Source organism: Oryctolagus cuniculus, chromosome 1, assembly GCF_051225735.1.
Source record: "Oryctolagus cuniculus isolate XC-2025 breed Fujian yellow rabbit chromosome 1, ASM5122573v1, whole genome shotgun sequence".
NCBI classification, from domain to species: Eukaryota; Metazoa; Chordata; class Mammalia; order Lagomorpha; family Leporidae; genus Oryctolagus; species Oryctolagus cuniculus.
The window spans coordinates 12,823,762-12,967,579 of record NC_142867.1 but is presented as its reverse complement, the minus strand read 5'-3'; the positions used below and the strand labels follow the sequence as shown (position 1 = coordinate 12,967,579).

The window sequence follows — 143,818 nt, the reverse complement described above, 5'->3', positions numbered from 1 at the left end:
GGAGGATGGCCCAAGTGCTTGGGCCCTGCACCTGCATGGGAGACCAAGAGAAGCACCTGGCTCCTGGCTTCAGATCAGTGCAGTGCACCGGCTGCAGTGCGCCTGTCGCAGCGGCCATTGCGGGGTGAACCAACGGAAAAGGAAGACCTTTCTCTCTGTCTCTCTCTCGCTGTCCACTCTGCCTGTCAAAAAAAAAAAAAAAAAAAAAAAAACCAGAAATAGAATTTCCATATGACCCAACAATCCCACTAACTAGGTATATGTCCAAAGACATGAAACCATTATAACAAAGAAATAACTATATCTTGATACATATTGCAACACTAGTCAAGTAGCCAGTGTGTGAAATCAACCAAATTTTCCAGCAAGAATTTAATGGATTGTTTTAAATGTGGTGGGGTTGACATCTGGCTATTGGTTAGGATGTTATTTAGGATACCTGGGATGCCTGCAGCCCATATCTGAGTACCTGAGTTCGTAGCCCACCTCTGTTCTCAAATTCAGCTTCATGATAATACCGACTCTGAGAGGCAGCAAGTGTTGGCTCAAGTAGTTGGGTCCCTGTCACTCACATGAGAGATCCAGCCTGGGATCCCAGCTCTTAGATTTGCCTGGCCTGGTCATGGCTGTTGCAGTAATTTGGGGAATGAACCAGAGGAACAAATTCTCTCTCTCTCTCTCTCTCTCTCTCTCAGTGTGTGTGTGTGTTTGTGTATCTGTGTGTGTGAGTGTGTGTGTATGACTCTGCTTTGAAAATAAATAAATATTTAAAATACGTATTAACATTTCATGTCTTGGTAGGATATATATAGGCTTGCTCCTCTTCAGTCTGTTATTTACATAGCTGTAAAAATCCTGCTAGAAGAAAGATCACATCAGCTCCCACCTTAAAATCTGATTTTCTCCCAAAATAAAAGCCAATTCTTAAATGTCCTGTGGATCCTCCAAAATCTGACCATGTAAACTATCTCTTAACATCATTTTATCAATACTTGCCTCCTAGTTCAGCTTAAATGCTTTTGTAGAGTGTAGCCCCTACTAAAGTTTCCCTGTCTCACCAACCTGGCAATTATTTTTTGTTCTGTTCATCCCCTGCATACTATAAACAATTTTATTACTTATTTATTTATTATATATATCCTCCAACTATAACACAAGGATAGCAGTTAGGTTTATTTCATTTTTTGCTAAATTTTCAGTGCCTGGAGTATAATGTAAAACATGTTCTTGAGAAAAAAAAGTTGAGTGAATCATATTTTACACTTTTCTGTGTATTTGACATAAATCACAGATGCCAGAGAGCTTACATAATCATAAAGTCTCTGTCTGACAGGAATGTCATTCCTGCTTCCTGTTCACATACAGATTCTTATGCCAACCTAGCTGTCTCCCAATTGGGAGACTGCATATAAATGGAGTATTGGAAAACAGGAAAAATGCATATTCCCCAAACATCATCTAAGTTGAGTTTCTATTTGTGTTGGCACTAGTGATAACATCATGGATCTATAATCATTCTGTATTTATTTAGAGACTGGATTGGGTACAAATGACTTGAGGTCTGTTTTCTTCTAGTTTTTGGCAGTCTGATTGAAACTCGTGTATATGATGTCCCCTGAGCCTTGCAAGCTGTGAAAATTGGACTCTTGAAGTCTCCTGGGCATAGCATGTGGCAAGTTTTATGAAGTTCTGATTGAACCATACATAAGGGGATAGATTTTCTCTACTGTCTCTAAAGAATTTGGACACCAACCAACATATATCTATATGTGTGTGTTCATACACATGTTTATGTCTTATCAATATTTTTAATAACTCCCATTGAAGCTGCATCACCCATTGAACTAGCATTAACCACTTGACTTCCACTTTCTCATCCAAAAATAATCCCTTTGCAATTCTTTCATTAAGCCTAAGGCTGAGGGATTTGGACATAAGATAGGCACACAGTACAAGAACCTTAAAGAGGTGACTCCTTGAGTATGCCCTTTCTCACCTGAAAATGGAGGAAAGACACTAAGATATTCAATCCTCTAAAGGAGGATTTATCTTCAGAAACAAAGTTTTCAAGAATGCATGTCATCAGCTGTTTTGTCCTGTACCTACAGGATCGAAGGAACTAAGTACAGCCATTGAACTGCTACCTAAGGTTAAGATTATGCATAGTGAAACTGAGATGCTATTATTCATTATGGTTAACAAATTTGACTGATATTTGCAAGGTATACTAAATGCTTCTGAGCCAAGATGATCATCTCACTACAGATACAATAAAGGTGGGTGTCAAATATTGGGAAGATAGATGATGTGTTAAGAGGGATATAGAAATGTAGTCCTTTGGGTATGAGAAAAGTCATCATGCATTTGTGTGACCTTTGACTTGCTTTATGGTGAGACAACTTCAGACTTAAATAAGTCTAATAATAGCTTCCAGAGTCCCTTTCTGTCAAATGCTCACCCTCAGACAGATTTTTCCAACTGTCCATGCAATACAAAATTTTCATCTGTACAGACTGAATTTGGGGAAAAATAAAAACACTATTATCTCCTATCCCTCATTTTATTCATCCTTCATTGTACCCATCATAGATCCATAGTACGTGAGGGTTCTTCAAAAAGTTCACAGAAAAATAGAATTATGATAATGTGCATTTTTCATGAACTCTTTGAAAACCCTGCCAATTTCACATGAAAAAATAGCATTAAAACTAGTATTATCTAATGGGTGGTAGTAAGAACTAAAGAAACCAATTTTGATGCCATTTCTTATATAAAAGCACTAAACAATTAGTTTTTGCTATTTCCATAAATGACCATGTCATTATATCCCCTATGCCACCCAAATCTACCTCTGATGTCTCACCTTTTTTTTACAGGCAGAGTTAGACAATGAGAGAGAGAGACAGAGAAAGGTCTTCCTTTTCCATTGGTTCACCCCGCAATGGCCACTGCAGTGATCCAAAGCCAGGAGCCAGGTGCCTCCTCCCGGTCTCCCATGCGGGTGCAGGGCCCAAGCACTTGGGCCATCCTCCACTGCACTCCCGGGCTACAGCAGAGAGCTGGACTGGAAGAGGAGCAACCGGGACAGAACCAGTGCCCCAACGGGAACTAGAACCTGGGGTGCCAGTGCCGCAGGCGGAGGATTAGCCAAGTGAGCCGCGGCACCGGCCATGATGTCTCACTTTTTATCATTCATTTTGTGCCTTAACTCACACAAATCATCCACTCATTTTAAGATTGTAATACATGTTCATTGGCTATGAATATTATAATGCAATGATGAGTATTATATTACATAAATATAGTGATGTCTGACATTTGAAATAATACATAGGCTTTTTTTTTAAAGATTTATTTTATTTATTTGAAAGACAGAGTTACAGAGAGAGGTAGGGACAGAGAGATAGGTCTTCCATCCGCTGGAAGAGGAGCAGCCAGGACTAGAACTGGTGCTCATGTGGGATGCCAGTGCTTCAGGCCAGGGTGCTAACCCACTGCGCCACAGCGCTAGCCTATATAGGCTTTTAAGAAACAGAACCATAAAGAGTGAGAACATGCCAACTATACGCAAGGAGAGAATGGCAAAAAACACAAAAATAAAAAGCTTGATAAAGTCTTAACAGAATTTTTGTGTATCGATGAAGTTGTGAAGGTGGACAATAATAAGGAGAGCATTCCAAGAAAATGAACACCAATGTGAGCATCACAGCTATAGCCTCGTTTCTCAGGTTTTAAAAGAGTCTAATTAAGCAATTTGATGTTTGTGCTTCGGATGCCTTGCAGGATACATCCTGTGAGAGGAGAAAGGGTGAAGTTGTTTGAGTTTACTTAAACCAGTTCATTCTATCCTCCTAATAGATCAGGTGGGTAGGTGGATGGGTGGTGTGTGTGTGTGTGTGTGTGCACATGTGAGACAGAGAGAGATTATCTACTCACTTGGCAACGTTTTAAGTGCAAAATCTTACTGAGGCTGGTACACTACAAGTGTGTTGGGTTGAACATATGCATGTCCAAATTTATCTGAAGACTATGATTTTTTTTTACAAAACTCATCAGGGATTGTTTTTATGCCACCTTTACCCTAAAATTAAGGTGAAAAAATAATTCTCAACAATTGAGCGCTTAAGTGTTAGTATGTTGTAGCAGGTGGAACTTTGGAGCTCATCAGAACCATATCTGAAGTCCAGGCCTACCACTTATTGCTGCTGTGAGTTTGGGGAAATGACTTTGTCTTTCTGAACATCATTTCTTCATCTGTAGGAAAGAAAGAAAACCTTTCTTCATAAGAGAACCATTCACAAGTCACGTAAAGTCTAGGATCTGAAGGCCTCATGGGGCATCCTGACTTCACACTCAGCCCTTCCCAGCTATCTGATGGAGAAGGGAGGAGGAATAGAGCAGAACAAATCAAGCAAATCATCAGTTACTTCCTGCCTTTTGCAGAGCCTGAAATTAGGGACCTGGATTCAGACGCGGAGGTCTACATCCAGTTCCGCAGCCTCTCAAGTGAATCTCCCCGTTAGCTCCGATTCCTCCCCTCCCCGCTGTCTCACACTGACATTATGTACACAGCGTCCACGCCATGCAGTTCAGAGTTGAGGAGCCTGAGTCCCCGTAAGTCAGCTCACTTGGAGCAGGTATGAAGGAGATGAAGCCAGTGCTCCAATCTCCAAGTACAGAGCTCACGGCCTCTCTCAGCAGGGAAGTTATTTCTTTTGGGGAAAAACATCACCTTTAAGATTTCTAAAATTTCTATAGGTTCTTGTCAAAATGTATTCTGGCACAGTGCAGAAAACAAACGTTGAAACAAACTAAGAACCTATAAATGATACTTTTTTCTTCCTTTTAGGGAATCTGGAACATTTTGACTCTCAAATCAGCTTAAGTGACAAGAGGAGATGAAAATATTTACTTAGAGCAGAAAAAAAAAAAAAACAGGAAAAAATGTTTATTATATTGGAAGTTTCAGACCCAAAGCACCACACTTAACCTTGGTAATGGTATCTTTTTATCATTACTTACCATATTTTATTTCTCAAAATAGTTCTATAGGAAAAGAACAGCTGAATTATTTTGTGCATGATAATTTTACTTGAACACCAAACTGATTGAAATCTTAAAAATGTGGACAACTCAACAAACTGCAAACATTATTGCTATGTGAGAAAACTTCTGAATTGCATTCTAGGGGCTAGGGGAACAACAAAATAACTCACGACTGCTTTCACATGACATAGCCTGAAACGAAAGAGGAAAAAGAATAAATCATGGAGGTAACCAATTCAACCCCAGTAAAAGAATTTGTTTTCCTGGGCCTAAGCCAGAATCAAGACGTGAGCGTGGTCTTATTTCTTTTCCTCCTGTTGGTGTACATGACAACCCTGCTGGGGAACCTCCTCATCACAGTCACTGTCACCTGTGAGTCACGCCTCCACACCCCCATGTACTTCCTGCTCCGGAACTTATCTGTTGCCGACATCTGCTTTTCCTCTATCACAGCTCCCAAGGTTCTGGTGGATCTTCTGTCCAAGAGAAAGACCATCTCCTTCAATGGCTGCTTCACTCAGATGTTTTTCTTCCACTTGATTGGAGGGGTGGATGTATTTTCATTGTCAGTGATGGCTTTAGATAGATATGTGGCCATCTCAAAGCCCCTGCACTACGTGACCATCATGAGCAGGGGCCGGTGTGTTGGATTAATAGCTGCTTCCTGGGTAGGGGGCTTTGTCCACTCCATTGTGCAGATCTCCCTGTTGCTCCCACTCCCCTTCTGTGGACCCAATGTCCTTGACACTTTCTACTGCGACGTCCCCCAGGTCCTTAAACTTGCCTGTACAGACATAGTAGTACTTGAACTGCTAATGATTTCCAATAACGGACTGCTCACCACGCTGTGGTTTGTCTTACTCCTGGTGTCCTATTTGGTCATACTCTTATTACTAAGGTCTCAGGCAGGAGATGGCAGAAGGAAAGCCATCTCCACCTGCACCTCCCACATCACTGTGGTGACCCTGCACTTTGTGCCCTGCATCTATGTCTATGCCCGGCCCTTCACTGCCCTCCCCACTGATAAGGCCATCTCTGTCACCTTCACTGTCATCTCCCCTCTGCTGAATCCCCTCATCTACACCCTGAGGAACCACGAGATGAAGTCAGCCATGAGGAGGCTCAGAAAAAAACTCGGGCCTTCTGACAGTGAATAGACTGGCCATTCCTTCCCATCACCACCTTTAGAAAGGTATGCACATTAAATAAACTTTATTTGCTAATTAACTTTTCTGTTTCTACTAAAATGCAAATGACTATCAAAGATGCTGATCAGTCATCTAAGTAAAAAGCCTGATTTCCTGTAACAGTGGTAGAAAAATAAAATTGTCAGCAGAAGAGGTTATATCTTTTTTGCAATAAAGCCTTGGAAGAAATAAAGGAAAAGGAAACAGAGCCAAAACACACTCAGACTCTCCCAGCCCATTCCTGCAGTGTTACCAGGAAGATAGCAAAGACACATGTGGGAAAAATGGTACAGCTTGAGCCCTGGGATTCCATAAGGTCTTTCACTAAGTACTCACATCCTAATTAAATAAACACATCCACATCAACTTCTTTTTCCAATTCTGTAATCGGAGCAAATTAAGTAATTATCACCTGAAGATTTTTTTCATGTAAATTCCGCACTTCAATGGTTAACAGAAAGTACCTGAGAACTAACACAGCTTGAGTTAAAATATAAACCTCACAGTAGATGAGTTCTGTGACCTTGAGCAAAGACCATACCTGCCCCTCTGAGCCACAGACTCATTGACCACCTGTCCAACGCACTCCCTCAGCAGCACTTAAAGCACTCAAAGGCTCTAGCACAACACTCAGGAACCTCCTTTGAATAGCCTGTTCTGTTTCTTCCTATCTTTCCCAGTAGAATTATGCTTTGTTTATTGTTGCATCTCCTTCAACTGGCACAAGTGGAATACAGTAAACACTACTAAAATATATTGAATTATAACACTCATAGAATTAGCACTGCCCATCACTTCTCTTAAAATCTTTGGAGGGTATGTTTAAGGAAACAGTCCATTCAAGGTGAGAGTTGTCGCCAGCAGGTTAAGACATCACTTGATGTGCAGAATCCCTAACTGGGGGACTGTTTCAAGTCCTGACTACTTTGCTTCCAGTCCACCTTCCTGCTAACGCATCCTGGGGTGCATCAGATAATGACCCAAGTGTTTGGGTCCCCGCATCACACATGGGAAACCTGGATGAAATTTCAGGCTGATGGCTTCAGCTTGGCACAGCCCTGGTTACTGCAGGCATTTGTGAAGTGAACCAGCTGATGGAAGATTTTCTCTCTATCGCCCTTACTCTCACTGAGTGTGTGTGTGTGTGTGTGTGTGTGTTTGTATGTCTCCCCCAGCCCAAACACCTGTTACTGCGACTTTCCAGTAGGTGAAAATAAACAAACATTTTAAATAAAAAATAACCAAGTTTCCTTGGAGAAATGGGCAATACCAGCGCTGGGACAGGGAATATTCTACGTGAGTCTGTAGCATCTTCTAATGCCAAAAAGCAAAGAAACACTCAAAAAATTAAATCACTGAGGGTCTATCAAAGGGACACAGGATACAACCAAAAGAGTTCCTGATGCCTAAGCAGCTCATGTTAAGAGCCTCAGGTGGTCACTGACATCTTACATAAGAGTGTTAATTGTTAAATTAACAACAGGAGTCACTGTACACTCACTAACTCCCCATGCAGGAGCTCTGTCCACCATGAGTTGTATTATGAGAGTTAACTGTAAAATGTGTTCTCAAACAGGTTTTGTGTGTGTGTGTGCAAATTGTTGAAATCTTTGCTTAGTATAGAGTTGGTCTTCTGTGTATAAAGTTAATTGAAAATGAATCTTAATGGAGAATGGGACTGGGAGCTGGAAAGGGAGGAGGTGGAGGGGTGGGAGTGTGGGTAGAAGGGCAGGTATGGTGGGAAGAATCACTATATCCCTCAAGCTGTACTTATGAAATTTGTATTCCTTAACTAAAAGTTTCTTTGGGGAACAAAAGAGTCTGTGAGTATTAAACAGCTGACAGGTGGTAGGAGCTCCAAAACTAGTAGTGATTGCAATGATGATGGTTAGTCTGTGCTAACAGCCACTCTGCAATGTAACAATTATGTTTCATTAATTACGTGGCTGACTCTTCAGACTGTCAACATGGACTTAACTCATAGAGATGTTACAGTTTCTCAGTTAAACTAATAACTTTTCTTTTTTTCTTTTTTTTTAACTTTTATTTAATGAATATAAATTTCCAAAGTACAGCTTATGGATTACAATGGCTTCCCCCCCGTAACGTCCCTCCCACCCGCAACCCTCCCCTTTCCCATTCCTTCTCCCCTTCCATTCACATGAGGATTCATTTTCAATTCTATTTATATACAGAAGATCAGTTTAGCATACACTAAGTAAAGATTTCAACAGTTTGCTCCCACACAGAAACATAAAGTGAAAAATACTGTTTGAGTACTAGTTATAGCATTAAATCACAATGTACAGCACACTAAGGACAGAGATCCTACATGGGGAGTAAGTGCACAGTGACTCCTGTTGTTGACTTAACAATTTGACACTCTTGTTTATGGCATCAGTAATCACCCTAGGCTCTTGTCATGAGCTGCCAAGGCTATGGAAGCCCCCTGAGTTCACCGACTCTGATCATATTTAGACAAGGCCACGGTCAAAGTGGTAGTTCTCTCCTCCCTTCAGAGAAAGGTACCTCCTTCTTTGATGACCCTTTCTTTCCACTGGGATCTCACTCGTGGAGATCTTTCATTTAGTTTTTTTTTTTTCCCCAGAGTGTCTTGGCTTTCCATGCCTGAAATACTCTCATGGGCTTTTCAGCTGGATCCACATACCTTAAGGGCTGATTCTGAGGCCAGAGTGCTGTTTAGGACATCTGCCATTCTATGGGTCTGCTGTGTGTCTCACTTCCCATGTTGGATCGTTCTCTCCCTTTTTTATTCTATCAGCTAGTATTTGCAGACACTAGTCTTGTTTATGTGATCCCTTTGGTTCTTAGTCCTATCATTATAATCAATTGTGAACAGAAATTGATCACTGGAACTAGTGAGATGGCATTGGTACATGCCACCTTGATGGGATTGAATTGGAATCCCCTGGTATGTTTCTAACTCTACCGTTTGAGGTAAGTCAGCTTGAGCATGTCCCGAATTGCACATCTCTTCCCTCTCTTATTCCCACTCTTATATTTAAAAGTGATCACTTTTCAGTTAAGTTTCAGCACTTAAGAATAATTGTGTATTGATTACAGTATTCAACCAAAAGTATTAAGTAGAACAAACAAAAAAAATACTAAGAGGGATAACATATTAAGTTGTTCATCAACAGTCAGGGCGAGGGCTGATCAAGTCACCGTCTCTAATAACTTTTAAAAAAGAGTTCTTATGGCCAGAGCTGGAACAATCCACATCACAAAATATATAAGGTAGTGTTAGATTATAACCCAAAGTATATAAATTAAATATCCATGAGTTCATGTACATATAAATGATTGAATAAATAATTAAATGGAGGATAATATATAAGTCTCACATACAAAAGAATTTCAAATAATATAGTTTCCTCAAGCACATGAAGCATAGCTCCAAATTCTTAGGAGCTGTGAATAATGGTCTCCTCCTAAAGGGTACAATATGGAACTGGAGGGAGAAAACCCTGGAGAAACATAATGAAGACTACCTCGGCCATGTGTTCAAAGTTTGTATCATCAATGATAAATATAGTAAAGGCATGGACCCTTTGATATGATGTGATGAAAATGATACTTTACCTCTGTATTCTTTCTCCTAACAACCTGCAACCTCTGACTATTGTGAGAAAATCATCAGACTAACCCAAAGTAAGGGACATTCTATGAAACATCCTCCCAGGACTCCTTAAACTGTAAAAGTTGTCAAAAACAAAGGAAGTCTGAGAAATTGTCTGAGTTGAGAGGAGCCTTGAAATGTAACTTCTTAATTAAGAAGTTAACTTCTTAATTATTCCCAATGAAACTGTCTCACCATCAGAAGAATTTCTCCACAGCCACATCCAATTATAACCCTTCTGATAATTCTCACACTCATCCTGGGATTAAAGAATTGATAAATGTGATGGGGCACTGTGAATCAGCGTGGAGGAGTCAACACAGTATCCCTTCATCTGCCCTTTGCCACATCAAGATAGAAGACACTGAAATCAATGGCCTTAAGAGAGAGTTCAGTAGGATTTTCTGATTCCCACGGTTTGTGTGAATTTTATTTAACACGCTGAAGTTCTTGAAAGAAGGCTGGAGACTTTAGGTAAGAGACATAACTCCACATGAGCATTTGTGCTATGACGTCTGGGTGTCTATAACACAAAAACGAAAACAAAATTGAAATCAATAAGATTTATAAATGCATTTTCACTACAAATTATATAAGATGTACATAAGATGCTGAATTTCAGGTAGAACATTTAGTAACAGCACAGATTAGAAACATTAGCAAAGAGGAAATTGTGAAAGGCCAGACATAAAGATGAGGTCAGCTTGGAATGAAGAAAAGGCAGCTTCATTTCAGGAGATCTCTTAAATTATACACAGAAAAGTGGTTTCAGATTTCCTTCCTAAATTTTTCAGACTAAAATCAACAGATGTAATTCTCGCTCTAAATTTAACTTATATTTTATCTGAGAGACAGAGAGAGGAAGACATAAAAAAGAGAGAGAGCTCCCAAACACCATTTCATTCCCCCAAATGCCAGAAGCCAGGAGCTCAATCCATACCCCCCAACTTGGATGGCAGGGATTCAAGTACTTGAGCATAACCTGCTGCTAAGGGGTGTGCTCATTAGCAGGAAGCTGGGATTGGGAGGGAGGCTGGGACTCAAACCCAGGCATTCTGATATGGGATGCAGGTGTCATAACTGGCACCCAATTCCTGCCCGCTTATCCTAAATTTAAATATAGGGAGAAAATGTGATATTTTAAACCCTCAGAAATGTTTAAAAAAAAAAAAACTAGTATAATGAATACTTACATATCCTTGTTTAGATTTACAAAAAAAAAATGAAATCTTACAGCAATGATTTTCTTTCCTGTCTTTCCATGCCTTCATGTTCACACCCTTTCTTTCCAGCCAAACGTCCCATATTCATGAGCAATTTTCATATACTCAAGTGATTCTCTAAATCCAGAGCACCATTTATTCCCATTTCCGTGTGCTTCAAATATAAATGTCACGTCCTCCATCGTCCTTTTGTCACTCATAGTAGCTCTTCATCTGTCATTAGATGGTCTCCATCACGCCCATGTGACTCTCAGATTTCAATTTTTTCCCATATGTTTGAATTTTATTCCTTTCTCTCAGATAACCTAAAACTCTGCCCAAGCTCCATCACTATTTTCTAAATAGATAGATTAAAAAATAGCATAAAGATGAACCCGAAGCTGGAGGAAGTTGTCAGTGAGTTTGCAAACATGAGACCTATTCCTTTCTAACACACAGGCTTGGCCCCTGGGGGTCTAAGGCTTTGCCTGCCTTCTCCCCTTTTGTGGGACCAGGTGTGCTGTTTACAAGGGGTGGGTGGGGGGACATTTCTCTGTGGAGGACTTTATAACTAAGTTTGTTCTCAATGTCTCCACTGAGTTGGTGTTTTCTGGTGATCATTTTCTCTCTCTTGAAGCTATACAGGACTGATAGCTCAGCTGCCATTCGATTCAATATACACTATTTACTGATGAACCTCTACTGTTAAGGTTACTCACCTTAATTCTAATCATAACCAGTAACTAGCCTGTATACAGAGACCTGTACACCTGCTAATTCACCTTAACTTCGTAACTTCCTTATGAGGTGGGTATTATTATCCCCATTCCACAAATGAAGAAGTAGAGATTCAATGTGGTCATATACTTGCCCAAATCACCCCATGGAGAAAATTTTAGCTTTCCAATATTAAATGACCATTGGACAAAAATGCAAACAGATGAAAGAAAAGAAGGGAAGGTTCTCGGGTGTAAAGAAATACCTCCATGTGTACTGGAAATTCACTCAAAACATGGAAACACTGAGATTTCACTCTCCTTTTCTTTCTTATTATGGGGAAAAGACAGATAAACTAGGAAGAAAGAAATTGAGGTCCACTTCAAGTATTCGTGAAAAACAGAAGGGAATTCAAAAGCAACACAATTATACGGTAAGAATATGCTTGACTCTGAAAGAAGCTGCCAAACTGTTTTCAATGTACCTGCATTCCAGTTTCTCTAACTCTTTGCCCACTCTTGATATATCATCTTTTTTATTTCAATCATTCTAATAAGTGTATACTGCTGTTGTAAGCAGAGAAAGCTTTCTGTCGAGTTGAAGAGCATAAGTCAATCATCACACTGTGTACTGTTTTAATTTACACTATGATATAATTTACCCTGTGGTTTCACTTAGGTTTCCTCTGTGATAGATGACATTACCATATTTCCCGTGTGTCTGCTTTCAATCCCTATATCTTTTTGTTGAAAAATATGTTAGAATCATCTATCTGTATTTTTAAGTGGGTCATTTGTTTTCTTATGAGTGATTTTTTTTAAGGTTATAGTTAGTCCACACTTAGCCTTCTACTCAAGACAATATAAACATATGTCCATGCAAAGACATGCACACAAATATTTGTAGCAGCTTGATGTGTAGTAGTTAAATACTGGAAAAACCCCAAATGTTCATCAACAAGTGAATGAATGAACAAACTGACTGGCAGATATAATAAAAAGGAACAAAATAGTAATACACTAAAAGAAGCTGCACAAACAGAAAGTAGATAATAGTGAGAGTCCATTTGTAGAAAATTCTAGGAAATACAATCTAAAGTGTAATGACATAAAGCACATTAGCAGTTGCCTGAGGAAGGAGGGGTAGGGTGCTGGATTACAGAAGTCATATGGTCACTTTTGGTGGTGACCATGTGCACAATGTTAACAATGGTGACAGTGTCATGAATATGCACTTATGTCAAAACTTAGCAAAGTGTTCAGACTTTTATATGTTGATGATAGCACTAAATAAATTAATTTCTAAGGAAAAAACTGGAATAATGGCAGAAGAGACACTCAAGTCATCCTTTTATTTCCATAGCTGAGGAGTTCTTCATCATCAGGGGTTTAGGTTTAATGTAAAGGAAGAAACAAAGAAGTTCTTTAAAGAAGGCTAGAACCATAATAGATATGAATCGTATGGCTTTAAAGATTTCTAATTTTTGTGGAATCAAGTTTCTTACTTATAAAAGGGGAGAGTGCTTCTACAGAATTCCATCCAAAGGGACGATTTTGCAGACAGGAATTCTTGGAACCACTTAAATGGAGTTTCCTGTCTGGAAAGGAAAAAATGCAACCTGTAGGAGATAAAGAGTTCTAGTCACATCAAGCAGGCACTGTGTTATCCACACAGAAACTGTTTTTACATCTCATGCCACAAAAGTCTCTTTCTGAAAATTGAGCACTCATCTCTGCTTACCTTAAAATCTTAGAAATTATTTGAAGGGGCTTCAAAAACTTCATGGAGAGGTAGGCAGGCATTTAGTGCAGTGGTTACAATGCCATGTGGGATACCTGCATCCAATATTGGTACACCTTGGGTTTGATTCCCACCTCTGCTCCCAGTCCCAGGTTCCTGCTAATGTGCAGCTTGGGAGGCAGCAGGTGAAGGCTCAAGTACTTGGGCCCACGCCATCCACATGAGAGATCAGGATGGAGTTCCAAGCTCCCAGCTTTGACCTGGCCCAGCCCTTGCTGTTGCAGGCATTTGGGGAGTGAACCAGCAGATGCGAGTGGTTTCATTCTCTCTTTCTCTCTCTCTCTCTCTCTCTCTCTCTCTCTCTCCCCCCCCCATTCTTTCAAATAAAATTTTTAAAAAATAAATACATTTTTAAAAGCCAAGGAAAATTGAATTAAAAGGTAAGTTTACTTTGGTGTAAAACTTTATGAAATCTGCATAGTTTTTCATAACATTCATTTTCCATAAGTTTTTAAAGACCTCCTCATATATCTAGAACATTATTTTTATGCATGTTCTTAAATATTTCCAGAAGAAAGAATAATTAAATACTTGTGTGATAAGATATCATCTTGAACGCATTAGCAATAACCTCAGAATCATAACTCATATGTTCATAACACCTCTTGAGTTCTCAGACCTAACATGTGATTCTACAAACATGAATCTTGCTAAAGGAGAGTAAATACTTTATGAAATAATACTAATAATTTTTTCCAAGGTATACAAGGAAGAAGGAGAATGATCCAATGGAGTTGGGAAATGGCACAAGAATAAATGAATTTATATTTCTGGGACTTACTCAGTCCCAAGAGCTGAGCTTGTTCTTATTTCTTTTTTTATGTTTGGTATATTTGACAACTGTGCTGGGAAACCTTTTCATTATGGTCACCGTGACCTGTGAATCTCGCCTTCACACCCCCATGTACTTCCTGCTCCGAAATCTAGCTGTCCTTGACATCTGCTTCTCCTCCATTACTGCTCCTAAAGTCTTGGTGGACCTCATGTCAAAGAAAAAGACCATCTCCTATACGAACTGCATGACACAGATGTTTCTCTTCCACCTCCTGGGAGGAGCAGACATTTTCTCTCTCTCTGTGATGGCGTTTGACCGTTACATGGCCATCTCCAAGCCCCTGCACTATGTGACCATCATGAGCATCAGACGATGCACTGCCCTCATTGTGGCCTCCTGGGTGGCAGGCTTTGTCCACTCCATTGTGCAGATCTCCCTGTTGCTCCCACTCCCCTTCTGTGGACCCAATGTCCTTGACACTTTCTACTGCGACGTCCCCCAGGTCCTTAAACTTGCCTGCACTGACACCTTCACCCTTGAGCTCTTGATGATTTCAAACAATGGCCTGGTCACCACCCTTTGGTTTATCTTCTTGCTTGTGTCCTACACAGTAATCTTAATGATTCTGAGGTCTCAGACTGGGGAGGGCAGAAGGAAAGCCATCTCCACCTGCACCTCCCACATCACTGTGGTGACCCTGCACTTTGTGCCCTGCATCTATGTCTATGCCCGGCCCTTCACTGCCCTCCCCACTGATAAGGCCATCTCTGTCACCTTCACTGTCATCTCCCCTCTGCTGAATCCGCTGATCTACACCCTGCGGAACCACGAGATGAAGTCAGCCATGAGAAGACTGAAAAGAAGACTTTTTCCTGCCGAAAGGGAATAAAAAAAATGATCCCAAACTCTTCCTCATTAAAAATTGTTTTAATTATTTTTCCATAGATTAATATTTATATACTCAAATACATTGTCAATAAGCTAACTACACTTACTACATGACCATTTGTTTTCCTATTTAAGTTATTAGGTAACTAATAACTCAAGCCTCTCTTCAACATAACATAACCAGTGTTACAGAATTGAGTTGAATGATACATTTCCTATCAATATGTTGACTTTAACATTTAATATGATCATTTTAGCAGGTAAGATGGCATTTATACCACGGGTTTTAATGGGTCTGGAGTCCCATGACAAGTGTTTAGGCTGTGCCCTTAGAAGTGAATCTGTAGGACTGTATGCAGAACTATGCAGCTTTACAGTTATAGACTGCTTCCTCCCTCTCTTATTCCCCCTCTTATTTGTTACTGGGATCTTTTCCAATTGGCTTAATATACATAGGATTAACTTTATGTTACCTAAAGAGTTCAACACATAGTATGAAGAAGAGAAAAGAAAAAGAAAGAAAACAAAGGGGAAAAAAGGAAATACAAAATAGAAAGTAACAATAATAAACTATCCCTCAACAGCCAGGACACATTTCAAGTCATTGATTCTAAAAGTGCCAATTTCACTTCTATAACTTTCATTTTAGGAGTGCGATTAATTCTCACAGATTAGGGAGAACATATGGTATTTGTCTCTTTGGGACTGGGTTATTTCACTAAGTATGAGGTTTTCCAGATTGATCCATTTTGTTGCAAAAGACCAGACTTCATCTTTTTTACTGCTGTGTAGTATTCCATAGTGTACATATCCCACAATTTCTTTACCCAGTCTTCAGTTAATAGTTTAAGTTGATTCTATGTCTTAGCTATTGTGAATTGAGCTGTAATAAACATGGAGGTGCAGACAGCTCTTTTGTTTACTGATTTTATTTCCCTTGGGTAAATTCCCAAGGGTAGGATGGCTGGGTTGTATGGTAGGTCTATATTCAGATTTTTGAGGTATCTCCATACTATCTTCCATAGTGGCTTTCTCAGTTTACATTCTAACCAACAGTAGGTTAGGGTGCTCTTTTCCCCACATCCTCTCCAGCATTTGTTGTTTGTTGATTTCTGTATGAGGGCCACTCTAACTGGGGTGAGGTGAAACCTCTTAGTGGTTTTGATTTGCATTTCCCTGATAGATAGAGATCCTGAACATTTTTTCATGTGTCTGTTGATCATTTGGATTTCCTCTTTTGAAAAATGTCTGTTTAAGTTCTTGGCCCATCTCTTAACTGGGTTGTTTGTTTTGTTATTGTGGAGTTTCCTGATCTCTTTGTAGATTCTGGTTATTAATCCTTTATTGGTTGCGTAGTTTTCAAATAATTTCTCCCATTCTGTCAGTTGTGTCTTCACTTTCCTGTTTCTTTTGCTGTACAGAAGCTTCTCAGTTTGAATCAACCCCATTTGTTCATTTTAGCTTTGACTACCTATGCCTCTGGAGTCTTTTCCAGGAATTCTTTGTTTGTGCCAGTGTCTTGCAGAGTTTCCCCAATGTTCTCCATTAATTTGATGGTGTTGTGGCGTAGATTTAGATCTTTAATCCATGTTGAGTGGATTTTTGTGTAAGGTGTAAAGTAGGGGTCTTGCTTTCCACTTCTACAAGAGGACATTCAGTTTTCCCAGCGCCATTTGTTGAAGAGACTGTCCCTGCTGCAGGGATTGGTTTTAGCTCCTTTGTCAAATATAAGTTGGTTGTAAATATTTGGATTGATTTCTGGGGTATCTATTCTGTTACATTTGTCTATGCATCTATTTTTGCACAGGTACCAGGCTGTTTTGATTATAATTGCCCTGTAGTATGTCTTGAAGTCTGGTATTGTGATGCCTCCGGCTTTGTTTCTGTTGTATAAAATTGCTTTAGCTATTCAAGGTCTCCTGTTCTTTCACATGAATTTCAGCATCATTTTTTTCTAGATCTGAGACGAATGTCTTTGGTATTTTCATTGGTATAGCATTGATCATGTTAAATGTTAAAGTCAACATATAGATAGGTTCAGGTGTAAAAGTGATCATATAAATAACATCAAGTGTCTGGTAATAATAATAGACAGAATTAAAAAGGAGGAAAAGTCCAATATGGGAAGTAGACCACACAGCAGACTCCTAGAATGACATTCTCTGTAAATAGCACTCTGACCTCAGAATCAATCCCTAAGGCTTCCTGGTCTGGCTGAAAGGCCTGTGAGAGCATTTCAGGTATGGAAAACCAAGATTCTGTGGCAAAAATGTCCTATATGAAGGATCTCTGTGAGACCTCAGTGGGTAGAAAGGGCAATCAAAGAAGGAGGTACTTTTCTCTGAAGAGAAGAGAGAACATCCACTTTGCTTATGCCCGTATTCAAATACTGATGGAATCTATGGTCACAAAAGGCTTCCATAGCCTTGGCAGCCCATGGCAAGAGCCTCAGGTGATCGGTGACATCATAAATAAGAGTTTTAATCGTTAAAAGAACAACAGAAGTCTCCATGCACCTGCTCCCAATGTAGGACCTCCGTCCTTTATGAGTTGTACTATGAGAATTGACTGCAACTCTTGTTCTCAGACTGTACTCTATATGTTGTATGTAGGGGAATGCAAACTGTTGAAATCTGAATTTAACATGGAGTTGGTTCTCTGTATATAAAATCAAACTAAAGGTGAACCATAGTGAAGAGTGGTATGGGGGAGAGTGGGAGAGGTGAGGTGGGAGTCAGGGTGGATGAGTGGGTATGGGGGGAAGGGCCACTGTATTCCTGAAGTTGTAGTTATGAGAGATGCATTTATTAAATAAAGACTTAAAAAAGATGCATTTCTGTTCAAACACCAAGATAACAACATGTCAATCAAGACAATTATATGGCAGGCTAAAAGGATGATCCAATCTCTTTTCTACAAGCTAAGGAAATAAAAGCCTAGAGAGATAAAGTGATTTGTCCAAAGTCTTATAGCAAGTTAATTACAGAGACACCTTCATAAACCCAACCCATTGTTCTATCATCACATAAATGTGATGTATTATAGTGTGGGGCCTGTCTATACTAAACTATTATCTTTTCCTAAAGGTTCATAGTCAATGCCTCTATTTATACAATATGAGTAGATGTGGCCTATCACAAATTAAGAAATTTTTCTCTTGATTAAATTGCTATAGGATCTTCAGCTACCAAAAACTTTACAAGTGAATAATGCTTGTCTTCCCTTATCCCTGTCAGGAATGAAGCTTGAGCAGATTTCTTATTCTTGTTTAAAGTATAAGATCTTAATGCAGACCTACACATGCCAGATCTGCATTCTCATGGTGATTTTATACAAGAGCAGAACCTCAGGGACACTCAAACATGGGCCAACTTATTCCTACTTCCCAAGAACTGATTTTCCAGTTGCAGCCTTACATGAGTCAATTTGGGCTTGGATTCTCTACTAAAAATTCACATTTTTCCCTCTGGGGGTGGCGGTGGGAGAGCAATAGAGAATGTATTAAAGAAGATAAAAACTTTAATCAGTTTTCTTTTTTAAAAAAGATTTTTATTTATTTATTTGAGAGGTAGAGTTACAGACAGTGAGAGAGAGAGACAGAGGAAAGATCTTCCTTCTGTTGGTTCACTCCCCAAATGGCTGCAATGACCAGAGCTGCGCCAATCTGAAGCTACGAGCCAGGAGCTTCCTCCAGGTCCCCAACATGGGAGCAAGAACCCAAGGACTTGGGCCATCTTCTACTGCTTTCCCAGGCCACAGCAGAGAACCAGATTGGAAGAGGAGCAGTGGGGACTAGAACCAATGCAAATATGGGATGCCAGCACCGCAGGGGGAGAATTAACCCATCGCACCAGGGCACCGGCCCCTCAATCTGTTTTCAAACTGTTTTTGTAAAGAGGCAGCTTGGACTACAGTCACAGTGTGGAAACGCAGTAAAACACAGTAGCTGAAAGTACTAACTTCAGGGTCATACATAGCTCAGTCCAAATCCCTTTTTTTAACTTTTATTTAATAAATATAAATTTCCAAAGGACAACTTTGGATTATAGTGGCTTTTCCCCCCATCACCTCCCTCCCACCCATAACCATCCCATCTCCCACTCCCTCTCCCATTCCATTCTTCAAGATTCATTATCAATTATCTTTTATACAGAAGATCTACTTAGTATTTACTAAGTAAGATTTCAGCAGTTTGCACCCACACAGACACACAAAGTATAGAGTACTGTTTTAGTAGTAGTTTTACTGTTAATTCACATAGTACAACACATTAAGGACAGAGATCCTACATGGGGAGTAAGTGCACAGTGACTCCTGTTGTTGATTTAACAATTGACACTCTTACTTATGACATCAGTAATCATCTGAGGCTCTTGTCATGAGCTGCCAAGGCTATGGAAGCCACTTGAGTTCACCAACTCTGATCTTATTTAGACATGGCCATAATCATAGTGGAAGTTCTTTCCTCCCTTCAGAGAAAGGTACCTCCTTCTTTGATGGCCCATTCTTTTCACTGGGATCTCACTCACAGAGATCTTTCATTTAGGTCAATTTTTTTGCCACAGTGTCTTAGATTTCCATGCCTGAGAAACTCTCATGGGCTTTTTATCCAGATCCAAATGCCTTAAGGGCTGATTCTGAGGCCAGAGTGCTGTTTAGGACATCTGCCATTCTATGAGTCTGCTCTGTATCCTGCTTCCCATGTTGAATCATTCTCTCCTTTTTAATTCTATCAGTTAGTATTAGCAGACACTAGTCTCGTTTATGTGATCCCTTTGGCACTTAATCCTATATCATTATGATCAATTATGAACTGAAACTGATCACTTTGACTAGTGAGATGGCATTAGTACATGCCACCTTGATGAGATTGCATTGGAATTCCCTGAAACATTTCTAACTCTACCATTAGGGTAAGTCTGAATGAGCACGTGCCGAACTGTACATCTCTTCCCTCTCTTATGTGCTGTGCCCCATTTGTATAATCATGAGTAAGTTATTTCATCTCTCCAGAGGTCACAGTTCATTTACACATTGGTACTTAAAATATTCATCCATGGAGTCATTGTGAAGGTTAAAATGAGATAACACATGTGAGATATAAACTACCTAACAGACAATAAATGCTTGATGAAAGGCAAATGTCACTATTCATATCACCAGTACAGCTTGCCCTATCACCTCTATCCCCCATTGGCCTTCCTCTTTAAGGCACCTACTCCTCATTACTAGAGAAAAAACTGGTGAAGTAGAAAATATTGCAATTCCCATAAAATTCCAACCATCTTATCATCTTAAAATTTCCATCATTAAAAAACAATACCGTAGGCTTGCTTGTGATATATAAAGCTTAAAAAGTCACCCTGAAACTGATGGCAGATGTAGCACAAGAGAGTTTCATACCAAAAGAAAATGATGGGTCAAGGACAAACATTGGCTCTGAAAGGAGCTATCAGAGATCAGACAATGAAGATCTGACTAGCAGGACCAGAAAGAGAGCCTAGAGACCTCGCCAAGACACAGATGAAGACAAACTTCACTGATGCCTTGAATCTGGCCTGACCCCCTAAACTTTCATTGTGCTTATGAACAAATGCCTATCATATCTTGTCACCTGATTAAAATTCTAACTATTCACAATTATTAACTTATTTTTCCAACCATGGAAATTTTAAAAACAATCACACTTGTCAAGTCACTATGCATACATAGGTCCTGCTACTTTTACCCAAGTAGCAATGCTCTCAAGAGTTCTTAGGCTTTTTGTATGAATTGCTTGTGGAAAGTCAACACCACAAACTATTTAATAGGCAAATGTGTACTTTCCTTTCCTTCCTGTCTCATGGATTACTCAAATAAAATTTTTATCTCTTGGCCGGCGCGCAGCTCACTAGGCTAATCCTCCGCCTTGCGGCGCCGGCACACCAGGTTCTAGTCCCGGTCGGGGCGCCGGATTCTGTCCCGGTTGCCCCTCTTCCAGGCCAGCTCTCTGCTGTGGCCAGGGAGTGCAGTGGAGGATGGCCCAAGTCCTTGGGCCCTGCACCCCATGGGAGACCAGGATAAGTACCTGGCTCCTGCCATCTGATCAGCGCGGTGTGCCGGCCGCAGCGCGCCGGCCACGGCGGCCATTGGAGGGTGAACCAACGGCAAAGGAAGACCTTTCTCTCTGTCTCTCTCTCTCTCTCACTGTCCACTCTGCCTGTCAAAAAAAAAATTTTTTTTATCTCAGCCAAAAGCAGATGGCACCAAAGACTTATGGCATCTGAATCATTGTATCTCAGAAGTTTAATCACACGGGAGCAAGAATCCAAGGACCCCTGCCACCTCATTGTACCTGATGACTTCTTCAAACCATGTCTAAACACACACTAACTCAGGAAGGCACCAACTCAGAAATGAGAGAGCATGGTATATCATCACACATTTACCTGGATGACATAATATCCTGGGCTGCATTTTTTTCTACTTAAATCCAGTTTTTACCCACTTTTTGAGGCATAATTTACAAATATAAGTTGCATCTACCTATGGTATACAAAGTGACGCTTGATATATGTAAATATTGTGAAGTGATGAATTGTTTATGTTTTAAAGCTTTGTTGCTAAGAACCATAGAAGAGTCAACATATTTCTTTCAAATTACTCTTTGGTACATATGTTCCCTGTATCAAACATGTTAATGGTAAACATCTCATTGAAAAAATAAAATAAAACAATCATGAAGTAATGAGGTTGATGAGCTTCAAGAACTATCACCTCTCTACCTCTTCAGATTATAGGTGAACTGTAGATCTCAGAGATGTAAGATTAAATAATTGCATAGGGGCAATAATGTTGATTTAAACAGAAGTTACATATATGTATCTACACAATCCAGTCTCTGAGACTTGCCCTGAGAGGAGCCACCAAGCAATCATTTTTTCATTGCTATCTTTTTATTTAAGTTTCATTTTCCTGTTGACTGCAGGCAAAATGACTTTGGTCAAGAGAAAGACTGCATAGCCCTTTTAGTGATTTAACATAACACTTTCTTCCTGAGTCAAAGAGGAAAATGCACTCTCCCATGTGCTTCCTCTAGAGGAAAGGATATGTCCTGAAAGTGCACTGGGGCCTCTGCGCGGATGTGTGAAATGGGACGGACAGGAGACAGGGTGGGGGAGGGGGTAACTCGGTGACATTTTAATGACTCCCACAGGAACTTCATGGCATTTGCCATTTAGCTTCCATGTTCAAACCCAACAATATTCCCTTTGCTAATTCCTATATTGGGATTATAGCTGAGTGACTAAGACAGTTGGACAAGACACGGTAAGGTAGAACAGAAGACTCAGAACAATGTGATTCCCTGAGGTTGTCTTTTTCCATCTGAAGAACAAAGATAACAAAATCACTAGCATTAAGGTAGGCTTCACTTTAAGCACAGAATTTCTCAGTACCTACTACTTCTGCAGTGTAGGTGGGGCACTATATGAGGATCAATTTCCCACTTGGAGATTAAACCAACCATTAGTGTTAGTGTGTGTGAACTTCTTAGACTGAAAAGCTGCTACTGGTGATTTTTCAAAAATGCTACAAGTGCATATTTTGTTTTCATGAAAGCCAAGACTCTTTATGATGCAAAGAAAAGAGGTAGCTTTTGTTATTTGGAAGAGGGAAAGTGTAGCTTAGAAAACAGAGAAATATCCATTGACTCTAGGGGATGTGGCTGCATTTTACTTGACAGGTTATTGAGGTGTAGAATATTTTGAAGGTAGTTGTGAAGGTGTTAATACCAGGAGGGTAACTTCCTTGGAAAATAGCATGTAAGAACAGTGATTCCTGGATTCCAGATGAGCATTGTGGCCATCTGTGTTTCTTGGCTGGGAATAAAAGTTTGGGGGTTTTGAGTAAGTTGTTCTAATGACTAGTTTATCCATGCCCTCATGTGCCACTGCATAACAAATACTGTCTCAAAAACTTGTAGGATTTTGATTAAGAGCAGAGGGTTTTTAAAACTGAGAAAGAGAAAATGGTGACATGACGGTCATCCTACAAAGTCAACTCAGTGAGGCACAATTTGCTCAGTGGGGTGCTGGAGACCCCTCAGTTTGCAGGCTTTGTCTAAATATTTGATAAGATTGTTTCCAAAGGCTGGTACCCTTTGGGGTAATTTCTAGGAAATTCTTGTGATTCTTATTTTGACCTTGCAAAGGTAGAATCAATCTGTATTTCTTTAACCATTTCCCTAACTCTCTGGCTGTTGTGCATATAGTTCAATGCAACGTGCATAATCCTACACTTTAAAGGTATCTTTCCCATTCTGTAAAGATACCATCCACAGGGGCCCACAGATCCATTGTTTTCAAGGGGAATTTTTGCTTGAGGTAAGTTTATTCAGTACTCATTTCTGCACCTTGTCATGGGAGCACTACTTAGCTGATGCTGGCTCAGGTGGCTCTGAAGGCTGCAGTCTGGTTTTTTCAAACTCAGTTGTTTTTTCAAAGACACTTCTGATATTCACTCTGCTAAGTCACTCTGCCATTCTGCTCATTCACCATACACTAGCTTCTAACACCACCATCTTAAACCACATGATATTTTCACTTGATTTGCAAAAACTTTCCCTAAACTCTTTCCTTCATAGCATTTTCTGGGAAGGACTAATCAGCATCAGGGAAAAGGATGGTTGCAGTAGTGAACAGCATTAGTCTTTGGAACAGTCTTTACAATAAACCATCAAATCTTGATTTGAGAAAAGGCTTTATCAGCCGATACTTTGATGAATTCAATGTTTCTATAACTCAGTTTCCTAATCTATAAAATCGGAATAATGGTAACTATTTCACATCAATAGTATATGTTTTGAAAGAGACAAAATGAAGCATTTGACATTGCACATAAGAATCATCCCATAAAAGTTTTCTAAAAGCAAGCAAAAATTGGCAAACTGGAGTTGCATTAATCTGCCCACATTTCTATAATGCTAAGACCTTGAATAGTGCATGGATCCCCTGGGGCCTATTATGTAGCTATTGAGGATTTCTTATGGAGAATAATCCTGTATTTATTTTCTTTAAAGGCTTATAACATAAATATATTTACAATTGCAAAAATATTTAATTTTTAGCCAGTGCCGCAGCTCACTAGGCTAATCCTCCGCCTTGCGGCGCCAGCACCCCAGGTTCTAGTCCCAGTCGGGGCGCCGGATTCTGTCCCGGTTGCCCCTCTTCCAGGCCAGCTCTCTGCTGTGGCCAGGGAGTGCAGTGGGGGATGGCCCAAGTACTTGGGCCCTGCACCCCATGGGAGACCAGGATAAGTACCTGGCTCCTGCCATCTGATCAGCGCAGTGCGCTGGCCGCAGCGTGCCGGCCGTGGCAGCCATTGGAGGGTGAACCAACGGCAAAGGAAGACCTTTCTCTCTGTCTCTCTCTCACTGTCCACTCTGCCTGTCAAAAAAAATTTAATTTTTGTTTTTATAAAGATTCCTTGTGGAAAAAAGAAATTAAAATATAGGTTTATTTTTGGTGCAAAAAATGTTTAAGCCATGCATAACTTAATGTGCATTTCCATAAACTTTATGAAAATCCCTCAAAAGCAAGTGTGTGAGTACAAATATCCTTCATTTCTGGAGATGTGCTTTAACTTAAGCCCCTAAGAAAAAGGAAATATATCCCCATAAAAGAGATGGCATTTTCCACTTTCCTGAAAGTATTGAGAGGATGGCACTGACCTACAGGGTCAATATCAAATGAACCACTCTCATATAAGCCTCCATAGATAGATCTAGCACATGTAAGGACTAGCAGGATTAGCAGGACTGGGTAGCCACTGCTGAAAATCAGATTCTCAGATGCCATTAATTTCCACAACAGACGTACAATAATACCTACTCCTTAGAGTCACATTGTGTTTTAGGAAGTTCTTCTCATCATGTTTTAGATAAATTGCATTAGTGCATTTGAGAACTGCCTCATGCCCTGTGTGCTTCATAATTTCTCATGAGTTCACTACTGTTATTGAGTGACTTGCTCATGGTCACACCAGCTAGGAAGTGGCAAACCCCAAATTGCATCAATGTTCCAGATGATCCACAGATCTGTAACCAAAATCCAAGTGCAAGACACACTGCAGCAGAATTCCTGACTAGCACGGGGGTTACAAACACCATGCACAGATACAGCTACTGTTCTTATCGTCGAGATTATGTACAGTTGCACTTACTTCTCTACAGATTTCACAAGCCACAACATGCTGACAGCACTGTAAACTTCCTAAAGAAAGGACCTATATTCAAGTCCCCTCTCCCTCCTAAAGACCATCTCAGTATGATGGAAATGGCATACAGAGGAAGGAAAAAAAAAAGAAAAGAGGAAAGAAGAGCAGGAGACAGGAAGTGAGGGAAGTGGGGTGAAAAAAGAACAGGTGACACCAGAAAGTCTTAGGCTTGTCATAGTGATTTCCCTGAGCAGATTGTTGTAAAGATTTATTTTTTATTTTATTCAAAAGATGGAGTTAGAGAGAGAGAGAGAGAGAGAGGTCTTCCACCTGCTGGTTAACTCCCAGATGTCCACAACAGCCAGAGCTGAGCCAATCCAATGCCGGAAGTTTCTTCTGGGTCTCCCATGTGGGTGGGACTTGAGCCATCCTCTGTTGATTTCCCAGGTGCATTAGCAGGGAGCTGGATTGGAAGTGGAGCAGCCAGGACTTGAATCTGCACCCATTTGGGATACTAGCACTACCGGCCAGGGCTTTAACCCTTTGCACCACAGTGCCAAACACCTGAGAAGATTTTAAAAACCACTGACTTCTCCTTTCAGTATCCAAAAGGAAGATTCTAAAGTGGGTTGCTGTAGTTAATTAAAACACATCTCTACGCTATCAATATGTGTCTACATTTCAGATTAACCAAAGATTTCCATCCGGATGGCTCCTCCACTTTCCAGCCACAGTAAGTACAGTGTGGGGATTCCAACTTCAGGGATTCTGGAGACCTGGAAACTCCTACAATCATTATTCTGAACATTTATTCTTGTCACCTTATTTTCTTTTTAATAGATTTATTTATTCATTTGAGAGGCAGAGTTACAGACAGAGGAAGCGAGAGACAGAGAGGTCTATCCCATCTGCAGGTTCATTCCCCAAGTGGCCTCAATGGCCAGAGCTGGGCAGATCAGGAGCCAGGAGCCAGGAGCTTCCTCCTGGTCTCCCACATGGGTACAGGGGCCCAAGCACTTGGGCAATCTTCCACTGCTTTCCCAGGCCATAAGCAGAGAGCTGGACTGGAAGAGGAGCAGCTGGAACACAAACTGGAGCCCACATGAGATGCCAGTGCCACAGGTGGAGGCTTAACCTACTACACCACAGCACTGACCCTCTTGTCACCTTAACATAAACATCGAGGAGGAATAGGAGTTCTTATCTCATTTTTCTGTGTGAATGAAAAAGAGAGTGCTGCTTGAGGGAGCTTGGTATTTTAAGAACTTTTTTCCCTAATATTACAAGAGCTTTGTGAAAAAGAAAATGGAAAAATTAAAATCAAAATCAGCAAAGAATTACATGTTGATAGCAGAGTCACCTACATGACAGAAGAATTTGAGAATACCTAAAATCCACAAGTGATAGGGAAATAAAAGGAATTCTCAGCTTGCAGCTGGTGAAATCTCTATCTGTAGAGGGGGTCTTCAAAAGGCTCATGGAAAATATGACTATGTTGGCTGGCACCATGGCTCAATAGGCTAATCCTCCGCCTGTGGCGCCGGCACCCAGGGTTCTAGTCCCAGTCGGTGTGCCAGATTCTGTCCCTGTTGCTCCTCTTCCAGTCCAGCTCTCTGCTGTGGCCTGGGAGTGCAGTGGAGGATGGCCCAAGTCCTTGGGCCCTGCACCCACATGGGAGACCAGGAGAGGCACCTGGCTCCTGGCTTTGGATCAGCGCAGTGCACCGGCCGCAGCGGCCATTGGGGGATGAACCAACGGAAAAAGGTCTCTCTCACTATTCACTCTGCCTGCCAAGAAAAAAGAAAATATGACTGTGAAAAAACTGGGCATAGTCTTCAAAATTTTTTATCACCAAAATAAATTCTATGTATTCCACAAATTTTCTGAAAACCTTGCAACTACAGAGCACCATGTAACTATAAAAGTAACGGTTATGGAAGTGAGTGATCCATTAAATTTTTCTTTAAGTGAAATTAATCCTTCACACATGGGATTAAAATGTTATAATTACCATATGTTTATTATTTTTAACTTTTTACTGAAGAATAATATACTCACATACAGAATAACACAGATAGTATACGACCCAAAGAATTTTTGCACAAACTTAATATAACAGCTTGTTCTGTAACAAACGCTCAGATGTGCACAGCACACTATCAGCACCCTAAAAGCATAAGTGCTTTCTGGTGTCTGTATTATTCAGCACAGCATGACGTTTATGAGATACTTATATTGTTACTACAGTATAAATATTGTAGTTGCTGAATAATATTGTGTGAATTTCACACAACTTATCTTTTCTACTGTTGATTGGATACTGTTATTTTCCAGTTTGAAGAAATGATATACAGTGCTTCTAGGAATATTCAAGGACATGTCTTTGAGTGACATTTCCTAGAAGCGGACATACATATGTTTAACAGATATATATATATATTATATCCCCTTAGGAAATATATATCAACATATGGAGAGAAAGAGCATAATATATAATATACAGGTTATACAGTGTGTGCATTTGAATATATGTATACATTTAATTTTAGTAGCTATCAAGCAGCAAAGTAGATATATCAATACACACTCACCAACAGTATACAAAAGTTTCAACTACTCCATGTCTTCACCATCACTTGGTATTTCTGTTTAACTTTATTAAAGGTACACAAATTTCATGTGTTTCATATATACAGATTTAGGAACACAGTGATACTTCCCACCCTACCCTCACTCCTGCCCATGCTTCCACCTTTCTTCCTCCTCCCTCTCCTTTTCCCACTCTTAATTTTTACAAAGATTTATTTTCAGTTTACTTTATACTCATAATATTAACCTTATACTAAGTTAAGAGTTCAACAGTATGAAGAAAAAAAACAGAGTTGTTTTCTCAATTTATCCATTTTGATATGTATGTGATGGTTTTTTACTATAATTTTAAATTGCATTTTCCTAATAATTGATGAAGTTGAGTCAACATTTGGATATCCTCCTTTGTGAAGAACTAGTTCCTACCTTTTGCCATTTTTCATTTGGGTCATCTGGGTTTTTTTAAATGACCTGTAGAAGTTCTTTCTATATTCTAGCTATAAGTATTTTCTCAAATATATGTATTATAAATATTTTTCTCATTTACAAGTTACCTTTTAGTTATTAATGATGCCTCTTGTGAACAGAAATTCTTAAAAATAGTATTAAGAATAAATTCAACTACATTAAGACATTAAGTGTCAGGTTTTATAGTGAAGTTGTAATTGAATAGGCTAGTAGACCTCTACCCTCTGTTTCAGTGCCTGCAATGATAGTAAACATGACTGCTTAGATGATTGTTTCAAAAACCTGAGTAATCTGTCATCCATTGGTGGCATTCCGAATTTTGGGCATGATAATGCCCAAAATTAAAACTTAAATGAAAATATAAAACTAGGTACTATAACATATTGTTTAATAATTTCACTATTATTTCTTCCAGAGATGAACCAGGAAAAAGATCTGTGATCCAATGGATCAGGGGAACTACACCAGAGTGAAAGAATTTATCTTTCTGGGAATTACTCAGTCCCGGGAGTTGAGCTGGGTGTTATTTGTCTTCTTGTTTTTGGTGTACATGACAACCCTGATGGGAAACCTCCTCATCATGGTTACAGTCACCTACGACTCTCATCTTCACACTCCTATGTACTTCCTGCTCCGCAATCTATCTATTCTTGACATCTGTTTCTCCTCTATCACAGCTCCTAAGGTCCTGATTGATCTCCTATCAGAGAAGAAAACCATCTCCTTCAATGGCTGTGTCACTCAGATGTTCTTTTTCCATCTTCTTGGGGGAGCAGATGTTTTTTCTCTCTCCATCATGGCATTTGATCGTTACATAGCCATCTCCAAGCCCCTGCACTATATGACTATCATGGGGAAGGGGAGATGCACTGCCCTCATTGTGGCCTCCTGGGTGGGGGGGTTTGTCCACTCCATTGTGCAGATTTCCTTGTTACTGCTCCTCCCCTTCTGTGGACCCAACATCCTTGACACTTTCTACTGTGACGTCCCCCAGGTCCTCAAACTTGCCTGCACTGATACTTTTACTATGGAGCTCTTGATGATTTCCAATAATGGCTTACTCAGTTGGTTTGTATTCTTTTTTCTCCTCATATCTTACACGGTCATAATGATGATGCTGAGATCTCACGTTGGAGAGGGCAGGAGGAAAGCCATCTCCACCTGTACCTCCCACATCACTGTGGTGACCCTGCACTTTGTGCCCTGCATCTATGTCTATGCCCGGCCCTTCACTGCCCTCCCCACTGACAGAGCCATCTCTGTCACCTTCACTGTCATCTCCCCTCTGCTGAATCCGCTGATCTACACCCTGAGGAACCACGAGATGAAGTCAGCCATGAGGAGGCTCAAGAAACGAGTGCAGCATTCAGACACAATTTAAATCTGATAAGGACAGGATAGCACCAAAATTTGAAAGTAGATAGTAAATTTCACTTTCTCAAAATGAGAGTACCTTAAAATAAAAAAGGACATCTAAGGCTACCACCAAGTCCAAAAGAGGTTGATCCTATACTATATGCCAGGGACCATGTGGGTGAGAACCACTTGTGAGACTCACTCATGTCTTCCACTATTCATTTTGAACTATCCGTTGAATAAATATTTATAGAAAACATACTATGTTGGGGTCGAAGCCGTGGCTCACTTGGTTAATCCTCTGCCTGCGGTGCTGGCATTCCATATGGGCGCCGGGTTCTAGTCCCAGTTGCTCCTCTTCCAGTCCAGCTCTCTGCTGTGGCCCAGGAGGGCAGTGGAGAATGGTTCAAGTGCTTGGGCGCCTGCACCCATGTCGGAGACCAGGAAGAAGTACCTGGCTCCTGGCTTCGGATCAGTGTAGCTCCGGCTGTGGTGGCCATTTTGGGGGTGAATCAATGGAAGGAAGACCTTTCTCTCTGTCTCTCTCTCTCACTAACTCTGTCAAACAAAAAAAGAAAGAAAGAAAAAGAAAATACTATGTGACTGACAGTTGTGAGGATTCATATTGCTCCAAAAATATTAAATTAGTCACCGCCCAATATGTAAACTCTAAAATGCTTTATTAAAGATATAAGCAAAGTGTTGGGAAACATTAGAGGGTCTTTACTGAAAGCTTCCAAAGATATTTGACATCAAATAGACCTTTTCAGTGGTAAAAGGCAGAAAACAATCTAAGCAAAGAAAACAGTATATTCAGAGGGAGGAAAAGTTCTTAGAGTGTGCCACATTTGTGCAAAAAGTGAACACAGTCTATGGAGTGAAAACTAGTAGTTGATAAGTTAAAAGTTGGGGAAAAAAACCTCCATTCGTGGCCTTCTACACAATGTACAGCCATGATTTCTACTGGAGACAGTATATCTGAAAATCACTTCAAGGACATGATTTCCTGTCTGGAAGAAGAAGGTCATTCTGTTAGTGGGAGTATTCATAAAGAAATATCACTGATGGGTGCAAGACGGTAACTTTGAGAAAAAGCAGATGCCAAGCACTCCTATGAGAAGCAACTGAATCCCTGTTGTACAGCAAGGTTATTCCATTCACAGACAAGATGGGTCCAAATTTCCCATTGTTTCTGCTCAAAGTGACTTTACCACTTCTTTATTCTTTCCACTCAATCCATTACAAAGCAAAGAAAGGGACCTAAAAAGCATGAGTTTAATCCATGAATCAGAATTTTCTAGTCTCTGTAGTGAAAGGGATGGAGATTTTCCAGAAGATTTATCTGTATTTTGCTGGAATCTATTGACTTTACAGTACTATATTTCCTATTATGGTAAAGCTCAAGGATGTAGCTGGTTCTCAAGTATGGATCAAAATAGGCTAATCATTGTAATAAAAACATCAAAACTGAGTAGCTGACCACAAACTTTTTTCCCGCTCATGTCACAACAGAAAATAGGTGCTGTTCCACACAATCATTTCGAGATGCATTTTCTTCCATCTTGAGTTTCATTTTTCTCTAGACTTTCTTTAAACAAAAATCTCCTGATTTTCGGAATCATGTCTATTCTTCTAGCAGACAGAGAAAGGGAGAGAGGATTACAAATTATAGGAAGGAAGATGTCTTTATGGGCCAGTCCTGGAAGTAATGTGGACCATTTCTGATTACATTCCACTGGCCATCCCCTGGTCACACAGCTTCTCCTAGTTGCAAGGGAGCCTGAAGAATGTAATCAAGTTCCATTTCCAGAGAGAACAGGAAGACTGGTGAATTCTAGTGATCTCTTCCACATTTATGACTCACTGATAAGAATTCACAATTGAGTTACATTACAGGGATTGAGACACTTTCTCTAAGGGGATTATCTTAATGCATAGAATGTTTGCTGGAATGACTATTGGACCTGTGCAACATGCAGAGAATCAAACTTAAATAAAAGAGATGTAGGAAGGAAGTTTAACATAAAAAGGGAAAGGTGACCAAGGTAAGCATGTCTATGACAGTAGACTAGAAGGTTAGGTTCTAAGTAACATGACACTATAGTGCCCAAAGAAGACTACACAAGAAAACAACATTTAATGGAAGGCAATCTCACTTATTCCCATACTCTCCATAGACAAGTCATAAACAAAAGTTTATGTAGAAACTTCTTTAGAATGAGAGTCATCGTTATTGATTGCATTTTCCAGTGTTTTATTGTATCTCCACCAATTCTTTTCCAATCTTATACATACTTCCCCAAACATTAAAATTTTAATACAGACATAAAACTGTCTTCGGATAAATCCATCTTCAGCTTCCAAACTGTCATTTACTACTTCTTTCCATCCTTATTCTGGTATCTTTGTTCCCTATACCCTTTTGTACTTTTTTTTTCCAATGATTTTTTCCCTATCTCTCTGTTACCTTTACTTCATGAATGACCTCTGTAAAATGTTAAGTGACCAAAGATCTGAACAATCAGAGTTTCTTCTCCCAAGTGTAGCACCAACAAGGCAAGTAAAAACTGCCCATGCAGCTGCACTGATTGCTTACTCATGCAAACCAACTTGATCAAACACAGTGAGGAAAAGCAATTGAACTCAGAACACCATTAAATCTACTTTTTAAACATAATATCAAACACCTGGATTAATCTGCACTTCTCTTCAAATATTGATATTTTCATGGGAAAATATCATATAATAAATTAATTCTGACTTACCCTGTACAAGTCACCTGTACTTGGTCCTACCATCCTTGATTTTTTTAAATATAAGATTGATTTTATGTTTCTCAAGTATTTTTCATAAACAAATAAATGCATTTATATATACAAAATGACTGGTTAGGATAGAGCTTTTCAAAGAATTTCTAAGTTGCTTCAGCTTAATTTGTGAGATGCTAGTATAGTCAGACTCCAAGAACCACATAGAAAGGTCCACAAAATTCTAATCACAAAGCATTATCCGAAGATAGTTTAATAGAAGTGGAATTGCTGTAGTGTCAGGGAAAGGCTCAGGGAAAAAATTGCAGAGGAAACTCTTCCGGATCTAGTGGATGTGACACGGAGGACCTATGGGAGAACATGGATGCCCATGGCTCAGGAGCCCAGCGACGGAGTCTACGCACCAGTGCTGGAAGGGGAGGTGAGGCAAAACCTCAGTAGCCTGAGACATTGGCGGGGAAACAGCAGAAAGAGCCTAGAGGGAATGAGGCTTGAAGCCCCATTGGGGAAAGTTCACCAGGTTAACTAGAGAGAAAAAAATGAATAAATAAAAGGGACCAGCATGGACACGAGCCTCTCTCTCCACTCACCTTACAAAGCCAAGCAAGAAAAAGAGCAGGCACCATTTTGGACATAGGTAAAGCGGTGCCCACCATCAGCCAAGGAGAAAAACCTGACTCTGGTGGGAAGAAATAACAGGAGGTTAGGACCTAGTGAAGGTGTGGAGCTAATGAACTGAGACTGTGAAAATCTGAGGGTGGGCGAGAGAACTCACAGAGTACACAAACTTGGTAACCTTGGCAACCCAGTGGGAGACTGCAGAGAAATTTGAGACCACACTGAGGGCTTCCCGGGAGTGCAATGGAGGATGGCCCAAGTGCTTGGGCCCTGCACCCGCGTGGGAGACCAGGAGAAGGACCTGGCTCCTGGCTTTGGAACAGCACGGTGTGCTGGCCACAGTGTGCCGGCCACAGCGGCCATTGGAGGGTGAACCAACGGCAAAGGAAGACCTTCCTATCTATCTCACTGTCCACTATGCCTGTCAAAAAAAAAAAGAAAAGAAAAGAAAGAAAATTACAGACCAATATCACTGATGAACATAGAGGCAAAAATCATCAATAAAATTCTGGCCAATAGAATACAACACATCAGAAAAATCATCCACCCAGACCTAATGGGATTTATCCCTGGTATGCAGGGATGGTTCAATGTTCGCAAATCAATCAATGTGATACACCACATTAACAGACTGCAGAAGAAAAACCATATGAGAAAGCATTTGATAAAATTCAACACCCTTTCATGATGAAAACTCTAAGCAAACTGGGTATAGAAGGAACATTCCTCAATACAATCAAAGCAATTTATGGAAAAAACCATGGCCAGCATCCTACTGAATGGGGAAAAGTTGGAAGCATTTCCACTGAGATCTGGTACCAGACAGGGATGCTCGCTCTCACCACTGCTATAAAATATAGTTCTGGAAGTTTTAGCCAGAGCCATCAGGCAAGAAAAAGAAATTAAAGGGATACAAACTGGGAAGGAAGAAGTCAAACTATCCCTCTTTGCAGACGATATGATTCTTTATTTAGGGGATCCAAAAAACTCTACTAAGAGACTATTGGAACTCATAGAAGAGTTTGGCAAAGTAGCAGGATATAAAATCAATGCACAAAAATCAACAGCCTTTGTATACACAGGCAATGCCATGGCTGAGAAAGAACTGCTAAGATCAATCCCATTCACAATAGCTACAAAAACAATCAAATACCTTGGAATAAACTTAAACAAGGACGTTAAAGATCTCTACGATGAGGCCGGCGCTGCGGCTCACTAGGCTAATCCTCTGCCTAGCGGCGCCGGCACACCGGGTTCTAGTCCCGGTCGGGGTGCCGGATTCTGTCCCGGTTGCCCCTCTTCCAGGCCAGCCCTCTGCTGTGGCCAGGGAGTGCAGTGGAGGATGGCCCAGGTGCTTGGGCCCTGCACCCCATGGGAGACCAGGAAAAGCACCTGGCTCCTGGCTCCTGCCATCGGATCAGCGCGGTGCGCCGGCCACAGCACACTGGCCGCGGCGGCCATTGGAGGGTGAACCAACGGCAAAAGGAAGACCTTTCTCTCTGTCTCTCTCTCTCTCACTGTCCACTCTGCCTGTCAAAAAAAAAAAAAATCTCTACGATGAGAATTACAAAATCTTAAAGAAGCCGGTGCCGTGGCTCACTAGGCTAATCCTCCGCCTTGCAGCGCCTGCACACCAGGTTCTAGTCCCGGTCGGGCACTGGATTCTGTCCCGGTTTCCCGGTTGTCCCTCTTCCAGGCCAGCTCTCTGCTATGGCCCAGGAGTGAAGTGGAGGATGGCCCAGGTCCTTGGGCCCTGCACCCACATGGGAGACCAGGAGAAGGACCTGACTCCTGGCTTCAGATCAGCATGATGTGCCGACCACAGGGCACAGGCAGCGGCGGCCATTGGAGGGTGAACCAACAGCAAAAAGGAAGAGCTTTCTCTCTGTCTCTCTCTCACTGTCCACTCTGCCTGTCAAAAAAAAATCTTAAAGAAAGAAATAGAAGAGGATACCAAAAAATGAAAAAATCTTCCATGTTCATGGATTGCAAGAATCAACATCATCAAAATGTCCATTCTCCCAAAAGCAATTTATAGATTCAGTGCAACACCAATCAAAATACCCAAGACATTCTTCTCAGATCTAGAAAAAATGATGCTGAAATTCATATGGAGACGCAGGAGATCTCGAAAGGCTAAAGCAATCTTGTACAACAAAAACAAAGCCGGAGGCATCACAATTCCAGATTTCAGGACATACCACAGGGCAGTTGTAATCAAAACAGCATGGTACTGGTACAGAAACAGATGGATAGACCAATGGAACAGAATAGAAACACCAGAAATCAACCCAAACATCTACAGCCAACTTATATTTGATCAAGGATCTAAAACCAATTCCTGGAGTAAGGACAGTCGATTCAATAAATGGTGCTGGGAAAACTGGATGTCCACATGTAGAAGTGGAAAGCAAGACCTCTACCTTACACCTTACACAAAAATCCACTCAACATGGATTAAAGACCTAAATCTACAACCCAACACCATCAAATTATTAGAGAACATTGGAGAAACCCTGCAAGATATTGGCACAGACAAAGACTTCTTGGAAAAGACCCTGGAAGCACAGGCAGTCAAAGCCAAAATTAACATTTGGGATTGCATCAAATTGAGAAGTTTCTGTAGTTCAAAAGAAACAGTCAGGAAAGTGAAGAGACAACTGACAGAATGGGAAAAAATATTTGCAAACTATGCAAAAGATAAAGGGTTGATAACCAGAATCTACAAAGAGATCAAGAAACTCCACAACATCAAAACAAACAACCCACTTAAGAGATGGGCCAAGGACCTCAATAGACATTTTTCAAAAGAGGAAATCCAAATGGCCAACAGGCACATGAAAAAATGTTCAAGGTCACTAGCAATCAGGGAAATGCAAATCGAAACCACAGAGGTTTCACCTCACCCCGGTTAGAATGGCTCACATTCAGAAATCTACCAACAACAGATGCTGGCAAGGATGTAGGGAAAAGGGGACACTAACCCACTGTTGGTGGGAATGCAAACTGGTAAAGCCACTATGGAAGTCAGTCTGGAGATTCCTCAGAAACCTGAATATAATCCTACCATACAACCCAGCCATCCCACTCCTTGGAATTTACCCAAGAAATTAAATTGGCAAACAAAAAACTGTCTGCACCTTAATGTTTATTGCAGCTCAATTCACAATAGCTAAGACCTGGAATCAACCCAAATGCCCATCAACAGTAGACTGGATAAAGAAATTATGGGACTTGTATTCTATAGAATACTATACAGCAGTCAAAAACAATGAAATCCAGTCATTTGCAACAAGATGGAGGAATCTGGAAAACATCATGCTGAGTGAATTAAGCCAGTCCCAAAGGGACAAATATCATATGTTCTCCCTGATCGGTGACAGGGAGAAAGTGAAAAGGACACTATGACAAACATTATGCGAAATATATGAGATCTTTAAAGTGCTCATAGAAAATGTATATTCTAAAAGCACAGGTATGGATTTCAAAAAAATTGTTGCACCAAAATTAATGTATACTTTAATTGTTTTTTCACGGAATTTTTGAAGTATCCTTGTAGCACAGTAACAATAACAATAGCTAGTAATTAGTGAGAACTTCCCATGTACCAGGCATCTAGATTATGTGCTTTACATAAATTATCTTATTTGAAATCCCCAACATCTCTCAAGGGTAGGTACGGTTATGATCCTGAACAAGACCAAATAACTGGCCCAAGGTCCCACAACCAACCAATAGTAAGACCAGGATTTGAGCTCAGAGTCTCATTCCAAAACCTGGGCTCCAGAGGCTTATATGGGGTATTTAAGTATGTGGAGTATCTTTGCCAATCAGCCCCTAATGATCACATCTCCTCAGTCACACCGAAGTCCTTTCCCACAGCCAATCAGGGTTACTCTGCATGCAAGTGATGGTGCATCATTTCTGAGATTCAGTTACAAATGGAGGGTTCTGTTTTGGGTACTTTCTCTCTCTTTCAGCCCTGGGAGCAGCCAGTTGTGCAGAGCCCTGTGGAGGAGCCCTTATGGTGAGGATCTCAAACCTTTACCAAGATTCACAACAGTAAGACTGAAAGTGAATCCTTCAATGCCAGTGGAACCTCAAACGACTGTAGACCTGGCTGACATTTTGACTACAGTCTCATGAGCCATCCTGAGCCAAAAGCAACCAGCTAATCTGTTTTCACTTTCCTGAACTTCAGAAATTGTGTGAGATAACAATTTTTGATTGTTTATGGTCACTTGCTATGCAGCAATTGATGACTTCTATATAAGAGTCCTGCCATGTCTCAGGATGATGGTTCTAAATAGCAATGCTGATGACACAAAACCAAAGAGGTGGACTTAGATGGTACAAGATATTCATAGCAAACTTCAACCTAAAAGGGTAAAAATAGGGGCTGGTGCCATGGCTCTATAGGCTGATCCTCCACCTGCGGCGCCAGCATCCCATATGGGCGCCAGTTCTAGTCCCTGCTGCTCCTCTTCCAATCCAGCTCTCTGCTATGGCCTGGGAAAGCAGTAGAAGATGGCAGTCCTTGGGCCCCTGCACCCCCATGGGAGACCGGAAGGAAGCACCTGGCTCCTGGTTTTGGATCAGTGCAGCTCCGGCCGTTGTGGCCATCTGGGGACTGAACCAGCAGAAGAAATACTTTTCTCTCTGTCTCTCCTTCTCACTGTCTGTAACTCTACCTCTCAAATAAATAAATAAATTCTTTAAAAAAAAAAAAGAATAAAAATAGTTAGCATTTACTGAAGAAACCTGGTGTATTTCTAGACCTGCCACATGAGGTATTTCATTTAATCTTCACAGATGAGCAAACACAGAAACATTGAATAAGTAGCAATGATAACTAGAAATAACTAGAAAATGGCAGAACTAAGATATTAAAGTGGCCATTCTGGGTTGCAAAGCCCATTCTTCTAACCATTTCCCTAGACTGCTCCCAGAAATTCTTGACTTCAGCCACTTTTCTTGCCACCACCAATGAGCTTAAAGTTAAAGGTCCAAAAACAAAGCCTGTAGATTGAGGGTTATGGTTCCTGAGGTTAAACCAGGCTGATGCACAGAATACAAGCTTGTCTAGTCACAAAGTAATTGAAGGGCAACATGATTGAAACCATTGACTATTAAGGCTACCGAGGATTAGAAGTCACCTAGATGGGCAGACCCATTTAATGCTCTTCATGCGCCGTTCAGACTCTGCTGCCTTCAAAAGGACTCAAGGCAGCAAATGCTCCCATTTCACTGATGAAAGCCTGAATCCCCCGGGGTACAGATGCCTTTAAATATTTACCACTGCTCTATGAAGGCTCCGGGCGTAGCATCAAAGTTCAAGTCTCCCAAGCTGATGCCTCTTCTTTATACAACATTACTTTCTACCATAGTTCAAAACAAAAGCAAAAACACCACTCATTATCTAAAAAAGCTGCATGTGTTCTGATGTTTTCCCTTTAAATTATTTACTCTGAAGAAATACCTGGCCCTTTTAAAAGCCAAAAGAGTTTGAAAGCTATGAAATCCTTTGCGTTTGATGGATGAATAGATAATAAAGAGAGTAAGTCTAGCTATTTTCTTTTGTGTTGCTTGGGCTTCAAAGGAAAGAGCACAGGGGGATAGTCTGCACAGAGAAGTTCTGTTCCGTTGAGAAAATTAGAAGCAAAATGTGATGAAATCCAGGCATCCAGGTGTGAGCAGCAAGACCAGAGCTTGGCCTCCACACAGCAGAACATGAAGGCAACAACTACAAAGGCCTGTCAAAGACCGATGCAGCCAAATACCAGTCAGGGCTGAACACAGATTTTATTCAGGAACTATCGACAGGAGGGGAAAGCTGAGCTCCTTTTGTGCAGAGGTGATTTGGACTTTGCAAAGGGCGAGTAAAGGACGGGGCTGTTCAGCTCAGCAGAGTGAGAGTAATGGAAAAGTACCAGGGGCTGGTGTGTTAGCGCCATGAGGCAGCTGTGCCTGCTAGATGGCTTCATCGAAGCTATGCCCTTCCAGTCCCAATGATGACATCCCAAAGAAGTGGCTCTCAGGTCCTTGAGAGAGCTACTTCCGAGCTGCAAGAGATACATATTCACTATTGTAAGCCCAATCCAACAAATGCTCTAAGAAAGGGGGGTTTTCATCATAGACAGTGAATTCTCCTGGCAGCTTTGAGCTTTTCTCAGGCAAGCATTTTAATAGGGGCTGGGGTCAAGGTAGGCACATGGCCTTATGCAATTGAAGCTACACTACACTTAGGTGCCGTGCAAGGGCATGGAAGGAGCTGTTAGGTGCTGAGTGCAGTGCTCAGGAGTGATTTGGGGGGATGACGGAGATTCATTATGGAGATGGTTTCACTATGTATATATGTCAAAACTCATTGAATAGTATCTTTTCCATTTTGTTCCTTTTTTATATATAAGGTGAACAAATTTCATGTATTTCCTATACACAGATTTAGGAACACAGTGATACTTTCCACCCTACACTCTCTCCACCTTCCTTTCTTATCTTTTAATTTTTACAATGACATACAAATAGTGCCTTTTAAAAAAATGTACTTTGTTGTATATATATTACACTTCAACAAAGCCAATTTTAAAAAAGAAAGCTGCAAGAGTTAGTTTTCTTTTGATCAGTTGATGAAACCATGATATCCAGATGCCTGTCAAAGTAGCTCTTACTTTAAATGTCCTCTTGCAAACAGAATGAGAAGCAGGGGAAACTGCTGCATTAGGATTTATAGAGGGAACTTTATACATAAACATATGTAAAATAGATATCTATACATTTATGCTCTACATTGTTGTATCCTTTGGTATATCTGATTTTTCAAAACTTAATGGATTTTATTCTTAGAGTAGTTTTTGGTTCACAGAAAAATTAAACAGGAAGTACAGAGAGGTCCCATAAACTCACTCTCACCAACGGCAACACAGTTTACTCTATTAGCATCTTCCATTAGCATAGTACATTAATTAACAATTAAGGAATCAATGTTGTTACATTATTAACTAAAGTCCATAGTCCACACTAAGGCTCACCCATCCTGTTGCACATTCTACAGGCTTTGACACATGCATCATTCATGTACACACCATTACATATAGTGTCATACAGAAGTCTCACTGCCCTAAAAATCCCTGGGTTCCACCTCCTCATCCTTACTTGACTCCCTTCCTCAGCTCCTGTCAAACACCAATTCCTTATCTGTTCCTATAATTTTTCTTTTCCAGACAGTCATGTGGTTGTAACCATATATTATGTGCTTCAGCAAATTGGCTTCTTCTACTTAGCCACTGACGTTTAAACTTCCTCTATGTCTCTTCTTGGCTTAATGGTTCACTTCTTGTTACTGCTGTATAATATTCCATTGTATGGAACATATCTGTTTTTTAAATACTAAGTCTGCTCTAGCTGCAATTATTTCAAAGAATTATATTTTACAGGGAAAGCAGAACAGAGTGTATATTCCTCTACTCTTCACAAACAATGATGTCTAGAAAACCAGTTCTGTGCAATTTTTTTAAAAAGTTGTATTTCTGGCTGGCGCCATGGCTCACTAGGCTAATCCTCTGCCTGCAGCGCTGGCACCCCGGGTTCTAGTCCTAGCTGGGGCGCTGGTTCTGTTCCGGTTGCTCCTCTTCCAGTACAGCTCTCTGCTGTGGCCAGGGAAGGCAGTGGAGGATGACCATGTCCCATGTGCTTGGGCCCTGTACCCGCATGGGAGACCAGGAGGAAGCACCTGGCTCCTGGCTTCAGATCAGCCCAGCTCTTGCCATTGCAGCCATTTGAGGAGTGAACCAGTGGAAGGAAGATCTTTCTCTCTCTTTCTACTTCTTACTGTCTGTAACTCTACCTCTAAAATGAATTTTAAAAATCTTAAAAAAAAAAGAAGGGTATGGTGGCCCAGGAAAAGCAGGCACTATAGACAAAATACATTTGCTTACTACAGCTGCAAGATCTTTTAAAAATCTGCATCTGCTTCTTCCAGTTGGTTGTTACTTCCTACCTAGAAGTAAAAGTTTCACACTTCTGACTTATTTATTTACTTGGGCCGGCGCCGTGGCTCAATAGGCTAATCCTCCACCTTGCGGCGCGGCACACCGGGTTCTAGTCCCGGTCGGGGCGCCGGATTCTGTCCCGGTTGCCCCTCTTCCAGGCCAGCTCTCTGCTATGGCCAGGGAGTGCAGTGGAGGATGGCCCAGGTGCTTGGGCCCTGCACCCCATGGGAGACCAGGAAAAGTACCTGGATCCTGGCTCCTGCCATCGGATCAGCGCGGTGCGCCGGCTGCAGCGGCGGCCATTGGAGGGTGAACCAACGGCAAAGGAAGACCTTTCTCTCTCTGTCTCTCTCTCTCTTTCCCTGTCCACTCTGCCTGTCAAAAATAAAAAAAAAAATAAAATAAAATAAAATAAAAGTTTATTTACTTAAAGACAGAGTTATATGGAGAGAGAGATGTCTTCCATCCACTGTTTTACTACCCAAATGGCACAACAGCCAGAGTGAGGCTGGTCTGAAGCCAAGAGCCAAGAGCTTCTTCTCATGTCAGTGCAGGGACCCAAGCAATTGGGCCACCCTCTGCTGCCTTCAGAGGCACATCAGCAGGGAGCTGGATCGGAAAGTGGGTCAGCCAGGACTCAAACTGGTGCCTATATAGAATGCTGGCATCCTAAACAGTGTCACAAGCAGCAGCTCTACCCACCGTGCCACAACACCAGCCCATTCTGCAATGTTAATGATGCAATCTGAGAGGGGGAGAGTGTCCTGTGATGAAATCTTGTTAAATACATTACACAAGTCTCTTCACTTCCCAGAGAATCTAGTGAATTTTCAAGAGGAAAAGTAGAATGTATAAAATCTTGCCACCCTGAAATTTTTAATAAGAATTTTATGAAAAAAAAACTGATTCATGGCTTCAATCTATTACACCATTGGAAACCTACTCTTTGGTATGCTCTGAGAGAACTCAAGAAACACTGATGGTGGTGGGCCTTTGGCACAGCAGTTAGGATACTACTTGAGATGCCTGGGATGCCTACATTCCATACCAAAGTGCCAAGGTTCAAGACCTAGCTCTATTTCTGATTCCAGTTTTCTGCTAATGCACACCTTCGGGGCAGCAGGTAATGCTCAAGTAGGTAGGTCCCTGCCACTCCTGTGGGAGACCCAGATTGAGTTCAGCTCCTGACTTCAACCTGACCCAGCTCTTTCTCTGTGTGTATTTCAAACAAGTGAAAATTAAATAGCATTTTTTTAAGATCAGATATGTTTCTACATTAGAAGAAAGGGCAGTCTCTAAAAAATCCATTGTGGGGGCTGGTACTGTGGCACAGCAGGTTAAAGCCCTGGCTTGAAGTGCCCACATCCCATATGGGTGCCAGTTCTAGTCCTGACTGCTCCTCTTCCAATCCAGCTCTCTTCTATGGCCTGGGATAGCAGTACAAGATGACCCAAGTCCTTGGGCCCCTGCACCCATGTGGGAGACCTGGAAGAGACTCCTGGCTCCTGGCTTCAGATCGGTGCAGCTCTGGGCGTTGCAGCCATCTGGGGAGTGAACCAGTAGATGGAAAACCTCTCTCTCTTTCTCTACCTCTCTCTGTAACTCTGTCTTTCAAATAAATAAAATAAATCTTTTAAAAAATCCATTGTGGATAGCTTACTGAAGTGTAGGTATCTTTGCCCAAAAGGGAAATAACTCCAAAAAATGACACCCAAGGCACAAAACTCACATTTCTTTTGTTTTTAATGATATTCCACCTGTAAAAAAAGTATTTTTCTCCCCATGTGGTTGAGGAAGAAGAAATACAATCCAAAGGAGTCGGCAATCTCAGCAGCAAGAACTGACCCAGTTCCAAGAGCTGGGCTTGGTCTTAACTTTTCCTTAGTTCAGGTGCGCACAGCAACTCTGCTGGGAAACCTCATCATGGTCACTAGGAGCTGAGTCTCATCATTACAGCCTTGTATACCCCCTGTCCCATGGTCCTCTGTCTTAGACATCTGCTTCTCCTATATCACTGATCCAAAAGGTCCTGGAAGGTCTTCTTTCAAGGAAAAATATCATCTCCTTCAACGGTTGTATCACACAGATGTTTTTCTTCCACCTCCTTGGTGGGGCAGATATTTTTTCTTTGTTTGTGATAACGTGTGATCACTACATGGCCATCTCCAAGCCCCTGCACTACCACATCATCATGAGTAGGGGGTGATGCACTGCTCTCATCATGGCCTCCTGGGTTAGGGCTTTTGTCCACACCATCATGCAGAATTCCCTGTTGCTCCCCCTCCCCTTCTGTGAACCTAAAATTGTTGACTGCTTCTATTGTGATGTCCTCCAGGTCCTCAAACATGCCTGCACCACACGTTTGCTCTTGTGGTCTTAATGATTTCCAATAATGGCTTGATGTCTACACTGTAGTTGTTCTTTCCCCTTGAGTCCTGCCCAGTAATGCAGAGGTCACATACCGGAGAGGGCAAGAGGAAAGTCATATCCTGCACCTCAAATATCACTGTGGTGATCATGCGTCTGTGATTAGGCCCAGCCCTTCGCTGCCCTCCACATGGACAGAACCCCCCTATCTTCTTCACTGTCTGCAGCCCTGTCCTGAACCCCAACATCTATACCTTGAGGAACCAGGAGATGAAGTCAACCATGAGGAGACCGAAGAAAACACTTAAGACCTTACAAAAAGCTGTAAACACTATGACGTCTAGATTGCATTATTTGAAGTATTTCCTTACAACATAAAGAAGGTCCCAATCAATAGACTATCTTAAAATCAAAGTTTTTGTCTTTGTGCTTCAGTTAAGGTTGTCCTGAGGCAATCGCCTCTGTAGGGTTTTCTCATGCTGAGGTTTTTATAAACATCGAGTCAGATCTGTAAGTTGTCAGCTCTTAAAGGAACTCTTAATGAATGCTTAGATCACCCCACCACCTCACTTCAGGCAAGGAAATGAAGTCTGAGAGGAGGTCCTCTCTTGAGTCTTGAGTTGTAGATGTACCATGTGTTGTCCAGGTGCTTATTAGTAAAATGACTTCCAGGGACCAGCAACCAAGGCTATGCAATCCAGTCACCACTTCCTATGTGGAAATACATTATTAATGTTGGAGGTTTCAAATTCCATTTTTCTAAGAAAACCTCAGTATTCCTCTTGCAAAAAGAGAAAAGTTTCATGTATTATCAAATGGTTCCTAGTTAATTAACACAGGGCCCTATCTGAGATGTCTTGTCCTCCGTTAACTGTATGTTTTACTATCTCTGCTGCCTCGTACAAGGTTTGATGGAGTCTCAGACAAGCTCATCTATAAAAACATCTGCTCTGTTGTGATGCCATGAAAGGCTGTCCTTCTCACATGACCCGAGAGTACATAACAGAAGCCTAAGGAAGGCCAACTTTCCAATGAGAAAGAAATCCTATTTTTCCTGCATCCCTAGAACATGCCTGACTCACAAGCCCATAAGAAACAAAGGCTTAAGAAGAAAACTATTTTCTATCATTCAGGAGCTGATTAGCTGTAAGATTACAAATCTACCATTCCAAAGTCTCCCTCCTTCTTCTCTCTAGGATACCCTTTAGCCCCTCTTCTTTACTGTAAAGGAAATGAGAAGATTAAATTCCAGCTGGTCTCCTAGAAGCCTATGTTTTGACAAGCAAATAGTTGAATATGGAATTAACTCAAGTTTGGGCAGGATACATTCATTTCCATCTAACACCCAGGTCTTATCCCCCATGCAATCTCCAATGTCCGTGTGGCTGGAATAACGGAAGGGGGCATATTTCCATAGTGTTATCTAGGAACAAACACAAACAAGGGAAACCTGTTCTAAAAAAATAACCCAAACCATCCAATTAGATCTTGGTCTATTGTTTCTCCCTTAGTGCTTACCCTCAAAGTCCTGCTTTAGGCAAGCTTTATAAATTAAACTCAGTTCATGGAGAACATGATAGATAAAAAGCCACCACTTCACAAATTGGATACAGCACTGGAAGGTCAGAGCGATTTGAGCATACCCTGGGTGGTGGTGGTGGTAGAGGTGGGAATAGCAGGACTGGGGGTGGGGGACATTCCCAAGTCTGCCTCAGCACTGCATTTCAAGGGATTCATTATAGATGGTCAGGGGACTTGTGGAAGGCCCCAAGTGTCATCTGCAGTGGAGATGTAGAATAGGAAGCTTCAGTAGATAGACCTGAGAGGGGATAAATATGAGCCCAGGAAGTCAAAGGGAGCCTGAGGAGCAGAAGGGTATGGTGGGGCTGGCGCTGTGGAGCAGTAGGTTAATCCTCCGCCTGCGGCACCAGCATCCCATATGGGCGCTGGTTCTAGTCCCAGCTACTCCTCTTCCAATCCAGCTCTTTGCTATGGCCTAGGAAAGCAGCAGAAGATGGCCCAAGTGCTTCCACCCGTGTGGAAGAACTGGAAGAAGCTCCTGGCTCCTGGCTTCAGATCAGCCCAGCTCTTGCCATTGCAGCCATTTGAGGAGTGAACCAGTGGAAGGAAGATCTTTCTCTCTCTTTCTACTTCTTACTGTCTGTAACTCTACCTCTAAAATGAATTTTAAAAATCTTAAAAAAAAAAGAAGGGTATGGTGGCCCAGGAAAAGCAGGCACTATAGACAAAATACATTTGCTTACTACAGCTGCAAGATCTTTTAAAAATCTGCATCTGCTTCTTCCAGTTGGTTGTTACTTCCTACCTAGAAGTAAAAGTTTCACACTTCTGACTTCTTTCTTGAATTTTGTATCTAATTAGTCATGAAACAGAAACCTCAGAAATGAAATTTCTCTTGAAACCAGAGTACAGAATCCCATTCTTACATATCCAGTTGGTTTCTTTATCTATCAACCATAAAAGATATCAAATATTTTTTCTTATAAATTATTTTCATTTCTTAAAAGCCATGTTTTTATAAAAGCTAAACTTCCCTTCCTCGCACTTTTTGCTGAATTTATTCTAGAATTTAGTCTTTATTTTCCAGAGGCAAATAATTATGAATCCACAATGAGACTATCGTGTGTGTGTATACAAATATATATATAAATAATATGGGTTTTATCTATATACATGTGTATTTACAGATATATTTTTTAACATGGAAAGTGATCATACATAACATATACTTAATTTAAAAACACATAAGTAAACATTTGGACTAGGAAGTTAAGATGCTGGTTTAGATGGCATATTCCATATTGGAATGTCTAGTTTCAATGCCCATCTTGGGCTTCCAATTAAAGCTTCCTGCTAATGCAGACCCTGAGAGGCAGCAGATGATTGGTTCAAGTAAATGGGTTCCTGCAACCCACGTGGAAAACCTGATTTGAGTTCTCAGCTCCCAACTTTAACCTAGCCATTTCAGCCATTTGGAGAACCAGCGGATGGGAGCTCTCTCTATATAGATATATATCTGTCTCTCGCTTTTTGTCTCTCAAAACTTAAATTAAGGGGCCAGTCTATGGCACAGCAGGTTAAAGCCCTAGCCTGCAGCACTGGCATCCTATATGGGAGCCGTTCAAGTCCCGGCTGCTCCACTTCCAATCCAGCTCTCTGCTAATGTACCTGGGAAAGAAGCAGAGGATGGCCCAAGTCCTTGGACCCTTGCAACCACATGGGAGATCCAGAAGAAGCTCCTGGCTCCTGGCTTTCGCCTGGTAGTTGCGGTCCTTTGCAGAGTGAACCAGCAGATAGAAGACCTCTCTGTGTGTCTCTACCTTTCTCTATGTAACTCAGCCTTTCAAATAAATTAAATAAATTGTTCAAAAAAAAAATTAACACACACACACACACACACACACAGATACACATTGAGTTTCCTAAGACTGGATGGATATAAAAGTATACATAAAAATCTATTTTTCATGAAAATGTGCTTTTCCTTCTCTTTTGAGATGTGTTGCCTGACAACAATATTTTAACTTCATATTCTAATATATATTCAAATTTGTGATGAATTTTTCAACATCTCCCACACCTATGAGGGGCCGGATCTGCTGTGTAAAACATTACCACTAGAGGGAGCCATTCCTTTTCTGGATTTCTCCTTTGGACAGAAGTTTGTCAACTTTTCAATTTTTATACCAAGAGATGAAACACCAAAACTCATCATATTGGCTTTCCCTCCATTAAAATTCACATCTGTTTCTTAGGACTGGAAATTACTTTCTACATGAATTCTCACGTGAATCAAGAGGAATAACCCTGTACCTGTTTTCCAAGGATATTTCCTATGTAGTCCTGTGAGTCTAGGGCCACACAGATTAGAGCTGAAAACTGCTGGGGCACCTGATGTGCTGCCAGGCCAGTGATACTCAAACCTGAATGGGCATAGGAATCACCTGGTTAACTGATGAAAATACAAAATTCCAGTCACCATCTAAGAGATACCAGGAATTTTGTCTTAAATCAGCACACCTCTCCCCTCCCACCCAGTCTCCTATGATTCTGATGCAAATGGTCTATGTATCACATTTGGAGAAACATTGCTCCGGGTCAATGTTGTTTAAACTGAAGGTCCTGAAACTTTAAAGGGTGTGATATGATTTTAGTGGGTCTGAATTCAGTTTTAAAAAATGAAATAGATAGTCTAGAGTAGAATAAAAACATCATAGAACCCATCTACTACTATATTTCTAAACTATAAAAACAAAATTAATGGGAGGAATGAGAGAAAGTACTTGCAAACCAGACAACCGATAAGGGGTTAATATCCAAAATGTAAGGAATCCAAACAATTCAAGGGCAGGTGTTTGGCCTGGCATTTAAAATGTGGTTGAGATGCCTGTGTCCCATACAGTGCCCCTGGGTTCAAGTTTCGGCTCTGCTCCTGATTCTAGTTTCCAGCTAATCACATTCACGGGAAGCAGCAGGTGATGGCTCCAGTACTTGGGTCCTGGATTGAGTTCCTGGTTCCTGGCTTTGACCCGGTCCAGGGCCAACCATTGTGGGCACTTGGGGAGTAAACTAACAGATGGGAGCACTAGCTTGCTCACTCGCTCGCTCACTCTCTCTCTCCTTCTCCCTTGTAAATAAATAAATATTTAAAAATACAAAAAAAGACAGTTGTGGCATAATGGGTTAAGTCGCTGCTTGGGATGCCTGAATCCCACACGGAAGTGCCTAGTTTGAGTCCTGCCTGCCCTCCTCTTCCAATCCAGCTTCCTGCTAATGTGCCTGGGAGGCAGCAGAGGATGGCCCAAGCGTTTAAGACCCTGTCACTCACCTGGGAGACCCAGTTGGGGTTCCTGGCTTGGGGCTGGCCCAGTTCTGGCTGTTGGCAGGCATTTGAGGAGTGAAAATATTTCTCTCTCTCTCTTTCCCCTTCTCTCTCTACTGCTCTTTCAAATAAATAAATAAATCTTTAAAAAAGAAAGAAATGTTGGCCGGTGCCGCGGCTCACTAGGCTAATCCTCTGCCTTGCGGCGCCGGCACACCGGGTTCTAGTCCCGGTCGGGGCGCCGGATTCTGTCCCGGTTGCCCCTCTTCCAGGCCAGCCCTCTGCTGTGGCCAGGGAGTGCAGTGGAGGATGGCCCAGGTGCTTGGGCCCTGCACCCCATGGGAGACCAGGAGAAGCACCTGGCTCCTGGCTCCTGCCATCGGATCAGCGCGGTGCGCCGGCCGCGGCGGCCATTGGAGGGTGAACCAACGGCAAAGGAAGACCTTTCTCTCTGTCTCTCTCTCTCACTGTCCACTCTGCCTGTCAAAAAAAAAAAAAAAAATGCAAAAGCAAAAAAATAAATGAATTTTTAGATGGGAGTATGTCGCTCCCCCTCTTCGCGGAGGAACGACACAGGACCCTGCGCTGTTCTTTTGTCTGCTTGGCCCTTCCCGGGTTGGCTGCTGGTTCTTCCCGGGTTGGCTACCGACCCTTCCACCTCCGTGGAAGGGCGGTTCCCCCTGCCACTTTCCCCACTTCCGCGGGGGAGCGGCACACCGCTGGCCAGCTCTCTCAGGGGCTGCACAGGTGTTCCTTCAGATAGATGTTCCTGGTGCATGTTGTCTCTCTCCTCCTTTATAGTCCTCTTCTACCAATCCCAACTCTGCTACCCACACGCAGAGTACGCTGCTCTCCTCCAATCAGGAGCAGGTCCTGCTGTTTATTGGTTGAACGGGAGGCAGCTGTGTAGAAGCTGTTTACTCCTCTCCCAGTGCCATATTGTGGGAGAGCAGATGCATAGAATAAGTCTTAATTCGAGTAACTTAGTCTAGTCCGAGTTGCTCCCCACAGGAGTGCTCCATTGCCTATTTTACCATAAGAGGACAGAGAGAAATGGCCATTAGTGAGAGGAAGCAGGCCCTCACCAGACACGAGATCTACCAGTGCAGATCAAATCTTGGACTTGCCAGAACTGTGAGAAACAAATGTCTACTGATCATAAGCCACCCCATCTATGGTATTTTTGCTGTAGCAGCCCAAATGGACCAAAACAACTGGCTTTCCTGGGCCTCCAGCCTAGAAGCAGCAGATGTGGGACTTCTCAGCCTCCATAAATACATGAGAAGCTCCATACTAAAGCCTTTGCAACATCCCCGCATAGACCCTACCGGCTCTATTTCTCTGGAGAACAATGACCAATACAGGCATCATGTCAAACCCTACCTGGGTTCCAAAATCAAGCCAGTGACCTGTTTCTGTACCAACAGTTTTTCCTGTTTTCCAGAAAAATCACATGAATGCAATCATATAGCATGTAGCCTTTTATACATTCATTCATTCCGCTTGGCATTTAATCCTGGCTGCAACTATCAGAAATGTATTCCTTTGTATGGCTGTACCACCATTTACTTATGTTTTCACCTGTTTAGTTTCCTTCCACTTCTGGAGATTTTAAATAGAGTTGCAAAAAACATTTACATATATACAGGTCTTTGTATAAACATGTGCTTTCATGTCTCTTGGGTAAATACCCACAAGTGGGACTTCTGGGTCCCCTAGTAAGTGTTTTTAGTTTTATAAGAAAGTCCTAAACTCTTTTCCTAAGTGACTATATGATGTGCATTATCACAAGCAATGTATAAGAGTTCTAGCTGCTCCTCATTCTTACTTACACTTGGTATTGTCAGGTGTGTGTGTGTGTGTGTGTTTTAAGATTTATTTATTTATTTGAGAGGTAGAGTTACAGACAGTGAGAGGTAGAAAGAGAGAGAAAGGTATTTCTTCTGCTGGTTCATTCCCCAGATGGCCGCAATGGCCAGAGCTCCGCCGATCTGAAGCCAGGAGCCAGGAGCTTCTTCCAGGTCTCCCACATGGGTGCAGGGTCTCAAGCACTTAGGGCCCTCCTCCACTGCTCTCCCAGACCATAGCAGAGAGCTGGATTGGAAGAGGAGTAGCCGACTAGAACAGGTGCCCATATGGGATGGAGGCACCCCAGGCAGAGGATTTATCTTCAGTGCCACAGCTCTGGCCTCCAGTTTTGTGTTTTAACTGCTAATAGGTATGGAGAAGCATTTCATTGTTACTTTAATGTGTATTTTCCTAATAACTAATAATGTTGTGAGTCTTTTTATTCTGTTATTTGCCAGCTGTATATCATCTTTGGTGAAAGATCTGGTCATATTTATGCCCATTTTTAATTAGATTCCTTTATTTATTATTGCATTGTAAGAAAATATGTGTAATACAGTATACATATTACATATATATAATTCTGAATTTATCAAGTCTTTTGCAAATATTTTCCTCCCCATTTGTGACATGACTTTCACTTTTTTCTTTTATTTATAAATACATACACTAAAATCCCAGTATAAATTCTGGCAGCGTTCTTTTGGAAACCTGAAAAAAAAAACGGTTCCACATTATTTCATAAAAAGTAAATAAATGTACATGAACTGCAAGGGAAAATCTAGAAAACATAACCACGGCATGGGAGACCCGGAAGAAGCTCCAGGCTCCTGGTTTTGGATCAGCCCCACTCCGGCAGTTGCAGCCATTTGAGGAGTGAACCAGCAGACTCTCTGCCTCTGCCTCTCTGTAACTCTGCCTCTCAAAAAAAGTAAATAAATCTTTTTTAAAAAGTTACTAATCTGGGAGATAACTACTGATGTAAATACTTGTAACATCAGCTCAGTGTACTATAAAGCTACAATATGCTTAATTCTTTCCTTTTTTTTTTTTTTTTTTTTTTTTTGACAGGCAGAGTTAGACAGTGAGAGACAGAGAGAAAGGTCTTCCTTCCATTGGTTCACTCCCCAAATGGCTGCTAAGGCTGGAACTACACCGATCCGAAGCCAGGAGCCAGGAGCTTCTTCCAGGTCTCCCACATGGGTGCAGGGTCTCAAGCACTTGGGCCATCTTCCACTGCTCTCCCAGACCACAGCAGAGAGCTGGACTGGAAGAGGAGCAGCGGGGACAGAATCTGGCACCCCAACCGGAACTAGAACCCCGAGGTACCGGCGCCGCAGGCAAAGGATTAACCAAGTGAGCAGCGGTGCCAACCAATTTTTTCTATTTTTCATGAGCTTTTTTATTTATATAAATGGAACAAATTTCATGTATTTCATATATATACTTATAAGAACATAATATTTCCCACCGTATCCTCCCTCCCTTATGCTCACCCTTGCTCCTCCTTTTTTTTTTTTAATTTTTGCAATGACACATTTTCAACTTACTTTATAATCACAAGCTTAATCTTCCAAAAGAATTCAACAAGTAGTAAGTCAAAAAACCACTGTTTCTCAGGCATATAGAAAAGGGCTATATGGGGGCCAGCGCTGTGGCATAGTGGGTGAAGCCGCCACCTGCAGTGCCAATACCCCTTAGGGGTGCCTGTTGAGTCTTGGCTGTTCGACTTCCAATCCAGCTCTCTGCTATGGCCTGAGAAAGCAGTAGAAGATGGCCCAAGTCCTTGGGCCCCTGCACCCACATGGGAGACATGGAAGAAGCTCCTGGCTCCTGTCTTTGGATCGGTGCAGCTCCGATTGGGGAGTGAACCATCATCTGGAAGACCTCTCTCTCTCTCTCTCTCTCTGCCTCTCCTCTCTCTGTGTAACTCTGACTTGCAAATAAATAATTAAATCTTTTAAAAAAAGTCAAATTTATTTGTCTCTTAAATGAGTACCTAAATATTAATTAAATAAAAAGAACAGGTTCTAGTGTCTACAGTTCAGTAGAGTGGACCATAATTTATTATAATTTACTATATGTTATAAAGAACTAGAAAAGAAGGAGTTCATTGGTTCCTAACACAAATAATGATAAATTTTTAAGGATATGGAAATGCTAATTATCCTGACTTGATCATTACATGTCATGTGTATGTATTCAATAATCAGACTGTACACTACAAATATATGCAATTATTATGTCAATTAAAAACTTTAACAATTACTAGAAAAATGTCAAACTAGCCAAAAAATAAATCGAGATCAATGAATATAAAGATTAAGTATTACTGTAGCATTTTCTTAGTATTTTGCACTAACTAAATACTTTCATAGTCTCAAGCTTCTATAAAAATGTGCCAATTCAGCAGAAGTAAAGTCACTATCATACCCTCCAAAAAGTTTATAATTTACGGATGATACTTCCTCTTAAAAAGTTTTGCTAAACAGCAATCACAAAGGTTTTCTCCCTTATCGTCTTTGAGAGGAAATACCTGATAGTGTCTGGTATTTCAACTCACTCTAGGATAAATCCTGCCCTTTTGAAGATTAAAATGCAGCATCTCTGACAAGACATCCCCCTGCAAAGTGTGTGCTGTGTTTAGAAATCCACAAAGACAAGCTCCAAAAACACTGGTTTTCTTTCTTCAACAGATAGATTTCTATTACTGCAGAGGTTGAATTAAATCAACTGAACAAGACGACCAAGATTTTAAACTACCATTATTAGAAAACCTTTTCCTCAGAAACACATTTAATTCCACACGCATGAACCATGTGCCTGTGACAGCCTGAGACGTGGAGAGGCCAGGCTCCTCTGAGCCCTCAGCCCCACTAGTTCTAGATCTTGGCCTCCTTCCTGTCCTGTCTGCCCAGGACCCACCTTTAGCATGGATCCTGCAAATTCAGTTTATCTGGAATTTCTTCCACCCTTGATAGGCGACCTCCTTGGCCCACCTTCAGTAAGAATCCTGTTGAGGAAGCTAGCACTGTGGCACAGCAGGTTAAGCCTCTGCCTACAATGCCAGCATCCCATATGAGTCCCAGCTGCTCCACTTCCAATCCAGCTCCCTGATAGTGTGCCTGGGAAAGCAGAGGAAGATGGCTCAAGTCCTTGGGCCCTGAACCCATGTGGGAAACGTGGAAGAAGCTCCTGGCTCCTGGCTTCTGCCTGGCTCAGCCGTGCCATTACAACCATTTTGGCAGATGGAAGATTTCTGTCTCTCTCTCACACTCTCTCTCCTTCTCTCTATCTCTGACTTTCAACTAAATAAATATTTAGGGGAAAAAAAAGAGAATTCTGTTGAGTCAGTAAAGCCAGAATACTCCTTACTCCTGATGTCTCTCCTCTTAGTAATTTTCCATCCACTGACAACCCCCCAACCCTCAGCCCCCACCAACTCTGCTTCCTGGCTACAAATCCCCAGCTGTCTGCATTGTATTTGGAATTTACCCAATCCATCTCCCCTATTGCCACAATCTTGACACCAATGGAAATAGTTCTGAATAAAATTTTCCATGCTGTTTGAACAAATGTCAGAATAATTTTTTAACAGAAACCGGGAGTGTGAGAAGGAAGGATATAAAAATAAATAGTGAGATGCCCTGACCTCATGGGTTTAATGCCACAAAATTGGATGGGGTTAGAAGGAGTGAACTCTTCTACTTACACTGGGATTGAACTCAGAAAGGCATTACACAGGAAGTTGTATCCAAATTGTCATTAATGGGGAGCAGTTTAGTCTTTAAAGACAACGGTGAGGAAGAAATGAAGGTACCAGAAGTGGCACCAAGAACTGGGGCACTGGAGAAGGGTGGAAATGGGACAAGAGGCAGGCTAGAGAGGGACAGAAAGTTTCAGGAGTTTCAAGGGTAAGGGCCTGGGGAACAATGTTATTTACCCTTGAGGAAAGTCTTTGGCCACTTCTTGAAGCTCAGGTTAAAGACGGGCAAGACTAAAGACAGGGACACAAATGGCAGCACAAGGCAGAAATGAAGAGACCTGAACTAAGTACAGCATGGAAGACACATGGATGCAGATAAGAGAATATGCAGGCTCTGGTGACCGAATGGTGGAATGTAGAAAGTGAGAAAGAAACAGGGTAATTGCTTAATGTCTATCAGGGGTCATGCATGGGCAGATAATGATGACCACTCACCAAGGAGGGAAATGCAGAAGAAGCGTATGTTTCGGGGCAAAATCGCATGTTCTGTTTTGGACAATATACGCTATGAGTTCAATTATGCCATTGCCTCCCCAAAATGTATATGTCAAAGTTCCAACCCCCAGTAGCTCAGAATGTGACTTTAATTGTAGATAGTCTTCACAAAGGTAATCAAGTTAAAATGTGAGCATTAGGGTAAGCCCTGATCCAATATAACTGACGTCCTTACAAAAATGGGAACACTGGGTGCAGACATGCACATAAAGAAAGATGATGTGCAGAGATACAAGGAGAAGAAAGTCGAAGAGACAGGCCTAGCAACTTGAGATCTGACTTGCTTAACACCTTACATTTGCCAGAAAAAGCCACATCGTTCTACCAAGCTGCACCAGATTTACCTAGCAAAACAGTATAGGAGATGACACTTACTCAGAGCTCATCATGTGCAGAACATCCAAAAAACAAGGGTGCATCAACAAAGTTCATGCAAAAATGGAATTGAAAGATAATGCACATTCTCCTCGAATTTTTGAAGCCCCCCGTAGCAATTCACCAAATTATCTCAAGAATCATGTGAGCTAATCCAAATGTCACAGAGGAGGAAACTGCATGAAGCACTTACACAGCTAGTCCAGGGTCACACAACTCAGACTGGGTATGGACTGCGCCAAGCTCACACGACCAAAAGAGAAACTGAACCACAGTCGGGCACAGAAGCCTCCATGTTGAATCTCTAAGGTCTATACCACACTGTACCCTGTACCCTTTGTGAGACAAAAGCTAACCTCGCCTGTGAAACACAGAAAAGCAAAAGGAACAGGGCTTGATGAACCCAAGGAGTACAGCAGAAAGGCCTAGGTTAGCAGAACTAGAAAAAGTTCAAAGAAAAGGACATTAAGCGATATGTAAGAGGCAGGACCAGTTTAATTTCTGGAAACTATGTGACTTTATCAAGCAGGTAGATCTACACACACACTCACACACTTCTAGAGTGCTATACTAAACTAGTTTCCAGAAATCCACCTTCTCTATCTCATGGCAAACCCAGTTTTTAGCAATTTCACGTAAACCAAAGATACAAACATTAGAGAAGGTTTAACTACAAAATAACCATGAAGCTGTCCAGTGGGGCCAGGGGTCTTGAGCCCCTCAGTTATAAGTAAAATGTCCTTCACAAGCAGGCTGCCAGCTGTGGCTGGAATGTCTGTCTCTAGACAGGCCTGCATCCCCCCCACTACAGCTTCTTGTGCTAAATGTGTGACCTTGCAGTTTAAATCACACCTTCAAGGTGGCTGTAATCTTTCATCCAGAACTAACAGAGGAGGGGGCTGAGCTCCTTAGGAGATGGGCTGTCTCCAAGAGACCCCCGCTCCTTGAGCCCCAAGCCAATCAACATACTGTATGTAAAACCCCCATCCAAAGGGCACCCCACATAGGGTGATCCAATGGGAAAAACAATAATGTCTTAAAAACCCTGGGCACTTTCTGAAAACCAGTGTCCCACTCTGCCTGGGCTCCTCTCAGACCAGACACTTTTCTGTCAAATAAGTTTCTGCCTCTTTGCAAATTGTTTCCTCACTTTTTATTTCTATACTAACCTGAAGAAAAGAACCCATGAAACTCACTCCGCAACCACACACACACTCCCCTCGTGACCAGTAACAAATCAGAATACATAGAATAAGTTTTGGAGTATAACCTCAAAATGGGAAAATATTTTCTAAGCAAGAAATTGTAAAAGCCTATTCTCCCTCCCCCCAAAAAATAAAAGGATAATGAATTTGACTATTTTAAAATGTTTAATTTCTGCATAGCACCAAATTTTACAAATATAATCAAAAGGAAAATGGCAAGTATGGAAAATATACTTGCAAAGTATGTCCTAAATCTAAATCTACAAAAGACAATAAGAAAACATTAACAATATAATAGAAAATTGGACAAAGGAGGTGAATTGAGTTGGAGGGAGAAAGAATGAGAGGGAAGATAAGCTTTTAAGTACATAAAAAACACTGAACTTTACAATAAAAGACAAAAATTGAAACACTTTTACTTCTCAAACCAAGACTCAAAAGCCCACTAATCCTTTTTGTTTGGGAGAGACACTTCATGATGGCAAAAGCATAATTTGGTACAAGCTCCCTGGAATTAAAAGTAGCAATGTGTATAGAAACAACATATTGTATATATTATGCCCAGCAATTCATTTTATTTTTTAATGAACATAAAATCACTGAACACATTTATAGAGTTCAGTGTGATGATTCCATATATGTGTACAATGCGGAATGAATCAACTCCGGATAATCAACATTTCCACCCCCTTAACCTTTAATCATTTCTTTGTTTTAGGAAACTTTAAATTCTTCCAGATTTTTATAAATAATAAATTGATATAAAATAAAATGAAAAAGTGAAACAATAATAATAAAATAAATTGCGTATGGGGACCCTGTAGAACAGTATAACTTATGCCTCCTATATAACTGTAATTTGGTGCCAGCATCCAAGTTCCCTCTATCACCACCACCACCCCACCCGCCCCTGCTGCTGCCTCACTTCAGCGGCCATTATTCTACTTTCTGCTTCTACAAAATCAATTTTCATAGCTTTCCTGCCTGAGCAAGAAAGAACAAGCTATATTTGTCTTTCTGGGCCTGGGACATTCACTTACACCCTCCGGTTACTACATACTGCCTCAAATGACAGATTCCACTGTTTCTATGTTGGATAACATGCCATTGCATACACATAGCACATCTTTCTACCATTCATGTGCTGATGGACAGACAGCTCAGCTGATTACACGCCTTGGCTACTGTGACTAGTGCTGCAGCAATTCCTTTTCTAAGGCAAAAAGCCAACATTTCGGTCGCCTGGGTTGGTCGCCTGTTCAGTCCCTGAGCAGAGCTATAACGCTGGGCGATGACTCGGCCTCTCTAGACTTCCACGGGGTCCTCTGTAAGATGGGACGGACAGTACTAGAGTGACCACCACGGGGTGGGGCCGGACAGTGACCTCGCGAGGCCACACAGTGCCTCTTCCAGAGCTTGTATCCCTCCACATTCTGCATTAATCAGGAAGTCAGTCAATAAGGAAATCCACTACAGCACTGTCAGCCCGGAGACGACTGAACTGTGCATCATCCAGAGCTGTAGTCCGTCCCAAGGCTGGCGGCGAAGGGACGAGCGAGGCTTTACGAACGAAAACGAGATTTTTCAGGCTATCGCTGGGGCGCGGGGCTCGGAAGGACCGGGCAGCCGTACCCGTGATGCGCTGCTTTGTGGATAAGAAGCACGAAGTGGCTTAGAAACGACTCGGAACTGTATTTTTAGACTGCTGACTGCACGACACGTTTCCGCGTCGCAGAAGCAACTTCAAGCAGTGGAAAGACGGGCCACACCACCGCAACGCGCGACGAAGCTTTGAACTCTTCACCCCGTCCTTCAAGTTAAGTTTTCAAAAAGTTCCGAGGCCAGTGGAGTTGGAGTCGCTCAACAAAGCAAAAGCGGGCCTTTGGGGGTGCCCCTTCCTCGCAGTGCAGACAGGAGACCGCTCTAGCGGAGTATAGACGGGCGACCCCAGGCGCGGGGCGGCGGGCTGGCCCGGCAGTGCGCACTGCGCAGGCGCAGCGGCGCTCCCGCCCGGAGGAGTCGCCCGGACCCCCTCAGAGCCGCCGCGCCCCCTCAGAGCCGCCGCGCCCCGGCAGCCTGGGAGACGGAGCGAGCGCCGCCACGGGGCCTGTCACCCTCCACAGGCGCGGTCGAGGTGGCGGCTTCCTGAAGTCAAACCCAAGATCTGCCGCAAAACAGCCGGACCAAAAGAAAAGGAGCGACAGCATGGTTCCACTGGGGCTCGAACCCAGGACCTTCTGCGTGTAAAGCAGACGTGATAACCGCTACACTATGGAACCACGTGGTAGAAAAAGTGCTGCAGAGTTTGGTAACTGGAGATGTTTGAATGATGGGCGCTGTGTTAGGGATTTGCTGTTCGGGACCGGAAGAGACAAGGAATTTTAAAAGAATCTCGTACCTAGCGGCATTGCTTCCAGGAGGAAAAGCGGAGTTCTGACTGGGAAAAGACAGCAACAACGAGAACCCGGAAAAGGGCAGACCGCCCTGTGGTTCCACTGGGGCTCGAACCCAGGACCTTCTGCGTGTAAAGCAGACGTGATAACCGCTACACTATGGAACCGCATGTCAGCGCGTTGCGCTACAGCTTATTCATTGCGTGCAGCTTCTTTAACAAGGCGACGGAGGACACCCAGGCTCGCGACCGGGGCGCGTGCGCGTAGAGAGCAACCCTCAGAAGGGGGTCGGGTCTCCTGACGCAGCCCGCCTGGGCGCCTCCGCCCGGGGCCGAGTCCGAGGGAGCGAGCGCGGGCTTCCGAGTCCACGCCCCTCCTGCGCTGATGTTCGCTGCTGGGAGGCCCTTGGCGCACCTGGCTCTGTGGCGCAATGGATAGCGCATTGGACTTCTAGACAGACGGAGGCATTCAAAGGTTGTGGGTTCGAGTCCCACCAGAGTCGCTTTTAGTTTCATTACTGTTTAAAGTAAAATACCTGTCCTGGACGGAGGAGAACGTTGCCGTGTAGAGTATCCAGCCTGACTCACCCGTTGTGAGAAGCACGGAAATGAATCCCTGTCCTGATGGTATCGCGTCGCTCCAAGGTGTTGGGAATTCCGCTGCACGAGCCTCTTCTCGTTTTCTTGCTTCTGACGACGAGGTGAAGAAATCAGCGAGAAAGAATAAAAGCCACTTTTTTCTCCGTATTATTTCTCTTACCTCGGAAATAAAAATAATTTTTTATTACTGAAACTTGGGCCGATATTGCCCGAGTTGCCAAAAAATAAAGCGGTGACTACCCGACTACCAGAATGGCCGAGTGGTTAAGGCGTTGGACTTAAGATCCAATGGATTTATATCCGCGTGGGTTCGAACCCCACTTCTGGTAGAGGCTGGCTGTTTTTTCCAGCAGGAACCTCGTTTCCAAATTCTTCAATCTATCTTTTGCAGTAGTAGGCGTTCAAGTAATAGCAGCCAACACAGCCCGAGTGAAAAATGACAATGACATTTCAACCTGAAAGTTGGTGTCTTTGCCAGACGTGGCAAATGTGGAGACAGCTTCGGAATCTGCAGTTTGAAAAGTAGAAAGAAAATGAGTGCAACAGCACTACTTGGGGGTGGGGGCTGGGACAGAGAGGTGCACTGTGCTACAATCAGTCGACACTTATTTTTTGAGATCCTGCTATGTATCTGGTAGTGTTCTGGAGGCTAGGGTTGTTAGGATGCAGATATCTATATTTATAAAAAGTAAAGAAAATGATACCAAGAAGGTCACTGCCCAACGACACATGACAAGAGGAAGAGATGAGTTATACATAAGCAGACAAGATCAGTAGGAGAATATCCAGTGATGCTAAATGCTATAAAGAAAATAAAACAAGGGGCACCATAGAACTTCCCCAGGACAGATTTACTTCATTTGATTATGAAATCGCTTCACCCGAACAGGAACGTGCTTCCTCGCCCTCTCCACCAAAGGGAACCTCCAAGGATCCATTCTGCCTCTCCTCCAAAAGCCTTCCCTGACCATGGCTGTCCCTCAACCATTCATCCATCCATTCATTCAAGGACGGTTTTTGAGAGTTTGTTTTGCAGCTCTCAAGGCGTTGAGGAAATAAGAGAGTCCCCGTCCTCACAGCAGAAACGTCCTGGGAGGAAAACCCCGCTGAACCGATGGTGAGGCGGCCGTGGTGGACGTGACGCAGGTACCAGCTGTGAGTCCCCAGTCCCTAACCCTGTCTCGAGAGAACCAAGCAAGGATCCATCTCTGCACCAAACCCCGAGCTCTGCCTGCAAGGATCAGCCAGGATTCCCCAAAGCAAAGGGGGCTGGAAAGTGGGAAGAGGGGAGCATTGTAAGATGGGGGTGGAGGCGGAGAAGGAGTGCTCTAGAGGATTTTATGAATGAGTGCTTCATGGACGGTTTATGAATGAAACACAGACAGCTCCAGTTACCGCTTCGAGTTAAGCAGGCCTTCGTCACACTATAAACACTTGCTTATATGCGGTTTGAGACGTCTGGTCTCCGTGTTTGGTGCCTGTCAATCTGATCTACCCCCGGAGAATGGGAAACAGATCTCCACGCTCACTCTTAAAAGCTGCACTGCGTAGCCACTGCGTCCCTGGCATGGATGTAAGAGGTGGAGCTATTGAGCTTGAAGAGCCGCAGGCCAAAGGCTCCTAACTGCTCCTGACACTGGCAGCTCACCCCCAGGGGTTTGGTTTTAGTTTTCTTCGTGAGATCGAGGCTTACCAGGGGATGCTTAGGGACCTATGTCTTCCTTTGGGAAAATGATCCAATACATTCGGGATTTTTTCAGCACCAACAACCACCCCCCAAAACAACGGGGCAAGGAGCGCATTCCCCTCTCCCCCACTCCCGACTCAGAAGGAACTTTGAGCTTGTCACCTTCTCTGACGATCTTTAGAAAACACAGCATCCAGCAGCGTTGATTGACAGAACCACACATGCGATTCCAGAAGCGTCAATTAATTGAATGGATGACATTTTGTTCACTTATTTTATTACTAGAGTAATACACGCTTGTTTTTGAAAACCCACACAAAGGAGACGAGGGGAATTCTTGTCATACCTCATCATCAAGGGTAGCAATCCTGGTCCATTGTTTCCTATCCTACAGATCTTCCTACATGTACGCAAGCCACAGATATATAACTAAATAATTAAAAATGCATACATGTATTCCAATTAAAGGAGAGGGGATTCACATAAACACACACTAATTTCTTCACAAATATTATAGGACACATATTGTTTGGCACTTTGGGTCCTTTTCACTTGACACAACATAGATCGTCGCTCCATGATTATTTTTTAATCTTTGCCTATTGCTCTCCCGATGCATTCTGCCTGCCAAAGTACAAACCTGGCAGTTTCCTCGCACAGTGGAGTCACTCCTAGGACTCTCCTAGGACTCCTAGGAGAGATGAGACGGGTGCAAGACTCCACCTCTCACCTCACTCACTTTCAAGGCCTCTTATCAATACCCCAAAGAATGACAGGACAACGAAGTGATAAAGCAGCAAAATGAATTCCAAAATCGGCTCATTAAGTACATCCAGGACACAGCTATGCCAAGTCCAATGCCAAGGTCATAGGGCTCTGAAGATAAAATCCAGCCTGTTCCAGATCTTTCGATGGGAGCTTCTGGGACGTGGTCAGACTCCCTAACAAAGTAAGAAATGTCACTTCCCATTCGCGGTTCCCTCTGTCAGGTTCTCTCCGGGACCGGTCGCCATCACCCCCTGGGAGGCTCGGCCGACTCTCAGCAGCGGGGCTCTGCACCCTCTCGAGCCTGCTTAGCTGTAGGCGGTGTGCACTCAACAAATGCCCATCGACTCGTGATGGGAAACCTCATCATTCATCACTCAGCCCACAGGACACTTCAGGCTCCACGCGCCACGAATGCCCTAGACCCGGGACCTTCCTCTTAGGAACTTAGGTCAAACAAGCAGTTGTGCTTTCTGGTCTTTGTGGTCTATCTGTGAAAGGAGAAAGGGAGAATTAAAGATTCGGTTTCACCACGTGCAGGCTCCACCTCGCTTTTGCAGCTTCACCTGTCAGAGAAACAGCCAAAAGACTCTGGGATTTTGATCCAATAAAGACGGAGGCCACTTGGCTATTTTACTGTGGATAGCCTATGGTCAGAGTTTTCTTCAAGGGCCCGGATAGCTCAGTCGGTAGAGCATCAGACTTTTAATCTGAGGGTCCAGGGTTCAAGTCCCTGTTCGGGCGTGTTATTTTAAACTAAAACAAATTTGTTGAAGGAGTGGGTTTGACCAACTGGAAGAATTGGTGGGGGTTTTGCCGAAAGCAAAATGTGTGGGAAGGTGGTACCTCAGGCTTTCTTTTCCAACCTTCATAGTCATACATTATTTTATCCTCAGATGAGTTTTTTCCTAACACTAACATGTATTCTTTAATATTCAAAACACCAGCAAACACGTAGCCAAGAAAACTATACCTGCGTTCAAGAATATTCTCGGCAGTTCTGCACTAAACAATGTCTTCAGGCAGTTTTAGTAAACTCTCCATGAGGAAACTGAGGTTCTAAGAAATAATTCAGAGGAAAACACGTGGTTCAGGCCAATCCAAACGCGCTGGCGACCCTGCCTTGCGAGTCTTGCTGTAAGACAAGCGTGTTTGAAGACTGACTTCACGTTTGTCCCAGATGAGAAATTTGCAGCCACAGTGAGTTGACGGTGACCTTCCACCCATGAAGTGGACCTGTTAGCCACCACAACAGGCAACCTTTTGCCACGTGTTGCCACCTCCATAATATGAACACAACACAGAGCATTCTATGATTTCCAATGTCTCTAATAGGCCTAACCTCTGCATTCTTACAATACCATGTTGATTCTTTCGTTAGAGACACGGATTAAGTGCTGTTTCTGTGTGTGCCACAGGTACAAATGTACAAAGCAACGGGGAGTAAATAGGTTTCAGTGGCAATAAAAATCCTGCTGAAACCCGGGATTGAACCAGGGACCTTTAGATCTTCAGTCTAACGCTCTCCCAACTGAGCTATTTCGGCAAATGCAAGTACCTACCCCACCCTGTTAAAGGGAAATTGAAAAAGAAAAATTCAATTTTCCTCTGTTCTTCCCATTTAATTCCTAATATTACCATTCCAGCAGTTTATTTTTAGCACTGAGAATTCCAAAGCAATAAGAAAATTAATTTGTGTCCTATGACGAAACTTTCCCATTCTGCTTTGTCTCAGACAACCTTTTTTTTTTTTTTTTTTTTTTTTTTGGTCTTCCTAATGTTTTCTCTCTCTGTTCCCAGGGCCATAAAAATAATAAGAGCTCCTTAACCAAGAACCTACTGTGTGCCTAGCACTTGATCAGCTCGGCAGCACCCAAGTCCCATCCCTTCCCTGCCCTAGGGTGGATAAAACTTTTCAATGAACCAATCCACCACCACCAAGCATCCAGAACTGAACCAAAACTACCCAGAGGCTCCCACCGGAGGCCAAAGGTGGTGGTCGAGACAGACTCAATGGATTTTGTCTGTCACTGTCACCAAAGGGTGAAAAAGATGAGCGGACAGGGGATGAACTGGAACAGGGCAGGAGGGAAGACTGGGGCGGGGTGGGGGGGGGTCCCTCTTGGTCCTTCCCCGCCTACCAGGGCTCGGGGGTCCCTGCGCTGAGAGAGCGCTGGCTCCTTCAGGCCACGTTTCCAGGCCGTCAGAGAGGACGCCGGGGTCAGCTCAGCTAAGCCAGGGATGCACCTGGTCTCTTCCCCTCTTCCTGTTTCAGAGTGCACCAAAACCTTCTTGGCAGATAAGGAGCGTGGAGGGGTGGTGAAGCTGCAGGACCCATTCCTCAGGCACCTAGCAGAACACCCAAGGAAAGTCAGCGGGAGAAGCAGCGGATCCATAAAGGAGGGGCTACCAGACTCCCGGAGGGCACGTCCGCTTCCCATTGCACAATCAACCCAGGTCTGCGCAGAGAATGGAATGGCACTTTCCAAACGCCCATGTGTGCTTTCCCCTGTGGAGGACCCGGATTGGGAGCGGTTGGAGACCGCAACATACACACTCCAGGATTTTTATTAGTAAAACTAGTTCGCATGTTTTTGGTGTCTTTTTTTTCCAAAGTATGGAAAAAGAAAAAAAGGGACGCGCCCGAACAGGGACTTGAACCCTGGACCCTCAGATTAAAAGTCTGATGCTCTACCGACTGAGCTATCCGGGCCCACAGCACTAGGCTCGCGTTAAAGACTGAAGACTGTGCGTGGTGCGTTTACTGGCATTAAAGGACTACGCCGCAGAGTTCCTGGCTGTCTCCTGCGTGTTGCAGGCCAACCCCAGCGTAAAATTCCGCGGGGCCGAGGAGCAAGCGAAGCGGGGCGTGAGGAGGGAGGGAAGTGAGGTTGTTCCTTGGCAGCCAAATACAGTAAGGCCCGCTCCTTGTTGATTTGGAGCTCCTTTAGCTCACGTGAACCGCCGGGTTCTGCAAGCCTGCGCGGAGTGGGGAGGAAGCGCCGACGTGGGAGTTTCTCTGCCCTAAACCAAAGCGCCCCGGGTCAGGGGCCAAAGTTCAGGGTTCACGGGCCTCCGCTTCTTCCGAAAGGACATCACTTCGCAGTTCCCCGTCCCCATCCCAAGTGGCCAGCTCAAAAGGACGGGGGACGCGGTCTCGCTCCGAAGACAGGGCCTGGTCTCCGGCCAGAAGCGGCGGCCGACGCCGGCCCCGGCCCGCCCGGCTCTGCGCACGCGCAGCTGCCGCCCCGCCGCCCGCCGCCAGCCCGCCGCCGTCTCACCTCAGCCCCACAACCTTGGCTTTTTTTTTTTTTTTTTTTTTTCTTCCTTTCGTAAAGGCGTAGGACGCTTTGAATTGTAATAGTCGCAAAAATTAGGAGCTTTAAAAACCATTCCCCTTTCGTGCTTTCAGTTGTGTGACTAAAACCAAAGACACGGTTTCAAAGGATCACACCATTTAGGCGAAAATCGCCGTATGTCTGTACTTCTAGTCCTCCGAACGTCAAATTATGGCTGAAAGACTGAAGCAACGTGCAGCCCTCTGTTGTGATGAGCAGCGCGCTGAACTGCAGCAGCCGGTGAGGAGGTTTCACGGTCAAGTCCACCTTGGGGATGGCTCCTGAAGAGCCCGTCGTCAGCCCTTCGAAACGCCCAGGGAAAGGTTTGTACTCCGAACAAGTGGAAGCCGCTGAACCCGCTGCCCTGCGTGGAACCCCATTCGCAATTTTAGCAGAACAGATAGATGTGGAGGAACGCCTTTTGTCTTGCTTCAGCTGATGTTTCCCCCACTATTTTCATATCACAGATCCCGCCGCACCCTCTCAGTCCTGGGGGCCTTGGCATGTGCTGTCACATCCCTCAATTCCTTCCATCTCTTTTAATCCCAGTCTTTGTAGAGGAAATACAATTTTTCCTCGACCCTTCTGAGTTCTTAGCTGACACTCCTGTGACAAAAAAAAAAAAAAAAAAAAAAAAAAAGGAATCACAAGAGAAAAACACACAGAGGTGGATTAGCGTGTGCATTGGGTGGATACATGGGACATGCCCAGGGAATGAGTACGTCTCAAAGAGGTGGTTCAGAATTCTGGTTTATATCACATCTTCAACAGAGAACAATACGTTTTTTGGACAAGTGACAAGACAAAGCAAAAGGACCTTGAGTCTCCAGGGGTAGCAAACTGTGGGAAAGTAAATATATGGGAAATCAATAGTAGATAAAGACTGGTCAAGTTTGTTATATCGATTCCTGTGCTGCCGTCTCCGAGCCGATAAGGATCTAGTGTCATCGTTGGTCGTCAGCCTTTGTCCTTCCTGGTAGAGAAGGGAGAAGGGATGCTTTTGTACGTCTGCCCCGTTTTTGGGTAAGTAGGGGGAGGGTAGAGAGCATTTTTTGTACCTGCTTCTTAACTGTCTTCAGCTCAAAATAACTCTGGTGCTAGAGCGGCACGTGCAATGGCGGCACAGACTCTTACTCCTCACGCCTCTGAGAAGGCAGTGTACCTTCCCTCTTCTCTGCGTGGCTCCCTGGGGCCAACACCATTTCTCCTCTTTCCCACCTCACCTGATGTCACCCTGGCCCCAGGATGTATTTACTGTTGGCCCGGCGCATATACAGGCTGCAAACAGTGGAGAGTCACTTAGTCAATGCTTTAACAGAGGAATGTGCAAGAACTTCGGTAACAGAGGAAAAAGGCAGGCAGAGTAACACCGTGAGCAAGGGTGCACAGGCCTGCCAGAGGACAGCTTCCATGGAGGACACCCGGCCTGATTCTCTGAGCTTCTTGCTTGTATTCCAAATACTGCTCACAGGGATTTCCCCCTTCCTCCTCCAGCTGGAAATTGGGCAGGGTTTGATCTTTCAGGGCAAAGACCCACCCTTTCTTAGGAGGTGAGTCCTACTGTTATAGTCCCAGGGGTGTTGGCATTTGCTCAAAGCAGTAGTAACATTCTCAGTAGTGCCTTACCTGCATGTAAGTACCTTTCTGAAGCCTGTCCTCATTGCTTCTTGGCCTTGTAGTTAAGATCAAGAGTAAAACATGCTGTCAGGGTTTCCCAGAGAAACAGAACCAAAGTTCAGCTCTACATGTAGCCCTTAAACTGGCAGGACAATTGGTATTTTTTGAAATCTCAAATTTCCCAATAGAGACAAGTATCAACAGCTTTGTATCCTATATTGCAATCACATAAGAAATTTACGAACTAAGTGAAGATGAACTTTCCAGAAACTTACCGGATTCTATACCAACTAGAAACCTCTGCCCATGATAAGACTACCTGGGTTTTTTAAAAATCTCTAATCTAGTTTAACAGTGCTGCTTTTATTTTTCTCTGCTGGCTTGCATCATAGCAGCCTTTGAAGACTGCTTGTTCATCCTGGCTGTGTACTACATACCAGGTTATGAAAAAAGTACATCTTAGTTCAATTTTTGACAGAGTTGTTTCTACAATATTAAAACAATATGATTTATGTAGCTGGGCAGGATTTAGAGATTATCAGTCTATGCAAGACTGAAATTCAAATGCAAATGCAATCTTGCTTAGGGGAACATTGTAAAGTAACAATTCTTGGTATTACATGCCTCGTATGATCCATTTCAATCCATAGAGAATCAGATCTTTTTGTGTGTCACTCTATTCCAAGAGACAAATGTGAACAGGTGAAATATCTTGAAAATGCACCAAGCCTGAGAAGTCTCAAACGAAACTTGAATTTTCCATACATACTCCTGTCAAATGAAGTTATTTCCTCTATACCACTTCCCTTGCAAGCTGATCTATTTTCTTTCATTTGACCTAGATGGGCTACAAGACCTGGAGAAGGATTGGACAGCTTTTGATTTCTCTCCAGAGACGGTGATCTTTGTGTCCTCCTGGCTCTGGAAAGGGGCCTGCTCCAGTTTTGAGAGGAGCTTCTTCTGCTTGGAGATCTGCGTTGATGTGGAGGCCTCCTCCTAAGATAATCATCTCAAAGGCAACAACCCCAAGAAGGAGGAGAGCCACGATTTTCACTCCTTTTCTCACCATTCCACAGTTCCACTCTTCCATGGCAGCCCCACAGCATTCTTCCATCTAGCTCTCAGCCCGTCGTGGATTTTCAAATTCAACAAAAGTGAAGCCAAAAGTGTTCCTCGCATCCTACACACTTCAGAGTGATCCGTGATAGCCAAAGGCTGCTTCCAATTCAGTCTAGTTGCCATTGTTTCCGAGATTACCTACATAAACCTTGCAGTCCAAAGGATAAGAGTCATGATACATTTCCATTAGAAATGCAAGGGTCAACTCCACATGCTCCCATGAATCATCCTGTTCTCTCCGGCCTGGCTACCACAGGTATTCCCTCACACCTGGTGTTCACGAAATGGCCTGTTAAGCATATTTAAGGAGTACCTGCACAGTAGCATTTTGACTGGTGTTTGATGAAACAACTATGGACCCCACACTCCCCAGATTCACAGATAAATTAACCATCGTATGTACAGACATAATGCAAGGTTTGGACACCCCAATATATAACACCACCACTGTGATCTCCTTTCTTTTGATCATCATTGGATCGTCAACAGTGCCTTACCAGACTACATCTTTCCATTCAGGAGCTGAACACTAAGCGGAATGCAGGCCCTTGTCAGCTGGCACTTGATCCAGATAAATAGGAAGGGGAAAAGGCATCAGGAGGTGATAGACTGTAGGTCTGTGTTTTGCCTTTTGCGACACTGCATGTTCTTAGAATGTGAGAACTGGATCTCTCACTCCTCTCTCCTCATGGTCCAGCTGGGTACCTAAAAGAAGGCCCTCCCCAGACCTGTGCTGTTCATTGAATTACCTAGAGAAGCATGGTTCATGGCCTTTTTTTTTTTTTTTTCTAAATGTAAAAATAGGGTGCTCTTATTAACAGGAGGAAAACTCCTCAACTTATCATAAAAATGAATTAAATCTTACAGAAGAACATGCAGAGAAAAGCATTGAAAATTTGTTGCCAGATATTGTGAGGCATTATCCTGACAATGTTTCTGATATAGACCATTAACATAATAAACTATGGCTTTAATTTCATAGGAAAAAATGTTTCATCGCAGAAACAGATTTACTCGATTTCAGCTTTATGTTCTGGAGATATATTTTTTTTCTCAAATCAATAATTTTTTATTACATTATTAAAATACCACAAGACACAATCTGGGTTCTTGTTTCTGCAGCCGGATAACTTTTAGGTCTTATTCATCAGCCTGTTGAACTGTTCCTTTTTCAGACACATAGATACCATCCAAAAATTTTCTGATATCTTTATTTTTAACTGTTGTTGCCTGCTGAATCAAAGCAGCTGAATTTGAAACAAGTTCAGTGTCATTTCCTTCAAGCACTAATTCATCTTTCTGGGCTTGAGACACTGAACAGGCAACACCTGGCCTCATCCGAACCCTTCGGATGTACTTTTCACCCAAGAAATTTCTAATTTCAACAAGAGACCCATTCTCTTGAATAACCACGTTGATGGGGAAGTGAGCATACACTGACCTCATCTTGTAATGGAAGCCCAGTGTAACCCCCTTGATCATATTCTGTACGTGACTACAGATCGTGTGAACAGTTGCTGGTTCCTTTCTCTTTCCCCACCATTTGTCAACCCGGAGCCTCTTCTTTTTCTTTCCCAGGAGACTGAGTTCCACATTGATGTGATTGAAGTCCCTCCGCAGGGTTCCTCTGGGCCCCTTCACAATGACTGTGCTCCCCTTCAGACTGATGTCGACATTTTCTGGGATGTCGACCGTCTGAGAATGGTCTTCATTCTCGCAGTAGATGCGGCAAAGCTGGAGATATATTTTCAAGATGCAAAAGAAAAACAAGATTCACCCTTAAAGAAGTCGGGTAATGATATAACCCGTTATTCATCCTCCTTATACTCTTACAGTTACAACATTTGGAAATGTTTGAAGTCTAGAAATGCTGACCAGTTATTCAATCTGACATTAATATCCTCTGAACTCCCTTTTGAGAATAACATCAGCATCTTCAGTCCATGGTTCTACCAGGGATGGAGCAGTTCTGTTTCTTTCTCCTCCTCGGTGGTTCGTCCTCGGAGCGGCTGTCTATGCTGGGGCTACTGCTGCTGGAGGAGCTGAGAGCCGCCTCTGAGTCACAGGAGGAGGAAGAGTTTGTCGCGGGGACTACAGATGCTGAGCTGGAGTGGGCACTGCTGTCCTCTGAGGAAGAAGCAGGTGCTTCCTTGCCGTCTGCTGGAGAATCATGGGCTGACTGTCCTTGCTCTTGCTCCTGGACGTGGTCACTCTCACACCCTTTTCACTGGGTCTTTCCTTCTACATTAGTTTCTCCAACGCTTTGTTGTAATACTGCTTTCTTTTAAAACTTTCTTTAGTTCTGCAGTTCTTGAAGGGCGGTGTAGGGATTTCCCCTTTTCCTGTGTATTGCTAAGTCCAATGTCCAAATTCCAAACATTTCTGACATCTTACACAGTGTTTATTTGTTTTAGCTTGTCTTTGAGCTCTAAATAGCTCATCATCTTAACAGGGGTGTGTGTGTGTGTGTGTGTGTGTTCTGATCCAACCTGGAACCTCTGGATTCCTCAGTCCTCCACCCCTCCCAAACTAGCACCACCAACTCTGGAGGCCTGGGGACTGGTGGGAAGGCTGATTGCTGGGCTGCTTCCCTGTGCTTTCTGCCATGGACTTGTCCATTGGTGCTGGGAACAAATTAGGGGCTGGGTGCTAATTTGTAACCTGTGAGATGCTGAGGATCAGAGCGCTGAGTATCTCCGCTGGGCTCCATCAAGTTCAAAGAGATACGTTGTGCAGTAGTGGCTTACAGGGCCCACGTTGTGCCATATCACAGCGCAGTTCCAGTCCTGGCTACTCCACTTCCCATCTAGCATCCTGCTAATGCACCTGGAAAATCAGCAGAAGGTAGCCGAAGTACTTGAGCCCCTGCCACCTATGTGGAATACCAGCATAGAATTCCTGGCTTCCAGCTTCAGCCTGGCAGGGACATGGCTATCGCTGTCAGTAGGGGAGTGAGCCAGAAGATGCAAGATCTCTCTCCTTGCTCTCTGTCGCACTTCCTTTCAAATAGATAAATAAATGTTTAAAATAAAACTAGGGACTTGTGATTTGCCAAATAAAAATACAGGGCACCTAGTTAAATCCAGAGTTTCATAGTAACAATTAAGTGTGCTTTGCTCCATGCATACAAAGTATTTGGGACATACTTGTCTAAAAAGTAGTTTTTTCCTCTGAAATTCAAATTTAATTTGGCACCCTGTAATTTGATTGGACAACCCTAGTTGGGGCTTGTGGCCCCCAACTCCAAAACCAAGAGCTATCCTAGGGTCCCTCTTATCGCTAAACCAGCTGGATAAAACCGGGGCGCCAGATGCTTCCAGGAGGAGGCTGGGGCTGTGGCCTTCCCGCTCAGCGGGGACAGACCCCTCTGCGAACCCGAGTGCGCCCACCACTCTGACCGTTGGACACCAGTTCCAGGCTCTGAAGCTGCCTAGGACGGAGAAGGCAGGAAGGAGCTGCACTGGAGGACTCAGACGCAAAATCAAGATTGAAACAGTGACTTCGAACTCAGGCAAATCCCTTCCTTCTTGGTTTCAAGGTTTCTCCTTCTCAGGAAGTAAGCAGGGGGAGTACTTTTGGAAGCAAAGAGGATGTCCATCAGGGGGCAACCTAGAGTTCCAGGTAACCTCAGTTTTATTGTGTTACAGTGATGGCAGCCGTCTAAAACCATTGCCGAAACCCGGGATTGAACCAGGGACCTTTAGATCTTCAGTCTAACGCTCTCCCAGCTGAGCTATTTCGGCTACTCCTAGCAGAACTCTTTTTTTTCTCCTCCACATAATTATAAGGAACTAGTTTGTTCCACGGTAAAAGACAAGTTCAGTTGAAGGTAAGCATTTTACAAATATTAAAGGTAATAATGCAAGGTCCTGATGTATAAGCTAGACATAACACCCACTTTTCTTAGATTTTTTTTTCCTTATTGCTAGCAATTTGCCTTTCTCATTTAAAAAGGTCAGGGATGTTTCTCATGGTGGTTTTACATGCCTATTTCATGTTTTTAATCCATGCACAGCATTGGATTGTATGGATATAACACAATCCATGTAATCAAACTCCTAAGGACATACATTTTCATTTTTTTCTTCTAAATTTTATTATTCAAGTCAGTAGTGAAATGAATATTCTTTTGTGTGTTTATTTGTTGTTCTTATGTGAAGGAAGATTTTGCAAGGTCAGAAGATATGATTTTTTTTTTTTTACAGATATATCAGGGACTCCAGAAGTGCATAGAAGTCGGAAGAAGGCCATGGGTAAAGGCTTCAAGGTAGACTTTGAATGCTACCTTTACATGAGGTATGCATAGAGTCACTGTATTTGTTTAAAGCGTTGATTTGCTAAACCTGGTATTAAAGATGTACCTCAATCTGTATAGTTGTATCTTGGAGAATTTTTTTTCATATATACATATATATATGTAGTCAAAAATTGGAATTGTCTCAGGCCTCTCTCAAACTCTAAGGAGCAAGTTGTGGTTTAATAATATCCCTAGTATGCTGATGTGTTCCACCTCTGCTTCCCATTTAATCATTTTGCATTTCTTGCATTCATTTACTTAAAAGCTAAAGTGCTTCAAATGAGCTCCATAAGGCTGTTGCATAGAATAATGCAATGCTTCATCTGTACTTGAGTCATAAGTTGGGAGATAACATAGGCTTGTTGTAACTTGAGAAGATGACCTTAGTGTGAATTCATATACAATAGACCTTAAATGAAGGTGATTCCAGATTGACCTTCTCAAGAGAGAGTAAGGAGAGGGTGCTTCTAAAATTGAAAGTATTAGGTTGTCACACCTAAGCTAGCTTCAAGCTTTTTTCAGAGTCCAGAGCTTATCATTCATTGAGTTTCAACTTCAGTTTTTCTTTCCCTAGTTGGTTGTAGTAGGAAAAATCCTGAAATGGCCCCAAAGACACCCTCCAGCCCCCCAAATGCCCTGTATAATCCCTGGGTCTGTCAATGTGATGGATCTCACTTCTGTGATTAGGTTATATTTCACAGCACAGCTGACTAAAACATGTGGTTATCTAGGTGGGCCTGACCTAAACAAAAGATTCTCTCCAAAGGTTGCAGAAGTCAGAGATTCTAAACACAAGAATGCAATGCTCCTTTGCTGACTTGAAGATGGGCAAAGAATGTGGGGAACCTTGAGGGGCTGACAGTGCCTCCCAGCTAACAGCTCACAAGGAAATTGGTGCTCAGTTCTGCAGCTACAAGCAACTGAATAGTACCATCAACAATGAGCTTGGAAACAGATTTTCCCCTCGCGCCTCCTGCTGAGAACTCAACCCCACACTGTGACTTCCATTTTGATACCCTGAGCCCAGAAGCCAGCCACCTCCTGTGAGACATACCACCTACAGAACTGCGCCCTAATTACTTAAATCTAATGGCTTTAAGCCGTTAAGTTTAGAGTAATCAATTATGCCATGGAAAATACTACAGTAGTGCAGGCTTTCCCTAGGTTTGGTGTATTGATGACAAAGTAGATTTAAATCCCCATCTCACTTTCCTGTCATCTTGGGCGAGTGAGTTCCTTCTTATTTGTATTAGGTGTGTAATTGCGCTAGATCTAGTCCTTACTCAAATTAGAAGTTCTGTAGATAGGATCCGGGTATTATACAGTCTTTAAGTTGACCACGTGATTTGAGTGTGTGGTTTGTTTCAGCACCCCCAAGCCGTTGCTCCTTCACATATGTAACAGTTAAGTACAGGATCCATGTTAAAAATTGCTCTCTTGATCTCCCCACAAGCACTTCAAAGCTTGTCTAAAAATGAACCTGTCTTTCCTTCCAAATGTGTGTATGTCACCACCACCTTGTAAGTTTCCTAAGTCAGAAAAATAGGAATTGCTGCCTCTCTCTGCTCCCCATCCAAAATGATACCCAAGTGCTGCTCATTCTACTTCAAGTATTTCTGGAATCCCTCTACTTATCATCTTCACTTCCTCTCCAACCTCTTAATTGGCCTTCCTACCTATTCATCATTTTCCATGCTGGAGCCCACTATCCTACTTAAAAATCCTTCACTGGCTCTGTAGCTGAAAATAATCCCCATGAGAGTATTTCAGGAATGGAAAGCCAAGACACTGTGGAAACCCATGACTTTTCTTCATGGTATATAAAACCTTCCATAGTGTGGGTCTTAACTCTCCAGTACCATATCTCGGGAGTTCTTGACCCTGAACTCCAGCCACCCACGCAGATTCATGGTCCCTGCAGTGTTTCATTACGTTATGGTTCTCCTAACCCTTATTTAACCTGCGCATTGCAGCTAACATACATTTTTCTAATTCTAGCAGCCTTCCCTTGATGTGTCTTTCTCACCTCTCTACCCATTCCCTACAGGATAGGTGGCTCCCTCCAGTGCTTTTACATCATTTATCAAAGTAGACCTTACCAACGGATGTTACAGTAATAGGCTGGGTCAATGTGGAATGAATGAAGAATGAGTGAATGAAAACATTTCTAGCCTTATCTCAGGACCAACTAGTTCTTTAGTAACCTCAAAAGTCACCTGATCGGGGCAGGGTGCTTGGGATGCCCCTACACCACATAGGAGTCCCGAGCTCAAGGCCTGTGTCCTTTTTGGATCCAGCTTCCTGCTGCTGCACACCTGGGAGGCTGTAGGTGACAGCTCAAGCACTTGGGTCACTCCCACATGTGAGACACAGGCCCCTGGCTTTAGCCTGGCCCAGCCCTGTATGTTATGGGCATTTGAGGAGAGAACCAATGGATGGAAGATCTCTATTGCTCTTCCTTTCAAATAATTGAAAACAGGTTAAGTTATAAAAATAAATAAAACCACCTGGTCAAACGCAGAGGCTGTGCCCTCTGCAAGACTGTTTATGGGAGATCCTGAACTCTTTGGTTTCTTGCTTTTTCAGACATCTCACTTGGTCACCCTGCCTCCTTTCACAAGGGATCTATGTGAACCAAGGGAGATGGTACTTGAAAAGAATAGGGAGGAAAGTCTAACAGTATAACCACAGACTGCTTTACGAGCTGCAGAAGGAAAAGCCACGAAAAGCTTGGAACGCTTCCCACTGGATAGGGCAGAGTCCTGGGCAAAAGGGTTAAAGCTTTTAGAGGCAAACTGTAAATTAAAAAAAAAAAAGTTTAATTGATTACAAATATTTTTAACATACAAAAATTGTACATATTTATGGGGTACCATGTGCTGTTTCAAACATGTATATACATAATGTCCAGTCAGGGTAAATATATCTTCTCAAACATTTAACATTTCTTCATGGTGAAAGTATTCAGAGTCCTCTCTTTTAGGTTTTTCGAATAGAGAAATACATACATTATCTGTAGTCACACTACTTGTGCTTTAGAACCCCAGATCTTATTCCAGTCAACCTTTCACCAGCCTTCGTCTTTCCTCCTTACTCTGGTAACCATCATTACACTTCTAGATCATTCTGTTTTAAGACTCGGCTTATTTCACTTGACAGAACGACCCCCAGTTGCTTCCATGTTTTTGCGAATGGCAAGCTTTAAATTTTGGCAACAATCTTAAGAGTTTTGCAGGGTATACAACTATGGTTGTATATCAAATACAAAATATCAAATATCAAAGATGTTTCTACACCTCCTTTTAGGACTGAACTGCAGGTTGGTCCTGTTATCTTGCTCAAAGTAGAGTGGACTCTCGAAATGTGCAGGACAAGCTTAACACTTCTGTGGGACTTCAGAGATCCCTGACAAGTGTATTTATTATTTTTCTTCTTCTCTTCTAGGTGTAATAATTTATAATTTTATAAGTCAAAACTTTGAATCATGATCAGGCTTGGTAGATCACGTAGGATCTATGTTCCTACCCTTCCTGCCATATTATAGGAACCAAGGAAGGATCATTAAACATTTCAGTGACATCTGACTGCTCCCAATGCAGGAAATTATATGCCAAGGGGGCAAATTGCACTGCTGTGCTTTTTAGCTTGCCAGATAAAAACCTCAGCTGAAACTTAACATCAAAGACAGCAACGGGAAGCAGGCAAATGGGTTAAACAGATAAGTGGCCTTCTTGACAACCATGCTAGAAAAATATTCCCTGACAAAACAGCTAATGTTGTGGAACCGAGAGCCTTGAGAAGTCAAGTGGCCTGGAGGCTGAATTCAAGGATGCTTCTTGATTCTTTCTTCAAGTACAGCCTCAAAAGAACTGACACTGCCCATGTTAACCTCTGGAGAGAGAAACGTGCCTTTCCACATCCTGGCTTATAATCCCGCAGAGGACACAACCACCAGCTGCCTTCCAGCCCAATTTCTCCCAGAGCACAGAGTGAGAGGTCACAGACTCTGAGGTCAACAAATCAAGTTTTGAATTCCAATATTGTTAGTAACCAGCTATTCGACCTTGAGAGAATTTATTTAAATTAGGTTTTATTTTCAAAATAGTAACTGTTACATTTTCCTCTTAAAATTGCTTATGTGTAAGCAGGAGAATGCTGCCTCCCAGCACGAACACACAGCAGATGCTCAGTGAGTTCCCTCCCATGGCAGGAATTGTACTTGTTCTTGGGGCCTCTTGGTTACTTTCCCCATCCCAGGATCTCCCTGAACCTGATTTTACAGAGAAAACCTAAACAAGTATGCTCATTGTCTTTCTCTTTCTCACAAAGCTCCTCAAATCAAAAGCCAATTGCTGGAGCTACATGGGCTCTACCCTGTGTCCCGGCTGCTCCACTAGCTCCCTGCTAGTGGCCTGGGAAAAGCAGAGGAAGATGGCCCAAATGTTTGCAGCCCGGAGTGACCCAGCAGAACTCTGACTTTCAAATAAATAAGTAAACCTTTAAAAAGTCAATCACTTATTTTCAAAAAACAGAATAAAAAATTTGAATCTCAGGGTGGAGGTGGAGATAAGGGAGGTTGGATAATGGGCACCAAATCACAGACCGGACTTAAGCTCCCTGTGTTCCAGCACAGTATTAGAGCTCAGTGGGGTGACTGCAGTTAACAATAACCTGTATTTTCTGAGCAAACAGAAGACAGAGGCTCCAAGGCTCCAATTACATGTAACAACCAAGAGAGGGAAACATTATCCTGATTTGATCAGTACACATTGTTTATAAGGGTTGAAATGTCCCACTGTACTCCATAAATATATACAATTATTGTTAAATATTTTTAAATGTTTTAAAAAGTATATTTAGAAAATGAGAAAAATTTTTAAAATGTTGAAAATTGTGAATTCCTACATGAAAAACTGAATAAACTCAGAATCTAAGTGAGCAAGAGAAAGTAAATTCTATAAAATTTTTTATTTATTTATTTAAATTTTATTTGAGAGGCAGAGTTACTGAGAGGGAAAGACAGAGAAAGGTCTTCCAACTGCTGGTTCACTCCCAAAATGGCTGCAACGGTCAGAGCTGAGCCAGGAGTCAGGAGCTAGGAGCCAGGAGCCAGCCAGGAGCCAGCCAGGAGCCAAGAGTTTCATCTGGGTCTCACACATGGGTGCAGGGCCCCGAGCACTTGGCTATCTTCCAGTGCTTTCCGAGGCCACAGAGAGCTGGATTGAAACTGGAGTAGCCGGGACACAAACTGGCGCCTATATGGGATGCCAACAACACAGGCAGAGGCTTAGTCTACTATGCCACAGCACTGCCCCTATTTACTCTTTTTAAGATTAATTTATTTTGAAAGGGAGAGTTATAGGGAGAGGGAGGGAGAGACAGAGAGAGGGAGGTCGTCCACCCACTGGTTCACTTCCCAAATGGCCGCAACGGCCAGAATGCAGCCAGGAGCCAGGACCTTCCTCCACGTCTCCCATATGGGAACAGGGGCCCAAGCACTTGTGCCATCTTCCTCTGCCTTTCCAGGTGCATTAGCAGGGAGCTGGACTGGAAAAGGGGGATGCCAGAGTCACAGGCGGCAGTTCTACCAGCTACACAATAGCAGCCCTAAAAACTTCTAATTTTGAAGTGAAGCAGGCTCAGTATCAAAAACACTAGCAACTATTCCCCTATACCAACAGGCTTCTAAAGTTACTCTTCTGCTCATGGGCCCAAGGAGTGGTGTTCAACAGTTGGAACATCAGCTTTCCTTTCAGTTTGTCTTGAAGACCATCATTCCTGGGCACCCAGACTCCTAAGCTTAACAAAGCTCATCGGACCAGTTCTTCTTCCCTTCCTCACCAACATTTTCTGCCTGGTAGGAGTAGAAGTGAATCAGACAAACAATATGACTTTTTAAAAATTATTTAATTTAGTAAATTTTTTGAAAAAAAAAATAAGGCAAAAAAACTGAAAATATATATAGTTTTGTTTTGTTTTCATTTGACTTTATTCCACCTGAAGGACTCAGCTTCCATTAGCAAGAATCTGATAGGGGATCAAGCCAGAAATGTAGTGCAGACAAAGAAAAGAGGGAGAAGGCAGGGACGTTTAACTTAGCTGGGGAATTTCCACTCCACCCAAAGCCCCAGATGAAGTCCGAGCTTTATGGGCTTCCCTGGCTCTCGCCTGTGTTGGGAACAGGGTTCTTAGGAGGAAATCCCCCAGCAGTCACTCTGATGGGGAAGGATAAAAGTACCCATTTACCCAGCATAAATCCAACTTCCCTGGAGGGATGGCTTCCTCTGGAATGATATTTTCCCCCAGGATCCACACTGGCTGAGGCTCAGCAGTTAAGGAACAAAAAGAAAAAAACACTAACAAAAAGCATACAAGAAAGGCACCTCAATTTGTGATCCTCAACCAAGGGTGGGTTGTACAGGGGTTAGACTTCTAAACATAAAACAAACACGGAACAAAGAAGGAAGCCAAGGCCCAGCAGGAGCAGTTCTCCTGTCTACTCGGCCAGACGGTACTTTTAGCCCTGCATCCGAAGAAGAAAGTTCTTTTGGGAGTTAGCCTGTGTGTTGGACAAGGGCAGAATTAAACTGGAAATTACCCTCCTGAATTTCAACCCATATTCTTCCTAACGCAAGACAGAAAAGAGGCAGGAAAGAGGTTAGGATGTAATTTTTAAGAATCAGGTAATTAGGAAAGCAGAGTTTAGACAGCAGTGGGCACCCCATGATACAAACCATGGACAAGGTCCCTGTTCTAACTGCCAGACTTGATCCTCCTCAGGTTTTGAATCTGCCTGCCCCTAAAAGGTGAAAAGCAGAGCAGTGCCAATCCATATCAACAAGTCCAAGAGCGAGTCCCAGGGAGATAAGGGATATCAAAAACCAAGATTCTTAATGGGAAAGAGGAAAATCAAACCAAAAATTAGATTTTTCTCTACATATATATAATATACAGATATTTAACACATTATTTCAGAGGTGGCTCCAGTCCATGGGGCTTGAGAGATGGTAAAATCTTTTGTCCATATATCTTCTCTCAGATTCTGATGTATAGAAAATGGGACAGGCACAGACCCAAACTGGTATTGTGCCAACAGAGAAGAGAAACTAGAAAGGCAATGAAGGATGGAGATGTAGAGGAACAGGGAAAGCGAAAGTGGTGAGCAGTCTTTTCCATTCTGCCTATTCTCAGAAGTCCTCTGCCTGAGAAAGTCGATAAACGCCTCTGCGAGGACAATGCAACCTTTTTACTAACCACCATCTCCAGTTGCTGACAAAGACGGGGAATAGCAGAGGCAGGTCTGATGCCAGTGAAGATATAAACTTCCAAGAATGTGACTCTGAATATTGCAGCCTTACAAAACAATCTTTCCTGCAGGTGTCCAGTACCTCCGCTCTCTATGCACGGACATCCCATGAGAATGACCCCCGTGTGAATACATTTCATAATGTTATACCTAAGCTCCAAAGCAACCATTTGCAATGCCTCCAGAGGTAAGTCTTATGTGTTTCTTTTTAAAGTTGCTTTAAAACCAACTCTTGCTCTGAACAGCACCAAAATGCCCCTGAATCATAATCTTATATAGATCTTGGCCAAACAGGATATTACAGGGAGGATGAATGACATCATTTTAAATGGGGGCCGAGGGAGAAAGAAGAGTCAAGAACACCTGACTTTGCAGATGTGGAATAACACTTTTCAGCCACCAAACCTCTCCCTTACAAACACAGGTATCTAGTATGTCGATTTCATTTTCGATCAGCTAAGGCAACCAGCCAATCACCACCACTGGTGTTTGCTTCTGGTGATTGATTTGGAAAAAAAAATGATTGGTTAAGACAGACAAACTTGAGGAAAGCACTTGGTAAGAGAGTCACAAACGCCAGCTTTCCCACACATCTTCTGTCCTCTTCTGTTAGATCCTCTTCATTTCTGTTACTGCCACTTCAGAAAATGTCCGGGCATGAGTTCCAGTCCTGTTTTTCTTTACACTCCCAGTATTCCCCCCTATAAATATGGGTTAACTCCTTGGTAACAGGGTCTTTCTTCCGCTCAAACCACAGCGCCTTATAAGGATCATAAGGTGTGCCTAAAGGGGGATGAGAGAAAAGAAAAACAAAATTAGAGCTGGCATTTTTCCAATTACCAAGAACTAAGAGTAGAAGGCAAGTTCACTACCATCTTCTGTGGCTTTCATAGCTTCTGCTTCTCTCTTCTTTCTGGAAAGTCTTTGTTTTTCCTCCAGGCGCTGCTTCTCAGCATTTGCTTCATCCCAGCGCCCATTTTCCATTAGTCTCTGGTCAGGCCGTAACCGGCTATCCGTGGGGGCAGTGCCACCTTCCCAGGCATTCAGAGTTAGAGCAAGCTCTGAGAAATAGTACATGTTTTCTGCATTCTTCCTAAAAGTAAAAAATGAGAAAGGGTAAAAGACCAGAGTTAAGGAGAAATATCTAAGTATACTTCCAAGACTATATCAGGGGCGGCGCCGCAGCTCACTAGGCTAATCCTCTGCTTGTGGCGCCTGCACCCCGGGTTCTAGTCCCAGTCGGGGCACTGGATTCTGTCCCGGTTGCTCCTCTTCCAGTCCAGCTCTCTGCTGTGGCCCGGGAGTGCAGTGGAGGATGGCCCAGGTCCTTGGGCCCTGCACCCGCGTGGGAGACCAGGAGGAAGTGCCTGGCTCCTGCCTTTGGATCAGCGTGGTGTGCCGGCCACAACAACCCAGCCATAGTGGCCACTTGGGGGGTGAACCAACGGAAAAGGAAGACCTTTCTCTCTGTCTCTCTCTCTTACTGTCTAACTCTGCCTGTCACAAAAACAAAACAAACAAACAAAAAGACTGTATCAGGTTGTTCTACAAATACAAAGAATCTAGGATCACGCCAGACAACTCGAATTGAGATAGCCAAACTGGATCACTCCCCATCCGCTTGCCACCATCACTGAGTCAATAATATTTTGGGATTTGTATTGCTCTCAGTGGATTTACATACACTCATTGGGAAGAATGAAACATTCTAGTAAATGAAAAGTCCTCATTCCTCCTTCCTTCCTTTGCTTTCTCTTTAACTTCTTTCTGGGATAACCTTGGCTAATACTACAGACTGAATGTATTAGAAAATGACAGGAGATAAATGACCTCTGCATGTGTCTCAGCGACTTTTCAAGTTACTGCTAAATTAAAAGGTGGAAGGTACCTCTCTCCTTTAGCTGCTTTTGAATACTATTGCTCTGAACTCTAAAAAGATATCTTTCTGGGGGCCAGCACTGTGGCACAGTGGGTGAAGCTGCTGCCTGCAGTGCTGACATCCCATATGGACACCGGTTTGAGTCCCGGCTGCTCCCTTTCCCATCCAGCTCTCTGCTATGGCCTGGGAAAGCAGTAGAAGATGGCCCAACTCCTTGGGCCCCTGCACCTGCATGGGAGACCCGGAAGAAGCTCCTGGCTCCTGTCTCCTGGCTTTGGATCGGCACAGCTCAGGCCGTTGTGGCCAACTGGGGAGTGAACCAGTGGATGGAAGACCTCTCTCTCTCTGCCTCTCCTCTCTCTGTGTAACTCTGACTTTCAAATAAATAAATAAATTTTTTTAAAAAAAGATATCTTTCTGAATGACAATCCCAAATGACTTTTAGAAAGCATGATATTTCTTGGCAGAAATGGTTTGATTACCTTGAACTTTGTTCTGACAAGGCTGTTAAATGATACAGGGGCAGCTTTCTGGTAATCTTTCCAAAGGTTCTGGTTTCCCTTGTTCACTCCTTCACACAAGTGGGAAGGCAGCTAAGAAATCCTTCAATACTGCCCCACCGTCAAGGTCAAAATAGTATCTGGGCAGCACACACACTGATACTCACGGCAAAGGATTCCTTTTCCAGAGCATGACCCTGCTTTCCTCTGCTTCGTGGCCTCTCTGTCGAGCATCACCTCCATTTTCCCCAGAGACTGGCTGTACTTTGAAACAATCCATTTTCTCATCCCATGTCCCCAGAAGAGCAAAATGAACTTTCCCCGATGGATCTGTCACCTCTCCTGTCACCTGCAAGGTGGAGAATAGGGCTTTGTAGAATAGCATCCACTGTGGGGTAGCTTATCTCACTGCTCTGGAAACCAATTCCTGGGTAAATAGTGGCCAAATAACAGATACTACTTGCAATAATTGAGCTATGACTTGAAGGTTTATCACTTTCTTGTTGAACAGGGATTTTTAATGCAATGTCAAAGTGGGAAAGGCATCTGTTACTCAGAATTCATTTTCTTTTCTCCAGAAATCAGAGATCACAGATTTAAATCCTCAGGTATTCTTTACCGTCTCATAGAAAGTAATGCCACAGTCCCACTGTAGCAGTAACACACAACTCTTCCTTGACAAGGGTCAAACTGTTCACACCTTCTTTCTGCAATGCTTTTATTAGTATTTCCTCTGTGTTTCCCATCTTCAACCTCTCATTGCCTTAAAATTTTACTTCCTCATTTGTCTTTGCAGTGGAGGATGGCCCAGGTGCTAGGGCCCCTGCACCCGCATAGGAGACTTAGAGGGGGCACCCGACTCCTGGCTTCGGATTGGCACAGTGCGCCGGCCATGGCAGCCATTTTGGGGGGTGGACCAGCGGAGGGAAGACCTTTCTCTCTGTCTCTCTCTCTCACTGTCTAACTCTGCCTATCAAAAAATAAAAATAAATAAATAAATAAATAAAATAAAAAGAGAAACACACACTAAGTGGAAAACATTTAAATTCCAACTTCCCTTACCTTTCTTGCTACATCCCGAGAGAAGTAGCTATAAGGAACAAATTTAAGATTACATTTGTCTCCTGTCTTGTGATTCACAATATCAATTTCACCAGACTGTAAAAATGAAAAGAAGCATAGATTAATTTTATTAAGACTGGATGACTTGACTATGTGCCAAATGGCCTGCCTCATAAATCTTTACTTTTCAATCTTATCTTCTAGCATTCCCTTGCTTAAGATTCAGGTATTAGTCAACCTTTGGGATGCTATGAAATCCCTTTGTAACTCCAATATCAAAAAGATCAAGACCAAATGATATTTTCTTTCATTTTGAATTGTGTGGTGGTATGATTAGCCCTTTAGTGCATATACTGAAATTCACAAAATAACTTACCTAACCAAACCAATCCCTTGCTAGTACCCTTAACTCTTTTATTTAAATTACTCAGTTTCAAACTTACAGTCAGCTTTTCTACAACTTGCTTATTTCATTTTTCTATCTTTTAAATCCCAAACCAATCTTTACAACTCCCAGAAGACAATACTAGTATTCCCTCTTTTCTAAGTTTACTATAACCACTGACTAGATATAATTTTAGCACATCTCTTATACTAGTGTGTTTTTTGCACACTTTTCATCCTAGATATGTTTGTCATATATCTTCAACAACACAGAAACTCCTTAAGGAATGTCTTGTCTAAGTATCCACAGAATCTACCTCACTGCCTAGCAAAAAATATTTAATGAATAATAAGAGGATTAAAAGTGGGGGCTATGTTTATTATTTTCTTATATACCTCATAATGCACAACACAGTCCTAGTAGGGTAGTCACTGATGGATGTCATAAACCGAGTCATTTATAAACAATGATTTGTGGTACAGACACTTGTGGAGGAGGTACTGGGGTGAACTCCCTGAAACCAATGAACCAGTAACAACATCCTGGGCAGATCACATGTGTTAATTACTGCAAAGATATACCTAAGGGGTGTTCTTCTGAACTTCAAGAGCACACTGGGTACCTCTGCTCACCTGATCTATCCACAACTTGCCCACAATGATGTTGTGCACAGTAGTGGTAACCTTTTTCCAAGTGTAGTGGTGCCCAGTTGCATGGAAAATACAATGAATGGTACCTGGAAGCAAAAAGAGGTGTATAAACATCAGAAAAGATAACAACTTAATTTCCCTCTATTTCTTACTTTCAAAAAATGAACAGAGTAAGGGCTCTGGAATCAGAAAGAATGGATTCAATCTTGGCTCTACCATTTATTTGATGTGTGACCCTCTGTTGTATAATAAGAAGTTTGTGAGTCTTGGTCCATGGTTCCTGGAAGAGAACCTTTAAACCTTGGTAACCTCCCAAGTGTTAGGAGTGTCTTTGTTATTCAAGGAGAGCCTGATAGTTCATGCCGTTGAGGTGACTCATGTGCACCAGACAGCTAATGTTAATGAGATAACTCAGGATGGGGACAAGCCAAGCCAGAAACATCAACCATGTGACTACAGAGTTGGGGCTTTGGATCATCTGCAGTGGGTCCAACTTCCTGACTCCAGAGAGGGAAATGGATGGGACACTGAATTCAATCACAGACACTCAAATATATATATTTGATATATCTATCTATCAGGTTTGATCTACCTACCTACCTATTTATCTATCTATCTATCTTCTATCTTATATAAGCCTTATATAAGCTTTCATAACAAGGCTCCAATAAAATCTCTGGACATCAAAACTTGATGGAGTGTCTTGGCTGGTGAATGCATCAAGGTGCCAGGAGGGTGACAGTCCTGACTGGACAGGGAGAGAACACAGAAGCCCTGTGCTCAGGACCTTCCCAGACTTCACCTTATGGGTCACTGACGATGGCTGTTTTGTGCTGTGAGTGATAAAACTGTAATGTTAAGTACAGAACTTCCCTGAATTCTAGGAGGTGTTCTAATAAATTATAGAACCTGAGGGAGTTGTGGGGTCCCCTGAATTTCTGGCCCGTCAGAAGTGTGGGTGGTCCGGGGACCCCCATCCTTGTGGCAGGTAACCAAAACAACGGCAATCTTGAATGTGCACAAAATCTGAGTGGAGTCAGAACCACATTACAGTAATGAAACCTGAATGCTTTAACTTCCCCATGCTTCAGTTTTATCATGTGTTGACTTCAGATAATCACATTTTATTTTTCAGTAAATGTTTATTTGCCCAATAAAATGCTTAAAATTTAATAGGTGCTCAGTAGATACAGTTGATTCCTGTTCCTGTGAGCTGATCACAAGTGAAAGCCAAACTAAAATCAGTGTTTTGAAAAAAGAACTGAGGATTCAAAATAATCAAAAATTTTAGAAAGATACATTAAGTATGAATAATACAGCCAATTCCAGTAAGAATATAATTCTAAGCTCACTCTATAACCACTACTGAAGAGAACATAATGATAATAATAATAACAGTATCTCTGCTGAGAGCACTTGGCATTTATCAGGTACTGTACCACATTCTCCTCATGTATTTTCTTTTAACCTCCCAAATATCTTCAAAATATCTGCCTAACCTTAATGTATCTCATTCTCTGAGATCAATATTACCGTGATACCAAAATCAAAGACACTATGAGGGGAAAAAAACGAAAAACAAAAAACAACTACAGACCAGTATCCTTTATCAGCAGTGAAGTAAAAATCCCCAACAAAATACTAGGAAGCCAAATTAAGCAGCACATGGCCAAACAGGATTTATGGAACACAAGAATGGTTCAATATGATAAAACTGATCAAAGCATTATACCACATTAACAGAATAAAGGAAAAACACACACATGGTCATCACAATTGATGCAGAAAAATCATTCAACAAAATTGATCAGTTTTTCATGATTAAAAATACTCAACAAACTAGAAATAGAAGAAAAGTACTTCAACAAAGTACAAGTTATATAAGGAAATCCCTCCTGCCCACTCTGGGACCAGTGCTGTGGCACAGCAGGTAAAGCCACAATGTGCCAGCATCCCACATGAGCACTGGTTCATATCCCGGCCGCTCCACTTCCTATCCAGCTCTCTGGTATGGTCTAGGAGAGCAATGGAAGATGGTCAAAGCACTTGGGCCCCTGCACCTGCGTTGGAGACCAGGAAGAAGCTCCTGGCTATTGGCTTCGGATCAGTGCAGCTCCAGCCGATGTGGCCAGCTAGGGAATGAACCAGCAGATGGAAGACCTCTCTCTCTCTCTCTGCTTTTCAAACAAATAAATAAATCTTTCCCAAAAAGAAAAAAAAAAAAAAAGAAAAGAAAATCCCCATAGCAAATATCAGAATCAATAATGACAGATTTCCCTCTAAGATTGGGAAAAATGTGAGGATACCTACTTTGACCACTCCTATTCAACAAATACTAGAAGGTTTTAGTCAGAACAATTAGGTAAGAAAGAAAGAAAAGAAATCCAAAAGGAAAGGAGGTAAAATTATCTCTGTTCACAAATATGATTTCATATTCAGAAACACTGAAGATCTATACACACACAAAAACGTTGGAATGAATCAAAATAGTAAGTTATAAACAATATGCAAAACTAATAATGGATGCTCTGGGCTGGCGCTGCAGCTCAATAGGCTAATCCTCCACCTGCGGTGCCGGCACCCCGGGTTCTGGTCCCGGTTGGGGCGCCAGATTCTGTCCCGGTTGCTCCTCTTCCAGTCCAGCTCTCTGCTGTGGCCCAGAAGTGCAGTGGAGGATGGCCCAAGTGCCTGGGCCCTGCACCTGTACCTGCATGGGAGACCAGGAGGAAGCACCTGGCTCCTGGCTTCGGATCAGCACAGCGCGCCGGCCATAGCAGCCATCTGGGGGGGTGAACTAACAGAAGGAAGACCTTTCTCTCTGTCTCTCTCTCACTGTCTAACTCTGCCTGTCCCCCCCCCCCCCAAAAAAAAAAAAAGAAAAAAGAAAAAAGGATGCTCTGAAAAGGAAATTAAGAACAATCCATTTACAATAGTGTTAAAAATAAAATACTTAGGAATTAACTAAACCAACGAGATGGAACTACAAAACATTGCTAGAAGAAATTAGAGAAGACAAAAAAATAAATGAGAATACATCCCATGTCCATAGATTGGAAGACTTGAAATTGCTGAATTATCAACACCACCCAAAGTAATCTACAGATTCAGTGCAGTCTGTGTCTGGGGTGGGCATTTGGCACAGTGGTTAAGACACCTCTTGGAGTATCCCCATCCCCTAACAGAGCACCTGTGACAAATCGTGGCTCTATTCTGATTCTAGTTTCCTGCTAATGTACACCTTGGGAGATAGCAGGTGATGGCTAAGTACTTGGTTTCCTGCCAGCCACATGAGAGACCCAGAGTAAGTTCTGGGTTCCTGTTCTTGGGCTGGAGCCCCAGCTGTTACAGGCATCTGGGAATGAACCAGTCAATGGGAGCTCTCTCTCTCTGCCTTTCAAATAAATAAATAATTTTTTAAAAATGGGTAACCAATGATGCATTCTGCAGAAAAGAAAAACTTACCCTAAATTCGTATGGAAAATAAAGGGATCTCAAATAGCTAAAATAATGTTGAGACAGAACAAAGCTGGAGGACTCATACTTCTTGATTTCAAAGCTTACTAAAAGCTACAGTAATTAAAATAGTGTAAGAAGACAGGTATAAAGGCAGAGATACAAACCTATCTAAAAGAACAAACAGCCCAGAAACAAGCCCTTGAATACATACTCAAATGATTTTTTGTCAAGAGTGCTAAGACTATTCAGTGTGTAAAGGACAATGTCTTCACAGGTCTTCAAAGAAGGAGGTACCTTTCTCTGAAGGGAGGAGAGAACCTCCACTTTGACTATGACCTTGTCTAAACAAGATAAGAGTCGGAGAACTCAAAAGGCTTCCATAGCCTTGGAAACTCATGACTGGAGCATAGGGAGATTACTGATGCCATAAACAGGAGTGTCAATTTGTAAAGTCAACAACAGGAGTCACTGTGCACTTACTCCTCATGCAGGATCTCTGTCCTTAATGTGCTGTGCATTGAGATTTAATGCTATAACGAGTACTCAAACAGTATATTTCACTTTGTGTTTCTATGGGGGTGCAAACTGTTGAAATCTTTACTTAATGTATACTAAACTGATCTTCTGTAAAAAAAAAAAAAGAAGAAGAAGAAGAAATTATCAATTCCCAACTTGACTCTCACTGGGATTAAACATGACAATAGGTCTGATCTGATTTCATCATCATTTAAAAAATCATCTATTATTTTTCACTTTATGTTTCTGTGTGGGAGCAAACTGTTGAAATCTTTACTTAATGTATGCTAAACTGATCTTCTGTATATAAAGAGAATCGAAAATGAATCTTGATGTGAATGGAAGAGGAGAGGGAGTGGGAAAGGGGAGGGTTGTGGGTGGGAGGGATGTTATGGGGGGGAAGCCACTGTAATCCATAAGCTGTACTTTGGAAATTTATATTCATTAAATAAAAGTTAAAAAAAAAAAAGGACAATGTCTTCAACAAATGGTGCTGTGAAAACTGGATATCCACATGCAAGAGAATAAAGTTCAAACTTTCCCTAGTATCACATACAAAAATTAACTTCAAATGAATCAAAGACCAAAAACTATAAAAGTTTTAGATGAACACACAGGCAAAAGCTTCACGACACTTGATTTGGCAATTATTTCTTGGATATAACACCAAAGACAAAGCAACAACATATGGACAAAATGAACTTATTAAATTGTTCGAAAATATTGCGCGGCAGAGGACAGTATCAACAGAGAAAAAGTCAATTCACGGAATGGGAAAACATATTTACAAATCTATATCTGACAAGGGGTATATATACAGTATTCCTAAAACTCAACAACAAAAAACAAAACAATTCAAAACTGGGCAAAGATCAGAACAGACAATTCACTAATAAAGATGTACAAATGGTTATTGAGTATGGGACACCATCACTAATTATTAGGGAAATACATGGCAAAACCACAATGAGATACCACCTTCTACCCACTAGGATAGCTACTATCAAACAAAACAAAACAAAACAAATAACAAGTATTGGGAAGAATGTGGAGTAATTATACTTTATACCTTGTTAGTGGAAATGAATGATACAACCACTGCAGAAAACAGTATGGTGGTTCTTTAAGAAATTAAAAACATAACATAAAACATAAAAACACGTGATCCAGCAATTCTCTGTATATATGCCCAAAAGAATGAAAGCAAAGTCTCAAAGAAATATTTGTACACTCATGTTCACAGTAGCATTTTCACAATAGCAGGGAAGCAACCCAAAGTGTCCACTGACAGATGAACAGATATGCAAAATGTACTATATACATATAAAGGAATATTATTCAGCATTCAATAGGGATGAACCTTGAAAACATTACATTACGTGAAATAAGCCAGTCACAAAAAGACAAATACTATATGATTCCACTTATATGAGGTACTTAGTTAAAAATCACAGAGACATAAAACACAATGGTGGTTTCCAGGTGCTGGAGGGAAGGAGAATAGGGAGTTGTTTAATGGGTACATAGTTTCAGTTTTCCAAGAGGAAGAGTTCTAGAAATGGATGGTGGTTTTTATGAATGTATTTAATACCACTGAACTATACATTTAAAATGGTTAAGATGCTAAATTTTATGTTATATGTGTTTTACTACAATAAAATAACCAGAAAGAGAAAAAACCATACAGACCAGAAGGCAGCAGAATGACATATTAAAAAAAAAAAGAAAGCCTTTCAAAGCAACAGTTCTAGAACTTAAAAAATAATCCCGCAAACATGAGAACTTAACATTCCCAGATAAACAAAAACTAAAAGAGTTCATCGGTAGCAGTTGTACCTTATAAGAAATACTAAATGGGAGTCCTACAGATTAAAATGAAAGGGCATTAGACAGTAACTTAAATCCACATTAAGAAATAAAGAGACCCAGGTTAGGCATCCAGTGTAGCAGTTAAGAGCTACTCCAGATGCCTGCATTCTATTCTGAAGTGCCCGGCTTAGAGTCCCTGCTCTGCTTCCAATTCTAGTTTCCTTCTAATGTGTACTGTGGGAGACCACAGACGATGGCTAAAATAGTTGGGTCCCTGCCACCTGTGTGGCAGACTCAAACTGAGTTTCCAACTCCTAGCTTTGGCCTGGCCCAGCTCTACCCATTGGCAAGCATATGGGGACTGAGTCAGAAGACAAGAGATACCGCTCGCTCACTCTCTTTCTCCATGATTTCTAAGATATTTAAAAATTTTAAAAACACGGGGCCGGTGCCGTGGCTCACTTGGTTAATCCTCCACTTGCAGCGCCAGCATCCCATATGGGCGCCGGGTTCTAGTCCCGGTTGCTCGTCTTCCAGTCCAGCTCTCTGCTGTGGCCCGGGAAGGCAGTGAAGGATGGCCCAAGTGCTTGTGCTCCTGCACCTGCATGGGAGACCAGGAGAAAGCACCTTGCTCCTGGCTTTGGATCGGTGTAGCTCTGGCCACAGTGGCCCAAGTGCTTGGGCTCCTGCACCTGCATGAGCGACCAGGAGAAAGCACCTGGCTCCTGGCTTTGGATTGGCATAGCTCCAGCCGCGGCGGCCATTTGTGGGGGTGAACCAATGGAAGGAAGACCTTTCTCTCTGTCTCTCTCATTGTCTACAACTCTACCTAATAAATTAAAAAAAAAAAAAATCATTAAAAAAAAAAAAAAAAGGAAGCAGGGAGGAGGAGAGGTAAGGGAGGAGCTGCCAGGAAAACTACCCTCACATCATGGAGTTCTGATGCACAGAGAGAACCTGACGGTTAACACAGTGGGTTAACAAAATCAGTTAAGAGAGAGAACTTTCTTTAAAAACCACATTCAACTAAAAATAGGAGTAATACAGAAGATGGTAGAAGAGGGAGGGAGCTTACTGCTCTAGTCTAGGGGAGGATAATCAAAAAATGTGGAGAGGGTACAATCTCAGGGAAGGGTATGGGAGAAAACGGCAGAGAACGGGGAGACACTGGACCTACGTGGAGGGTATGGACATGGACAGCTTGGGACCCCAGCAGCTGAGAGCCACTGCACCAGCCGTGGAGTGTGGTGAGACCAGACTGCAGCACCCAAGCCACTGGTGATACAGCTGAAGGAAGAGCCTGGTGTGGGCCCAGCCTGGAGCCCTGTCGTGGACAGGATACCTCCCAACCTAGAGGAAAAAAAAGGGGGTACATTTCTTTTTCCCCAACCACCCTGCACTTGCGCCCCTATCTAGCATAAAGAAGGAAGACACCATTTTGGACATATGTAACAGCTGCACTAGCTCATGTCTGGGTGCTCAGCAGGAGATGCCTGAGTCAGGCTGGGAGAAATGGCAGGGGGGTTGGGTGCTCGTGACTTTGGGAGCCTTCTGTGCCAGGACTGTGTAAACACTGTGGCCCTGTGGGAGGGAGCAGGGTGTGGCTGGGACTTTGGGCTGTCACTGTGGGTGGCTCCACACGCTCGGGGCTCCCTGATTCCCTGGTGAGAGTCATCGCTGCAGGATTCGTGTTCACACTGAGGACTGCACGGATCCTTTGTGTGGTTCTTGTAGCAGTCGTTACTTATCAGTAGCCATCTTAAAGGTAAATGGTCTCGGGCTGGTGCTGTGGTGCAGTGGGTTATAACTACCTGACCTGAAGCGCCAGCATCCCATATGTGCACTGGTTCTAGTCCCAGCTGCTCCTCTTCTGATCCAGTTCTCTGCTATGGCCTGGAAACGCAGTAGAAGTAATGGCCCAAATCCTTGGGCCCCTGCACCTGCGTGGGAGACCCGGAAGAGACTCCTGGCTCCTGGCTTCAGGTGGGCACAGCTCCAGCCATTGCAGCCATCTGGGGAGTGAACCAGCGGATGGAAGACCTCTCTCTCTGTCTCTACCTCTCTCTGTAACTCTGTCTTTCAAATAAATAAAATAAATCTATAAAGAACAAAAAAAGGTAAATGGTCTCAATTCTCCAGTTAAAAGACACAGACTGGCAAAATGATTAAAAAACAAAACCCATCTATCTGCTGATACAAGAAACACATCTCACCAACAAAGATGAATGCAGACTGAACATGAAAGGATGGAAAAAGATATTCTATGCTAACGGAAACCAAAAAAGAGCTGGTACAGCCATCCTAATATCAAGCAAAATAGACTTTAACACAAAATCTGTTAAAAGAGACAAAGAAGGGCACTATGTAATAATTAAGGGATCAATTCAACAGGAAGATATGACTATTGTAAACAAAATAGAAACCCAAAACCAGCAAAGCAAAAAGCTGTTTTTTTGAAATAAATAAATAAATAAATAAAATTGACATATCATTGGCCCAATCAACCAAAAAAAAGGGAAGAAGACCCAAATTAATAAAAATAGAGATGAAAAAGGAAATGTAACAACAGACACCACAGAAATATAAAGAATCATCAGAAATTACTACAAAGAGCTATATGTTAACAAATGGGTAAATCTAGAAGAAATGGATAAATTCTTAGACACATAAAACGTACCTAAACTAAGCCATGAACACATAGAAAACCTAAACAGACCAATAACTAAGATGGAAACTGAATCAGTAATAAAGACCCTCCCAGCAAAGAAAAGCCCAAGACCAATGGCTTCACTGCTGAAATCTACCAAACGTTTAAAGAACTAACTCCAACTCTTCTCAAGCTATCCAAAATAACTGAAAGAGATGGAATCCTCCCAAACACCTTCTATGAAGCCAGCATCACCTTAATTCCTAACGCTGAAAAAGATCCAGCAGAGAAAGAGAACTATAGGCCAATTTCCCTGATGAACATAGATGCAAAAATCCTCAACAAAATTCTGGCCAACTGAATTTAACAACACATCAGAAAGATCATTCATCCAGACCAACTGGGATTTATGCAAGGATGGTACAACATTTGCAAATCAATCAATGCGATATATTACATTAACAAATTGAAGAACAAAAACCAATTATCTCAATAGATAAAGAAAAGCATTTGATAAAACATAACACCTTTTCATGATGAAAACTTCAACCAAATTGCATACAGAAGGAACATTCATCAACAATCAAGGCAATTTATGACAAATCCATGGCCAGCAACCTATTGAATGGGGAAAAGTTGGAAGCATTCTCACTGAGAACCAGACAAGGATGCCCACTCTCAACAGTGCTATCCAATATAAACCTAGAAGTTTAAGCCAGAGCCATTAGGCAAGAAAAAGAAATCTAAGGGATGCAAATTGGGAAGGAGGAAGTCAAACCATCACTATTTGCAGATGACATGATTCTATACATAGGGGATCCAAAAGACTTCACCAAGAGACTACTGGAACTTATAGAAGAGTTTGGTAAAGTGGCAGGGTATAAAATCAACACACAAAAATCAACAGCCTTCGTATTTGTGTGCACAGACAATGCCACAGCTGCGAAAGAACTTCTAAGATCAACCCCATTCAAAATAGCTATAAAAAAAAATCAAATACTTTTGGAATAATTTTTTTTTTTTTTTTGACAGGCAGAGTGGACAGTGAGAGAGAGAGACAGAGAGAAAGGTCTTCCTTTTGCCGTTGGTTCACCCTCCAATGGCTGCCACGGCCGGCGCACTGCGCTGATCCAAAGCCAGGAGCCAGGTGCTTCTCCTGGTCTCCCATGGGGTACAGGGCCCAAGCACTTGGGCCATCCTCCACTGCATTCCTGGGCCATAGCACAGAGCTGGCCTGGAAGGGGGGCAACCGGGACAGAATCCGGCGTCCCGACCGGGACTAGATCCCAGTGTGCCAGTGCCACAGGTGGAGGATTAGCCTATTGAGCCATGGCGCCGGCCAGTTTTGGAATAAATTTAATCAAGGACATCAAAGATCTCTACGATGAGAATTACAAAACATTTAAAAAAAAACAGAAGATACAAAAAAAAAAATGGAAAAATCTTCCATGTTCATGGATTAGAAGAATCAATATCAAAAAAAAAAAAAAAAAAAAAAAGAAGAATCAATATCAAAATGTCCATACTACCAAAAGTAATTTAGAGATTCTATGTAATCCTAATCAAAATACCAAGGACATTCTTCACAGATATGGAAAAAATGATGCTGAAATTCATATGGAAACACAAGAAACCCCAACTATTAAAGCAATATTAAACAACAAAAACAATGCCAGAGGTATCCCAACATCAGATTTCAAGACATACTACATTTCCCACCAGCCACTTGGGTGATCTCGGGTGCCTTGCTGAAGACACAGCCAAGCTCCCAACTGTTCCAGAGTGGTCAAGTGCTCCCCTCTGCTACACCTGCTCCAGCTGCACCCCCTACCTCCCAGCAAGAGCTTCAGGCCAAAACACTCAGGCTCTTCAGTAGTGGCACGGTCACAGCCAATAGCAACTCTGCATCCCCCTTGGTTGCTGCCGGAAGCACCCAGAACCAGAATTTTCCCACAGCAGGGAACAGCCAGCCTCAACAAAGATCACAGACCTCTGGCAATCAGCTTGCAAACACTTTGGGACAGGCAGGATCTGCTCAGAACACGGGCCCTAGGTTTGGGGCTCCCTCCCAAGGACTCTCTGGACAGCCCTCCAGTTGCCTGGCACCTGTGAGCAACATGGCTAGCCACAGGCCTGTGACTTCCACAGGTATCAGCTTTGACAATCTAAGTGTACAGAAAGCTCTGGACACCCTGATCCAGAGTGGCCCTGCTCTCTCCCACCTGGTTAACCAGATCACAGTACAAGTGGGACAGCCCCAGGCCCCCATGGGATCTTACCAGAGGCATTACTGACGTCCCCAGGGCCCCTGGCCTCCTCCCAGCTACTGCGTTTTAAATAGAGTTGCTTAGAGGACGTCCTTTGTATTCTCCAGGTCTACATCCATTGTCATGAGTTTCTGCCACCTGCTCTCTTCTGCCCAAAGCTGTATCACTTATCCCCTACTAAGTTTATAGTGCACCTGGAGATGTACCTTCCTTGTTTTTGTTTTTTTGTTTGTTTGTTTGTTTGTTTGTTTTTATAGAAGATAAATATCTCTGGAGTTATAGGGACATTACAGGTGTCCAGGCTCAGTGTATGTTTGAGGGAGCTTCTCTGGGTCCTCTCTGCTGGCTTTGGGGGAGGAAAGGAAGAAGAAGGCAAGCCCCAGCTAGCAGAGTTGGGACTGGCATGGGTCATGGTGGTAGCTGCCACCATTGTTCATTTTGAACTCACCAAGGTTTCCATGCATGTTGACAAGGGCTCGAGCTTCTACCTAGGGTCACAAAGAAGCACACTGCCCTTGACAGAATCTGTGTCCTCGAGCCCTCCCCCGACATGGGGGCGGGGCTGCCTTGGGATTCCTAAGTGTGTGGAAGCATGGCCAAGGCAGCTACAAAAGAAGAAAGTTCTCTGCCCTAGTCAGGGTGGTGGTTTTTTGTTTTTGGCCCCCCACCCCCCATTTTGCTGGAGGATCTCTAATGGACTGAACAGCTCCAGTCACCAGCAGTTTGACACAAACTGTGAATCTGGGCACCCCCATGCTTCCCCCTTCACAGTTCTGTCTGCACCCCTCTAGCAGCACTGTCCTGGAGCCGGCTCTGAGGAGGAGCTCAGCTCTGGCAGTGGACACCCATCCTTTCAATGACTGGTTTTCAGTATTTGGCTCAAAGACCCAGCCTCTATTCTCCTCCAGACTCTGGTTCTGTTTTCTGAGCAGCAGGAGGTGGGGACCAGTTCAATGTCAGACTTTTGATAGCTGGACATGTTCTGATAGGGGTGGCAATTCAAACCTTTGGAGCTGGAGTAAAATTGCTGCAGGGAGGGCTTCTGGCTGCTGCTCTGAGCTCAGCCAGAGGAAAGCTGCCCTCTCCTTAGGATTGTGCTCAGTAAAGCCCCGTGGGGCAGCCTCAAGGGGCCCCTGGCAGGGGTGAGGGAGCCACTGTGGCTTTGGCTGAGCTCCTGCCAGTGACCAAGAAATGGTTTCAAAACTCAACGTCCCTCAAATGGCAGCATTTTATGTTCTGAACTGTTTATGTTATATAGTGTATCTTTTTCCTCTTTAAAACCCTTGTGTTAGTAAGATGAAATGATTACTTTTTAATTAAAATGAAAAAGTAAAGAAAAAGACATACTACAGCGCAGTTATAATCAAAACAGCCTGGTACTGGCACAAAACAGATGAATAAACCAATGGAACAGAACAGAACAGAAACATGGGAGCCGGCGCTGTGGGTAAAGTCACCACCTACAGTGCCAGCATCCAATATGGGAACCGGTTCGAATTCCGGCTGCTCCACTTCCAATCCAGCTCTCTGCTATGGCCTGGGAATGCAGTACCACCATGTGGGAAGATCCAGAGGAAGTTCCTGGCTTTGGATCAGCGCAGTTCTGGCCACTTCAGCCAACTGGGGAGTGAACCAGCGGATAGAAGACCTCTCCCTCTGCCTCTCTTTTCTCTGTGTAACTCTAACTTTCACATAAATATATAAATCTTTAAGAAAAAAAAGAATAGAAACACCTGAAATCAACCCACACATCCACAATCAAGTTATCCTTGACAAAGGAGCTAAAATCAATTCCTGGAGCAAGGACATCTCTTCAACAAATGGTGCTGGGAAAACTGGATCTCCACATGCAGAAGTATGAAGCAAGACCGCTACCTTCAAAATGGATTAAAGACCTAAATCTGTGAGCCGATACCATTGAATTAGTAGAGAATATTAGGGAAACCCTGCAAGACACTGGCATAAGCAAAGACTTCTTGGAAAAGATCCCAGAGGCACAGGCAATCAAAGCCAAAATTGACAAATGAGATTACATCAAATTGAGAAGCTTCTGCACTGAAAAAAACAAACATACAAAAATAACCACTCCGCAAAGTGAAGAGGCAACTGACAGAATGAGAGAAATTATTTGCGAACTATACAACCAATAAAGGATTAATAACTAGAATCTATAAAGAGATCAAGAAACTCAAAAACAAAACAAACAACCCAGTTAAGAAATGGGCAAAATCCAAATGGCCAAAAGACACATGAAAAAATGCTCAGGTTGACTAGCCATCGGGGAAATGCAAATCAGAATCACAATGAGGTTTCACTTTACCCCTGTCAGATGGCTTACATACAGAAATCAACAAACAACAAATGCTGGTGAGGATGTGGGCAAAAAGGTACCCTAATCCGCTGTTGGTGAGAATGTAAACTGGTACAGCCTCTGTGGAAGACAGTACAGCTCTCTCTTAAGCTCTCCTCCTCTCTCTTACCCTCTTGCTCTCTCCCCTTGGCCTGTCAGGCTTCCCCAATCTGACAATAAACCTTTCTTCTTAAAAAAAAAAAAAAAAAAAAAAACAGTATAGCGATATCTCAGAAATCTGAGTATATCTGAATATAGACCTACCATATGACCCAGCCATCCCACTCCTGGGAATTTACCCAAGGGAATGAAATCAGCATATGAAAGAGTTATCTGTACCACCATGTTTACTGCATCTAATTCACAATAGCTAAGATATGGAATCAACCCAATGTCCATCAATTGAAGACTGGATAAAGAAAATTATGGGATATGTACACCATGGAATACTACACAGAGGTTAAAATAAAAAAGAAATCCTGTCATTTGCAACAAAATGGATGAAACTGGAAAACATCATACTTAGTGAACGAAGCCAGTCCCAAAAGGACAAATACCATATGTTTTCCCTGATCTGTGATAACACCTATAAGGTAATCTATAGAAATGAAATTAACACTTTGAGGTGCAATGACTTGGAACAGCCCTTATCTCCACTGTTGAGGAACATTTTTTTTTTCCACACAATTTGTTGAACTCTACTTAGTACAGAGTTAATCATATGTATTGAAAGTTAATTAGAAATGGATCTCAGTAAAAAATAAAAATGGGAATAGGAGAGGGAAGAGGAAGGAGGGTGGGAATATGGGTTGCAAAGAGGGTATGATAGAAGAATCACTATGTTCCTAAAGCTGTAATTATGAAAAAAAAATTTAAAAATAAAAATGCTTCAAAAACACACACACACACACACACAAACCCCTGCATGCTAGAATTTGTGTTCTAAACTAGTGTATGTTTTGTTTGTTAAGATTTATTTATTTATTTGAAAGGCAGAGTTATGGAGAGAGGAGCGGGGAATTCCATTCTGGTCTCCTACATGGGTGGCAGGGGTCCAAGTACTTGGGCCATCTTCCAGTGTCTTTCCAGACACATTAGCAGGGAGTAGGATCAGAAGTAGGGAAGTCAGAAGTCAAACTGGTGCTTATATAGGAATGCCGGCATTGTAGGCAGTGGCTCAACGCACTGTGCCACAACACCAGCCACCAAACTAGTGTTTAAAGCTAAGGGACCAAAGCTGTGGAGTAGGGGGTAAAGCCACCGCCTGCATTGCCAGCATCCCGTATGGGTACCAGTTTGTGTCCCAGCTGCTTCATTTGTAATCCAGCTCTCTACTATGGTCTGGGAGAGCAGTAGAAGATGGCTCAAGTCCTTGGGCCTCTGCACCAGCTCCTGGCTTTGGATCAGCTCAGCTCTGGCCGTTTCAGTCATTTGGGAAGTGAACCTGAGGATGGAAGACTTCTCCCTCTCTCTGTCTGCCTTTGCTTCTCTGTAATTCTGCCTTTCAGATAAAATAAGTAAATCTTAAAAAAAAAAAAAAATCAAAGAATTTCTGACTGGATAGGTTCTTAAAAATCTCTGGCCTCATCACTCATTCGATAGCTGAGACGTTAAACGAAGCGGCCAAATCAGCTAGTGAGGTTCTATTCCCCTATCAGACCTCCAGTCCCCTGATTCTTGAACCATTACTTCCTCCATCATGCCAGAAAACTTTCAGTCCTGGCACACCAATTCTTGCAAAGATGGCAGCCTTACCGAGGGGCATAATGGAGAGGTATTTGCCTCGAAACTTGCTGGTGATTTTGATTTCCTGACGCAATGTCCAGCCATTTTTGGACTCAGCATGGTGTGCAGCAGCAGGGGGATGATGACTCACCTTGAAGAAATCAAGTTCAAATTAAAACGCAGAAGGAAAAGATACTGCTTATTAGATAGTGATAAATAGTCAAAAGTCACACTTGACATTTTCACACCCGCAACAGTAGGCGAATACCAAGGTCTCCAGTGTTGTAGTGCTGAAGGAAACAAGAGGGCTGGGATGACATGAACAAGAATTTCTGCAGACATAACACCCAGAGAGAGCAATCAAAAGGCCATCCTTTGCTTTACAAAGGAAAGGTGTTAAGGTCCTGAGACTCCTTTACCTGCTCACAGAGGGATCGGTACCCATTCTCCTCTAATCGGTCCAGCTCGAAGGTCTCCCCAAGGAGTGGGTTGAATGGCTTGCTGGTTCGGAAGACAGTAGTGGAGTAGGAGGACACGGTGAAAGCTGCAACATAACAGAGCTGTTCTAGAGAATTCTCACATTTTGCAGCTCGGTCTAACAGCTCATGGTATTCCAGATCTTCAGTAAGGCGCTGAAGCATGGACAAGGGCTCATTGAAATTCACCTGTAAGGAAAAGAGAGGTATAAAAACACTCCTCACATGGTTAATATGAAATGGTTTCAGTTCCTCCAAGTAGAAAAACAGATACCGAAATGTTGAGGTGAAAATGGAAATCACTAGGAAAAGAGGCCTTAGCTCAGAGAGCAGTTCTCTAACTTGCAAGCAACTCATTCTTCATAGTCAACTGTTCATGTGAGTGATAGAAAGCACCATTTTCATTTGTTTCACCAACTATAAGCTCTTTGATATGAGAATCGTTCCTCTTCTGTTTAGCACCACACACCTAAGAGCCATCAGTGCCTAACCCAGAGGAGACTCCATCATTGAATAGGCATTAAATGAATGAATATTTTTTTAAAAGAAATGTAATGCATTCTAGCACAAGTATACCTAGAAAGGAAGTTAAGTATTTACAAATCCTTGGGAGAGGGAAGAACTGATAGCAAATTATAAGTACAGACGCCGGCGCTGTCCGGCGCTGTACAGCAGGTTAAGCCGCAGTCTGCAGTGCTGGCATCCTATAAGGGCACCAGTTCAAGTCCTGGCTGCTCCATTTCCAATCCAGCTCCCTGCTAATGTGCCTGGGAAAGCAGTGGAAGATGGCTCAAGTATTTGGGCTCCTTTACCCACATGGGAAACCTGGAAGAAGCTCCAGGCTTCTAGCTTCAGATCTGCCCAGCTCCAGCCATTCCGGCCATTTGGGGAGCAAACCAGCGGATTAAGCAAACCTCTCTCTCTCTCCCTCTCTGCCTCTCTCTCTCTCTCTCTCGTTGTTACTCTGCCTTTCAAATAAATAAACAAATCTTTAAAAAAATTTATAAGTATAGATATGTCCTGATTAGTGAAGAATATATTACAAAAGTTAGCTTCCACTCTGAACTAGACAATTGCCAAGTCTTATTCATTCCACAAATATTTACTGAGGCCACCTGTGTGTCAAACCCGATGTTACTGACTGGGTGTGAAGAAGCGAACAAAAGAGATATTGTTTACACTGCTTACCCTCAGAAGTTAAGATTCTAAATTAAATGAGATTTTAAATACTTTACTACTTCAAAATTTGCTAGATTTCCCAAGTTAGCCCATAAAGTTTATGTGATCAATAATACAGCTGAATGAGCCTGCGTGTTACTAGCCTGAGTTCTAAGTACAGAAAACAGAGGATGGAAGGAAAAGAAAAGTCTTGTTATAGAATGGTAGTGGCCTTAAGCAATTATTTTAGTTTAAAAAAACAAGACTTTTCAGGCCGGCGCCGTGGCTCAATAGGCTAATCCTCCACCTTGCGGCGCCGGCACACCGGGTTCTAGTCCCGGTCGGGGCGCCGGATTCTGTCCCGGTTGCCCCTCTTCCAGGCCAGCTCTCTGCTATGGCCAGGGAGTGCAGTGGAGGATGGCCCAGGTGCTTGGGCCCTGCACCCCATGGGAGACCAGGAAAAAGCACCTGGATCCTGGCTCCTGCCATCGGATCAGCGCGGTGCGCCGGCTGCAGCGGCGGCCATTGGAGGGTGAACCAACGGCAAAGGAAGACCTGTCTCTCTCTCTCACTGTCCACTCTGCCTGTAAAAAAAAAAAAAAAAAAAAAAAAAAAAAAAAAAAACACACACAAGACTTTTCTTATATCCCACCTCTCTTTCTGTATTTTTGTCTAACCTGCTACCCACCAATCTCTGAGCCATTTACTATCCTAATGTTTACTGTCTGCTGTCAATTAAGAAATGCTGGGCCGGCACCACGGCTCACTAGGCTAATCCTCTGTCTTGTGGCGCCGGCACATCGGGTTCTAGTCTCGGTCGGGACGCCGGATTCTGTCCCGGTTGCCCCTCTTCCAGGCCAGCTCTCTGCTGTGGCCAGGGAGTGCAGTGGAGGATGGCCCAAGTGCTTGGGCCTTGCACCCCATGGGAGACCAGGAGAAGCACCTGGCTCCTGCCATTGGATCAGCGTGGTGCTGATCACCATGGCGGCCATTGGAGGGTGAACCAATGGTAAAGGAAGACCTTTCTCTCTGTCTCTCTCTCTCACTGTCCACTCTGTCAAAAAATTAAAAAAAAAAAAAAAAGAAAGAAAGAAATGCTGAACTGTCTGCTGTCAATTATGAAATTAATAGCTTGAAATTTTCTCTATAAAAAACTGACGGTAAAGTATAGTGAAAAAGAGTACTCAAAATGATATCAATAACCACTATTAATAAACCACTACTCATTTTTCATGTTTGTGGCCCATTTTTATATACTTTAAAAAAATACACCAGAATCTGCTTTTTTCTTTTGAGAAATATGTCAAATGTTTTTCTGTGTACATTTTCCCATGAACAGAGGACCAACACTAGAATGCTTAGCTTTTTGGAAGTAGGATCCACCAAACAGAGTTCTACATGCTAAACTATCTTCTCTATAGAGACAAGCAGTATAAGACAAGTGCACAGTGTAGGATTGCAAAGCTGGTAAAATCTAATCATGAAGGGCATTTTTAAAAGAAGGTGCTTATTAACTGTGTTAACAAACTTTCTCAGTTGCAGAATTTCAGGCAGTATGAAGCATCTTTGCCACACAATTTCAGGGAAACAGGGATCAGTGGTATAGTCCATGGGAGGATACTATACATATTAACTCTGCCTGGGACTAGGAGCACAGAATCCTTAAGCTATGGCTGCTTTACAAACACACACACACACACACAGCCCTGGTCCCACAGCTGTTCCAGAAACCACAGTATCTCTAAAAGTGCCAAGCTTTTTATAATGGTCATTTTGTCATTCAGAGGGCAAACAGGGAAACAAATGAATCTGAGTATTTAAAGTGGAAGGAAGCAGGGAATTCATTATACTGCTGATGGAGAATTAGGCAGCCAAAAAAGATAACCCAGAGATTAGCAACAGCAGGAAGCCATAACCACTGGTAGTCTAGAGAAACCATAAAGAACAACAGTTGGTATTATTGCAGCCCAGAGGCGAGGGGGATCTGGCAGGGAGGTAAAATCTCTAGTAGGCTGTAGGGAAGGCCTGTCCAGCAAAAACCAGAGCCACACAGCTGCTGCCAGAGCACTGTCTCAAAGGGCACAGAGCGGGAGAAACATCCTTCCTCCTGGCTGCAATCTCCTCCTGTTATCTTGTATTGGTGGAGCCCAGCCAGACTGCAGCACACACAGAAGCCTGAAAAATATAGCCTAGAGAGATCAGCTTCTCTGTGACACAGTACAGTACAGGGTAAGCGTGAGGACATGAGTTGCAGGCAAACAGGTACAGGATTGCACATTCCTAAGGGCAATGTCAACAAGGAACAAACAGTAAAGGAGGACAGGGAGGTCACCTAGACCCAGAAGCTATTTCTGAACAGGAACCACATTTATGAGATTGCAATGATCTGCCTTGGCTGCCTGAAGCCCTCGGCAAGTAGAGATTCTTTTCAGGTCCCCAATAAGACAAGTTTGTGTTTCTCCAGTATATTTACTGATGTCTTTCTCTTGGCTGGAAGCCAACATTTTTCCAACAAAAAATTCTACATACTTACATATAAGCTTGTTTTCTAAGACCCAATTAATTAATTAATTCAACATTTGCTGTATGGTCTACATATACCAGGCACTGTGCTAAGGATCAAATAGTAAAAGATCAATTAGACATAGCTCCTGCCTGTCAGGAAAACCATCACTGAAGAGGCAGCAACCACGTTGTCCCGTAAGTCCCAATCAGACAGAGAATGGTTTCTGTATTTCTGTATGCCAAACACCTGACTGTGGACAGAACTTGCAGGCGGCCACCCCTGCCCCCAATCCATTCTTCCCTTCATTTACAACTGGTAGAACTGCCAATTTTTGACTAGGTCATGGTATCCAGAATAGAAGTCCTCGTTTTCAGCCTCTTTTCCTGCTAGCTGGGGCCATACAACTAGGTTCTGCTGACAGAGATTTAAGTGAAAACAGTTTATACAGTTTCCAAGAAACACTGAAAAGGCTGAGCCTGCTCATCCTCTTTATCCATCTTCTAGATGTCTGGAACGAGATTCTGATGGTTTCAGGTGGAGCTACCACTCAGACTTAGGAACTCAGGTGAAACAGCAGTGCAACAGGACAGAAAGAAGCCAGAGCCGAACCATGCTTAGTGGAGCAAACGGCAGGCTGGCCTCAGTGCTGCGGGTACACCAGGTCGAGACCCTTGGCAGATCTGAACGAGAGGGCGGGGCCGCTGCCCAGTGCCTTCCACCGAGTGCCGCTGCAGTTCCTGGTGTGCTCCCTGTCCAAGAAGTTGCTCAGATATGAAGCATCAACAAATGAATTGATTAATGAAGAGTTGGGAATAGCCTGTCCAATCATTGATGGGATCCCTAATATGATACCACAGGCAGCAAGGATGACAAATCAAAAGAAGCAGGAAGAAACAGAGCAGCACTAGATCATAATTTTTAAAAACCACAACAACTAAATGTTCTTAATACCATAGCCCTTTTAAAACACGGTGGCAGGTAGTAGTGGGAGAAGAGAATGTTTCTGTCTCTTCCTACTCTGACCATCCTTATTCCACTGATTTCTCTAGGACTTTTCTACTTGGCCTCTGTGGAAGAGAACTTCCCACAGGGCTGCACCAGCAGCACCAGCCTCTGCTTCTACAGTCAGCTCCTGCTGATTACTATATGTGTTCTTCCGCCTTCAGATGTGTATGGGTATTAAACTCTTTAGCCATAACTAAGGCACCCAGAGCCACGGTGGTACACAGATTTATGATATGTCTTGGGCATCCATCTCTGAAAGTTCAATCAGGTGGATGCTGGAGACACACTTCATTTGTAGGAAAGATGCTTTGCCTCACTTCTCAGGATTGGGCCTACAAGAGATTTAAGCTAGAGAAACTTCTTTTATTGTACTATAATTCTGACAGCCCCCGTGCTTTGAAGCTTCTGACATAATGGCTGTGTTAGAAGGATCCTTGTAACAAAGTATCTTGTTGGAGGTTAACACCCCTAGTCATCATCTGATGACCATTTCTTATCACATTCATCGAAAAGTTTGCTGTTTCTAATTTTGTTTGTTTAGCTTCAATCTTGTTGGTAAAGTCACATGGTGGGGATGACCGAAATAATCCCATAGGACCTAAGTTGATATAGTTATAGAGAATGCATTTAAACTAGTGTAAGCATAAAACTATACAATAAAATGGAAATTTCATGTACTTAACAAAAATTCTGAGCTTGTAAAATCACCTTCATTTCTTTGGTATCAAATTCTTATATTATTACTAATAAAATGATACTTTCCCATAAAAAAAAAATGAAAGAAAGAAGTCTGGTCCTGACACTATGGAGTACAGTGCCAGTACAGGACCACCTACCCTGGATTTTAGTAAGAATGAGTTAAGCCAATATTTATTTAAGGCAGAAGTTGCAGCTTTTTCTGTAAAGGGTGAGATAGTAAACAGGCTGGGAGGGCCATGTAGTCTGTCATAACTATTTAGTGCTGTTGCTGCAGAAGGAAAGGAGCCACGACAAGACGTGAGTGGATGAGGACACTGTGTTCCAACCAAACTTTATGAATGTTAATGTCACAAACTTTTGATTTTTTTTCAACCACTTATAAGAACCATTCCTAGCTTGCAGGCCGAAGAAATGGCATCAAGATTTGACCTGAAGACCTTAGTTTGCAGATCTCTGCTTTATTTTATTGTTTTTAAAAGATGTATTTATTTATTTGAAAGGCAGAGTTAAAGAGAGAGGGAGGAGACATACGCATACATATGCACGCCCTCATACGCGCATGCACACATACACACAGAAAGAGAGAGAAATCTGCAATCAGCTGGTTCACTACCAAATGGCTGCAATAGCCCAGGCTGGGCCAGACTGAAGCCAGGAGCCTGGAACTCTGGATCTCACATTTAGGGGACAGGGTCCAAGAACTTGGGCCATCTTCTGCTGGTTTCCCAGGCATACCAGCAGGGAGCTAAAACCCTGGTTTAAAGCAATACATTCTGGATTTGTTTCTTCAGATTGAACCTATACCTAATACATATTGGCTCAACACCAGGCAAATAGTAGGTACTCAGTCAATGCTTGTGAAATGAACAAGCACTGCCCAGATGTAAGAGCACAGGAGACAGACATCTCATGCTTACTGGAGGTGCTGGAGAAGGTGTGCTTCAAGAAACAACACGATAGCTGAATTCCAAAGAAAAGGGTACTAGGAACAGCAAAAGAAAAGTGGCTTGAGTTGGCAGTGAATTGATGAAAGTCCAGGCAGAAAGAAGACTGTGTGCAAAGTCCTGAGAGAAAACACAAGATACTTTTGAGAACCTGAAGGTAATCCTAATGACTAGAACCCCAGATGTGTAAGGCAGAGCCTTGCCCATTGGGAAGAAATACCAAGTGGGTTCCCTAAAGTATCTGGACTACACTCAAAGCAACGAAGATTAGGGGCTGGTATTGTGGTATAGTGGGGCTGAGCCACTGCATGCCAACACTGCCGGCATTCCATATGGGCACAGAGTTGAGTCTTGGCTACTTCACTTCTGATCCAGCTCCCTGCTGATGAGCCTGGGAAAGCAGCGGAGAATGGCCCAAATGCTTGGGGCCCTGCACACACATGGGAGACCCGCATGCAGCTCCTGGCTCCTGGCTTCACCCTGGCCCAGTCCTGGTTGTTGCAGCCATTTGGGGAGTGAACCAGTGGATGGAAGATCTCTCTCGGTCTACCCCTCTCTCTCTGTAACTCTACCTTTCAAATGTATCTTTTAAAAAAGAAAGCAACTAAGATCTACTGATGGGTCTTAAGCTGAAGAGAGACATGACTACATGTGGGATTTTAAAAAGATCACTGGCAACAATGTGGACACGCTGGAGGATGACCTGATCAGAGCCAAGGAGGTCAGCCTATATGCCATCTTCACCATAGAGATGGTCCTCAACTTCCTGGCTGGAATGAGCTGCTTTTGCTTCTGTGTTCCCTAAACCTTTGTATGTACAGTAGTTCTATAACATTAACACTATAATAAAAAAATTGAATTTTTTGTTTTCATGTCTTTTTTTTTTTTGAAAGGTAGAGTGAGAGAAAGGCAGAAAAATAAAGATATATCTTCCATCCACTAATTTACTACCCAGAAGTCTGCAACAGCCAGAGTACTATCCAGGTCTCCCAGCAGGGTAGCAGGAACCCAAGCACCTGGCCTATCACTTGCTGCCTCCCAGGCACAATTAACAGGACACTGGATTGCAAGTGTTAGAGCCAGTACCTGAATCAGCACTCTGGCATGGGAAGCAAGCATCCTAGTGACAGCTTAACCTGCTGTACCACCATATCTACACCTAGGTCTGTCTCTTTCAAATTAACTACATCTTGAAAACAGCACACTGTTTTTATTTTTGCATGTCTCCAGTATAGGAATTTGCTCACAAATAACTGTTATTGAAGTATCTGATTCTAGGTGATCCAGGAACATATCAGACTCATGGCCAAAATTAAAGCAACTAATTTTAACAGCCAATTTATGACTATAAGGGTAATAAAGACCATGCCACAAGATGCTACACAAATGGGATGTCACATCAGCACTCTTCCCACTAAAGCTGAGAAGACAGCCTAACAGTTTGGGTGTGCAAGACCCTCACCGGCATGGGGATCTTGGAGAGTTCTTTCCCAATGCAGTTCTTCATGATGCTCCACAGATTCAGGCTATAGTTTGGCTTGTATGGTATTCTGGTTCTCTTTTCCTTCTTGGTCTCCTCCAGCTGATGCTTGTACTGAGAACAAAAACAAAGCCATTCAATCACCCACAAAGAACAGAAAATCTGTTATTTATAACCTTCCCTTCCCCCATGCTTAAAAAACAGTATTTTCTGTTGTTCTTAGCACTTCAGAAACAAATTCTTGGGACTCAGACCCCAACTCCCTCACCTCTGTTAACTCCCTTGTAAGAATTACCTGTTCATCAAGGCTGATGTCACTGCTGGCTCCACTGATGTTGCTGCCAGTACGTCTGTATGGATGGGAAAAGTGGGAGAACGAGAACAAAGATCAGAACTAGAGTTTGGTCCTTGACATTTCTTTACAAAACAGAATGCCAAGTACATGTACAAACTTATTGATGGGTGATCAAATGATGACACTTAGAATAGGCATGCATTTAAATACCTACATAGAATGTTTTTTTATGTTAAAATAGTTGACAGTTTTCCAGTAAACACTGACACTATGATACTTCTCCTAAAATGTTTCTAACCTATTGATGGCCAGGTATGTTCATTTTCTTTGCCAGTCAAGAGTAACTTACTTGGGGCCTGCGCTGTGGCGTAGCAGGTTAAGCTGCTGCCTGCAGTGCTGGTATCCCATACGGGCAATTGTTCAATTTCTGGCTGGTCTACTTCCAATCCAGTTCCCTGCTAATGCACCTGGGAAAGCGGAGGATGGCCTAAGTGCTTGGGTCCCTATACCCACATGGGAGACCCAGAACAGCTCCTGGCTCCTAGCTTCGGCCTGGCCAAGCTCTGGCTATTGCGGCCATTTGGGGAGTGAACCAGTGGATGGAAGACCTCTCTCTCTGTAATTCTGCCTTTCAAATAAATAAAGAATAAACCTTTTAAAAAATAATTATAATAACAACTTACTTGTGTCCCAAATTTTCAGGCATGGTGATGATCTCAGGGGCATCAAAAAATTCATTTTCATCATCCTCATCACTCATGTCCCCTTTGCCAGAGCAACACTGATCTATAAAAAGAAAAGCCCTATTTGTTTACTTTGGTTACACTGACCAAATGCCTGGGATAGCAGATTCTTTTAAATATAGACCACAACATACAATAAAAGAGAGAAAGCAGTGGGGAAGCCAAGATAAGCAGCTCCAGTCTGTTACACGCGAGTCCTTGAGAATGTGGAGCTCTTCTAGCATTTGCAGGAAACTACAGGGCTTGGTCTCCCCAAGCGCCACCAAGCGCCTACCTTTACCAGAACCTGCGCTGCCAGAGGTATGTGCAGGCAGAACTGTGGCTCCCCGGAAGGCCCTCTCCAGGTGGTTGTGCTGCTTTGCCAGCTGCTCGAGGGTCTCTTCCAGTCGAATGCGCTGGTCTCTCTCATACTGCAGCGACTTCTGCCATTTTTTACTATGGGTCTGAGCTAGCACGAGGAAATCTCTGCAAGCCTGTAGGGAGAAAGTGTTGATTGTGTCACCTCAAGTCGCCAGACTCCTCTCAGGTTTCTGTAAGCCCAGTCAGTAACCTTACTCTGGGAACTTTAGCTGGCAAATTACATTAAAAGACTTGCCCTATTATTCTACAGTATCAGGGACAGCTGCAATTAAGCTCAAGTCCCCAAAAAAAGTGAACACGGCTCTCATGTTTCTTAAAGCTTTTCTAAAATTTTGAGGGGCAGAGAAAGACAGACAGATTAAGTCAGAAAGAGAGCTCCCCTCCAAAGGTTCACTCCCTAAATGCCTGTCATGGCTAGGGCTGGGCGAGGCCAGGCCAAAGCCAGGAGCCAGAAATGCCATCCAGGTCTCCAAAGAGGGTGGCATGGACACAACTGCCTAAGGCATCGCCTTTGCTTCCCAAGGTGTGCATTAGCAGGTACCTGGAAACAAGAGCACAGCTGGCACTTGCCAGGCACTCTAACGTGGCAGCTTAACTGTTGTGCCAAACACACAAGTCTGGTCATCTGTATTTTCCTGGTCGTGAGGACTAAATGCCAGGTGAGCGTACGTACGTGAACTGCACCAAAAGAAGAGCTCTACCAACTGAACAAAGGATGAAAAAAGCATAGGATGTTTTCAATAAGTTCTTTAATAAACTTCAGTGACCTAAAGCTAAGAAATTCAGACTCTGAAAACAGAGAAAATGCTCTGAACTAGACCAATTAGGGGGGAACTTATTTTCTTCTTATTTTGGTCACTAAAAACAATAACTGACCTTAAAAATCAGAAGCCTACTTGAGGAATGAAAGAAAGGATCTAGAGTAAAACTTCTGACCAATCTCTCCATGCACTCCCTGTGAATATTAGGACCAAATACTAATTCCTGGTTATGAACATAAAGAGCCTTTCACATTATATAGCAGCTACTTGCCTTGTACCCTCCACTCCAAGCAGCTGCTACAAATTGTTCACCATTTCTTAGAGACAGATTTCTTTCAGGCCTGTTCACTTCAGTATATGATATGCACTTTGCCGAGAATGCGGTTACTCATTTTTTAAGACCTACGGCAAATGTTACTTCCTTTGTGACACCTCCCCTCAGGAGCTAATGTCTTCTCTACATTTGCCTTACCACTTTGCACATACTTCTATTTTACACATGCATGGCAGTTTCGTGACTGATTTTCTACCACTCCAGATGGATTATGAGCAACTTAAAGACAAAATTTATCTTATTCACACACAGATCTCTAGTTCTTAACTTAGCTGCTTTGTACATAGTAGGAGGCAAGGTAAGCTTAAAAGTTGTGTTCTGTTTCACAGGAACTAAAAGGTGAATACAATATTGGCTCCCCGAATTTCAACTACTGCGTATAGGTTAATGGCTACTAAATTGGTAATTCCTGCCCAGCACTCACTGAGTTTCAATTTAGAACATCCAATTGCCTATTTAAGTTAACTTCAAAATGAATGGGTTCAAACTGTACTCACCACACTCCCTGAAGGACTCTGCTTTTCCCTTTGATATTCCCTACCCCAAGAACAGCTCCAGGGTCCTCTCAGCTGGTCAAATCAGAAACCGGCCGGCGCCGTAGCTCACTAGGCTAATCCTCCGCCTTGCGGCGCCGGCACACGGGTTCTAGTCCCGGTCGGGGCGCCGGATTCTGTCCCGGTTGCCCCTCTTCCAGGCCAGCTCTCTGCTGTGGTCAGGGAGTGCAGTGGAGGATGGCCCAAGTGCTTGGGCCCTGCACCCGCATGGGAGACCAGGAGAAGCACCTGGCTCCTGCCATCGGATCAGGAAAAAAAAAAAAAAAAAAAAAAAAAAAATCAGAAACCTAAGGGATAGCCTTTCCTTAGTTTTGCTTCCTTTCCTACCTCCAATTATCAGATCCTAATGATTATTTGTAAATATTTTTGGAACCTGCACACATCTTTCTATCCTCCATACTCAGAGGCAGTACAGAGTATACACTCTGGAGTTGGACTGTTGGGGTTCAAATCACAGCTCCATCCTGCTATCACACTGTAAACAAAGAAGAACATCTTTCTTAATATGTACACAGAAAACAACAATAGTAACTATCTCAAACGTTTGTTGCTTTACATATTAAGCACTTAGAACCATATCAGGCTAATAAAAAACATCCAATAAAGTGTTAGCTATTATAATTATGAATACACCAAAGTTGATCTCATCTTCTTCTAATCCTCTACTCACTTAGCATAACCTGCATGCCAGCACTCAGTTAACTCCAGTTTCATCTCTAGCTATTTTCTTGCTCTAATACTTAATTACCAGCAGTACCCAGGCTTTGGAGGTGAGGAAGGAACCCACATATGCTACACTACTACCTTATTCCTCATTAACAACACTGATCATAATTAAAACTTAACAGAAGACAATTCTTTGTCAGACATTTTGCTGAGTACTTCAAATCAATTGTCTAATAAAGACGTTCAACAATCCTGTGATGGTCTATTAACATCATCACTGTTTACAGATAAGGAATTGAAGTCACAGAAGATGCAGGCTGCCCCAGGATATACAGATAGGTGACAGAGATAGCTGGATTCCCGGCCTCAAGCTCACATTCCCTTTCTTCATCAGAAGACTCTCCATTATCTTTCTGAATGAAGCTGTGGCACTACCTTCTCGAATCCTCCTAGTCTGGGCTGAACACCTCCAATGTGCTCCATCACACCTCTACACAGCACTTTGTGCACTATATAATGATACATTTCCTTCTTTGTCTTCTCACTAAATAATAATCTCTGAGGGAAGGGACTACACACCTTGACCCTTAGGGATATCCCTTAGCACAGTGCCTATAAACAGCAGGTGGTCAATAGATAGCAAATGAATACAGGTTTCAAATTTGCTCCCCTAGTTAGATTCATTTGGTAGTAAGAAAAACTATACAGGTACCCTAAGTAATCAAGGAACTGAGTGAGGTATATTCCTCCTTTGACTTAATTGCCTGTTTAGACTGAAATGCACTAACATGATAATTTTTGACATACATTATTACATGCCTTGCTGTATCATCACCTAAAAGGTATGAGGGAAACAACACAGAAAAAAATGCATTTCAAGCAATAATCGGCTATGGAAAGGCCACAAGTAGTTCACCAAGGCAGAACAGAACAAGAAAACAAAACTTAACTCTGACTTTCAACAGAATGTTCTTGTTAATACAAGAACACTTAGAACTTGCACACTTAGAACTTGGGGAAGAATTCGCCTGAGGAACAAAGATAAGCACATTTTCAAAAGAAAAATCCAACTAAAGTTTTAGTTTTATGAAGGGGTATTTTATTCAGCAAAATGTTTTCTGCACATCAGAGTAGAAAACAACTGTCCTAGCCTGGGATACGCACCCAACATGGATAAAAGGTAACCTTTTATCTCAGAAGACTGTTGTGTCTTGGGCTGGGCTATTTAAAAGACATACTTGGGGAGCCAGCGCTGTGGCATGGCAGGTAAAGCCACCACTTGCACTGCTACATGCATATGGGCGCAGGTTCGAGTCCCGGCTGCTCCACTTCCGATCCAGCTCTCTGCTGTGGCCTGGGAAAGCAGTGGAAGGCGGCCCAAGTCCTTGGGCCCCTGCACCCAGGTGGGAGACCGGGAAGAAACTGCTGGCTCCTGGCTTCCAATTGGCACAGCTCCGGCCATCGTGGCCAATTGGGAAGTGAACCAGCAGATGGAAGACCTCTCTCTCTCTCTCTCTTCTCTGCTTCTCCTTCTCTTTCTGTGTAACTCTTTCAAAGGAATAAGTAAATCTTTTTAAAAAAATAAATAAAAATAAAAGATATACTTGGGACAGCAGGTTGGCCTACCAGTTAAGCCACCATTTAGGACCCCCACATTTCATATCAGATTATCTAGGTTAGAGTCCTGGCTCCACTACCAATTCCTGCTTCCTGCTAACGTGCACTCTGAGAGGCCGCAGGTGATGGCTGGAGTAACTTGAGTCCTTGCCACCCATATGGGAGGTCTGGATTGAGTTCCCAGCTCCTGGCTTTAGCCCCCGGCTACTGAAGATACTTGGGAGAGTAAAAACCAGCGGATGGGAGAACTCTGTCTCTTGTATAAATAAGTAAATAAATAAACATTTTTAAAAGTATATTTATTTACTGTTGATTGACTTTTATGATTTAAGAGGTTTCCCTGATCGCAAAAGAACCAAAAAACAAGCACACAGTTGCTACAAAAGACATCAGTTTGGAAAAAAGAACATGGACCAAACATCAGGAATGACTTCACAAACATCAGGACTGATCTGCTGAATGGTCCTAGAAGATACTGAATCTCCCTGCAACCCCCAAGTTGGAGAAAATAATTTGTCCTCTTTCTACTACTGTGAATCAGAGCTGTATTCACACTTCAGAAAATGGCATTAAAATAAAGGTTATCATAACTTCCCATTAAGTAACAAAAGAATTATATGAGAAAAAACAGGTTTTTCCTTTGGTCACAGGAAGCCATGTGAACTAAACTAGCTCTGAGCAGATCTATCACTTTCTATACAAAGGAAAATCTGACTCTGGTGAGGTAATTTCATCCCATTTAATTAGACAAAACAAACTAACAAAATCCTATCCAGAATAAACCCTTTCTCACATTATATTACTCTCACTTAGGAAATGTCTTTGAGCATTTTTATGTGGAAGGTAACTAAAACAACCTGCCAGGTGAGAATCAGTTACCAGTATGGGAAAAACTGCACTATTAAAGCCATGTAATCATTTCATACCTAACAATGCACCAGTGGTGCTTTGTGTTTACCTGGTGCCTTGTACCCACACAGCTAAAATATTGGGCAAACCAACAAAAGCTCTCCAAAGTCAAAGTCACAAGTAAACAGCATTGTTGTCCCTTCTTTTCAAAAGAAAGGTGCCCAAAGTTGAGTATTTTGTCTTATCAATAGAATTACCTGAAATCAAGGACTAAAGACAAGATTAACCAGTATTTTACAATTCTCACTAGTACTTGAGCCAGCCCCCATTTACCATCCTACACGTTAGAATACTTTAGCAAAATAGGACTATAGTTCAAACTTTTTCACCATGGTGAAAAGACCCACGGAGATTTTTTAGTTCCAACAGATTATAACTGACAATAAATAGATGAGTAAAACCACAACCCAGAGAGGTTAAGAGACTGAATTACTATCACTATCAGATGGCCTGCTGGTTGCAGAAGCAGGTCTGGAACTTTGGCCTAACCCACTCCTAGGCTGCAGCAATGTCCTTCTGACCAACTGAGCACAGCATGAAGGTGATTCCATCTGTGTAGCCTGTTCTATTTAGTGCAACAAACAATGTAACTTAAAGCCCCTGGGCAGTGAAGCAGTACCTAATGTCCTGGGCTTTATCAGATACAGTTTTCTAGCACTTGGGAAGAACTACGTTTCAAAGAGGGAAAGAATCAGAAAGCAACACAGACACCATCTGCACTCACATTGATCATGGCATTGGAGGTTATTCTGAAGAGTGTGGCTCGCTCGTTGACCTGTTTGATCTTTTCGTTGCTCTCAGCAGGCAACTTCAGGGACTCCAGCTCGCTGAGGGAACGCTGCAGGGCTGTGCCATGCTTGGCTATCAAGTCATTGCACGTGCTCAGGTCCTCTACTTTGCTGGAGAGTGTGCGGAGGGTATTCTGCAGCTCAGTCTTGTCAGTTTGTGAGACAGACTCTTCATCTCCTGATTCATCTTTAGGGATGGAAAGGTCAGTTATGTGAGTCTAGAATCAGCAACCTATTAACTCTGCCAACTAGCAAACTGATACTGCTCGTGCTGTGCCATCTCACTTACTGAGGGCCTGACATTACCAGATGGTTTCTTTACACTGGTCCACAGACCGCTTGCATCAAAACACCTGGGGTGCCTCTTAAGGGAGTAAAGTCTCTGGCCCCATTCCCAGACACTTTTAATCTAGCCAGTGTGAGGCAAGGTCCTGCTGCCAGGTATTCCTGATGCACAGTGAAATCAGAGAAACACTGACCTGGAGAAAGGGATGGAAAAGCTGAATAAATCTTGAAATTAGGGATGCATTATTGAGCCTTTTAACCCTAGTTTGAGGGTTCCACTCCAGTCTATGCCAGTGATTATCACGAATCCATGGTCATCTGTTGGGTGATCAATAGTCTTTGTATCAAGTAAATTGAGAATCATAGTCTAGCTCTTTGTAGACCAAGTCCACATCAATAAAAGGCTCATTAATTAATTTTTTTTCTGAAAGAGTTCAGGAACTTCATGAACTCACTTGACACTACAACAACCATGAAAGCAATGCAGGGCCTTATATTAAGTAGCTCTCTATTAAGAAATCAAGTAGACAATCATTATGTTGTGCCTTCTTCTATCAGCTTTATACTTAACATTTTGTAACTGCAAAGTGCTTTTTTAGAAGTGTCACTTCCTTTGCAGGAGCAAAGGAACAACAGCACTAAAATCAAGACAAAAGAAGTAAAGATAAACCTGACTTATCTGCCAGACAAAGGAGCAAAGCCAGTCGAAATAAAATCTGTTAGCAAAAAATTTATAAAATGACCAATTTTCCTTCCACTGCTTAATAGATATTAAATGCAGTATAGGAAATGACACAGGATAAGATAGATAACAAAAGTCAGCAGGTCAGTTCTAAGTGAACAAGCTCACTACCTCAGGGGAGAAATCCTACTGTTTTCCTTGAGAAAAATCAAAACATAAGTAGACTGTTCTTTTTAATGCAGCAAATGTTGCAAAATGGAAATTTTTCATAGAAAGTATCATTTAGAGTTTTTGGCTAACTACTGTTTCAACTTAATAGTTTCAACAAACAGTTAAGTAAGAAGATGTCAGGAGAAGGTATGGGTAGATACAATTTGTGAGTTATTATAATCCTAAGGCTGATCTAGCAATAAAATGATTATTTCTCAAAATTTTAAGGTAGTCAATTGTCATTAAAAGCATCAGCACAACTGTATGCCAGTAGGACAGTGGTTTTCCAGCCTCAGCCAGATAATTATGTGGTGGGGAGGGGGGAAGAGCTGTTGTATGTACTGTAGGATGTAGCAGCAGAACCTGGCCTGGACTCTCCAGACGCCAGCAGCTTGTGACAACCAAAAATGTCTCCAGACTTGCCAAATGTTCCCCCGGCAGGGGACAGAATTGGCCCCAGTTGAGAACCACCACTCCAGGAGAAATACTGCATGATGTGGAGAAGCTTGAGACATCTAGGAGATAGATAATAATCAAATGACACAGCACAAGGCGGGACAAAAGATTTGTGCATAAAGGGGCAAACAGAAAGCTCCCCAGGTATGGTGTTCTTTGCTGCTTACCTGATTCTGCCAGCATCTTCACAGCCTTGGCCTTGGCCAGCTCCAGGGCTGTCACCCAGCGCTGCCGCTCTACTTCTGAGCTAGCTTTCAGATGGTAGGTCTGGGCACCCCCATTGGAAATGATGAAGTTGCAGGAGTCTTCAACAGTGATGTTGGCTGTGGCTAGGTTGATGGTACCACGGCAAGTATGTCTCATTTCTGCCTTTGATCTGTAATAGCAAAACAAAGTTAAGCTAAACATAAAGGTGATGGATGATTTATCCATCAGCATATTCCATTTCTTTTCATAACTAGTCTTTTGGAAAATACGGTATTCTAAGGATTCAGCAAGTTCTGGTCACATTTCCCTCAAATGGCCCCCTAAAATTCAAGAAACAACCAGCAGGAATTTCCTTTCAGAACCTATGTATTTTCTGGGTCAGATTTTATTGCCCTGCTGTTCTTTTCATCATTAACCTGTTAAAAATAGGATAGCTACATGCAAATTAATTCAGCAATTTTTAGTATACAACTAAGTGAGTTTTGACAAATGTATACAATTGTCTAACCAACAGCACAATCGAAAGGTAGAATATTTCCATTACCTCAAAGAGCTCCCTTGTTCCCTTGTGCAGTCGAGAATTACTTTTTACTTAGAAAATGATCAAGTGTTCTCTCATCTCATGCAACAAAATTTCATACAAGGTTCTCATTCCTTAAGAATAGCTTCATTAGCAGGCGCCGCGGCTCAGTAGGCTAATCCTCCGCCTAGCGGCGCCGGCACACCCGGTTCTAGTCCCGGTCGGGGCGCCGGATTCTGTCCCGGTTGCCCCTCTTCCAGGCCAGCCCTCTGCTGTGGCCAGGGAGTGCAGTGGAGGATGGCCCAGGTGCTTGGGCCCTGCACCCCATGGGAGACCAGGAAAAGCACCTGGCTCCTGGCTCCTGCCATCGGATCAGCGCGGTGCGCCGGCCGCAGCGCGCCGGCCGCGGCGGCCATTGGAGGGTGAACCAACGGCAAAGGAAGACCTTTCTCTCTGTCTCTCTCTCTCACTGTCCACTCTGCCTGTCAAAAAATAAAAAAAAAAAAAAAAAAAAAAAAAAAAAAAAAAAAAAAGAATAGCTTCATTAGATACACTGAACCATCCCCATCACTATAACTCAGCCCAAATGAGAAATGCAACACCATGCTTAGAGTTAAATTGCAGAAGTGTAAAAAGGTACAGTAGAACATTGAGAGTATTAAATATTGGCTACGGCTCGAATGATATGAAGAATAATTCCCTTTCTGCAGCAGGGGAGAGAAAGAATATTCATGAAAGAATGACCAGGTGGTTAACTCTTTCTGGAAAATGCTCTTTCCCAAGGTCCACCGACCTCTATTGGTGGGAGCTCCTAAGCCATCCTATTAATAGCTAGGAAAGATTCAGCAGATCTGCTCTCAGAAGACTGGGTGTAAAAATTTTCTCAATCTCTACTGACTGACAGTTCTATTAATAGACTAACTTTTGAACTTTACAGCACTGCATGGTGACAAGCTAGACACTTCATATGAAAAATAAAAAAAAATAAAAAAATAAAAAAAACAAGCTCCTAGCATAACAGAATGTAAAGTGGAAACTGCTAAGTTTTCCACCACTTGCTGGCTATGCCCAGGAACCTGCATGTTGAGACTGCAGTTTTCCCTGCCTAACTTGGAACATAAAGAGGTCAAAGTCCTTTGCCAACTGCCACAGTAGAAAACAGAGCCATTTCCCTTTCAGTGGAGCCAAGTGTCCAAATACACCTGGCACATCCAGAATTCGTGCATGCCGGAAACAGCATATACCCTATCATTGCACACTAAAATTCTGTGCACTTGAGGTTTGTTTATTGTGCTCAGGATGTCAGATTTGCTGTTGTTGATTTTGCCCCATCAAACTGGTTTTCCCTCAAACGCACAAATGAACAGTATGTGATAGCCAGGGGTCTCCCTGGACTGGCCCATTTTCCATCCCCTGCACCTGCCACACTGTAACATGAATCCCTGTTTTTTCTATTCTTACCTCCCCACCCCCAAGCTTCAGTTACATTATGAATAATGCAGGCTGAATTATAGACCTACAGCTGACAGGACAGCTTACTCTTGCTTTCTGCTCCAAGGGAGCCACTTGGACCTTCTATCACATTCCTCCTTACGGGCACTTTTCACAAACCACTGCCTAGCAATCTCTTCTGCCTGGATCATCTTTGTGAAATAAAGACCTTTTCCAAATCATAAAGTCTGCAGCAGTTTAAAAAACAGCATGGAACCCTGGGAGTAAGGCAGACTCGACCTAACACTTCCCAAGCTGAGGCTGGGGAAGATACACCTGTGGTTATAAATGATTAGTGCAGAAGCTGGAAACACATGACTGCCAGGATGCAAGATAAGTTCTTCAGGCACTACAGTGTTGGGTGGCATTTTCTGGCTAGAAAGATCTTCCCTGAAAAGGCCAGCCCAAATAGTAATCTAATCTCTAGAAGCTAGCCAAGAAAACTAATACTATGGCCTGACATGGTGTTGTTGGGAGAGCTGGGACTCTGTAAGGGCTGAAGTAAAGGGACATCTATGCAACTGGGCAGGTAAAAAAGTATAAAACAGGTAAACAGAAAGCAGCAGCGTCCAAAGCACACAAGGATGGTTCATCAGAGGATGGGTCTAGGAAGCACATGATCTCAGCTAAAAAGAACCAGTATTGGAAACAGCATATAAGAGAATGTAGGTTTTGGAGGCATGAAAATCAAGAGGGACGACACATGGCTAAATATTTCTAGTAGGGAGATGGGGACCAAAAGAACTTCTGGGAAGAATAAGCTGCCAATGTAGTTGTTAGGAAATACTTCAATGTGATTTTGAGGGTATTCCTTAGATTTGATAACTCTGGGTCCTGCTGCTTGATTGGTTTGCAAGTGGAACCATCTTGGTTGGCAAAGACTGTGACATATTTCCTAGTCCGTGGCTTGGAATGCTTCAGAAGTTTTATCTGTAGTCAGATGGGTACCATTAGCTCTTCTAAGAGAGAAATTAAGAGTGGTTTAAGAGACCACTAAGTTATTAATGTTCACAATGAATACCGATCAAGACTCAAACTCATCGAAGAATCAACTAGCCTACAAAGTGGATCCCATAAGAACTTCCCTGAGAAAAGGCAATAAATTCAAGCCATCAGCTGATACACAATTTTTTTTAAATGGGGAATCAATATTAATAGTGACTTTATGAAGCAAGTCAAAATGTAAGTCAACCAATTATCATTAAAATGATGGTCACTGATAATAGAAAAACGTGTACTTGAGTAGGGGGATAAACTGCAGTAAACTAAAATTTTGGATTTATTATAGAACCTTAAACTGACAATCTGAATGATTAGAAAGGGCTATAATTAAAACAAATTATGAGTACAATGATGCAAATGATACAACTACTCACAATCAACATTGCTTAAGCAGTTAGCATAAGCTAAGGCATTTTACACAGCTTTAAAGCACAGATAAAAACTGTGTTCTTATCAACACCTTTAAATTCCCACCTTAACTTTCTCCTCAAAATTTTCTGAAAGCCAATACAGTGAAAAAGAGATTTGTCTACCCTCTCTTGCCTGGAAGCAGAATGACTACTGGCAAAGGAAAAAGAAATACAGAGTGAGCTGCTCTTCAACATCAGTGTTTTGGATCCCCCCAAAAAGATTTCAGTGAGAAATGCCATTACGGTTAAGCAAAGTCCTTAAGGGAGACTTTTATACTTTTCTAAAATATACATAGTAACTATGACCTGTAAACTTACTTGCTACAGATATACAAACACCTTTGTACCTGACTGATTCATATAACAGGAACCTGGTTTTATGTTGCTGTGAACAGAAGTAGTTTCAAACCCTGACTCCTCCAAGACGTTGGGAAAGTGGCCCATGTAAGTGCTGGTTTCCTCATCAGGAAGATGAGAATACCTCTTAACTCCCAGGTGGTTGTTGGCAGCCAACAAAATACTGTTTGCAAAACATCCAGCCACACTGTTCAAGCCCAGAAAATGTGTATGTCCTGCCCCATCATCTTTCTTTACTCCTCTTATCTACAGCAACACGAAAACCCAAAGCAGCATGTATGCTGCGGTCACACGGTGAATACTCAACATTTCTAAAATAAACACTGTCGAACAGAAGTAATTATACCAAAGACACGGATTCTCCCTTGAATAAAACGTAATCCTAACTAACCGGAAAGATGACAGCCATGTGGGACACAGCACTGAAATCATTCCCATGGGAGGAGGATCTGCCTCCCTGGAGCGCAGATCTCCATTTCGGGGTGTGCAGAAGGCGAGATAAGGAATTACAGGGGTGCTGAGGCCACTCTACGCGCGGTGTCCTTGCGCCTGAACGTGGAGGGGGCCAGGGTGGGCACACCAAGGGCTACGAATAACCTTGAGTTTTAAGAGGCTGGGCATGGGCGGCCAAGACTTGGAGCTAAGTTCCTGGACAGCAGTGGCTCTGAGCACCCCCAGCGGTGCCTGGCTTGCACGGTTAGTAACTGCACCCATGTGGCGGTGGGAAGAAAGGGAAGAACAAACGCTCTCCACACGCCCGGGAGGCCAGCGGACGGGCAGAAGGATGTGGCAGAAGGAACGGGCAGAAGGAACGGAGGGCCGGGGGCTGCCAGTCTGGGGTCTTTCACTGTCATCACGGCGGGCTCCGGCCGCGGGCTGTCCACTCGCGCAGACGACGCGGAGCCCGGGGCGACCTTCCAGGGGGCCGGCGCCGGGGCCGTGGGCTGCGGTGGGGGAGGCACGGTGAGTGACGGCGCCCCGGAAGCAGTTACCTGTAGTAGCTCAGGAGCCCGTTGCTCAGCACGAACCACCGCCGCTGGTAGCCTTTGATGTAATTGGTCCACTTGAAGAGCCAGCCTTCGCGAGCCGAGCCCGAGCCCCCAGTGCCCGAGCTGCCGGAGCCCCCCGCCGGCGGCGTAGGGGCCGGGCCCGCCGCCGCCGCCACTCCCCCGGCCCCGGGCCCCTGGCCGCCCGCAGCCGCCGCGGCCACCGTCCCTGACGCGGCCCCAGAGCCCGGCCCCGCGTCTCCGCGGCCGCCGCCGCCGCCTCCCACCACTGGGGGACCCGCGCCGCCGCCGCCAGGAGCTGCAATGGCTGCCGGGCCCGGCCCCACCACTCCTCTCAGCTCCGTCGCCGCCATGAGCCGCCGCCGCCCGGAGATACAGGACCGGAACCGCCTACGAGAGCCGCCGCCGCTGCCACCCGGAGCGCCCAACACGGCTAGCGCATCAGCCGCCGCCGCGCAGCGTCCCCGCCCCGCCAGGCCCGCCGTGAGGAGGAGGGCTCGGCAGCCTGGAAGGAGGTCGTCGATTGGTGCTGCCGAGTGTCACTTGAAGAAGATCTCTTGGACATTGGCATTTCTCTCGGGCTTGTCATTCTACACCGCCCAGTGAGAGCCCGGGGTGGGACGCGTCCGCCAGACTCTCCGTTGATTGGTTCAGATGAAGGCCAATCAGGCGAGTGCACAAGCTAATTGGTCCTTTTCTGAAGTCCCTAGCGCTCTGGGAGGAAGGGAGAATGCGGAGTGCCTGACCAATTTGATCGCCCATTGGCTAGTGTTCCTGCCACTCTTTTCAGTTTATGCGCCTGTCATTGCCACGTCACCACCTCCCATCACTCTTCTCCTCATCCTCTTCCGCCCTTACGGATTGGTGTTGGCATCAGCTGCTCAATCTTTTCTACCATTTACTGAACGAGTTGAGGGAAAAAGGGAGGTGTCTAGTCTTCAAAACCTCACTTTCATTTCTTACTGGTTAGCATGAATGCCACTCACATATCAACGGAGAGGTCGCGCGATGAGTGGAGACGATTGGCTCCAGGAATTGTGAAAGGTGGAGCTTGGCAATGCTAGCCAATGAAAGGGGCCCTCAGAGAGAGAAGCAGGCCGGAACAACCAACAGGATTCTAGAAGAAGGCTTGGGGGCGTGCCCGCCTGCGTCTAGCTTCTGGGAAGTTGGTGGGTGGTGAAAGTCTCTCAAATGTTGGGGGTGTTTTTGTTTTTGTTTATGTGAGAGTGGGAGGTCGGGTTTCCTTCTGACTTAAGGCGTCAGATAGTGGCTTGTTGGGAGAAGCCTGGGCTGAAAGAGCGGCCCTCGACAGTCAACCTCCGCCTGAATCTCCCATCTGGGGCCTCGTCTGTCCGTCTCGGGCCGAAGGCCTGGCTTTCTGGGGAGGGGGAAGCAGCTTCCCTGCCGCATCCTGGACCCGCGGCCCGCGCCCCTCCTGCGACGTGCGCTCTCCACCCCTTAGCTCTTGATTCTAGACCGTGTCTGCCTCTACTAATTCTGTCCCAGGAGTTGCTGACCTCGCTTCAGGAGAAAATAGATTCTCCAGCACTTGGCATTGGGTCTCTTCCGTACCTAAAGGCTAGTGTTGCTTTTAGCGTCCGGAGCACACGTTGTGTGCACGTGCTTAACTGGCCAGACGTCGTTATTTTTGAGCAATTGATTTTGTTCGTGCATTTGTGGAAGCCACAGATTCAGTAACGTGTAACGTTTAGATGTTGTAAGCTATTGTTATAAATGTAGCCAAAAACACCACACTTCCAGGAATCCAGCACCTGTTACATTTTGCCAGTTTGAACAAACAGTAGAAATAAATGGCTCTTAGTTAGACACTAAGACAAATTGATTTTTTTCTCAACAATGTCCCAGTGTCAAGAAAATAAACTTTAAAAAAAATGATTTTCAAAGGAGAGAAATTTTGTTGAATTTTAGAGACAGAATATCCTTCAAAACTTTAGTGACATGTAGACTATTTTTTTTTTAAAAGATTTCGTATATTTATTTGAAAGAGTTACAGAGAGGCAGAGAGAGAGAGAGAAAGAGAAAGTCTCCCATCCGCTGGTTCACTCACCAAATGGCCACAACAGCCAGAGTTGAGCAGATCCGAAGTCAGGAGCCAGGAGCTTCCTCTGGGTCTCCCATGCAAGTGCAGGGGTCCAAGGACTTGGGTCATCTTCCACTGTTTCCCCAGGCCATAGCAGAGAGCTGGATCGGAAGTGGAGCAGCTGGGTCTCGAACCAGCACCCATTTGGGATGCCGGCACTGCAGGCGGCAGCTTTACTCGTTAAGTCACAGCGTTGGCCCCAGGTATTATTTTTTTTTCTTTTTTTATGAAAGTAAAATCAACATACATATGATTGAGCCCTGTCTTTGCTACATAGGGAAAGTCATTTAAGTACTCCAAGCCTCAGTTTTCACTTACGTTAAATAAGTCTAAAACCAGGGCTGGTGTTGTGTTGGAGCAGGTAAAAGCCTCCACTTGTGGTGCAGGCATCCCACATGGGTGCCTGTTCATGTTGGGCTCTTCTGCTTCCCATCCAGCTCCCTGTTAACGTGCCTGGGAGGACAGAGGAGGATGGTCCAAGTGCTTAGCTCCCTGCACCCACGTGAGAGACCCAGAGGAAGCTCCTGGCTCCTGACTTCGGCGGGGCCCAACTCCGGCCGTTTCGGCCATTTGTGAAGTGAACCAGCGGATGGAGGATCTCTCTCTCTGTCTTGCTCTAGCTCTCTCTCTGTAACTCTTCTTTTCAAGTAAAATAAACAAGTCTTTAAAAAAAAAATAGGAACAGGGAGGAGGAAGAAGGTTGGGAGCATGGGTGTGAAGGAGGGTAGGGTTGGAAGTATCACTATGTTCCTGCATCTGTATAGATGAAATTTGTATACCTTAAATATTTTTTAAAGATTTATTTATTTGGAAGGTAGAGTTACAGAAAGGCAGAGAGAGAGGTCTTCCATCCTCTGGTTCACTCCCCAATTGGCTGCAATGGCCAGAGCTGTGCTGATCCGAAGCCAGGAGCCAGGAGCTTCTTCTGGGTCTCCCACGCGGGTGCAGGGGCCCAAAGACTTGAGCCATTTTCTGCTGCTTTCCCAGGCCATAGCAGAGAGCTGGATCAGAAGTGGAGCAGCCGAGACTTGAACCAGTGCTCATATGAGATGCCGGCACCACAGGCAGCAGCTTCACCGGCTATGCCACAGCATCAGCCCCAGTAATTAAAAAAAAAAAAAAAAATAGAAATAGAACTTACAGGAATGTTGTGATTAGGTGCATTTGAGCATGTTTGGTAAGCTGCAAACAGTTATGGTGCCAAATACATCCCTCGGGTTACTTGCAAACCACCAAGGAGAGACCCATACTTTCACAATGGGAAAGGTCTGGCTGCATCCCCTCCCACCTTTAATCCAGATATCCAACCCAGTGTCATTAGCTGTGACATAACCATCATTTTTATGAGGTTCCTGGTGTGCTGCAGCATGAAGTATACAGCATCATTTAATGGAGTTTTCTTGCCAAAAATGCTGAAACTGCATATAATCAAGCCTTTAGATCTAACCTCCAGTTTATGGGGGCAGGAGGAACCAGTTAAACCACACCTTTGAGGAGCCAATCAGATAAATCAAGAATGTGAAGCAGTCTATAAGACAACGGCTACAAAGGGTAAGACAAAGATTAAAGAAAACCAATCTCATAGAAAAGGGTCAAAGGATGATTGTTTGATATTAGCAACTTAAAAGACACAGAAAACAAATTATTGAATTCTGGTTCAGAAGAAACAGATAATTGGGGACAATTGATGAACTAGTATTAGATGCTGTTAGGTAGTTGTTACATTGGTTCAGTGTAATAGTTTGCTCGATATGAAGGAAAATGTTTATAATTGCAGAAATATACTAAAGTATTTAGGAACGAATAGTCATGTTGTCTGTAATTTCCTTTGAATCTAGGTAGTAACTATACGGATGCTTATTTCAACATGTTACCTGAAAAAAAAAATTAAGGTTTGAAATGACTGCATTGAGTTATTGTTGTTATCCTATGCTACCTCCAGAATACAGCCCAGAATTCTTAGTCTGGCACATGAGGCTCGTGACAATCTGGTATCACTTCGTTCCTCCTCTCTTACTCTTGTGTACTCTGTTTCTTACTCTTGATGTGCTTTATGCTGTGGTTAAAGTGACCCACACCTCGTTCTCCACATTTGCCCTGTACTTTCTCAGGTTGGTGCCTTTGAGCATGCTTTCTCTGCATTCGATGCCCAATGTAGTACTACCTCTTTGCAGTAACTCCTCTAATCTACCTGGCTTGAAATAATGCCCTTTTCCCAAGACTTGCAGAGTTTCCCGTGATGTTAATTTTCTTCCTTATGGATTCTTTATATTTCAGTCATCCATCCCCTAGGAGGAGGCAAATTGCTCTAAGGGGTGATCCATATTTGTTTCATTTTTGCTTCCCCCCTGTAGCCCACGCTTAGCATATTCACACATTTAACAATTTGCACATCTGTTGTATATCTCCAGGCCTAAGTCAAATGCTGAGGTCACAGGAGGGAAAACATAGCTCTGGTTCCTCACAAGACATACAAGACATTAGGGTCAGACAGGTATTACATAAGAATTATACAAATTAATGTACATAGTCATTATATAGAGAAAATATTTGCAGTAATTATACACATATATACAGTAATGTTGAAGTCAACCAGGATGTTATAAAAGAGAACAGCAGGTGTAACCTGTCTCAAAGAGGCGTCTACTCTCTTAAAGCTATAGTCCAGGGGCTGGTGAGGAGTTAGCAAAGGAAAGAACATAGTCATTCTTGTGTGAATTCTGAGAAGGAAAAGAGAGGCAGTAACTGAGAGAGAAGGTGTGGAGGGGGCAGACTCGAAATGTTTACAAGATCTCATAAGCAGTTTGGGTTTTATTTTCAGTGCAATGGGAGGCAGCTGAAGGGATTAGGGCAAGTGACCCCAATTTTTGTTTAAAAATATCACTGACTGAAGTGTCACAAGACTGGAGAAAGGACAACCTCTAGGAAGCTTCTACAGTCTTTTAGAAGGGAGGTACTGGTGACTTGATTGGCTGTGGTAGCAAGGGAGAAGGAGAAAAATGAACAAATTCCAGATATATTTTGGAGACAGAAGTGGGTGCATGATAGTACTTCAGTCAATGCCTAATATGTGAAATAATTACAACTTTTTTAAAAGTTGGTGTTTGAGGGGCTGGTATTATGGCATAGTGTGTTAAGCCACTGCCTATGATGCCAGCATCCCTTATGGGTGCCAGTGGGAGTTCCAGCTGCTACAGTTTTGATCCAGCTCCCTGCTAATGTGCCTGGGAAAAGCAGCTAAAGATGCCCCAAGTCCTTGTGCCCCTGCTATCCCTGTGGGAGACCTGGAGGGAGTTCCTGGCTCCTGGCTTTGACTTGGCCCAGCCCTGGCTGTTGCAACCATTTGGGGAATGAACCAGAGGGTGGTACAGCTCTCCCACTCTCTATAACTCTACCTTTCAAATAAATAAGTAAATCTTTGAAACAATATTTAAAAAGCAATCAATGTTTGAGTTTTTCTTGTGGAGTCATCATTCTCCTCTATCCAATCAGTTACCAGAACCTGGGTGGTCTTATATGCACCCATTTCTTTACTGGTCCAGGCATGTGTAGTTTATTCCTACTTCTAAACTATCTGCCTCAAGTCTGTCTTCTAGATGCCTTCTCACAGAACAGCTGCTCAGTACTGAGTTCCCCACTCAGAGATTTTCAGAGCCCCCCTGTAATCCACAGGATAAGGTCCCAGTAACTCACTCTGCTGCCAAAGGCCCTGTAGGGGCTATTTTGCCTTTCTGATCCCAATTTTTACTACTCTGTTCAGCCCAGACTGGTTTACCTGTCAAACGCCAATGCTTTAGGCTTTTTTTTTTTTAACCTAGACTTTTTTTTTAACAGCAGTTTTAGATTTACAGGAAAACTTGAGCTGAAAGTACAGAGTTTCTGTCTCCACACATACATAGTGACCCCTGATGTCAGTATCCTGAGTGATGCATTTGCTACCAGTGCTGAATCTACCCTGACACATCATTACGACCCAAAGCCCATAGTTTACCTCTTGGTATTGTACATTCCCTGGGTTTTGACAATGTAGAATTGCACGTTTCCACCATTAAAACATCATACAGAATGGTTCCATTACCCTAAAAAAACCTCTCTGCTCTACTGCTTCATCCCACTCACCGTCCTTCCCGTACTCCATAATCACTGGGAACTATTGATCTTTTTACTGTCTCCAGAGTTTCGCCTTTCCAAAATCTCATAGGGTTGGAGTCATGCAGTAGGTGTGACTTTTTCAGACTGTCTTCTTTCATTTAGTAATATGCATATAAGTTTTCTCCATGTCCTTTCACAGCTTGATAATTCATTTCTTTTTAGTGCTGAATAATAGTCCATTATCTGGATGTACTATGTTTTATTCTTTAACCAACTGCTGCTTCCAAGTTTTGGCAGCTGTGAATAAAACTGCTATAAACTTCTGTGTGCGGGTTTTTGAATGGATATAAGTTTTCAACTCATCTGGGAAAATTTTCAACTTTTTTCCCCATATTTTCCACATGGGCACTGGTTCTATTTTGCCGAGTGATTATTAATAGTGCTGATCTTATTGATGAAAGGTAATGCAGGTATCTAGTTCCCCAGTTTTACTCTAACTTCAATTGTATGATCAATACAAAACGTTCTTATTAGAATAGATAATTTATGGTTTCAAGAGACAGCAGGAGTCTCAACTGAATAAGAAGAAATTTGAGTTTGCCTCAGGTCAGGCTCCCGCAGAAGTTTACTGGGGAGTGTACTCAAGAACAATACCTGCATGGGAGCAAAGAACAGGATGAGACAGAGGAGAAACTGAGCTGAGATTCACTTAACATCAGAAGCCTTTGGCTTGGGGAAAGCTAGAGTTGAGTTGGACTATCCCAAGCATCCAATCTTGAGAGAGCTAGATGGCAAAGCACTGATCAGTCAGTGCATACAGGTTGTGTCAAGGAGGGGACATACCTAAGATGTTTCCTTTCAGGAAAGGACAGTCCTCAGAGGGAGAGAGTTTCAGCTATGATCCATCAGCCACCAGCACTTCGAGCAGCGGAAACTATGAGTGCTTGGTCCTAACGAGGGATCTTGATGGCACTCCAGAGCACCCATTACAACACTGAGCCATTTTCTCCTTAGAGGTCAGGAATTACATTATGTGGTTCCCTTAGATCGACATGAAAGCAGTAGCAAACTGGACACCTGGTTGATGCTGTACCTGGTAAACCTGTTACTATGTTTGCCAGAGAGATGCTGAGGCTAATGTCATTCATTTATGCTTTCCTTATGTAATTCTTAAATATATGTGTATATATATATATATATATATAATGTTTATTTTCATCTACTTGAAAAACACAGTAGCACATATGGATCTATCTATCCTGTCTGTCTATCTATCTATCTATCGAAAGATTTTCCATCTGCTGATTTATGCCCCAAATGCCTACAATAGACATTACTGAGCCAAGAGTCCAAGAACTCCATCCTGGTCTTCCACATGGGTGGCAGAGGCCCAAACATTTGGGGCATAATCTGTTGCCTCCCAAAATGCATTAGCAGGAAGCTGGATCAGAAGCAGAGTGCCAGGACTAGAACTGGCACTCTGATATGGGATCCAGATGTCCCAAGTGGCTGCAATGCATAACTTTGTCCATTCACAATTATTAAAGCTTACTAGTTCCAGGTACTGTGTTAATGAGTGGAGAAAACATTGGAGAATGTGTTCGATCTCCGTGGTTGGCAAGGAATAGCCTGCCTGGTTGAACTTTCTTGTTGTTGAACTTTTCCTAGATTAAGAGCTACATCTCTAGTTCTTTGATCATTTGTGTAATAGAATAATAAAAATCACGGCCGGCGCCGCGGCTCACTAGGCTAATCCTCCACTTGTGGCGCTGGCACCCCAGGTTCTAGTCCCGGTCGGGGCGCTGGATTCTGTCCCGGTTGCCCCTCTTCCAGGCCAGCTCTCTGCTGTGGCCAGGGAGTGCAGTGGAGGATGGCCCAAGTGCTTGGGCCCTGCACCCCATGGGAGACCAGGAGAAGCACCTGGCTCCTGGCTTCGGATCTGCGCGGTATGCCGGCCGGCCGCAGCGCGCTGGCCGCGGCGGCCATTGGAGGGTGAACCAATGTCAAAGGAAGACCTTTCTCTCTGTCTCTCTCTCTCTCACTGTCCACTCTGCCTGTCCAAAAATAATAATAATAATAATAATAATAATAAAATAAAAATCACTAAAACTAAGAAGACACAAGTAAGGTGGGAACTGCCAGTATATCAGAAAAGGTTCTTCGACAAAGCCTCAAGAAAGCCAATCCCACCCTCTCCTTTTGGGTCACTGAGGGGAATGGGTAATTCTGGTCAAGAACCATACACATATTCTAATTGTATATTATAGACAGTCACACAAGGAGAAATTTTAACTCTCAAAAAGAATAGCTACATACTCACTGTATCATAGCATAATTAATAATACTGTCTTGGGTTTTTGATCACCTGGGCTTATGTCTTGTTTTTGCTAAGTGAATGTAATTTGGGGCTATTAATATTTCACCAGTTTCCTTGTGATCATATTAAAAGTATCTGTTTCTCAAGGTTTTAGGGAAGGATTTAATGGAAATACATGAAATGTGCCTGGCATATAGTAAATAATAATGCTAGCTCTAATTATTAATTATGCAAGACAATCTTTGCAGCACAACTTAACTAACCCACATCTTCCTTGAGGGTATTAGACATGCTATAGAAAAGTCTGGAGGGGTAGGGGCCTGGCAGTTAAGATGCAGCTTGGGTCACCCACATTTCATATCAGAGTGCCTGAGTTGGAGTCCAAGTCCCAAATCTGTTTCTGATTCCAGCTCCCTTCTAATATGCATCCTGGGAGGCAGCAGGTGATAGCTCAAGTTCTTGGGTCCCTGCCACTCATGTTGGAGACCAGATTTGAGTTCCACAATCCTGGCTTCCTCATAGTGCAGCCTATGGCTGTTGTCGGCATTTGGGGAGTTAATCAGTGGACAGAAGATTTCTGATTCTCTGTCTCTCTGTCTATCAAATAAACACAAAAAATAAAGAAATAAAAATTAAACATATATATATATATATAATTCAGGTTTTCTTTTTCTTTTTAAAAAGCTACTTAAAGGGCAGCAGTGTGGCATAGTGGGTAAAGCCGCCACCTGCAGTGCTGGCATCCCATATGGACACTGGTTCGAGTCCCAGCTGCTCCACTTCTGATCCAGCTCTCTCTCTTTCTCTCTCATTTTTTAAAAAATATTTGTTTATTTGAAAGAGTTACACAAAGAGAGGCAGAGAGGTCTTCCCATCCGCTGGTGCACTCCCCAGTTGGCCGCAACGGCCGGAGATGTACCAATTCAAATCTAGGAGCCAGGAGTTTCTTCTGCAACTCCCACATGGGTACAGGGGCCCAAGGACTAGGGCCATCTTTTTACTGCTTTCCCAGGCCATAGCAGAGAGCTGGATGGGAAGTGGAGCAGCCAAGACTCAAACTGGTTCTCATATGGGATGCTGGCACTGCAGGCAGCAGCTTTACCCGTTATGCCACAGCGCTGGCCCCTCAGCTCTGTTCTGTGGCCTGGAAAGCAGTAGAGGATGGCCCCTGTGTTCAGAAATGTAAGTATAGGAAGTGAAAATTCTCTATAATCACACCTTCCAGAAATGACCGTTGTTAACAGTTTGCTATACATCCTTTTAGCATCTTATTGATTTTTTAAAAAAGATTTATTTATTTATTTGAAAGTCAGAGTTACACAGAGAGAGGAGAGGAAGAGAGAGAGAGAGAGAGAGTCTTCCATCCGATGGTTCACTCCCCCGATGGCCGCAATGGCCAGAGCTGTTCCGATCCGAAGCCAGAAGCTAGGAGCCAGGAGCTTCTTCCAGGTTTCCCACATGGGTGCAGGGGCCCAAGGATTTGGGCCATCTTCTACTGCTTTCCCAGGCCATAGCAGAGAGCTGGACAGGAAGTGGAGCAGCTGGATCTCGAACCAGTGCCCATATGGGATGCCGGTGCTTCAGGCCAGGGCATTAACCCACTGTGCCACAGCGCCAGCCCCATCTTATGGATTTTTAACAACAAAAAATGTTTTTACTGATGAAATATTTGACAATGGTACTGTCAGTTTGCTGGGGCTGCTATAGCAAGAGGTGGACAGGCTGGGTGGTGTAAACAATAGAAATGTATTTTCTAACAATTCTGGAAGGTAGAACGCCAAGGTCAAGGTTTTGGCAGAGTTGATTCCTTCTGAGATGCCTCTCCTGGACATTCAAATGGCTCGTCTTCTCCAGGTCTTTCCTCTGCACCTGCCTGTGCCCTAATCTCTTTTCATAACGACACCAGTCATGCTGGAACTAGGCTCACTCTAATGATCTTGCAATAACTTAATTACCTCTGTAAAGACCTAATCTTCAATTATACTCACAATCTGAGGTATTGGGAGTGAGGTGAGTTTTGAAGAGGCACAGTCAGCCCATAACATAGATAGAATGCATACAATATATGAAAATTATGAAGTATAACAGTCAAATAAATACTATTCAACCCACCACTCAACATAAGAAATATCAAATGACATTTCCTATGTCCTTATTTCAATCTCACTCCCCTAAAGGTAAATGCTATCCTATATGTATTATTATTTTTAGATGTTTATTCATTTTTATTGAAAGGTAGAGCAACATGCATATACACACAACACACATACACACCACAGAGAAAGAAAGAGAGAAAGAGAGGGAAAAAGAGAGAGACCAAAGCCAGAAGCCGAGAAGTCCATCTATGTCTACTATATGTATGGCAGGAACCCAATTACTGGGACTCCCAGGGTTTTTTTTTTTTTTTTTTCTTTTTCTTTTTTTAATTACAGGCAGAGTGGACAGTGAGAGAGAGAGAGAGAGAAAGGTCTTCCTTTTGCCGTTGGTTCACCCTCCAATGGCCGCCGTGGCCGGCGCACCGCGCTGATCTGATGGCAGGAGCCAGGTTCTTATCCTGGTCTCCCATGCAGGTGCAGGGCCCAAGGACTTAGGCCATCCTCCACTGCACTCCCTGGCCACAGCAGAGAGCTGGCCTGGAAGAGGGGCAACCGGGACAGAATCCTGCGCCCCGACCGGGACTAGAACCCGGCGTGCCGGCGCTGCAGGTGGAGGATTAGCCTAGTGTGCCGCGGTGCCAGGGCTGGACTCCAAGGTTCTTTAGCAGGATGTTGGATTGGAAGCAGAGTAACTGGAACTCGCACGGGCACTCTGATATGGGAAGCAGGTGTCCCAAACAGTGGCTTTAACATGCTGTGCCACAATGCCTGCCCCCTGTAGGTCTGTTTTTATTTTTTTTATTTTTTAAGGAATGCAAATTTCTTAAGTACAACTATAGGAATATAGTTATTCTTCCCACCACACCTGCCCTCCCACCCACACTCCCACTCCTCCTCCTCCCTCTCCCCTTGCCAGTCCCATTCTCCATTAAGATTCATTTTCAATTAACTTTGTACACAGAAGACCAACTCTATACTAAGTAAAGATTTCAACAATTTGCACACACATGCACAAACTGTTTGAGAACTAGTTTTACAGTTAACTCTCATAATACAACTCATGAGGACAGAGGTCCTGCATGGGGAGTTAGTACACAGTGACTCCTGTTGTTAATTTAACAATTAACACTCTTATGTATGACGTCAGTGACCACCTGAGGCTCTTGACATGAACTGGCTAGGCTATTGAAGTCTTTTGAGTCCACAAACTCCATCAGTATTTGGACAAGGCCACAAGCAAAGTGGAAGTTCTCTCCTCCCTGTAGAGAAGAGTACGTCCTTATTCGATGGCCACTTCTTTCCACTCAGAGATCCTTCCTATAGAACACTTTTTGCCACAGTGTCTTGGCTTTCCATGCCTGAAATGCTCTCACAGGCTTTTCAGCCAGTGCGGATCTGTTCTTTTCAAAAAAAAGTATTCCTTCAGTCATTTTTCCTTTCATAAAAAAGATTTATTTATTTGTTTCATTTGAAAGGCACAGGGAAGTGGGTGTTCCATCTGCTAGTTCACTCTCCAATTGTCTACAACAGCTGGGGGTAGGCCAGGCTGAAGCCAGGAGCCAGAAACTCCACCTGGGCCTCCTATGTGGGTAGCAGGGACCATCCTCCCCTGCTTTCCATGAGCACTAACTGGAATGCTGGATCTGTAGTGGAGTAGCTGGGACTGAATCAACTCTTCCAATATGGGATGCAGGCACTGCAAACAGCGGCTTAACCCATTGGTGCACAGCAACTACTCCAGTCACTTAGCCTGTTAGAGTTCCATTTTCCTTGCCCTGTGGACCAGGGATTATAAAGGCATACCTCGTTTTTCTCGTGTGTGCACTTCACTTTACTGTACTTTGCAGATACTTCATTTTTTACATTTTGAAGGTTTGTGGTGGCCCTTCTGCAAGTCCAGTCCTTGGGCATACTTCCCCTAACAGCACATGCTCTCATCTCATCTCTGCCACATCTTTGTAATTCTTGCAATATTCCAAACTTTTTCATTGTTATATTGCTTATACTTGTCTAGGATCAATTATCTTTGATGTTACTATTGTAATTATATTGGGGTGCCACAAACCATGCCCATGTAAGAGTGAACTTAATAAATGCTATGTGTGTTCTGACTGCTCCACTATTTCTCTTCAGACTTCCCTATTCTCTGAAACACAACAATATTGAAATTAGGACAATTAATAACCTTACAATGGCTTCAGCATCTTTAAGTGAAAGGAAGAGTCACATCATCTCTAACTTTAAGTAAAAAAGATAGGAATGGAAGTTGGCCATTTGGTACAGCAGTTGTCACTTGGGACTCCTGCATCCCATATCAGAGTGCCTAGGTTCAGGTCCTAGGTCTTCCCATGGTAATGAATCTTCAAGTACTTGGGTCCCTGCAACCCATGTGGGAGAACTGGATTGAGTTCTGGGTTCCTGGCTTTGACATTTGGGGAATGAAACAGCAGAGGAGAGATCTCTGTCTGTATTTCCTCTCTGCCTCTCATAATAAATAAAAAAGTAAATAAAAAACGGGTAAATGAATAAACATTTTTCACAACAGCTAGAAACAATTTAGTGAGGAAGGCATGTTGAACACCAGTATAGGCCAAAACTAAGCCTCATGCCAACCAATTAGTCAAATTGTGAATGTAGAGGAAAAGTCCTTGAAAAAAACTAGAAGTGCTTCTCCAGAGAACAAAGGAATTACAAGAAAGTGAGGCAGGCTTATTACTGCTGTGGAGAAAGTTTTAGCAGTCTTGATGGAACAAACCAACCTTCGCATTCCCTTAAGCCAAAGCCAAATGCAGGGCAAGGCCCTGATGTTCTTCAGTTTATGCAGTCTGAGAGAGTTGAGGAAGCAGCAGAAGAAAAGTTTGAAGTTAGCAGAGGCTGGTTCATGAGGTTTAAGGAAGCAGCTGTCTCCATACCATAAAAGTACAAGTGAAGCAGTAAGTGCTGATGTTGAAGCTGCAGCAAGTTGTCCAGATCAGCTAACATCATTGAGGAAGATGGTCACGATTTCAGTGCAGATGAAATGGCCTTAAATTGAAAGAAGACTCTACCAAGGACTTTCAAAACTAGGGGGAAGTCAATGCCTGACTTCAAAGCTTCAAAAGACAGGTTGATTTTCTTGTCAGCGATTAGTGCAGCTGGTGACTTTAAGGTGAAGCCAATGCTCACTTACCATTCTGAAAACCCTGGGGGCCTTAAGAATTAAACTGAATCTGTTCTGCCTGTGCTCTATAAATGGAACAAAGCCTGGATGACAGCACATTTGTTTACAACATGGTTTACTGACTATTTTAATCCCACTACTGAGAACTTATTACTCAGAAAAAAGATTCTTTTTAAGATATCGACAATGCACCTGATCACCCAAGAGGTCTGATGGGGCTATATAAGATTCATGTTGTTTTGTTGTGTGTGAAAACAACATCCATTCTGCGCCCATGGATCAAGGAGTAATTCCAACACTCCAGTTCTCTTATTAAAGAAATAAATTTCATAAGTCTATAGCTGCCAAAGATAGTGATTTCTTTGATGGATATGGGCCGACTAAATGGAAAACCATCCAGAAGGAGTTTACTATTCTAGATGTCATTAGGAACATTTACGATTCATGGAAAGAGGTCAAAATAGCTATGTTAATAGGAGTTTAGAAGAAAAGGATGACTTTGAGGGCCTCAAGACTCCAGTGGAGGAAGTAACTGGACATGCAGTAGAAACACCAAGAGAACTAGAATTAGAAGTGGTGCCTGGAGGTGTGACTGAATTGCTGCAATCTCATGATAGAGCTTTAAACGATGAAGAGTTGCTTCTTATAGATGAGCAATAGAAGTGTTTTCTTGAGATGAGATCTATCCCTGGTGAAGATGCCATTATTGAAATGACAACAAAGGATTCACAATATCACACACACTTGGTAAAGAAGTGGCCAGTTTGAGTGGATTGGCTCCAATTTTGATAGAAGTCCTATGGGTAAAATTCTATCAAATTGCATTGCATGTTACAGAGAAATCTTTTGTGAAAGTGGTCAACTGATGAGGCAAACTTCATTGTTTTGTCTTATTATAAGAAATTGCCACCACCCAGGTCAGTAGCCATCAACATTGAGGCGAGATCCCCCACTAGTCAAACGATTATGACTTGCTGAAAGTTCAGATGACATTAGCATCTTTTTACAATAACATTTTTTTGATTTATTTATTTGAAATGCAGAGTGACAAAGAGTGAGAGAGTGAGATCTTCTAGCTGCTAGCTCACTAGCCCAAATGATCACAATAGCAGGGGTTGGGCCTGGCAGAAGCCAGGAGCCAGGAACTCATTCTGGGTCTCCCATGTGGGTGGCAGTGACCCAAGCACTTGGGCCATCTTCCATTGCTTTCCAATGTACATTAGCAGGGAGCCAGATCAGAAGCAGAGCAGCTAGAACTTAAACTGGTGCTCCGATATGGGACACCTGTGTTGCAGGTGTTGCTGTGGCTTTACCTGCTGTGCCACAACACTGGTCCCCAGCAATAAAAGATTTTTAAATTAAGGTATGTCATTGTTTTTTAGTCATAATGCTATTGCCTATTTAATAGACCACAGTATAGTGTAAATATAACTTTTATATGAACTGGGAAACCAAAACACTGTCCCATTTTATTGTGCTATTTGATTTACTGTGGTGTTCTGGTCAGAACCCACATGTGTGAGGTATGCCTGCAGTGTAAGGCTCTCTGATGAGTGCCCCTGTTATGTTTTCCAGCTGGCTTGCTCCTGTCGAAGCTCATGTTGAAATGTAACTGCCAATGCAACGGTACTGAAAGGTTGTAGGACCTTAGGAAGCAACTAAGCCATGGACACTCCGCTCTCATGAAGGGATTCATGTAGTTCCAAGAGAGTGGGTTGTTCTAAAGAATATAAACTTCTTTGCCACTTCTGTTCTTTTTTTTTTTTTTTTTCTTTTTCTTTTTTTGAAAGGCAGAGTGGACAGTGAGAGAGAGAGACAGAGAGAAAGGTCTTCCCTTGCCATTGGTTCACCCTCCAATGGCCAGCGCGCTGTGGCCAGCGCACCGCGCTGATCCGAAGCCAGGAGCCAGGTACTTATCCTGGTCTCTCATGCGGGTGCAGGGCCCAAGGACTTGGGCCATCCTCCACTGCACTCCCGGGCCACAGCAGAGAGCTGGACTGGAAGAGGAGCAACCGGGACAGAATCCAGCGCCCCGACCCGGACTAGAACCCGGTGTGCCAGCGCCACAGGCGGAGGATTAGCCTATTGAACCATGGCGCCAGCCCCTTCTGTTCTGTACCTGCCTACATCCCCTTCCATTTTTCTACTACACATGGAGCAGCCCTCACCCAAAGCTAGGCAAATGCTGGTGCCATGCTTTTTAACTTCTAGAACAATGAGCCCAAGTAAACTTCATTCTTCTTTAAGATTTATTTATTTATTTGAAAGGCAGAGTTACAGGGTGGTAGAGAGATCTTTCATCTGCTGGTTCTCTTCCCAAATGGTGGCAACACCCAGGACTGGAGCAGGCTGAAGCCAGGAGCTTCATCAGGATCTCCCACATGGATGGCAGGGACCGAAGGACTTGGGCCATCTTACTGCTTCCCAGGCACATTAGCAGGGAGCCAGATCAGATGGAAGTAGAGCAGCTGAGACTCAAACCAGTGCCCATATGGGATGCCAACCTCGCAGGCAGTGGCTTAATCTGCTACGCCACAACTCTAGAGAAAACTTCTTTTCTTGATTAATTACCAAGCTTCAGGAATTTTGTTATATAAAAAGTAGATTAAAAGAGCTAAATTTATTTAGCTTTATAGATTTACTTAGAAAGTAGATTATAATCGTTCTGTTATAGTTATAGAAAGTAGATTAAAACAGCCCCATTCATGTGTATTTCCACCTCTATGTATTTATAAAAGCATTGTTTTTCCTTAAAAACTCTGAAAAGGTTTCCCATTGCAATGAGAATAAATGCCTTCAAAGCTGTGTTTGGTCACTTGCTGCCTCACTCCCTTGACTCCGGTGATTCTGACCTTCTATCAATCCTTGAATCCTCAAGGAATTCCTCATTCTCATGTCAAGGATTTGACTGTCTTCATAAACCTTTACGTGCTGTCCTTTTCTCATCATTCATGTGTCTGCTTAAATGTCACAGCCCATCAAGGCCTTCCCTGACTACTCTGTCTAAAGCACAGACCTCCTTCTGTTAACTCTAGTTTGGTCTTTTCTCAGAGCCTATCACTGTGTCATCCTCAGAGTGTAAGCTGCACCAGAACAGGGGCTGTTGGTCTTCATCATCACTTATCCTGATCTATATTATTATCAAATTGTCCCTGACCCAGGGGCGGTTGTGATAAAATGGGTGACAGTGGATTTTGAAATTGGCCTTATGTAATAAACATCTTTATTACATCAAGCACCATTCTCTGCATCACCCCTTTAAGCTCTGTTTTTGAATAGCCTATTTATTTCATGACCAGCCTACTAGATGTTGACCCTGTACTGAGTTTTCAGTCACAGCTGTAAACAAGACAGACTACTTTGTGTTTGTGGAGTTCACATATTAATGCAGTAAATATACAATATAAAAACTACACTTCAAAATATTGGGAGGGAGGAAGAGTGAAAGCAAGTTTTTTGTTTTTTGTTTTTGTTCTTCCAAAATATTTAAACTAAAAGGTCCATACGGATGGTTGACAGCTGCATCTGTGACTCTGATCCTTCCATGTTGCAATTAATCCCAATAACTACAGCTAGAATGGCTTCTTTGGACATTCTGAGAGGCAACTGATTAATATAAGGAAAATGAAGACATCAAAATCTCATCAGAAGACTTTGCAGTTGTGATATTCAAAGCTTACACTTACAGCTTTTCAGCTGCTCCTACAGAAACCATGTGTCCAGGAAGAGGAGCCTTCTTGAAGCCAGCACACCAGATATGGAGCTTAAAGTGCTATCCTTATCAGCTGGACGATCTTGCTGATCTAGTTTTGATAACATACAATTACTGTTGCTCATCCTTTCAAAAGGTTATAAAGAGGATTGATTTAGAAAATGAATAATGTGTGTTCTTTGTACACTACCATAAAGCTATAGAAATGTAAGGTCTTTTTGTAGGTTTACCTTGGTCCAGTGTTGGAAGAATGATGGTGACTGATAAAAAGTATTTAAAGATTGAATCCTATTAACTGGGGAGCACTTAAATAATAAATAACAGCACAATTGCACATAATAGGACATTACACAATTGTCAAAAAGAACAAGCTAGCTGTGTATATATAACAAGATGTTTAGGAAAAAAAGACTAAAACATTTGTAATTCTTTGTATGCATATGCTATAGAAATTACTTGGAGGATAATACACTTAACAGTGGTTTACAACTAAGTGATTAGTAGTGCTTTTCCTGGAGGTTGGAATTTGAGATACTTTCCCTGTTATATTATATGCAAATTTCTTTCTCATTAATTAGATTGGCACAATCTAGGCAAATTAAGAGATTTTATATCCACTACAGGCAAATACCCATATCACTGATTACCTAGCTCCTTCTAGATATTTCCCAGATCTCAAGTCTAACTTTGGTTAATACTGCTTTGGAGAATGAAGTCAGCTAACTTGGGAGCCTAGAGAGTCACCTTGAATGATAAATAAGTTTCTTAGGACAGCCTTATGTGCAACATTTGCAAAATAAAAAGCAAAACCTGTCATGAGACATGCAATCTATTTGCAACTACCTATCTTATGCAAGAAGGAAGGTTGAAACAATACTAGAAGAAAAAAGCAAGAAAAAAGGTCAAAACAATGCTATTAGGTAATTTAAGACAGTGAATCCTCAGATTATAGAACTGTTTCCTAAAAATCACTTTTTTTTTTTGAAGTATCACGCTACCAATGTATTTAAGCATAATTGGGAGGAGAGGAAAAGACTCCTTCAATCTCCCCATTTCTCATGCAATGGCCTTCACTACTCCAGAAAATGAGAAGTCTGTCAAATTCAAAGTCATGTCTTGGTCTTATTCTAATGTTTAACAGCACAGCTTTGTTAATCATTTTGGGAAAAAATGTAATTTAATATAAATACAGAGGCTTACTAGAACATGCAACTTGGATTTATTTAAAGGGGTTCTTCCCACCTTCAACTGGCATATGATCTTGAACGTTTACGATGGAGTAACCAAAACGCTGAGGAAAATCACATTTTCAGATTCTTAGCATATTCATCTGCTATGCAGTCAACTGCATGGCTCCAAAGTCAAGCACAATTTGATTAGACATTTTAGCCTTGGTAGAAATTAGGTTTTCACTAGAAATAGATGGCTAGTATTTTAAATAGCTTTTAGAGAATAACTTTTGATTATAATACATACTCAAATTGAACACAAATTTGGAAAATATGGAAGAACAGGAACAATCATCTACACACATATTCTTCACAATCCTTCCCTTAAAGGCTAATATTGCACTTGTTCATCCTCAATTGCATTCTTCGTTCTCATATATTTTTTCTCCAGATTGTATACATACACAGAACATGTTTATTACTGAATATCATATTCTTAGTATTTTTGCATGTAATTACTTTTTAAAAAAATTTTATTTCTTTCTTTGAGAGGTAGAGTTACAGAGAGGGAGAGAAAGAGAGAAAGGTCTTCCATCCGCTGGTTCACTCCCTAACCGGCTACAGTGGCCAAAGCTGGGCCAATCCAAAGCAGGAGCCAGCAGCTTCTTCTGGGTCTCCTAGGTGGGTGTGGGGGCCCAAGCACTTGGGCTGTCTTTCACTGCTTTCCCAGGCCATAGCAGAGAGCTGGATTGGAAGAGGAGTAGCTGGGACACGATCTGGTACCATATGGGAAGCCAAGGCCACAGGCAGAGGCTTAGCCCATTACGACACAGCACTGGCCTCTGTAATTACTTTTTTTCAAAAATACTTTTCAAGAATATCTTTCTCTGGGAATTTACCCAAAGGAAATAAAGTCAGCATATGAAAGAGTTATCTGTACTCCCATGTTTATAGTAGCTCAGTTCACCATAGCTACAACATGGCATCAACTCAGATGTTCATCAGCTGATGACTAAAGAGAATGTGGTGTATATACACAATGGGATATATACACAACAGGATACTGCTGTCATAAAATAGAATGAAATCTGCCTTTCCCAATAAAATGAATGCAACTGGAATAGTGAAATAAGCTAGTCTCAAAAAGACAAATATCATGTTTTCTCTGACATGTGGTAGTTAACATGGAACACAAAAAGGCGATGTATAAGAATGGAAGTGACATTTTGCGATTTGTTTACAGCCCTTACTTGTTGAACACTATAATTAGTGTTATTAAGCTTGTGATAATCAAGTAAATGGAAACTGTTATTCCAAAAATTAAAGGAAAAGAAGGAAGGAGGTGATATTGAAGAAGGGAAGCATGGTTATCTCACAACTGTATCTATGAAATACATGAAATCTGTTCTTTATATTAATAAAAATTAAAAAAACATTTTTTCTCTAAGAATATGAGCAATACAAACTGAAAAGGAAAAGAAAGTTCCCCATAACTCTACAACTTGGAGACAGGTATCAATCAGTAAGCTTCTTTCCAATATTCTCTGGGTTTCATTATAAATGAATTAAAAAAAAAAAAAAAACTGGATTCAAGGAGCTGGTGCCATGGTGCAGTGAGCTGAGCTACTTTCTGTGACACTGGCATCCCATACTGGAGTGCTGGCTTGAGTCCTGGTTGTTCTGCTTTCAATCCAGCTTCTGCTAAACGCTCCTGGAAAGGCAGTGGAGGATGGTCCAAGCACCTGGGTCCATGCCACCCACCTGGGAGACTGATGGAGTCCCAGGCTCCTGCCTTTGGTCTGGCCCAGGCCTGGCTGTTGTGGCCATTTGGTCATTTGGTGAGTGAACATGCAGATGAAGTGTCTCTCTGTAACTGCCTTTCAACTGTGTGTGTGTGTATGAATATGTATATATGATTTACTTATTTATTTGAAAGGCAGAGTTACAGAGAGAGGAAGAGAGAGAGATCTTCCACCTGCTGGTTCACTCTCTAAACGGCCGCAACAACAGGGGGTGGGCCAGGCTGAAGCCAAGGGCCAGGACTTTCTTCCAGCTCTTTCACATGAGTGTAGTGGCCCATCTGCTGCTTCCCCAGGTGCATTAGCAGGGAGCTGGATTAGAAGTGGAGCAGCTGGGACTTGAACCGGTGCCTGTATGGAATACTGGCACTACAGGCAACGGCTTTACCCACACCACAGCACCGACACTAAATATTTCTTTAAAAAAAGTTGGATTCAAAACATATATATGCATTTTCCTCTTTGCATACTTTCTGTGATTATGTTGCCTTTCTGTTGTCTATGACAGATTATTGTGATGTTGAACACTTAGGTTCTAATTTTTTAAATAAAGCTGTGATGAGTATAATTGTTTTGTAATCTTTCCTTAAAGAAAAAACAAAGGCAGAGTTATAAGAGGGACAGATAATTCTGCAATTCACAAGTTCACTCCCCAAATGACCACAATGGTTGGGGCTGGGTCAGGATGAAACCAGGAACATTTAGTTCTCCCACATGGGTGGCAGGGGGCTGGAAATGGAGCATCTGTGACTCAAACCAGCACTCATGGACACCAGTGCTGCAGGCAGTGGCTTAACTTGTGCATCACAAGGCTGGCCCTGATGAATACCTTTTTTTTTTTAAGATTTATTTACTTATTTGGAAGTCAAAGTTACACAGAGAGAGGAGAGGCAGAGAAGTCTTCCATCCACTGGTTCACTCCCCAATTGGCCGCGCCAGTGGGAGCTGCGCTGATCCAAAGTCAGAAGCCAAGAGCTTCCTCTGGGTCTCCCATATGGGTGGCAGGGATCCAAGTACTTGGGCCCTACTACTTTTCCCAGGCCATTAGCATGAAGCTGGATCAAAAGGGGAGCAGCTTGGACTCAAACCGGCATCCATGTGGGATATGCCAGGATGCTGGCCCCTGGGTCTTTTTTCTTATGGAAGATTGCAAACATTGATGCCTATTTTAACTGTCCCATATTGTTGTAAATTATTTTAGTACCCCCACCTAAGTTGATAATTTTTGACATCTATGAGCAGGGAAGTTAATATTACCCTGAATGGTTACTGTAAGATTTGAAAATAACTTTTAAAAGCCTCTTGAATTTTATCTGATACATACTCTATGACTCAACCAACCATCAATTAGTATTGTTAGTGTAAACTATTGTTATAGTCATAAAATAGAAGCACTTATTTCTTAGTCTTTTTCCTCACGGAAAACATAAATTTTCTGGTCTAGGGCTTGTATTGCCCAAGTTGTAGCAGCACAATAAGAGTGCACACACAAGTGAGTTCCTACCTTGATTCTCCCACTAGTGGGTCTTCACTGTTCTCTCAGAGCTCTACCACCTATCTTAAACCTAAGGGCTACACTGCTGAAGTCTTCCTCACCTCTGACATTCTGAACCTGATCTTGGGGGAATGCAGGGGAAACACTGGGTCAGCCCACACTAAAAGCATTTACCTAATGACACTTGGCGTTCATTTATGTTAAGAGGTGAGAATAAGTCTTTTACTTGAAGATAATTTTATTCCCTCCCAGCAATATCCTGTGAGTCCCCTGCTCTGCTGCCCACTAGGTGTGTACCCAAGGCAAGCAATTTATCCTTAAGGAGCACATTTCCTGCTGAGGAAAAATTAAGCTTCATGTAAGTAGGAGCCCAATGTTAAATTATCTCCCTCTTCTTTTCTATACTAAACTTTTTTTTTTGGCCTTTATCTACTTGTTCGTTGTCTTTTTGAGGATTTTAGAATAAAAATGATACTCAAGTCTAAAGTAATTATACAATGATCTTTTCCCTTCTAAGTAGTGTGTTTTAAGAGCTAAGGGAGTATTATCCATGAGAGCAGCTAAATACAAAGCAAGTTGCTTAAAGTTTTGGAAGTGCAGGCATTTGTTGCCAAGTAAGTTGGTAAGACATGCTTATTAGAATGTCAGGGCTCAAGTCTTGACTTCTCTACTCCTATTTCTAGCTTCCTGCTAATGGGCACCTTGGGAGGCAGCAAGAAATGGCTCAAGTACTTGGGTCCCTATCATATAGGGAGACAGGGATTGAGTTTTTTTTGTTTGTTTGTTTGTTTTTTTTTTTTTAGATTTTATTTCTTTATTTGAAAGTCGGAGTTACACACAGAGAGGAGAGGCAGAGAGAGAGGTCTTCCATCTGCTGGTTCATTTCCCAATTGGCCGCATTGGCTGGAGCTGTGCTGATCTGAAGCCAGGAGCCAGGAGCTTCCTCTGGGTCTTCCCATGCAGGTACAGGGGCCCAAGGACGTGGGCCATCTTCTACTGCTTTCCCAGGCCATAGCAGAGAGCTGGATCAGAAGTGGAGCAGCTGGGTCTCAAACCAGCGCCCATATGGGATGCCGGCACTGCAGGCGGTGGCTTTACTTGCTAGGCCACATCGTCGGCCCTGGGGATTGAGTTAACTCCTGGCTTTTGCCTGGCCCAGACCTGACTGTTGTGGTCACTGAGAAGTGATTCAGTGAATGAAAGATCTCCACCTTTCAAATAAAATGAAAATAAACAACCAAAAAAGTCTCAGGGGAGATTTATTCATGTTTACAGATAGGATGGAGAAAATAAACCATAGTATATTTACTAAAGTTTGTAATTCTGTTTTGTAGTTTACATGGAGGGTTGGGGGGAAGGACATGAGCCCTGCTGCAGCAGTAAGGTACTGCTGTGGGATGCCTGCTCCCACACTGGAGTACCTGGGTCTGAGTGTTAGCTATATTCTGGC

The 143,818-nt window shown here is 42.8% G+C and overlaps 4 protein-coding genes, 1 long non-coding RNA gene, 8 other non-coding genes and 6 pseudogenes across 15 annotated transcripts; 10 read left to right on the top strand and 9 right to left on the bottom strand.

Moving 5' to 3' along the window:
* The first annotated feature begins 5,267 nt into the window (after nucleotides 1-5,267).
* On the top strand, nucleotides 5,268-6,203 carry LOC100348376 (olfactory receptor 4D10). The gene has a single exon (XM_002709001.4). It carries the CDS (start codon nucleotides 5,268-5,270, stop codon nucleotides 6,201-6,203), a length of 936 nt encoding a protein of 311 aa, XP_002709047.4.
* Nucleotides 6,204-14,320: 8,117 nt separating this feature from the next.
* On the top strand, nucleotides 14,321-15,256 carry LOC100354669 (olfactory receptor 4D11). Its single transcript, XM_002709180.4, has one exon. It carries the CDS (start codon nucleotides 14,321-14,323, stop codon nucleotides 15,254-15,256), a length of 936 nt encoding a protein of 311 aa, XP_002709226.4.
* A 13,695-nt stretch (nucleotides 15,257-28,951) lies between these two features.
* LOC100348628 (olfactory receptor 4D9) lies at nucleotides 28,952-29,887 on the top strand. The gene has a single exon (XM_008273364.5). It carries the CDS (start codon nucleotides 28,952-28,954, stop codon nucleotides 29,885-29,887), a length of 936 nt encoding a protein of 311 aa, XP_008271586.4.
* Nucleotides 29,888-33,000: 3,113 nt separating this feature from the next.
* On the top strand, nucleotides 33,001-43,984 carry LOC138844267 (olfactory receptor 4D9-like; annotated as a pseudogene).
* A 14,360-nt stretch (nucleotides 43,985-58,344) lies between these two features.
* On the bottom strand, nucleotides 58,345-58,417 carry TRNAV-UAC (transfer RNA valine (anticodon UAC)). The gene has a single exon. It is a non-coding gene; the product is annotated as a tRNA-Val (tRNA).
* Nucleotides 58,418-58,625: 208 nt separating this feature from the next.
* On the bottom strand, nucleotides 58,626-58,698 carry TRNAV-UAC (transfer RNA valine (anticodon UAC)). Its single transcript has one exon. It is a non-coding gene; the product is annotated as a tRNA-Val (tRNA).
* Nucleotides 58,699-58,947: 249 nt separating this feature from the next.
* Nucleotides 58,948-59,033, top strand: TRNAR-UCU (transfer RNA arginine (anticodon UCU)). The gene is given in 2 exon segments: nucleotides 58,948-58,984; nucleotides 58,998-59,033. It is a non-coding gene; the product is annotated as a tRNA-Arg (tRNA).
* Nucleotides 59,034-59,376: 343 nt separating this feature from the next.
* On the top strand, nucleotides 59,377-59,459 carry TRNAL-UAA (transfer RNA leucine (anticodon UAA)). Its single transcript has one exon. It is a non-coding gene; the product is annotated as a tRNA-Leu (tRNA).
* A 1,618-nt stretch (nucleotides 59,460-61,077) lies between these two features.
* On the bottom strand, nucleotides 61,078-64,804 carry LOC127492997 (uncharacterized). Its single transcript, XR_007922875.3, has 2 exons — nucleotides 63,724-64,804; nucleotides 61,078-62,073 (listed from the first exon to the last, which is right to left on the bottom strand). It is a non-coding gene; the product is annotated as an uncharacterized LOC127492997 (long non-coding RNA).
* TRNAK-UUU (transfer RNA lysine (anticodon UUU)) lies at nucleotides 62,254-62,326 on the top strand. Its single transcript has one exon. It is a non-coding gene; the product is annotated as a tRNA-Lys (tRNA).
* Nucleotides 63,056-63,128, bottom strand: TRNAF-GAA (transfer RNA phenylalanine (anticodon GAA)). The gene has a single exon. It is a non-coding gene; the product is annotated as a tRNA-Phe (tRNA).
* Nucleotides 64,223-64,295, bottom strand: TRNAK-UUU (transfer RNA lysine (anticodon UUU)). Its single transcript has one exon. It is a non-coding gene; the product is annotated as a tRNA-Lys (tRNA).
* Nucleotides 64,805-67,356: 2,552 nt separating the features above from the next.
* Nucleotides 67,357-67,979, bottom strand: LOC100354925 (serine/arginine-rich splicing factor 3 pseudogene; annotated as a pseudogene).
* A 728-nt stretch (nucleotides 67,980-68,707) lies between these two features.
* Nucleotides 68,708-69,392, bottom strand: LOC149128301 (large ribosomal subunit protein uL6 pseudogene; annotated as a pseudogene). Its single transcript, XR_016216831.1, has one exon. The product of XR_016216831.1 is annotated as a large ribosomal subunit protein uL6 pseudogene (transcript).
* Nucleotides 69,393-71,326: 1,934 nt separating this feature from the next.
* TRNAF-GAA (transfer RNA phenylalanine (anticodon GAA)) lies at nucleotides 71,327-71,399 on the bottom strand. Its single transcript has one exon. It is a non-coding gene; the product is annotated as a tRNA-Phe (tRNA).
* Nucleotides 71,400-78,506: 7,107 nt separating this feature from the next.
* OSBP (oxysterol binding protein) lies at nucleotides 78,507-120,918 on the bottom strand. 2 transcript variants are annotated; one of them, NM_001082233.1, is given in 14 exon segments: nucleotides 78,507-80,042; nucleotides 80,132-80,352; nucleotides 81,806-81,987; nucleotides 82,701-82,796; nucleotides 83,718-83,821; nucleotides 98,536-98,656; nucleotides 98,925-99,170; nucleotides 106,756-106,887; nucleotides 107,069-107,123; nucleotides 107,752-107,854; nucleotides 108,086-108,284; nucleotides 113,737-113,987; nucleotides 115,601-115,809; nucleotides 120,413-120,854. In NM_001082233.1, coding segments are annotated over 14 exon segments (2,430 nt in total). In that variant the 5' UTR covers nucleotides 120,781-120,854; the 3' UTR covers nucleotides 78,507-79,899.
* LOC138847624 (nuclear receptor coactivator 5 pseudogene) lies at nucleotides 88,478-94,595 on the top strand (annotated as a pseudogene).
* Nucleotides 103,215-103,687, top strand: LOC149128300 (protein preY, mitochondrial pseudogene; annotated as a pseudogene).
* LOC108177917 (phosphatidylinositol N-acetylglucosaminyltransferase subunit Y-like) lies at nucleotides 103,643-103,970 on the top strand (annotated as a pseudogene).
* Nucleotides 120,919-143,818: the final 22,900 nt, after the last annotated feature.

Bases quoted from the DNA above. Each gene is read 5' to 3' on its own strand.
- LOC100348376 (XM_002709001.4), top strand. From the start codon at position 5,268: ATGGAGGTAACCAATTCAACCCCAGTAAAAGAATTTGTTTTCCTGGGC.
- LOC100354669 (XM_002709180.4), top strand. From the start codon at position 14,321: ATGGAGTTGGGAAATGGCACAAGAATAAATGAATTTATATTTCTGGGA.
- LOC100348628 (XM_008273364.5), top strand. From the start codon at position 28,952: ATGGATCAGGGGAACTACACCAGAGTGAAAGAATTTATCTTTCTGGGA.
- OSBP (XM_089326774.1), bottom strand. From the start codon at position 120,780: ATGGCGGCGACGGAGCTGAGAGGAGTGGTGGGGCCGGGCCCGGCAGCC. The intron at 107,124-107,751 runs GTAAGTTGTTAT...CCATCCATACAG, and splicing joins CCTGAAAATTTGGGACACAA to ACGTACTGGCAGCAACATCA. The intron at 105,414-106,755 runs GTGAGGGTCTTG...GTTTTCTCTCAG, and splicing joins TCTCCAAGATCCCCATGCCG to GACTTTGCACACAGTCTTCT.